At 44.6% G+C, this 144,179-nt stretch overlaps 2 protein-coding genes across 2 annotated transcripts; both read left to right on the plus strand.

The window, feature by feature from the left end:
* Positions 1-49,978: 49,978 nt before the first annotated feature.
* Positions 49,979-62,735, plus strand: LOC311229217 (uncharacterized protein). The gene is made up of 2 exons (XM_084315290.1): positions 49,979-50,287; positions 61,245-62,735. The coding sequence occupies exons 1-2, from the start codon at positions 50,015-50,017 to the stop codon at positions 61,377-61,379; spliced, it is 408 nt and encodes a 135-aa protein (XP_084171416.1). The 5' UTR covers positions 49,979-50,014; the 3' UTR covers positions 61,380-62,735.
* Positions 62,736-66,211: 3,476 nt separating this feature from the next.
* On the plus strand, positions 66,212-88,047 carry tmem18 (transmembrane protein 18). Its single transcript, XM_084314840.1, has 5 exons — positions 66,212-66,352; positions 66,696-66,813; positions 67,084-67,138; positions 79,883-79,976; positions 86,444-88,047. Exons 1-5 carry the CDS (start codon positions 66,260-66,262, stop codon positions 86,540-86,542), a joined length of 459 nt encoding a protein of 152 aa, XP_084170966.1. The 5' UTR covers positions 66,212-66,259; the 3' UTR covers positions 86,543-88,047.
* The last annotated feature ends 56,132 nt before the right edge of the window (positions 88,048-144,179 follow it).

The following is a 144,179-nucleotide window of genomic DNA, read 5'->3' on the forward strand; positions in this document are numbered from 1 at the left end:
TCTTTTCAGAGCGGTTTCATTAATGAACCCTTTTCCACAAACTGAACAACTAAATGGTGTCTCTCCAGTATGAGTTTTCATGTGTCTTTTCAGAGCGGTTTCATTAATTAACCCTTTTCCACAAACTGAACAACTAAATGGTCTCTCTCCTGTATGACTTCTCATGTGGGTCTTCAAATGCCATTTACCAATGAACCCTTTCCCACAAACTGAACAACTAAATGGTTTCTCTCCCGTGTGAGTCATCATGTGGGTCTTCAAATTTCCTCTGGTTTTGAACCCTGTTCCACAGAGCGAACAACTAAATGGTTTCTCTCCTGTGTGAGTCATCATGTGGCTCTTCAATTGTCCTTTCTCAGAGAATCCTTTTCCACAAACTGAACAACTAAATGGTGTCTCTCCAGTATGAGTTTTCACGTGTCTTTTCAGAGCGGTGTCATTAATTAACCCTTTTCCACAAACCGAACAACTAAATGGTTTCTCTCCTGTATGACTTCTCATATGTGTGCCCAAATATGAGGCAGTACTAAATGTCCTGCCACAAACAATACATGTTGTGTGAGTTTGTGAAGTTAAGTGAAGTTTCAAGCTCTCTGTGGGATCTAAATGTTTTCCACAAAAACCACAATCACTAGGATGGACTCTAATATGGGACCCTAAGGAACTCCTACTAGAAAAACATATCCCACACACTTTACAGGTACAAGTTTCAGATAGAAAATGGTTTGATAATTTCACCTCATGGGACGAAACCACCGAACTCTTGAACTTGTTGCCGTTAGACAAACTCTGTCCTTTGGTGCTCTGTGTCTTCCTCAATGTCAGTAAACCTGGATGAGGTTCACCAGTCTCCCACTCATCACTGTCCTCAGTCTCAGCTCCAGAATAGTCTGAAGAGTGAAGCTGGTCATCTCTAGTTGGTTCTAAATCACCAGCTGGATCTAGGTTACTGGCTGGTTCCGATAGTCCACAGTCCTCTCCATCGGGTTCTGTTTTCATCTGTTCAGTTGAGGTGCTGGGTAAAGAGTATGCCTCTCTGTTTCTCTCCCTCTGGGTTTGAAGAGGCTGGAAGGGCTGAGCGTTCTCTCGGTCATCTTCACACTTCACTGGGTGAACTGTGGTCTCGGAGAGATCAGCTTCTTCCAGCCCTTGATGTAGTTCAACTTTAATCCGTAGGAGCTCTGGGTCCTGGGTTGGGCTGAGCTGGGAGGACAGAGTATTCTCACCATCATGTTCATATTTCACAGGGTGTGAGGTCATCTTGGAGCCATCAGCGTCCTCTAGATCTTCAATTAGTTCCTCCTGTTCCTCTTTAATCTGTAGGGGCTCTGGGTCCTGGGTTTGGTTCAACCATGAGGACTGAGGTTTCTCTTCATCATGTTCACTCTTCACAGAGACAGGATTGAATGTGAACCTTATGATATCAGCCTCCTGCAGACCTTGGAGCTGCTCTCCCTCCTGACTGGTCCAGAGTTCCTCCTGTTCCTCTTTAATCTGTAGGAACACCGGCTCCGCCTGGCTCAGACTGGGGCTCCTCTCCCGCTGCTCAGAGGGAACCTCCTCTACAGAGAGCTGTGGGGGGTCTAGAGAGGAAAAGTGTATTTCAGAATCAGAAACACTTTTTTTTTTTTTTTTGATCCACTTTTTCTCCCATTTTTCTATATTTTCTCCCATCCCAATTTCGTATCATCCAATTCAACCCTCCCCTGTCACAAACGCTGTTTCTTGCCTCCCACAAGCCGGCTGCAATGTGGACTAAGTCATACATAGCACAAGTCCCCTCCGGTACTTGAGGTAACAGCAGTCGCATCTTTTCACCTGCGCAGCTCGATCTCTCAGTGTCGAGGAGTAACGCGTGGGAGGCTCACGCTGCCCCCGACACTTCCTGATTCTACTGCGCAGGCGCACCAACCGACTTGTAGGAGTCGCTTGTTCACAACGCCCGATCCCCACCCTTCAGTTTCCCTCCCCGTAATACGGCCAATGTGTATTACTGCGGACGACCAGCTAAACTGAAAACAATGTGGAGAGCTGGATTCGAACACGCGAATCCTAGCGTCTCCACACTGGTGGCGAGTGCCTTGCCCACTACACCACCTAGCCGCCCTGAATCAGAAACACTTAATGACGTGGTATACAGTACCTACAAGCAATTTGCCTGGATGCAGCAACAGACCAACACTAAACTCAGACACAGGACAAGACTACAGATGAACATCTGCCATTGACACTAATAGTTGCCCGATTGCCCAGGTGTCACGTACGTGGGTAGTTCATTATCATTATTGCCATATATTTTAACACCATGTAACATCAGGTGAGTATATGTAATGTGTAGTTTTCTATGTGTGATGTTGTGTCATCTCCTAATCTCATGTTTCTGTTTCGCAGATGCCACTCATCTCCCTGATTGGATTGGTTGCACCCCATTGGTGCACCTTCAGACAGGCAGTGGAGATGGGTGGATAATAGAATGGGAGATGACACACATCGGGGCGCCTCATTCTGTCAGTTGCCAGTGACCAGAGTGGAGTGGGGTTGCCATTGTTTGCCACTGTTGTGGAACGATACTGTGCTTATCTACTGCTTCGTGTGGACTAAGTACGAAGTATATGTATATATTGTTGGCCTCTGCGCCACTTCTTCATTGGAGTGAGCATTCTCTTGTTGGCTTTAGGCCTATTTCCACTGAGTGTGGACTTGTACCTTTGGTACCTTTTGCTGGGGGTTTCTCAGTACCAACCTCTGGCTGGTTGGTTAGTGTCTGTGGGCGCTTATTTAGTTTACTTTGTATTATACTTACCTTGTTTGTTCTCCCATTACCGTTCTCCCTGTTTGTTAATTGTTTGTGGGTTGTTTTTTCCCTTTGTTACATAGGTTTGAATTCCTGCCACAGGATAATAAATATAATTTACTATTTTGAAAAGCGCCTTGTGTTTATTTTCTTACCTGCCCGGGACCGTGCTTAGTGCACTACTGGAGCGGGCTGGTTTTCATATACAGCCCGCTTCAGCTTATATTTTATATAGTCAATAGACTTTAGTATGTGACACAGGGCAAGTCAAATAAATATTAGGGCAGGTGTAGTTTTTGCCTTCTGGTTGCACCTGAGTGTGCTTAGTGTGTGTGTGCGCTTACTGCTTAGTGTGCTTAGTGCTTAGTGCTTAGTGCTTAGTGCTTAGTGCTTAGTGTGTGTGTGTGTGTGTGTGTGTGCGTGCAGGGGAGCTGTCCATTTTCTATGTGGTGCTGAAATTTGCGCACCAATGCTCACCTTTTGCTTCCCCCACCTGCTGGTGCAGAAGCAGAGGTGGATCTCTGGTCATTGTGTTTGTAATACAATGTTCTAATTCCCCCAAATACTGTCTGTTAAATTAACCCTGGGCACTTACTGCTGCCAAATGCTGGAGAGCTAACGGCTGGTGAACTTGAGAACTGTTAGAACTGTCTGACTCTTAATAACAAACACTGTTAGGATGGACTGTCTGACTCTTAATAACAAACACTGTTAGGACTGTCTGACTCTTAACACTGTCCCGGCCGCGTGAATATTAAAGGCAACCAACTTGTGTTCGGCTTTTCTCTGATTGGCCGCGACCCCCCGCCCCCACGCGCAGGCAAGCGGCAGCCGTCCCACGTCCCAAATGAAATCCAAGGAGCAAGCGGCAGCGCGGGCAACCAACTTGTGTACCAACCAACTTGTGTTCAGCTGCTGTACCAACCAACTTGTGTTCAGCTGCGGTAGCAGTGGAGCGCTGCTGACTGATTATTATGTTTCGCGTTTTTAACAACCAACTACCAGATTCACTCGTCACTGTCAAATAAATTTTTTAGATGAATGATTGTGGATATAATATAGAAAACACATCATTATGATATTGTCAGATGGCGCAAAATACAATGGTGAGTGAGAAATATATCTCCAGTGATAAAACCCAGTGCTCTATGTCTCTATGATACACAGCGTGGATGGGCTTTCAGAGGGAGAGGCATGCATGTACATAATTTCACCATAATCAAATACAGACATAATTGTGTGACTTGACGCAGCAGCGGCGCACGGAAGCCGGGGATAAACCACCGCGTCGCCCTGCTGGCGCTTCAGCAGCCTCCATGGGGCGAAATAACATATAACGTTACAGCATACAGTTCCACACTGATGTACAGTGACACCCAGCAGAGTTTCTAGTTACAGTAGTGACGCGTGAATCGATAGTCCTAACAGTGTTTATTATTAAGAGTCAGATAGTCCTAACAGTGTTTATTATTAATTAACGTCATAAACCACATATCTGTTGTAGAAGCCCTTCAATGACAGCGCTCTCATATTTTGCGAATGCATAAACTATATCTTAAATTATGGCTATGTGTCTAATATGGCTGTCGCTTATCAATGACTTCGCGACAGCCATATTAGACACATCGCCATAATTTAAGATATAGTTTATGCATTCGCAAATATGAGAGCTCTGTCATTGAAGTGGGTGGTGGCAGTTACAAACAGTGGCGATTTTTATTGTCTTGTCATGACCAAACATAATCCCAACATAGATAGGAGGTGTACTGTATGTCAAATGTCGGTCATGTGGTGGAAGAGTTTAGTACAGTCACACAACAGAACACCAGTGTTTCTAGTAGATATGTTTATTAATATAAATAAACACCTCTGTCTGAACTGGTTCGACCAGCGCTTTTGCCGCGTCTCTCAGCGGAAAAGGGCGTGTGCTAGGGCGGTCACGTGGCCGTGTGGCCAATCAGAGAAACGCTGAACACAAGTTGGTTGCCTTTAATATTCACGCGTCCCGGCCAACCACGTATGTATACGTTATTGGGCTCCATGCTTAAAGGGCCAACCACATATATATACACACGTTATTGACTCATTTTTGCTTTTATTCCATTTTAATATCCTACTCAATGTCACAGAGCTGTATGTTGGCTGGAAAATGCCTTTGGGATTCGGAAAAGTGCAATACGGGCCAGATCCTGGTAGTGGCGCTGTCTCGAGAATGGAGTAATCCTTGTTTCAGACCTGGTGTCACTTTTTTTTCATTCCGGGTACATTTTTCTGTTAGCCTGAAGCTATGGCTTCAACCGATCGCCTGGAATACTTATTGCGACGCCGAATTCAGTATGCAGTAAAGGAATATAGCATCAGCCAATGGACATATATCGATCTACCAGATGACGATCAATAACTGGGAAATTATTTTTGGAATCCAACCGGCCACAGGTAAGAGCGATTTGACGTCAATTTCAGCCTGATCGGGCCTTGTTCTCATAGCCAACCCCCTGATCAGCGCATGTTGTAATAACAAATTCCGTTATTGGTAATCAATAATCAGAAATGACTTCCCCCGCCCCCCCCCTTCATGCATTCATGGTGGACCATGATACCGATCATATGCATTTTGATTTTTAACTGTAGCTTGTGTAGGGCCGAAACGCCAATCGATTTAACGTCATTAGCTTAGCACCCTATAACTAGCTTTGCAGGAATTACCCTAGACCAATCTGGTATATAGTTCATATTCACGACGCTATAAAATGGGAACGTATTGATGAAAAAAATATTTCTTTATGGCATATTGAAGGGAAGGTTTATACTGTCAATTAGGGCTGCAACTATTGACTATTTTGGTAGTCGACTAATCTGTCGATTATTTTTTCAACAAAAACTTTTTATAAAAAAAAATAATAATAATTAAAAGAATATATATAATTTTTTTTTTCACTACCTATCTTTGTGAAAGTGGCTTCTCAGCTCTGGTCCAGCTGAAGACAGAGCAGAGGAACAGATTGGACATTGAGCATGACCTCAGAGTTGCTTTGAGACTCTTGTCAGGACCAAACAACATCCCCAGTTATCCCATTAGTTCCCCCAAACTTACTGTCGGTCTGTTATGTTAAGCTAAGAAGTCTTCAGCTGGCTGGACCAGAGCTGAGAAGCCACTTTCACAAAGATAGGTAGTGCAAAAAATAAAAAAAAATAAAAAAAAATATATATATATAAAAAAATGTTTAATGACTAATCGACGCAACAATATCTCGTCGACGATTTTTTTATAATCGACATCGTCGATTATGTCGACTAATCGTTGCAGCCCTACTGTCAATTGACAATGACAATGGACACATAGCAATAATATAAAATATAGATTTAGCTCTACAAACAACCTCACGCACAGTGAAACGTTGTTATGAGAAGCTGGCCTCAGAGTGAGATTAGACGGATCCCAATGGCCGGGAATGTGAATAAACACAGTTAGGACTGTCTGACTCTTAATAACAAACACTGTTAGGACTGTCTGACTCTTAATAACCTGTTACAGGGCTCGAAATTGCGACCGAAATGGTCGCATATGCGACCGAAATTGTATCTGTGCGACCTCAAAATATAATTGGGAGCATTCGTGCAAGTGCAAATAATTGTTCTGGTGCGACCCCCCCCCCCCCCCCCAACGTCCCTTTCTCTGTACATTCGCTAGTTTGTCACTCAGTATGTGCCAGTGAGTTGACAGTGACCATTCTAACCAATCAAACGTGAGCTTGGCGTTCTTACATTTAATGCTGATTTTAGATTGGTTAAGTTGACACACACACATGCTCACACGCGCTGCTCGCAGTGCCCTCATTGCCCCTCCCCCTCACAGACCCGTCTTGTCACAGACCCGTCTCATTCGCACCGAAGATAGCAAGCGTGCAGGTCCTCTTTTAACATCACTGAAGCATTAAACAATAGCCCAATAAACTATTCACTTTAGTTTAATACACGAGGCCTTGTCTAACGTTATCTAGCTGGCTAGCTACTGATAGCTCATAACATCATTGAAATTCGTTTTTGCAGCTGTGGCTAACGTTAGCTAATAGCTAGCTACCGTTCTTCGGTTGGCTACCTAGCAACTGTAGCTAGCTAATAGGCTGTGCTGGCTGGCTTTAATTCGCAATGGAGTGGAGCTAACTAACTGTACAAATCGATGTGATTGGCTGAGACTGTATTTTGTGTACGGTTGGCTGCCTGGCTGTTGTGGATTCGGGTAGCCAGCTAGCAGCTAACATCAACTCAACGTCAACACTCTGTTGACACTCTGAGCTAGTTTTCCGACAGCAATGTAACAAACAATATGGTCCGTGCGGAACCCTTATCCCCAACACATAATTCCGTGTGTGAATAATGTTGAGCCACCACAAAAGATGAATCCAAAGTTTAATCCAGTAAGAATAGTACTAGGCTATATCACACATCTTTGCAAGTAGATTACATTAGCAAAATGCCCTTTTGACATGTAGCCTACATATTCATAATCATGAATGTTTATTTGGAAGTATTTTATATTCTGTACTTAGTTTTAAAGTGGTCAGACAGTTTCCTCTGTGTGTAATACAGACACTCTTCACACATTCATAAATAACACTTACAGAAAAGCTTATTGTGCACTGTAATACGTTTTGTTCAATGGGGGATTTTTTTATGTACCGAATACCGTGGTATTTTTGCCCAAGGTTATTGTACCCTCAATGTCATACCGGCACATGCCTAGTCTAAACTATAGGCTACACTATAGGTCTACAGTACACTATACTATAGTTTAAGGCTACTTTCACTGTTTTACTGCATTACAGTACTGTTATATTGTCGTTTTTTTTTATCAATAAAAAAATATGACATATATATTGTTGGTGCTCCTTACATTTTGAACTAACTTTTTGTTAATTTCGAGCCCTGCTGTACCAACTGTCTGACTCTTAATAACACACACTGTTAGGACTATCTGACTCTTAATAACACACACTGTTAGGACTATCTGACTCTTAATAACACACACTGTTAGGACTATCTGACTCTTAATAACACACACTGTTAGGACTATCTGACTCTTAATAACACACTGTTAGGACTATCGGACTCTTAATAACACACACTGTTAGGACTATCTGACTCTTAATAACACACACTGTTAGGACTATCTGACTCTTAATAACACACACTGTTAGGACTATCTGACTCTTAATAATAAACACTGCACAGACTCTGGATCATGTATACCACCATCACTATTACAACGGTCTGATTGAATCCTGCCACTCACTACTGCTATCACTATTTATTTACTAGTTGCACTTTGTTCTATGTTCTATTATTATTACTACCTGCAGGAGCCATTATGATGGTGGCATATTATTTATAATATTATTATTGGACACCTGGTGGCGGGCTTTAGATTTGACAGCTCTGGTTATGTATGGATCAGGTGCAGTGATTAGGGAGGACACAGGTAGTGAGGAGCCACACCGTTCTTACCAGCAGCCAGAAGCAGACAGAGATATCAAAGAAATACAGAATAACAGAGAATCACTACAGAACCCACACTGGCATTATAAATGGAATGTGCAACTGCAACTTCAACGCAATAAATACACCTAAACCTGGAATCACGACTGGACATCCATCTGTGTTTGTTGCTGTGTCTACTGCGTAGGATCACTCCCATACCCTACCTGTGAAGTAACGTGCAAGATAAAACTGGACATTGGGAAGGAGAAAATATGCCGTTACACTGCCTATCCTACCTGTGACAGAAATTGTCTGTCAATTGTGTTGTGGGTTTTCAATGCAAAAACAATGGAGGGCTCACCATCAGCTTGGTGATGTGAGCTACAGGCCAATACAAATTAAGTAGCCAGCTTGTTTTGTTCTAATCCCTCAAAGAAGACTTGGTTAACTAAGTCATTAAAATGTTACCAAATACCCAACGATTTTAATTCAAGCGCTTTTGAGACCATTATAGTGGCAACCCCTGAACATGGTCCAACGACATCCAGGGCCCTCATTTATCAACCTGATGTACGCACAGATATGTGCGTAACCCGTGCGTACGATCATTTCTAAGCAAAGTGTGGGATTTATCAATTTGAACTTGTGCTTTACTTTGTGCGTATATTTAAGCACAGGTCGGACCATGCGTAGTTGGCGCCCGGTGGTAGAATATTTTTACAACGCGGAAATAAGCACCGACTGCGCTCCGCGTAACTCAACTCGTTATTATTTTGCGCATATATTGCAGAAATACGGGAACGTTTTGATTATATTTAAAAGGCTTTGCCATTGTTAAAACGTAATAAGTGGAACCCCGAAGCTGTAAGCAGAATACAAGTCATATGAACACCCACGATATAAACGCATTGCAACGAGAACAGACAGAGGTTATTTGTTGAGTGTATGTGTATACAAAACCATTGCAATAAATGTGTCTTAAATGAATGAAAAGCATACATGCTCTGGACACAGAGCATATATCGTGTGGGTGATATCATGACTTGTATTCTGTGTCAAAGCCTAAATCAAAACGTCCCCGTATTTCTGCAATCTATGCGCAAAATAATAACGAGTTGAGTTCTAACAAAGAACGTATTACATGCTGGTAGGCTGATAGAGTAAACTATGATATGAATATGATATGATATAAAGGTATACTGGTCCGTCCGCGAGGATATCGAGGACTCGAGTTGGGGGACCCTGATGTAAACAAGACAAAAGTCTTTCTCTGGTCTGCATCCCCTTAACAATTGTGTGTATTGAGCCGTACTGTATTGTACCCATTCTGCAATCTGTTAAATAAAGTTTTCATTCATTCATTCATTCAGCCATTAAATGCAATTTGAGAATATTGGCTAAAGCGACGGCCTATAGCCTATACATATTATTTAATGTTTTCATAAGCGTAAAGATACAACAGCTAGATTAATGATCAAGTTAGTTTACTCAGGGTATCTGCAGGTTTAGCCCAGTCAGATTTAAGGCTTTTTAAGACTTTTTAATGCCACTCAGAATTAAATTTAATACCAATTTCACGATAACAAAATGGCAAAAATCATGGGTACTCTCAGTACACTCATTCAAGGGTACTACGACTATGCCTGCACCTCATGGTACCAAAGCACCTCAAAGGCACTAAAAACAAGATTACAAACATCACAAAACAAACTGGTCAGACTACTGCTTAACCTCACTCCTAAAACCCACTTTACCCCTGCCCACATTCAAAACCGCTCTTAAAGAGCACCTACGGGAGGCTGCAATTCGAAACTGGCCACTGTAAATGTCCAACCCCCCCCTCTTCCTAATGTACAGTCTCATCCCCATCATATATATATAATATTTTCTGTTATGATCTCTGGGTAACAGTACTGTATATTATTTGCATATCGTATATGTCACAAATGTAACAGTACTACAGTATATACCTGTATGTCATGTATGTCCCTATGCCATAAATGTCATGATGTCATGTATGTTTTTACTGTATTTATTTCTGTATATTTTATTTAATTTGTATTCTATTTTACTCTACCTTATCCTAGGCAACTTGATTGATTTGTGTTATTATTCTAATTCGTGACCTGTCCTGTCTAAATGTTTAAATGTTGAGCGATTTGCAGTGTCAAATTTCCCACGGGATAATAAAAGTATTTCTATTCTATCTATTCTATGTTGTGTATGTCAATATGAATTGAAAATGGGGGACCCTGATGTAAACAAGACAAACGTCTTTCTCTGGTCTGCATCCCCTTATTATTGTGTGTATTGAGCTGTACTGTATTGTACACATTCTGCAATCTGTTAAATAAAGTTTTCATTCATCCAGTTGTTTTGTTTTTGTAGTTTGGTTGAATGAATACTTTATTTAACAGATTTCAGAATGGGTACAATACAGTACAGCTCAATACACACAATAATAAGGGGATGCAGACCAGAGAAAGACGTTTGTCTTGTTTACATCAGGGTCCCCCATTTTCAATTCATAGTGACATTTATGACATGCACAACATACATGACATTTATGGCATAGGGATATACATGACATACAGGTATATATTACCATTACATTTGTGACATACATGATATGCAAATATACAGTACTGTTACCCATAGATCCTAACAGAGTCAGGGAACATCGCTTGAAACACCTCTCCTAGTCCCTCATTTCCATTGTAGGACTGATGCTTTGCGACCGTATTTAGAACCCACAGTACCTCAGCTTCAAGGGTTGGCGTGGAGCCGAACGTTACCCGGACAGGTGCAGATGTAATTGGTGGTAGACCTACCTGTCCCTGAGCAGTTGATGTGTACGGTGTCGGCGTCGAAAATAAATTTGATATTGAAGTTGTCTGCAGGCGGGTTTTTGTAGAGGTAACATGCTTAGCGCTGTGCATGTGTGACTCGACTGCTTTTATTCCCATCGTTCCCAGTTTAAAATCCTTTTTGAAGAGTTTGCAGCGGGCCTCGTACATGTCTTTCACTGGGAGTCCAACCACGGTGCAAACAGAGGGTTTTCGAGCCAGTTCTCATTACATTTGCACTTTCCCATGTTAAATTAACGAGTGCAAATAAATACAAATCAATTAAACTAAACTAAACGTCAGCGTTATCGCTACGGCTTGAATAACGTGTTACCTATGCTCCGGTGTTCTGAAATAGCTCCCGACGGCGACACACATTAAGGACCATAAATTGGTTCCGCCCCACTGCGTACCGTTTGCGTGAAAGAAAAAAAAAGCCTGACTTAATATCTCCCGTTAATAGTTTCCCCCCAGATTTCACAATGAAACATAAGATGACATGGCATGTTTTTAAGACCTCCGAAAGTCGGATTTAAGACATTTTAAGACAAATTAAGGCCTTAATAGTTGATAGTTGAATTTAAGACTTTTTAAGACTTTTTAAGGTCCCGCGGACACCCTGTTACTGTATGCAGGCTTCGCAGGGCTGTGTGTTATTATATGCGCAAGTTACTGTTGCATAATGTAGGCTATGGGCTGGCTGCTATTATATGTACTTCATATAGGCTGCCTAATACCAACAACAAAATAGATTGTATCATATGCCTCTACACACATTATATTATACACATCATATTATATCTTGGTTCGGCAGCGCCTCTGTGAACAATCTCTCAGAGTTTACTCCATCAGTAATCAGTAATGTGAACGGGATTCCACTTGGTCAATGTACAGATAATCTGCGATGCGCATTTTGGCTGATAATGTGCCGGTGGCCGGAGTCTCATTCATATTCACTTAAACGCAGATCATAGTTATCCACTGAAGCCATATGACTCTGACCAGAACGGGCTCATGACGAGCGCACATAATAGGCATTAGAGCGCAGAGTTGTCTGTGAACTTGGCAACTTCATTGGATTTATTTATTCTCTAAAAATATAGAATCATACGATTAAATATTGTTTAAAATAAAACGCTAAATACTATTATTCTGTGTGTCATGTTTCCAAATAAGATTGTTCACAACGGGAAATGCTGTATACGTTCAATTTGTTGGTTGGTCCTCGGTGATCAATCTCGCTCTCAGTGAAGTCTCTCAGAGTTCGCTCGGGTTAGTCCACTTTTCCACATTTCATGGGGGTGTTCCATTACCGTATATGGTTAATCGGGGCGGTTCTGGTATGCAAATACTTAAAACAGTGCACAAGCTCAAACGTAGGATCAAAGTCATATTTATCAAGACAGGTGTGCGTAGGACCTGTGTCCGCACGTGTGATAAGTCCCGTTTTTTTTGTGCGTGCACACATTCTAAATTCTGTGCTTACGTATGAAAATAGAATACTTTCTGAGAAAAATTGATAAATGAGGGCCCAGGACTCTGAGTCAGTGGCCAAAACGGCGTTTCCTCTTAACTTGGACATGCAAACGTAATCATTCGAAAATACAACGTTGCTGTTTCCCCCAGTGTAACCAAGGCCTGAGGCGTCGTTTCAGTAAAAGCCAAGGTATGGCAAGGAGGGAGGGTGGGGGTGAAGGGGGGGTTTCCCCCCCTTGCTGGCGGATTTTTTTGTTGTCAAATCAGTTGTGCAATAGTCACTTTTGGTGAGTTGTTTCTATAGTACAATTCACTTATATGACAGGCAGGTGGACCTGGTTCCAGACCCGGTGCCATGGGCAGGCATTAGGGGGCCAGGCCCGCCCACTGAGTCAGCTGTGCCCACCCTGGTAAAAAAAAATTTTTATTTTTTTGGTCAATCAAAGTCGACTATCCAAATCCTTAGTCGGGGACAGCCCTAGTGGGCATTGATGTCAACAACAACACTACTGAAGCTAGCACAGCACTCTGTGAGAATTCGTTTTCTACCCTCAAGAACGTCTTTACAGAACATCGCCTTAGTATGCTTCATCGACGCAAGGCCAATTTAATTCAGTTGGCATTTGAGATGGACTTAACAAAAAAGTTCAGGAATGAGTGGAGGGGCAGTGTTTTAAGAAGATTTCACTATGTCCCCAAACGCCGCTTGCCGCTCTACTAATGATGGTGAGTAGCCTGTGGAGGAATTTTGTTGGGTTTTTTATAGGGATGTCCCGATCGCCTTTTTTTGCTTCCGATCCGATCCCGAGCATGTGATTTTAAATATCTATCGATCCGATCGTTTCCGATCCGATCTTTCACATTAGTAATCAATTTTGACGCATTTTTGTCAGAAACTGGCAGAGCGAGACAAGCCCATCTGTTGCTTATAATAGTCCGGGGCGCGAGAGCGGAGGCTTTTGTTATTACATTCACCCTGAGAAATGTGCTTCTGCTTCGTATAAGAAATATTAAAAGTTTCAATATATGTTTGCACATTAGTATACATTCAGTGTTCGACTTACGTAATGGTCCATTCTGGTCTGAAACGCCGACGATAAACCTCAGTCACGTAACGTTATCCTCCAGGTGAAAATTTAGTCTGAAAACTTCGCCTCCAGCCTGCTGCTTCATGAGTTTTTCCTCCATGCGGAATCTCCTCCTTGCAAACATTGCAACTGGCTTGACTTTCTTTTAAAATGCTTAGTTCCAAACCTCTGACATTAAGTCTAGCTGCTCAAGTCAGTGGATATTAACCGTGTTTCGGGAGCGACGTGTTGTTGTTGTGGTCGCGTGTAGCGTGTAGCGTGTAGCGTCTAAATTAAAGGGAATGTTTGTTGCAACGGTGAAAATTAAAGGGGAATGTGTTTGTTGTGGATAATTATTCTGCTCTGTGTGACAATAAATACATTAATGATGATATATTATATGTACTTTAAAACCAAAACTAAGGCCTCCGTATGAGTTTAAGACGTGGACATGGTCATGTTTGTTGAATAAAATTTCTTTTTTTGACTGCCGATTTTTATTATTATTTTTTCCCGATCCCTGATACTCTGAAAAGCACGTGATCGACGCCGATTCCGATCACGTGATCGGATCGGGACATCCCTAGTTTTTTATGCACCTTATTTTTGATAGTTCAGTTCAGTTTGTCAGTGAATTCAGAAGTGTTGAATAAAATGGAGACTTTTCAAAGATATAGAATAGAATAGAATAGAAATGTATTATCCTGAGGGAAATTTGACACTGCAAATCACTCAACATTAAACATTTAGACAGAACAAGTCACGAATAAGAATAACAAAACAAATGGCCTAAGAATAGAATAAAATGAAATAGAATAAAAATTGAATAAAAGATACAGTAAATAAATACAGTAAAAATATACTGAAGTCTACAGTAGGTGTAATATTGCACAGTGCTGTTTAAAAAGTAAGAGTCCAGGAAGATGGTAACTGTCACTCTGTGCTCAGTGATGCAGTGAGGCACAGTGATGCATTGTATAGTCTGATGGCTGTCGGAATGAAGGACTTCCTGTGCCGTTCAGTGCTGCATTTAGGTAGTGTGAGCCTATCATGCTCCTCCTGTCAGCCAAGTCTGTGTATAGTGGATGGGAGGGGTTTTCCCTGATGGCCTGGAGCTTAGCAAGGTTCCTCCTCTCCGCCACCCTCGCTAGAGTCCAGCTCCACCGAAAAGTACCTTGCGGGAAAAAAATCTAATCTACGAATTCCAATCTGGCTTCAGAACATACATGCCTTCTCTATTTAAACGACCACATCAAACAAGAGGTGGACGTGGGCAAATACTGCGGCATGGTCATGCTGGACCTACAAAAGTCCTTCGACACTGTCAATCACACCATTCTGTTTGACAAGCTAAAAGCAATTGGTTTTGATAGCCTATCAGTGAGCTGGATGCAATCCTACCTGGAGGGGAGGTAAACGGTACCCTATCACCCCCCTCACAGTGAGCTGTGGTGTTCCACAAGGAAGCATACTAGGTCCGCTACTGTTCCTAATTTATGCAAATGACATGTCGTCAGCTTGTGACTGCAACTTGTTCCTGTTTGCGGATGACTCAGCCCTGCTGGTCTCTGACAAGAACAAGTTACAGCCCAGGTTGAAAAAACCCTCAGCTCGGAACTAGGCAAAATCTGCATATGGCTCGCTGATAACAAACTATCATTACACATGGGCAAAACAGAGTCCATTCTCTTCGGTTCAAATAACAAACTCAGCAAGACCGACGGCTTCTCGGTTACAGTGGGTGACAATATTGTCACAAGGAAAGAAGAAATTACCTACCTGGGCTCCATCCTAGAGGCAAATCTTTCCTGTGACAAAATGGCATCCAATGTAATAAAAAAAGTCAACCAACGAACTCGATTCTTGTACCGGATCTCCTCACTGGTAAACAAGAATACCCTGAAGACTCTGGCAGGAGCACTCATTCAAGGGTACTACGACTATGCTTGCACCTCATGGTAACAAAGCACCTCAAAGGCGCTAAAAACAAAATTACAAACATCTCAAAACAAACTGGTCAGACTACTGCTTGACCTTACTCCTAGAACCCACCTCACCCCTGCCCACTTTGACAAACTAGGATGGCTTAGAGTAGACGACAGAGTACAGCAACTTTCAATGGGCCTGGTCTACAAGATTCACTACACGACCAAGGTACCCATGTACATGTCAAAATACTTCCCAAAGGTCAGTGAATACCACGATCACAACACCAGAGGGAGCTCCACAAATCATGTTAAACCCAGAATCGGCTCAAACAAGGGACTAAACACGTTTCGCAATTATGGCCCCTGTAAATGTCCTAACCCAACCCAATGTACAGTAAATTACCAAGTATGGTTGTCAATATTCCAATGTACAGTTTTGCTTGTACAGGTGTACAGTGTCCCACCCCACCCGCCCAACCTCCTCCAATGTACAGTCCCCCCCCCCAACCCCCAATGTAGAGTTTCTATGTCAAATGTATACTCTCTTTTCTGGACTCTTTTGGTATCACAAACAGTACTGTATTTGCAAATCTGATATGTCATAAATGTATAGATGTAGCAGTACTGTCTATCTGTATGTCATGTATGTCATATATGTTATGATGAATTGAAAATGGGGGACCCTGATGTAAACAAGACGAAAGTCTTTCTCTGGTCTGCATCCCCTTAACAATTGTATGTATTGAGCTGTACTGTACAGTACCCATTCTGCAATCTGTTAATAAAGTTTTCAATCAATCAACCACACTACTGCCCTTCCTGACCATCTTATCCAGCCTGTTTGTGTCCCCTGCTCTCAGTCCGCTGCCCCAGCAGGTCTGTTATATATATCCGTTCAGTCTGTTTTTGTATAAGTGAATGTTCTTAAGATAGTGAGAAATTAGATTTTTCAATTGCCTCTCTGCTGTTTAGTTCAGCAAGCCACAGCGCCGTTGTGCCCCCCCCCCCCCACTAATTTGTTTCTGCAGCCTGGTCTGCCTGGTTCAACTTAAATTTCCTTAGAAACAAAACAAAACATTACAGATTTAGCTACTCTATAATATGCAATTTGGTGGATGCCTTTTTTTCCGTTCCATTGAGCTACACATGACTACAAAAGCATTTAGTATAGCAATGTGTCAACAGACTAAAGCAGGGAACCACAATATTTTGCATAGAAATTATGCTGAATGTAATATCACTGTCTATTATTTTCTTGCAATTGAGCCCATTTTCATTAGGTACGGTTTTGAGGTGTGTGTTCAACAGAATGTATGTAGTATCAAAAACACGTTCACAAAATGTATGGGTTACTGAATGCTGAACTGCACTGTTATAATCACTAAGCCATTGTAAGACCTTACCTGTGTCCCTGTATCACTTGTCTCTGCTGCCCTTTGACTAAAAAACGTCCCTATGTCCATTTTCCTTTTTCTTTCTGGCGGCATATTTCATTTGAGTAGTCACCGTCCTGGTGACTCGTCTCGTTGTTCTTGGGTCATATTATTAACTTGAGATCACAAACCTGTTGTGTGTGTCTTCATCTCAGGCTTCAGACAATCCAGCTGTTGATCAATCTCCTTCATGCTGTTATGTGGTTCTTTCTCAGCAGCTGCATCTCAGTCGATCGTTGGCTCAGTATTTGTACTTTCAAGACTTTTTCAAAGCATCAACGGAGCTACTAGCTAGTTAGCTTCGAAGCTAAAACCACACAGCGTGCTATGTTTTTACGCGCACTAGTTTGACGTCACGTGTGCGCCCGAGCTGGTCTTCTTCTTCATAGATATACACTAGATAGCTTACCCGCGCTGCCGGCCAATGGAGAGCGACGTCACTGAACCGCCGCCATCTTGCCCAGGTCAGCCTTGAGTGAGAGTGAGTGAGCTGCACAGACAAAATACTCATAACTCGCTGAAATATTGACGGATTTACAAACGGTTTGGTTTATTACAAGCATTATTAACGTGGCTATGATTCAAGCAAGCGGTTTGTAAAAAAAAACATCTTTACATTTTTTTTTACAAGTATGCAGTATCATAACTACATCTTTGATGTTTATAGCAAACCAACCCGTTTGTAAATCCGTCAATATTTCAGCGAGTTATGAGTATTTTTGTCTGTGCAGCTCACTCACTCTCACTCAAGGCTGACCTGATTGATTGATTGATTGATTGATTGATTGATTGAAAAGTTTATTAACAGATTGCAGAATGGGTACAGTACAGTAGTACAGCTCAATACATACAATTGTTAAGAGGATGCAGACCTGAGAAAGACTTTCGTTTTGTTTCCATCAGGGTCCCCCATTTTCAATTCATCATATGACACACACGACATACAGATAGACAGTACTGCTACATCTATACATTTTTGACATACCAGATTTTCAAATACAGTACTGTTTGTGATACTAAAAAAATCCAGAAAAAGAGTGTATATACATTTGACATAGAAACTGTGCATTGGGGGAGGTTGGGTAGGTGGGGTGGGGCTGTACATTGGAGGTGTGGGGGGGGGGGGGGTTGGGTAGGGGGGGGACACACTGTACATTGGAATACTGACATACATTTGACATAGAAACTGTACATTGGAGGAGGTTGGGTAGGTGGGGTGGGGTTGGGTGGGGCTGTACATTGGAATACTGACAAAGCCATGCTTGGTCTTTATTGTACAACTGGGTTAGGACATTTGTAGGGGCCAGTTTTGAATTGCAGTCTCCCGTAGGTGTTCTTTGAGAGTGTTTTTGAAGGTGGGTAGTGATTCACATTCCTTTACAGCTTTGGGTAGGGCGTTCCACATTGTTGTGGCATAATTGCGAAATGTGTTTAGTCCCTTGTTTGAGCCGAATCTGGGTTTTACATGATTTGTGGAGCTCCCTCTGGTGTTGTGATCGTGGTATTCACTGACCTTTGGGAAGTATTTTGACATGTACATGGGTACCTTGGTCGTGTAGTGTATCTTGTAGACCAGGCCCATTGCAAGTTGCTGTACTCTGTCGTCTACTCTAAGCCATCCTAGGTTGGCAAAGTGTGCAGGGGTGAGGTGGGTTCTAGGAGTCAGGTCAAGCAGTAGTCTGACTAGTTTGTTTTGAGATGTTTGTAATTTGTTTTTTTGGGCAAGATGGCGGCGGTTCAGTGACGCTGGTGACTCCGCCTTAAGCTATCTAGTGTTCTATATATATCTATGTTCTTCTTCTTCTTCTTCTTCAGTTTTGTATAACAGCGGTTGGCAATCAATTTTAAATGTGCATTACCGCCACCTGGTGGTACCTTCGCACACCAAGAAAAAAACAACAACTAAATCCACACTAATCTGTCTCTCTTAAAGCAGGCCTGAAAACCTACTTATTTTGTGCTGTTGTTCTTAATTGTCTGTTTATACTATATTTTTAACTGTTCTATTTTTATTCTGTATTTTATTTGATTATTATTAATAATTATTCTTTTATCTTTTTTAACACTTTGAGTGCCGGGACACGTCTTTGCTGGCCATGCTAAAGTTGCCGGGGGACGCTGTACAGCGTCCTTATATCAATATTTCAAAAATCTGCGATCGGATTCATAATGTCCCTCCGCTGGCCTGAGATCCACCAGCAGGACCCACTGCGCTCTCTGGCGGTTCAGGAGCGCCATCTGGTGGCCGATCGGCGCAATCGCCAAAACAGGATGTTGAATAGAGGTTGTCATGACGACCGTAGTACTTCCGGGCGCTCGCTATGGTTCATGTGACTCTGGCTCGTCACGCTACACGGTGATCGATTGCCAATAACTCGATAAACAACATGATTTGGACGTATATACCATTATACAAGCTGGAGATGGACCGGGTAAAAATATATCCCATAATGATAACATTTCTACTCGACGATGATCGCCCAACGGCGAGCGGAGACTGGGGTGAGTTTCAGCGTGTAACGTTACCGTCTTCGATAATAACTGATATTATCAACATTTGACCCACATTAGATGATTGGTATAACGCTGCCCACGGAATTATAAACGCCCCCTCGCCCATCCGGTCAACATCAGATGACGTGTAGTAACTTCTAGAAGTACGTCTAGTTGGAATTTTTTATATCGCGCTGATTGCCATCAAACTGTATTTCATCATCAATATAATGCATTTGGGGCTATATATCACGTTCTGGAGAAAGCTGCAGAAAGAGATGAAAACATACTTATACATTAGACCATACTTTACTATGAATATGTGAATGAAAAAGTTTAACGTTGCTACACAATGAACAATACATATAGGACTTTGAATGGGCCCTAATAATGGCAATGTAGCAATAGAATTTAAAAAGTTATAGCCCTGCAAAGAAGGGGACTTTCTCCATAGACAAATAGCGCTGGCAATCTATGGTATATCATTAATTTAACCTTAGGCAACCAAAGTGTTAACTATGTTTTAACCCTGTAGCACTTTGGGATCCTAGTGAACAAAAAGTGCACTACAAGTACAATGTATTATTATTATTATTAGTTAGATTCCCTCTCCTCCCGGCAGCGTGTCTCCTTGAGCAAGACACTTAACCCCTAATTGCTCCAGATGAGCAGGTTGGCACCTTGCATGGTTGCCTCCACCATCAGTGTGTGAATGTGTGAGTGAATGGGTGAAAAAATGTAAGGAACAAATTGTAAAGCGCTTTGGATAAAAGCACTATATAAATGCACCATTTACCATTTACTCTGGAGAAGACAATAATAAGCACATTTCCCCATAATGTTGGCATGTTCCTTTAAGAAACAACACGGTCTACTTTTAACAGCTGACAATCAACCTAGACATTCAACACAATGCAAAGTCCAGGCCCTCAGGCCTCAAGAAGGAAAGCGATGGCTGTTCAGCGATAAACCTCCCAGACAAGTGGCTGCTACATGGCCCACGTTGCACCTTTACGCTACTGTGTCTGTTGTCGGTTTCAACACTCGTGACTCGTCTACATCCTGCATTCGGATTATTTATTTCTTCTTAATCAAGCAGAGTGAATTTGAATTTAAGGTAACAAACTATCATTACACCTGGGTAAAACAGAGTCCATTCTCTTCGGATCAAATAACAAACTCAGCAAGACCGACGGCTTCTCAGTTACAGTGGGAGACAATATTGTCACAAGGAAAGATGAAATTACATACCTAGGTTCCATCCTAGAGGCAAATCTTTCTTGTGACAAAATGGCATCCAAGGTAATAAAAAAAAGTCAACCAACGAACTAGATTCTTGTACCGGATCTCCTCTCTGGTAAACAAGAATACCCTGAAGACTCTGGCAGGAGCACTCATTCAAGGGTACTACGACTATGCGTGCACCTCATGGTACCAAAGCACCTCAAAGGCGCTAAAAACAAAATTACAAACATCTCAAAACAAACTGGTCAGACTACTGCTTGACCTTACCCCTAGAACCCACCTCACCCCTGCCCACTTTGACTACCTAGGATGGCTTAGAGTAGACGACAGAGTACAGCAACTAGCAATGGGCCTGGTCTACAAGATACACTATACGACTAAGATACCCATGTACATGTCAAAATACTTCCCAAAGGTCAGTGAATACCACGACCACAACACCAGAGGAAGCTCAACAAATCATGTTAAACCCAGATTATGCTCAAACAAGGGACTAAACACGTTTCGCAATTATGCCACATCAATGTGGAACGCCCTACCAAAAGCTGTAAAGGAATGTGAATCCCTACACACATTCAAAACCGCTCTTAAAGAGCACCTACGGGAGGCTGCAATTTGAAACTGGCCACCGTAAATGTCCAAACCCCCCACCCCCTCCTAATAGCCAGTCTCTTCCCCACCGTATGTATATTTCTCTCCTACCCACCCACCCCCTCCTAATGTACAGTCTCCTCCCCACCGTATGTATACTTCTCTCCCACCCACCCCCTCCTAATGTACAGTCCCCTCCCCATCATATGTATATACTCTGTCAGGATCTATGGGTAACAGTACTGTATATTTACATATCGTATATGTCACAAATGTAACAGTACTATATACCTGTATATCATGTATGTCCCTATGCCATAAATGTCATGATGTCACATATGTTGTGTATGTCATAAATGTCACTATGAATTGAAAATGGGGGACCCTGATGTAAACAAGACAAACGTCTTTCTCTGGTCTGCATCCCCTTAACAATTGTGTGTATTGAGCCGTACGTATTGTACCCATTCTGCAATCTCTTAAATAAAGCTTTTATTCATTCATTCATTCATTCACAGGAACACATGTTACAGTTCGGATGTGAGACGGAGCGGGACACCTGTTTGAAGGATGAGCGACAGTCTCCGGGAAGTAAGTGCCGTCGTTACTGGTTCTCCCGAGACTTCTGTTCAGCAAGTTTGCTTTTTATTTTTCTCACATCGGTATATAAGGTACATGTACATTACAGTGAAATGCTTGGTTCTGGCTGTATGAGCCTCCTGAGAATGTGCTTAATTCAGTAAAAAAAACAGGGTAAGTCTCCATATTGGAATGAATTATGACAGACATATATTAATAAACACAAAGCACAAAGACGATAATAAATACAGATACTAATTTCACCCTAAAATTTTGCTCCTACAGTTGGTGATCAAGGATTTAAACTGACCAAAGTATTGAGCCTTAGAGCTTGTTGTATGATGTGTCAGGAGCACAGACGCTAATTAAGCAGATCTCCCAAGTTCAGTACAAACTCTAGGTGCTTTAAGTGTGAGAGCCAGTCAATGGAACGTGTCCTATAGGGTTCAGACGTCCACTCCAGCAGACAAGTGAGATAAATTGGGCAATCTCCAATTATGGCTTTATGTAGAAACAGATGCCAATGCAGCTCTCTGCTAGGGAGCACCATCCAACCCTATTATACAGGACACAATGGTGAGTCAAATGTACTTTGTAAATCCATACCGTATATAATCTTCCTGTAAATTATATATAAATCTTTTTTGTTGTGTTTTATTTTTTTATTATTTTTTAAACAAACATATAGACAAACATGACAACACACGATAAGATATACAAGCATTATTAACAGTGCACATCCAATGAAATCACCTTATAGTTAAATGTCTTATACAGTATTATACCCCCAATACCTGCTATCTAATACCCTACACACATATGCTCCAGCTCGTACCCCCCCCCCCCCTCCCGGACGAGTGTACCACTTCCGCAACGGATTTGAGTTCCGGGGTTGCCCTGATTGGCCGTGACGGCCACGTGACACGCTGCGGCCCCGCCCCGCGGCAGCCCCAGACGCGGCAAAGCCAGAGAGGCCGCTGTGTTGTACTTGAACGCGGACTTGACCTGACGTGACGCTGGAGTTCACTTCGCCTTTCACATCGCAGTCATCAGTTGCAGTCATCCAGTTACTTCTATTCTGCATCGAACATTGTACATATGTCTCTATACTATTTTATTTCATACAACAATGTATGCCTTTCAAATGTTAAATGATTAAATGATACACACTGAAATCCTACGCTCACGCATCCTGCTTTCCACAACGCGACAATATTATTAAACAGCGGCTCTGTCATTGAAGTGGGAAAAGTGAGCCGTATTGTATATTAGTACATTGCATAGTATATTGTATAGCGTATGGTAACTCAGTGGGGAAAGTGATTAAACAGCTCTGCACTCGGGAGATGTGGCGCGACAATGCTGCTCAGCACAGTCTCTAACAGTAAGAAGCATTTTGGATAAAAGTATTCTGTACTTCTGTATGACAACAATGTATGCGTGGCACGATGTGAAAGGCAGTGGGGCAAGTGATTAAACAGCTCTGCACTCAGAAGATGTTGGCGCGACAATTGCTGCTGCGGCGTTGAAGTGGGGAAGCGGCAGTGAAACACAGCAGCCTCGGCGTTGCCGCGTCTGGGGCTGCCGCGGGGCGGGGCCGCGGCGTGTCACATGGCCGTCACGGCCAATCAGGGCAACCCCGGAAATCAAATCCGTTGCGGAAGTGGTACACGCCTCCCGGACGCGTGAATATTAAAGGCAACCAACTTGTGTTCAGCTTTTCGTTCAGCGTTTCTCTGATTGGCCACACGGCCAATCAATCAATCCACTAGCACACGCCCTCGCGCAAAGAGAGACGCGGCAAAAGCGCTGGTCGAACCAGCGGTGTTCTGTTGTGTGACTGTACTCTACAGCGGTGTTCTGTTGTGTGACTGTACTAAACACTTCCACCACATGACCGACATTTGACATACAGTACACCTCCTATCTATGTTGGGATTATGTTTGGTCATGACAAAACAATAAAAATCGCTACTGTTAGTAATGCTGCCACCACCCACTTCAATGACAGCTGCTCTTTAAGATATAGTTTATGCATTCGCAAAATATGAGAGCGCGCCGCTGTCATTGAAGGGCTTCCTACAACAGAGGTGCACGGACGCCGGGGAAAAACCACCGCGTCGCCCCGCTGGCGCTTCAGGCTCAGCAGCCTCCACGGGCGAAATAACATATAACGTTACAGTTCCACACTGATGTACAGTGAGTGTCTAATATGGCTGTCGCGAAGTCATGCCTCTCCCTCTGAAAGCCGATCCACGCTGTCATGTGTATCATAGACTACCAGATTCACTCGTGTATAAAAGCCCACACAGTTATGAAATGCGCTGAACTAGAAAGCGTAACGTTATTATGTTTCGCGTTCCATTGATTAACGCCATTACCTGCTGTGCTGTAGGAAGCAGAGGTACAGTAAGTTACAGTAGGTGTAGGTTACATGTTTAATCAAAGCCCATACAATTTTTTAGATGAATGATTGTGGATAAATATAGAAAACACATCATTATGATATTGTCAGAGGGAGAGGCATGACTTCGCGACAGCCATATTAGACACTCACTGTACATCAGTGTGGAACTGTAACGTTATATGTTATTTCGCCCGTGGAGGCTGCTGAGCCTGAAGCGCCAGCGGGGCGACGCGGTGGTTTTTCCCCGGCGTCCGTGCACCGCCGCCGGCTTGAGATACAGCTTCAGCAGCAGCGCAGCGGCGGTGCTCTGTTGTAGGAAGCCATTCAATGACAGCGGCGCGCTCTCATATTTTGCGAATGCATAAACTATATCTTAAAGAGCAGCTGTCATTGAAGTGGGTGGTGGCAGCATTACTAACAGTAGCGATTTTTATTGTTTTGTCATGACCAAACATAATCCCAACATAGATAGGAGGTGTACTGTATGTCCACTGCTACCGCAGCTGAACACAAGTTGGTTGGACTTGGAACCAATAGTACCCAGCTGCAGCTCCGGAGACCAGCGCTTACAAGCCCCGCACATACAAGCCCGCACATAGCAACCCCTCGCTTCCATTGGCTGATTTTGGTCACGTGATTTTGGGTCACGTTGCACGTTGCACTGCGGGATTGATTGATTGATTGATTGAAAACTTTATTAACAGATTGCCGTATGATTTGGGTCACGTTGCACTGCGGGATTGATTGATTGATTGATTCATTGATTCATTGATTCATTGATTCATTGATTCATTGATTGAAAACTTTATTAACAGATTGATTGATTGATTGAAAACTTTATTAACAGATTGCCGAATGGGTACACGTGACCACAGGCCCTGATTGATTGATTGAAAACTTTATTAACAGATTGTAGAATGGGTACACGTGACCTGACCGATTGATTGATTGATTGATTGATTGATTGATTGAAAACTTTATTAACAGATTGCAGAATGGGTACAGTGACCGATTGATTGATTGATTGATTGATTGATTGATTGATTGATTGATTGAAAACTTTATTAACAGATTGCAGAATGCAGTACAGCTCAATACACACAATTGTTAAGGGGATGCAGACCATGCAGTACTGTTACATTTGTGACATACAGTAAATATATACAAGGGGGAGGGAACTGTACATTTATGATGAATTGAAAATGGGGGACCCTGATGTAAACAAGACGGAAGTCTTTCTCTGGTCTGCATCCCCTTAACAATTGTGTGTATTGAGCTGTACTGCAGATATATTTCAATTGCCTTACTTATTTACATAAGTATTATAGGCCTACAGCAGTATTGTACAGACAGTCTGTGTGAAGTCTGTGTGGTTCTCCAGCTGCACAAAGGCAGAGCAAGAGGCTCTACAGAGGGTGGTGATGATAAAGCCATGATAAAGACCTTCAATCAGCTGAAGGGGAATCCCTCCAAGCTGCTGTCAGCGCTACACACCTTCGGCCGCTCTGGTATCAGCCATGCATCAAAACGTGCACACGCACTCAGGCGAGTCGCTAACCGTGCTGGGCCAAGTATAGCGGCTCAACCCACCTCTGTTGCCCGTCGTAAAATGAAGCTCGGGGGTCGACGACGGCTCGCTGCGGGGAGGCCGAAGAAAAGTGTGGTGAGCACAGACCATCGCTATAGTTTCCCAACAGGAGTAAAGTCTGGAACGCACCACAGCCTGTCACAAGCAGTAGAGATGTGTCGTAGCAATCCGAAGTGACATTGACCACCAATATAGCATGTACATAAAGACCCAGTGCCTCATCCGTAGCTAATATTGCACTACCACAGGACCTAGCATGTCCTACCATGCTCTGTAAATAACTTATGTACATATACCGATATGCCCTACTCTGTTTACTTGTTTTATTGCACAATGTCGTTCTATTGGATTCTATTATATGTTATTACTATTGTATTATGCACATCTTTGCGGGCACGACCACCCGCATTAATTTTTTTTTTTTTTTTTGATATTTTTTGCACAAATCTCTCCAATATTCAAAACATCTCTTTCCACATCACCATATGCAACTTCCAAGATTTGCCTTTTTCTTTTTTGTAAGAACATACAAAACATGTAAAGGACTCATACAAATACATTAACAACTCAAGTTCAAGTTCAAGTTCTTTAATAGTTGTCATACAGAAGTACAGAATACTTTCATACAAAATGCTTCTTACTGTTACGCTCCAGAGACTGTGCTAGACAAGATAGTATCAAATAACATAATAACATAATATAGCATGAATTTAGAAGAAGAAAATGAGGTCACAGTGTTCGGTAAGCGTCCCAGACACATGTAGGTGTGCATGATAGCATGCATGCATGTGTGTCTCCAACATATGTATGTGGGTACGTGTATTGATTGATTGATTGATTGAATTGATTGATTGATTGATTGAAAAGTTTATTAACAGATTGCAGAATGGGTACAACTGACATGGAAAATAAAAAAGACTTACGAAAAAAAGAAAAATACTATACTATACATTGTGCGTATACATCCCTGATATATATACTTTGCATGTAGACCGATCTACCTGCGAGCAGGTATGTGCTGCATCCTCTATCGGGATGCCACCCTTCTCCATATTGCATGTGAGAGAAAGCGTCCCAGACACATGTAGGTGTGCATGATAGCATGCATGCATGTGTGTCTCCAACATATGTATGTGGGTACGTGTATTGATTGATTGATTGAATTGATTGATTGATTGATTGAAAAGTTTATTAACAGATTGCAGAATGGGTACAGTACAGTACATCTCAATACATACAATTGTTAAGGGGATGCAGACCAGAGAAAGACTTTCATCTTGTTTACATCAGGGTCCCCCATTTTCAATTCATCATAACATATATGACATACATGACATACAGATAGACAGTACTGCTACATCTATACATTTATGACATATCAGATTTGCAAATACAGTACTGTTTGTGATACAAAAGTGTCCAGAAAAGGAGTGTATATACATTTGGCGTAGAAACTGTACATTGGAGGAGGTTGGTGGGGTGGGGTTGGGTGGGTTGGGTGAGGGCTGTGTACGTAAGCATGTGTACATGCCTCACATGTGTGTGTGTGTGCATCTTCCAGGTATGCGACTGTACTCCTATCTCTTGTGTGTGTCTCGTATCCATGTGTGCCTCCGCCCCCTATGTGAGTGTATATCTCAGGTGTGCATATATATGTGCGTCTCAGCTACGTATGTGTGTGTCTCCTATGTACATGTATATCCCCCATATGTGTCAGTGAGAGCCTATACCTCAACTATGTGTATATGTAGGTGTGTGTATGCCTATTTCCTATAAGTGAGTATGTGCATGTATGTGTGCCCCTGACATGTATAACTTAGCCTTGTGCATATGAGTGTGTGTAAACCTATTATGTACACATACGAATATGTGTATCCTAGATACTTGTATGCGGCTAAACATGCACATATGAGAGTGTGATAGAGACAGTGACCATTCCATAGATATACCATCCGGACATAAAATCCATGTACATACATATATAACACATTATAAAGTACAAGTACCATCAGATCAGATCCCCTTTTTCATATTCATCCTTGATATCATTGTAACCCCACCTTAATCATTTGTCCCCAGACCGTTCAGTCAGGTGTAGAAAACTGTCCCATAAACGTGTATGCAAATAAACAACTTGTGACAAATAAAACTCTTGACTTGACCACCAGCCTCTCTATCTAAATGTTATATTGTTAACTGTCTAGTTAGGCATTAACTGTGTTAATCTAAATGTTATATTGTTAACTGTCTAGTTAAGGCATTAACTGGGTTAATTAATCTAAATGTTATATTGTTAACTGTCTAGTTAAGGCATTAACTGGGTTAAGTGGGGAGTGCGTCATGGTACAGTTTCAGTAAGTGGGGAGTGTAAACAAGTTGAACGCGTCACGTGAAATAACGTTACGTGAATAAACATATAACGTTACAATGTACAGTTTCTGACAGCTGGCTGTGTTGTGAAATGTGCATAACGTTATGAATAAACCGCGAAGTCACGCGAAATAACGTTATAAACGCGAATCTGGTAGTATATTTATTTGTATCTTCTTGAGATGATAACATTAACATCCGCATTTTACCGCATGGCGAGCTAAACCAATCAGAGAGGGGCTTCGCTCAACCAATCAAAGAGGGGGCTGCAGAAATGGAGCCCAACCAATCAGAGAGGCGTCTGCAGAACTTCAGCCATTGGGTGGGACCTTCAAGGTGAGGTGTCAAGCTCTCTGTGGATCTAAATGTTTTCCACTGCTCATGCGTCTTTTCAGATCCCCTTCATCTCTGAACAGTTTTCCACAGACTGAACAACTAACGTTAGGTTATGACTATAACCAAGTTCTGTTAGTATGGTGACGCTCGGCGTCACTCTCTGCACTGTCCTCGCACACGTGCACGCGCACTGAATAAAGACCACAATGTACCTTTAATCCCAATATTTGTCTGACCACACCCCTATCAGCTTACCCATATAAGCAGGGGTGGGGCCACCCACTCGCCTCCTTCCCAAGCTTTCACCACAAGGCGAGATCAAGGGCTGCAGCGGCGTCGGACGCCGAGCGTCACCATACTAACAGAACTTGGTTATAGTCATAACCTAACGTTCTGTATCGTATGGCTCTCGCTCGGCGTCACTCTCTGCACAAGGGAGGCAGAGCGAGAGCCATCGGCCGACAAATACACCCCGCTGAAAGCTCCCCACAACCATCAGAACAGGGAGGGCCGAGCCCCCCCGACCCCCCCTAATGGAGGGCACCCCCCCTATTGGGAGCTTCACGGCAGGGCGACGGACCCGACCGTGCGAAGAGGCACTCAAGCAACTCAACGCACAGGGTGAGCAGACCGTGGCTTGACCCCACGACTACACACACGCACAACCCGCATGCCACCCGGGAACGAACGGAGGGAACAACCTCGTTACTGCCCCCAGAATCACGGGGTCAAGGGCAAACCCAACCCCGTGGCAAGGCCGTAGCAGCGGAGCGCGAAGGAAGACCCAGACCCACCAAAGGGACTGGACCCCCTGGAACGGGGGCCCGGAGAAGTCCATGATGCCAGCATCAAGACCCCACCAGGTGGGCACTTAGTGACCCCGCCCCCCACATCGCCAGCGTATTCGGACAAAGGCCCCTCAGCCGAGCGGGCCCTGTCCCCCCAATAGTACACCGCCTGGCACACTGACCCTGCAGAACAGGCAGTCAGCATGGCCGTAAGCACACAAAAAAGGTTAACCAACGGAAGCAGGCAGCGCACCGGGGAAAAACCAGGCAACAGGCTGTTAACCCTAGCCTGGAGACTGCGGACGAGACAGGCGCCAGAGGGGACAGCTGAACACAGCTGCCCCGGCGGAAGAGGCGTAAGCTGGCGTTGTTGCATGACCAAGCCTCCATTTAAAAAGCCCCCACCCAGAGGGGTTGAGGCAGAGAAGGCTGACACGATTGGCAGACGTCATGAACGTGCAGGGGCACCCTCAACCGGTGAACCCGGGAGTTGACACTGCTCCAACACACCAGGGAATCAACCACCTTGGTGTTACCCAATGCGGTGGTTGTTCCTATAACCCCTCAAGAAAAAAACTTCAAAACACACCTGCGGGTATACACCAGCTATACCGCAGTACAAGTGTTTCAGTTTTCAAAAAAGGGTTAACCCAGGCCTACGGGTCGACGAAACATGACTTCGGACCGGGCCCGGCGATACGGGAAGCACAGGGTCACCAGAGGAGGTCAAAGACCACCCCAACAGGCCCCTCTTCGCCATGCGTGAGAGAGGAGCGAAAAATAATGGAGAACCAGCCCCAAGCACACCGTACTTGGTATTCCCAGGCGGTCTCCCAACCAAGTACTAACCAGGACCAACCTGTGTAGCGGCCGAGATCTGACGAGATCGAGCGTGTACAGGTCGGCATGGCCGTAAGCCATTACGACAGTGCTGAGTAAAAAATGTACCCAACCAGGGTCTCCATAGCGCTTAACCCTGTGACACCCGGACCGACCTGGCATTTTTCCCCCTGAAAAAAGCCCAAGTCCCTCAGGGTACCAGAACAGCAGATCTGCATCCCCGGCGGACAATGGGTTCAACTGATCCGGACCAGCGTGACCAGAACCAGTCCCGTGCCCTAACCACGCCGACATGCCTACTCCAGGAGAAGGGGCAGATATGCGTGTTGACCTTAAACATGAAAAGAAGGCGCCACCCAGACGTTCGGGCGAACCGCGCCCGGTGGCCCACCCCCAGGGCGTGAGACCCCTCTACATATGTTCAGATCCATTCCGTCATCATCCCCCAGATATGAACGAGAATCCGTCGATAACCAAACCAGGTAGTCGGATTTGGTCGTCGGAAGAGGAAAAACCTCCATCCCAGTTGCTTCATAAAAACGCCGTTTTAACCTCAAGCAACCAAGGCGTGCCAGTCAGTCGCCTGTTTACAGAACACCCCGAGCTAGCACTATACGTGCGTCGGGACACACCCACATCAATGAACAGGCTATTTAGACCTGTCATTGAATCCCCAAGGCGCCCAGGGGAACGACAAGAGGGGTGTGATACTTCCTAACTTTTTAGTAGAAAAGAAGGAAGCACCAACAGTATGTATCCCAGTCTACACAGCCGGGGGTACAAATTGTTCACATTTTTACATCCCACCACCCTCCCATAGGAAGGAGACGGGAATCCCCAGAGAGACTTCCCACACGAGCTGTACAGATTGAAAAGAATATATTGCACCTTGAGCCATGTAAAAAATTGGTTTTAGGGCTCTCCGGGGAGGAGGCACTGAACCCATACACACTCAATAATCGAATTGAATCGAATACATACACAATAGAGTAGGACTCCTTCTAGAGGGTCCACACACCTTGACAATCTGAGGAGGAGGCTCTGTACTCTGAAGGAGGCTCCCTCCTCACGGAAGGAGTCCCAACTCACAGAAGGCCCGAATTGGAGCTTGGTGAGGAGGAGCCCTGACCACCCCCCGAAACAGATCCATCACATGGACCTGAACAGCACACGGAAGTCCTACCAACAGAGACGCGCACGGTGACGTACTCTATGGCGGGGGAATTTCTGCGGTGCACACGCCCAATATTCCAGGCCGTGGGACCAGGAAACTCCCCCCCCCCCCACCCTGTAACGTGCCGAACCGCAACGTGACAGGAACCTTGAAGGACAGGTGGGTTTACCCCTGACCAACAGAAAAAAGGGGGAGGAAAGGTTACCAGTTCACCCCTTTACGACCCCACACCCATGATACGATGTAATGACAAAAAGAGAGTATGACACAGTCATAGTCAGCTCTATGAAGCGTCTGACAGCTTCACACAGCGCATGAGCTAACCTGCTATCTGATTTTTACTAAGGAAAAAACACAGAATAGAGAGCCGGGCTCTCCAAGAGCCCCGGTACCAAACTTACACATGTGCTTCTGTGGCCAGTCCAACCCAGTTGTAGGTCACATGACACACACAACCCATCATCACCTACAAAAAATGGCAAAAACACTCAACAGAGGAACGCCGTTTTTCATAATGAGAGAATACATAATTCTCGATTAGTATCGGCCACAGGCCTTGCTAAGCACACACGAAAGCGACCAAACAATCTTTTCTTTTAGGAAAATAAAGTTTCTCCAGCAGTTTTAGCACAACCTCAGCAATCAAGCTAAGGGTTACATCGTATCCCTACCACACAGTGACACAATGTAGTGCAACAACATGTCTGAAAGGAGGATGAAGAAGTCCCCAGGGAACCGGGGGGAAACACAATCCTCCTACTTTACCCTTAATACGGCCAGTTAAAACAGGAAAACCTGTTAATATGTGAACACACTGTTCATTGTCATTACAGGCTGAGAAAATAATCATTCTTTACTCATTTGTCACTAAGCATAGCTTTATAGGTTAGTTAACCCCCTTAGTTGTGAGTACACGGTACATATAAACACACATGATGTTTCTCAACACAACAAACCAGATCATTTTCACATCTGTAACAACAACCCGATTTGCATGGAGAAGCTAAATACCAGTGACAAGACAATTCACACATAACTCGCGTCGCATCCTAAATGTAGTGCAGCAACACTCGTTTTGGAAAACATCGTTATTTACAAAACATTTAGAAGGGAAAGCCAGAAGAAGTGTACAAGGTCTGGCCAAACCTTGCCTACCCGGAGCGTAGATCAAGCGAAGTGCAGTCTCAAGGCACCGTAGTAAACACAGCCGTTCTGTGTTGTCGATCTGGGCAGCGTCGCCGCTCCATCCCGTCGCTACGGTCCCCCTTGTTGACGCAGTCCTTGCCGTCCTGGCCCAGGGCAGGTTCGACGAACATCCTCTGTCAAAGATGACGTCGTAGTCAAGAGTGTTTAAAACATGTTATAATCAAGCACGTTCAACAGAGTAGCATTAAGCTAACGGCCGCTCTAACCGTCGGTCGCTACCGGCCCTGCCCGCGAGACGCCGAGCGAACGGCGCACGCGACCAGAGGGGAGACTTCGAATCCCCCCCGCCTCTCCCCGTGAGGGAGAGGGGAGTTGAGAACCGCGGCGGCGCGCGAGGGGCCGGAGCCACCCCGCGCTGGGCCTCGGCCGATAGCAGCAAGCTAATGTTTCCCAGCCTAGCCAGGTAGGCCACCTAGTGATCACAGCAGACTAGCGCCGCAGCTAACAGCTGACTGGCTAACAGTAGGCCACCACTAGTACGTAAGCTAAACAGCTATCACCTGAACTTGTACACAATGATATAACACTCACTCAGACAGGCCGCCGTTCTGAAACCCTCCTCACTTTTTAAGAGAAAAGAGAAACAAGATGTTAACACAGTTTTACAACGGTGATTTTACCAACACCCGACGGAGCCAGCACAATACCCAAATGGCCTGTAGCTGACTTGAACACAGATCTTCCGCTACCGAACATCTATGCCCATATTTCCTTGTGAGGAATACTCTCATTTGGATATGAAAGATGGGGCTCACGGTGACAGAGAAAACATCCACTCGTCCAGAAAACACAGGGATCACCAGTGTTAATGGTCGTGGCCCACTAGTTAAACTATAATGGGCTTCAGACCAAGGTCTTCTGTCGCCTAAGAGGCTGAACAAAGGACCCTAGTCTGGGGCCGGTTTTCATGAACATTGTCAACTAGCCCCCATAGCACTAACAGACAAGTGGAGCTTGCCAGCAAAACATAACTCACCAAACCTGGAACCCACCGCTTCTCACAACAGCGGCGCGTCCTACAGCCCAGCTGTGTCTTTACCGCAACCAGCACACAGCAAGGACTGCAGTTGGAAAAGCAAGTAGCGGCGCGAACTCCCAATACGAAAACCGGTGGAGGATTTTTAGAATGATCATCATCTTCCAGACACTCCAGTACGAAGACAATATCGCCGTATTTTCTCGAAAATAGTGAGAGAGAAAATAAAGATATGATGTCAACGTATCCTTGTTTTCCAACTCTTCTCCTACCATCACATCACTTCAAGTGGGGATCTACCGAGGCACTTCCTTGTGGTGAAAGCGAGAAAGGAGGCGAGTGGGTGGCCCCACCCCTGCTTATATGGGTAAGCTGATAGGGGTGTGGTCAGACAAATATTGGGATTAAAGGTACATTGTGGTCTTTATTCAGTGCGCGAGGACAGTGCAGAGAGTGACGCCGAGCGAGAGCCATACGATACAGAACTGGTTTCTCTGCAGTATGACTTCTCGTGTCTCTTCAGATGAGACTTTTGTTTAAATCCTTTCCCACAATCTCTACAAATAAATGGCCTTTCTCCTGTATGACCTCATAGATCTTACAATATCAGTATTTTCAGTCCATAACTAAATGATATCCACTGTGTATTTTCAGATCCACTTTATGTCTGAACCCTTTTCCACAAACTGAACAACTAAATGGTTTCTCTCCTGTGTGAGTCATCATGTGGGTCTTCAAATGCCATTTATTAAGGAACCCTTTTCCACAAACCGAACAACTAGATGGTTTCTCTCCTGTGTGAGTCATCATGTGGGTCTTCAAATGCCATTTATCAATGAACCCTTTTCCACAAACCGAACAACTAAATGGTTTCTCTCCTGTGTGAGTAATCATGTGGGTCTTCAAATTTCCTCTGGTGCTGAACCCTGTTCCACAGAGCGAACAACTAAATGGTTTCTCTCCTGTGTGAGTCATCACGTGGCTATTCAAATGTCCTTTCTCAGAGAATCCTTTTCCACAAACTGAACAGCTAAATGGTGTCTCTCCAGTATGAGTTTTCGTGTGTCTTTTCAGAGCGTGGTCATTAATTAACCCTTTTCCACAAACCGAACAACTAAATGGTTTCTCTCCTGTATGACTTCTCATATGTGTGCCCAAATATGAGGCAGTACTAAATGTCTTGCCACAAACAATACATGTTGTGTGAGTTTGTGAAGTTAAGTGAAGTTTCAAGCTCTCTGTGGGATCTAAATGTTTTCCACAAAAACCACAATCACTAGGATGGACTCTAATATGGGACCCTAAAGAACTCCTACTAGAAAAACATATCCCACACACTTTACAGGTACAAGTTTCAGATAGAAAATGGTTTGATAATTTCACCTCATGGGACGAAACCACCGAACTCTTGAACTTGTTGCTGTTAGACAAACTCTGTCCTTTGTTGCTCTGCGTCTTCCTCAATGTCAGTAAACCTGGATGAGGTTCACCAGTCTCCCACTCATCACTGTCCTCAGTCTCAGCTCCAGAATAGTCTGAAGAGTGAAGCTGGTCATCTCTAGTTGGTTCTAAATCACCAGCTGGATCTAGGTTACTGGCTGGTTCCGATAGTCCACAGTCCTCTCCATCGGGTTCTGTTTTCATCTGTTCAGTTGACGTGCTGGGTAAAGAGTAAGCCTCTCTGTTTCTCTCCCTCTGGGTTTGAAGAGGCTGGAAGGGCTGAGCGTTCTCTCTGTCATCTTCACACTTCACTGGGTGAACTGTGGTCTTGGAGAGATCAGCTTCTTCCAGCCCTTGATGTAGTTCCTCTTTAATCCGTAGGAGCTCTGGGTCCTGGGTTGGGCTGAGCTGTGAGGACAGAGTATTCTCACCATCATGTTCATATTTCACAGGGTGTGAGGTCATCTTGGAGCCATCAGCATCCTCTAGATCTTCAATTAGTTCCTCCTGTTCCTCTTTAATCTGTAGGAGCTCTGGGTCCTGGGTTTGGCTGAGCTGTGAGGACAGAGTATTCTCACCATCATGTTCATATTTCACAGGGTGTGAGGTCATCTTGGAGTCATCAGCGTCCTCTAGATCTTCAATTAGTTCCTCCTGTTCCTCTTTAATCTGCAGGGCCTCTGGGTCCTGGGTTTGGTTCAACCATGAGGACTGAGGTTTCTCTTCATCATGTTCACTCTTCACAGAGACAGGGTTGAAAGTGAACTTGATGATATCAGCCTCCTGCAGACCTTGGAGCTGCTCTCCCTCCTGACTGGTCCAGAGTTCCTCCTGTTCCTCTTTAATCTGTAGGAACACCGGCTCCGCCTGGCTCAGACTGGGGCTCCTCTCCCGCTGCTCAGAGGGAACCTCCTCTACAGAGAGCTGTGGGGGGTCTAGAGAGGAAAAGTGTATTTCAGAATCAGAAACACTTAATGACGTGGTATACAGTACCTACAAGCAATTTGCCTGGATGCAGCAACAGACCAACACTAAACTCAGACACAGGACAAGACTACAGATGAACATCTGCCATTGACACTAATAGTTGCCCCGATTGCCCGGGGCAAGTCAAATAAATATTAGGGCAGGTGTAGTTTGCCTTCTGGTTGCACCTGAGTGTGCTTAGTGTGTGTGTGCGCTTAGTGTGTGCTTAGTGTGTGTGTGCTTAGTGCTTATGCTTAGTGTGCTTAGTGCTTAGTGTGTGTGTGCTTAGTGCTTATGCTTAGTGTGCTTAGTGTGCTTAGTGCTTAGTGTGTGCTTAGTGCTTATGGTGTGCTTAGTGTACGTACAGGGGAGCTGTCCATTTTCTATGTGGTGCAGGGTTTCCGTTAGCCGGTAATTACCGGTATTTGACCGGCAAAATCTGTTGAAGTCCGACATATTTAATCTCTCCGGTCTTAATGTCTGGTGAAAATAATTCCCTCTAAGCACAATTTGATTATTTGAATTGTATTAAAATAGGCTAAAATTAAATAGCCTATGCGATGAACGAAACAATCATTACATTTGTTTCATCGTTGCTTCACCAAGCAGGTCTAATAATGACAACGCTGTTGTCAGCGGGAGCTTGCTGCTAGATTTGCGACTGCATGCAGCTGCAGAGCCGCAGCTGCACACCATCTGTGCCGGCACAGTGCAATACTCCAATTCAGCCATTGGCAATTCAGCTGTTGGGTGGGGGGCGCTGCTGAGCGGTCCCCAGATAGAGCCTGAAAACAGCTGAATCTGCTGCTCTGCAGCGGCATACTCTCGCAAATAAGTCGTTGGGAGGTGGAGAGAGTCATCACGCAAACCCACGATAATGTTGCCGTCTCTCTCTGCCAAATTTCTCAGTTCTTCGCTTGATATAATTAATACAAATGTCCAATATAACGGAATTCGTTAGCTCATAAAAATGTGATTATAACAGACTGCTGTTTATTAATGTCGGGCGACTGCCCACAGACACCTATTTGATTTAAAGTCGGCAGCAGCACGGAGTCTCTGGACTTATTTTATTTGGAATATAATGACTGTATACGCAAAAGTAGCCTAGTTTTAAGTTAAAATATTATAAATCTACATGCCTTGAGGATGTCATTCTTTATATAGCCTGCCTATCAATTGTTTTTAAGCTCAATAAACTCTGACCGGAATTTCTCTCATACCGGACCCTGAGACCGGCAACAATTTTTTCTAACGGAAACCCTGATGTGGTGCTGAAATTTGCGCACCAATGCTCAGATTTTGCTTCCCCCACCTGCTGGTGCAGAAGCAGAGGTGGATCTGGTCATTGTGTTTGTAATACAATGTTCTAATTCCCCCAAATACTGTCTGTTAAATTAACCCTGGGCGCTTACTGCTGGCAAATGCTGGAGAGCTAACGGCTGGTGAACTTGAGAACTTGTTAGGACTGTCTGACTCTTAATAACAAACACTGTTAGGACGGACTGTCTGACTCTTAATAACAAACACTGTTAGGATGGACTGTCTGACTATTTTATTTTTTTTGTCTTTTTGCCCCTCCTTTTTCCTCCTGATTTTCTCCCATCCCAATGTTAGTCGTTATGCCAATTCCCAATCCCCTTCCTGGTCGCTGCGCACTTACCCCCCACAGTCGGTCTGGGAGAGTGGAGGCTACCACGTGCTTCCTCCGACACACGTCCAGCCAATCAACCGCTTCTTTTCACCTGGCAGCGCGGATTCTCACTGAGAGGGCGTAGCGTGTGGAAGGATCACACTATCCCACTTAGATCCTATCCGCGCTTAGCAGGCGCCCCGACCGAACCGTAGGAGTCGCTGTTTACAACGACCCGGACCCACCCCGCCAGCTTCTCCCACCCTCTAATACTGCCAATTGTATTAGTGTGAACAGCCAGCCAAGCTGGTGACAACCCCGGAGCTGTGAGCTGGATTCGAACAGGCGAATCCAGCCGCTCCGGGGTTGGTGACGAACGCAATCTCCATTACGCCACCTGACCGCCGACTGTCTGACTCTTAATAACAAACACTGTTAGGACGGACTGTCTGACTCTTAATAACAAACATTGTTAGGACGGACTGTCTGACTCTTAGGTCGCTTTCACATATAGTTTTGGTGGACTCGGTGCGGTTCTGGGGGTGAAGTTGCAACATTATTGCATTCTTCATTTGGTTCGCCTGCGTTCACATAGGCGGACCGAGACCTTCTGAACAATGTCACACGGTCGAAAAGGGCGCTTGTCTATTGGACAGTGGAAATGTGTGTGTGGCTGCAAGCCGTGTGTGCGTGCGCGCGTGTGTGAGTCTGTGTGTGGACTGTCTGCGAGCCCTCCAGATCAGCGGAGCGAGTTTTGACATGGCATTGATCCATTGTTCTATTGAAGCACATTACCACCATCCTCTCGCTAAACAACTTGTAGACCAATAATAATAATATAATAATAATAGTATTGACGTGGCATTGATCCATTATTAATGCAGTGCGCCTCTGTAATAATAATAAGCCGCGTTTTTTCTTCCTTCTTCCCAAGATGCACAGTTAGATAGATAGATAGATAGATAGATAGATAGATAGATAGATAGATAGATAGATAGATAGATAGATAGATAGATAGATAGATAGATAGATAGATAGATAGATAGATAGATAGATAGATAGATAGATAGATAGATAGATAGATAGATAGATAGATAGATAGATAGATAGATAGATAGATAGATAGATAGATAGATAGATAGATAGATAGATAGATAGATAGATAGATAGATAGATAGATAGATAGATAGATAGATAGATAGATAGATAGATAGATAGATAGATAGATAGATAGATAGAGAGATTAGATGCAGTGTGCTTGTTTTGCAGTGAGTGCTGCGAGCAGTGGTAATAATAATCACTTCCTATATTTGGTTCGCGTTTGGTCCGCTGAAGCCGAACCGAGACCGACGTTTTCAGGCGGACCAAAGTTCGACTGTTTGGTCCGCGAACCGAGTTCGACGCGCATTCACACAGACCCGAAAAACCGGACTATCGAATTCTGGTCCGAAAGTCCGGACCAAACAGCCCCTGTGTGAAAGCGACCTTAATAACAAACACTGTTAGGACTGTCTGACTCTTAATAACAAACACTGTTAGGACGGACTGTCTGACTCTTAATAACAAACACTGTTAGGACGGACTGTCTGACTCTTAATAACAAACACTGTTAGGACGGACTGTCTGACTCTTAATAACAAACACTGTTAGGACGGACTGTCTGACTCTTAATAACAAACACTGTTAGGACTGTCCGACTCTTAATAACAAACACTGTTAGGACTGTCTGACTCTTAATAACAAACACTGTTAGGACGGACTGTCTGACTCTTAATAATAAACACCGTTAGGACTGTCTGACTCTTAACACTGTCCCGGCCATTTATGACATACCAGATTTGCAAATACAGTACTGTTTGTGATACAAAAAGAGTCCAGGGCCCTATTCCCCGTACCTGGTTCAACTAAGTCGATCAAGAGTCCCATTATCCAGATTCAATTAACCCGATGTTTGAAGCCGGGATTTTCCTGTTCCTCGAAGGTGGATTCAGTCTCGTTAACTCGAACCAGACTTGAGACCCAGGATAAGTGCGCGCGGCCGCTTCAGTTGAAAAGCCAGCAAGTATCGATAGCAGAAATCCTGATTTTCTAACGGCATTGATTGATTAATTGATTTAAAACTTTATTAACAGATTGCAGTACGGCTCAATAGCCTCGCCGACAAGTTAAATGCATAATCTATAGGCTAATTTTAAGTCCCTCATTACCCCAATCAATCAGATTATATTTATTTAAACTTGCCTGCTGGCAGTAGGTTTATGGAATGGATAATCAAATGAGATCTTGCTAGCGAAAATAATTAGTTCAACTATTATACAGAATAAGGATACGGCTCTCTTACCCATTGATTGATGTATGGTGGATGTTTTACTTATCTGCACTGTGGTGTGACGGTTTGTCGTTTTGACTTTCACGCAGACGACCGGGGTTCGAATCCCACTTCTTCTAGTCTTTTTCTTCTTTTTGCAATGTAGGAATAATTCAATTTGGTGCACGTTGAGAGCTATATAAAGAATGACATCCTCAATGCATGTAGATTTATAATATTTTAACTTAAAACTAGGCTACTTTTGCGTATAATCATTAATATTATATTCCAAAAAAATTATATTGGAACCGCGGGGTCTCGAACTCGGGTCGCCCGCTTGCCAGGAGCGAACACTGGCCGTTGCACCACTGTGCCAGACGGGATATATCCATTGTGTATCCATCAATGCACAAGAGACCCGTGTTTCGAATATTTTTCTTTTGAATGAAGTTTTATCTCTTTATTCTCAAATGCATTAATGTGACGTCAACGGCTCATTCAATTTCTCAAATCCGTCAAACAGCGCATCTCATCAGACATTTTAATCCCAGTTACAATATCACAATAACGTGTGAGTGATGATACAATTCAACAATCCTCAGAGTCCTCGTAATTCATAATCCACAAAAACCACAATCCACGCATAGACACTTCAATTTTATGCTTGAATGAAACACAATCCGGGCGCTCCGTTAAGCAAATCTACAGCGGAGAATATATGAAACTAATCAGAGCCAAACAGCCGATAGGTTTCATTCATTAAAAATATCCCAGCGGGATTCACATTTGCAATGCGCCGTTATTAAAATAACCACATGCAGCGTGTATCGCACTCCGAGCGCCGTATATGACGTGCATTATTTTATTTAGGACAAAGTAAATCTATAGGCTGAATATGATTTATTATCAGCATTTAGTTCTATTATTATACATTTCAAAAGCCCCCTCTAGGAAAACGAAGCACAGAAACATAATTCAGAATGGTATAATGCAGATCTAGACTGTGAGAATCATTTCAGGAAGCGAGCTGGCATTCCTTTGCGGGGGCGTGGCCATGGTTCATCCAGCTAACTGAACTTAAGCCTGCTCTCGACCAAGCTCAAACTTTTTGATCTGTTGTCATGGTGATTTAGACAATCGAGCGTCGGGGAACAGAAAGGTCCGGCTTAAGTCAGGCTATGCTGGAAATTATCCGGCTAACTCAGTTAGCCAGGTACGGGGAACGGGGCCCAGAAAAGAGAGTATAGTTGACGTAAAAACTGTACATTGGAGGAGGTTGGGTGGGTGGGGTGGGGGGGGGGGGGGGTTGGGTAGGAGGGGTGGGTGGGGAACACTGTACAATTAAGCAAAACTGTACATTGGTTGATTGATTGATTGAAAACTTTATTAACAGATTGCAGAATGGGTACAGTACAGTACAGCTCAATACATACAATTGTTAAAGGGATGCAGACCAGAGAAAGACTTTCGTCTTGTTTACATCAGGGTCCCCCATTTTCAATACATCGTAACATATATGACATACAGATACAGTACTGCTACATCTATACATTTATGACATACCAGATTTGCAAATACAGTACTGTTTGTGATACGAAAAGAGTCCAGAAAAAAGAGTATATACACTTGACGTAGAAACTGTACATTGGAAGAGGTTGGGTAGGTGGGGGGTGGGGGGGACTGTACATTGGAGGTGGTTGGGTGGAGGGAGGTTGGGTAGGAGTGTGGGGGGGGGGGGGGGGGGGGGGGGGGGTTGGGTAGGAGGGGTGGGTGGGGGACACTGTACAACTGTACAAGCAAAACTGTACATTGGAATATTGACAAGACCATACTTGGTAATTTACTGTACATTGGAGGGGGTTGTGTTAGGACATTTACAGGGGCCAGTTTCGAATTGCAGTCTCCCGTAGGTGTTTTTTGAGAGTGTTTTTGAAAGTGGGTAGTGATTCACATTCCTTTACAGCTTTGGGTAGGGCGTTCCACATTGATGTGGCATAATTGCGAAACGTGTTTAGGGGGCGTGTTTGGAATATTGACAAAACCATACTTGGTCATTTACTGTACATTGGAATCAACAGTATTATGGCGTTTATACAGTTTGTTTAATTTAACCCCAGCTGAAATTCGGACAAGGTTTTAGCGTTAACGTTAGTCCGTGGCTTGGTTGTTTATTCTGAAATAAAGAGCAGCCACCTCTATCTGGCATTCAACTACAGCGCGGCAGCGCCACCTATAGGCTGGGTGGTGGGGTGTACTGAACATAATAACGACGCCCCTGCTCTGAGTACAGAACACATACATTCCAAAGGTCCTTGCCCCACAACGGCGGAACAAACTTCCCACGACAGTTAGGACAGCCGACCAATCTTTCGCCGTACATTGTTTTTAACTAACAACTACGATGAAGCCAACGGCAAATCTATTCTAATTTTAAAGGGGAACTATCTTATAAATGGCCTTTTTGAGTGTTTAGCATTGTTTCCTAGCTATGTGAACTTATATTAATATGATCTATGTCTCAACATTCTCATATTGGCGCATTCTTCCAATTCTCCTCTCACAATATTCACCCTCACTGAACTGAGTCGTTTGAAAATGTGCCTATATGTGATGTCATATAGTCACTGCTGCATGTTAATGTTGAGATAGACGACGACGCTCCGCAGTGGTTTAGGTGGCACCTGCAGCCCTAGCTCAAAACAGCTCGAGATCTTGAGGTAGAAAAATGCTGTTTTTGAGGACTTGATTAGAAATACAAAACAATGAATAAAAAAAATATATATATTACAGAGGTGTTCCATAGACTCACAGGAATTGTGTAAAAGTGCCCAAATAGTGAAAGAAATAGTAAAATAGTTCCCCTTTAATGAATGGAAGTAACAGAGGCCAACGTGACTCATATTATTAACTTGAGATCACAAACCTGTTGTGTGTGTCTTCATCTCAGGCTTCAGACCATCCAGCTGTTGATCAATCTCCTTCATGCTCTTCTGTGGTTCTTTCTCAGCAGCTGCATCTCAGTCGATCGTTGGCTCAGTATTTGTACTTTCAAGACTTTTTCAAAGCATCAACGGAGCTACTAGTTAGTTCTTCTTCTTCAGTTTTGTATAACAGCGGTTGGCAATCAACTTTTAAATGTGCATTACCGCCACCTGGTACCTTCGCACACCAAGAAAAAAATCCACACTAAATCTGTTTTCAGGTTTTCACGTCTCTCTCCCTGTCTCTCCCTGTCTCTCTCTCTCTCTCTCTCTCTCTCTCTCTCTCTCTCTCTCTCTCTCTCTCTCTCTCTCTCTCTGCTCAGGCCAGGCTCACATGGAGGAATGTAATCTTTCTAGTTGGGAGGAATGTAATCTTTCTAGTTGGGAGGAAGTCGCTGCAGAGTAAGTTATGATGTCACAAGTGTAATTATAGATTTTATATATGCAAGACATCAAGTCATGTAAGAAAGGATAATTTAGTCTCTTTTAGGCACTAATTCTTGTTCGTTTTATTTCCCCTCAGCTTGTGATGTCATAGGGGGGAAACTGGCTGGCCTGCTTGGGTTGGATGCTGCAAAATACCAGTACGCCATAGATCATTATCGCCGTGACAACAAGGTAGCGTACATGTACATGATCAACAAAATGACTGAAGCCAGCGTCCTGTTTCCGCTGGAACCTCACAGACTGAGACTATTACACAGATTATCAGGGCCGGCCCTACAATAGCAGATGTCCCTAACTGACTGACTCCCTGTTGTTGAAACCCGCATGCATGGGTGTCGTGCCCAGTGTTGTAGTCGAGTCACTAAATCTCGAGGTCAAGTCTCGAGTCCCCAAAGAAGAGCCTGAGTCCGAGTCGTCAAGGTTGAGTCCACTCCACTCTGGCAGTCAAAGAGCTGACGTGCAAATAAAAAAAGGGTCTACTTTAAACATAAATGACACAGCAGTCACCATTTCAAAGGGAGTTTATTTACTTTGTGACACAATAGCCAAACAAATGCATTAGCCATCAATATATTATGACAAATGATTAGGGCCTATTACAAAAATCAATTGACAAGTACGAATCCGAGACAGCGCCTTCCGAGTCCGAATGCAGTCAATGCTCCGGTCCAAGTCTGAGTCATCGGTGCTCAAGTCCAAGTCGAGTCACAAGTCCTGAAAGTCAGTCCAGGACTCGGACTTGAGTACTACAACACTGGTCGTGCCTCACATTTACATTTAGTAACTAATTTAGCTGACGCTTTTATCCAGAGCGACTCACAGGATCTGTACAACAAGTCAGCAGGAAGGGAAGGGCACGACGTGACTTGTGACTTGCTTTGCTTTGTTAGAATTTTACTCCCAAGATATCTGACTCACAGTCTACCATGAGCTCAAATGGAATTTCTTTGGAATAAGCGCAACAAGTATTGCTTGTTTAGTGGTTAGTCTACATGGTTCTAATTGCTGAACTGTGTTGAAGGAGGGCCTTGTGGATTCAACCGCTTGAAGTGCTCATTCCAACGGCATTCCCTTTGAGCTCCTCTGGTTGGTTAGAAGGGCGAGGCTCTCTGTGAAACATTTGATGGAACATCTCTGTACTGCTGCTACACTGCTCTGATTGATTGAATTGATTGATTAAAAATTGTATTAACAGATTGCAGAATGGGTACAATACAGTACAGCTCAATACACACAATTGTTAAGGGGATGGAGACTTTCGGCTTGTTTACATCAGGGTCCCCCATTTTCAATTCATCATAACATATATGACATACAGGTAGACAGTACTGTTGCATCTAGACATTTATGACATACCAGATCTACAAATATACAGTACTGTTTATGTGTACAAAAGGAGTCTAAAAAGAAAGTATAAATATTTGAGGGGGAAGAAACTGTACATTTGGGGGAAGAAACTGTACATTAAATGAACTGGTCTCTCACAGTAGACAAGAAATGTCGCTAATTAATGTACCATTCATTAATGTACCATTCACAGTCCCCAAAAGGCAGCAGATGTTTAACTCGGGAGAACCGTTGTACTGTCTTTTACTATTATGCACTTTTCTACTAAGGAATCTACCTTGCCTATATTACTACCTACTATGCTAATATATATTTACTACTATGCACTCAGGACTGTAGCACCCAAGTTCAACACTGTTTGACAAACAATCATACTGACCCTTAGCTGCCAGAGTTGTGCCCTTCCGGCTGACTTGTTGTACAGAACTTGTAAGTCGCTTTGGATAAAAGCTTCAGCTAAATGTGAATGAATGAATGAATGAATGAATAAATGAAAACTTTATTTAACAGATTGCAGAATGGGTACAATACAGTACGGCTCAATACACACAATTGTTAAGGGGATGCAGACCAGAGAAAGACGTTTGTCTTGTTTACATCAGGGTCCCCCATTTTCGAATCATAGTGACATTTATGACATACACAACATACATGACATCATGACATTTATGGCATAGGGACATACATGACATACAGGTGTAGTACTGTTACATTTGTGACATATATGATATGCAAATATACAGTACTGTTACCCATAGATCCTGACAGAGTATATACATACGGTGGGGAGAAGACTGTACATTAGGAGGGGGTGGGTGGGTGGGAGAGAAATATACATACTGTGGGGAGAGAATATATACATACGGTGGGGAGGAGACTGTCTATTAGGAGGGGGGGGGGGGGTGGGGGGGTTTGGACATTTACGGTGGCCAGTTTCGAATTGCAGCCTCCCGTAGGTGCTCTTTAAGAGCGGTTTTGAATGTGGGTAGGGATTCACATTCCTTTACAGCTTTGGGTAGGGCGTTCCACATTGATGTGGCATAATTGCGAAACGTGTTTAGTCCCTTGTTTGAGCCGAATCTGGGTTTAACATGATTTGTTGAGCTTCCTCTGGTGTTGTGGTCGTGGTATTCACTGACCTTTGGGAAGTATTTTGACATGTACATGGGTACCTTAGTCGTATAGTGTATCTTGTAGACCAGGCCCATTGCAAGTTGCTGTACTACTCTGTCGTCTACTCTAAGCCATCCTAGGTTGTCAAAGTGGGCAGGGGTGAGGTGGGTTCTAGGGGTAAGGTCAAGTAGTAGTCTGACCAGTTTGTTTTGAGATGTTTGTAGGTGCGGGGGTTGTTTGACCAAGATTCAGTGCTGATCAGAGTTTAGTTTGTGGTGCCAGTGTCTTCCTGTGAGGCGCAGAGGAGTTTCAGTGTCTCTTCCTGTGAGGCGGAGAGGAGCTTCAGTGTCTCTTCCTGTGAGGCGGAGAGGAGTTTCAGTGTCTCTGTCTGTGAGGCGCAGAGGAGTTTCAGTGTCTCTTCCTGTGAGGCGGAGAGGAGCTTCAGTGTCTCTTCCTGTGAGGCGGAGAGGAGTTTCAGTGTCTCTTCCTGTGAGGCTGAGAGGAGTTTCAGTGTCTCTTCCTGTGAGGCTGAGAGGAGTTTCAGTGTCTCTTCCTGTGAGGCGGAGAGGAGTTTCAGTGTCTCTTCCTGTGAGGCGGAGAGGAGCTTCAGTGTCTCTTCCTGTGAGGCGGAGAGGAGCTTCAGTGTCTCTTCCTGTGAGGCTGAGAGGAGTTTCAGTGTCTCTTCCTGTGAGGCGGAGAGGAGCTTCAGTGTCTCTTCCTGTGAGGCGCAGAGGAGCTTCAGTGTCTCTTCCTGTGAGGCGCAGAGGAGCTTCAGTGTCTCTTCCTGTGAGACGCAGAGGAGTTTCAGTGTCTCTTCCTGTGAGGCGGAGAGGAGTTTCAGTGTCTCTTCCTGTGAGGCTGAGAGGAGTTTCAGTGTCTCTTCCTGTGAGGCGGAGAGGAGTTTCAGTGTCTCTTCCTGTGAGGCGGAGAGGAGCTTCAGTGTCTCTTCCTGTGAGGCGGAGAGGAGCTTCAGTGTCTCTTCCTGTGAGGCGGAGAGGAGTTTCAGTGTCTCTTCCTGTGAGGCTGAGAGGAGTTTCAGTGTCTCTTCCTGTGAGGCGGAGAGGAGTTTCAGTGTCTCTTCCTGTGAGGCGCAGAGGAGTTTCAGTGTCTCTTCCTGTGAGGCTGAGAGGAGTTTCAGTGTCTCTTCCTGTGAGGCGCAGAGGAGTTTCAGTGTCTCTTCCTGTGAGGCGGAGAGGAGTTTCAGTGTATCTTCCTGTGAGGCGCAGAGGAGTTTCAGTGTCTCTTCCTGTGAGGCGCAGAGGAGTTTCAGTGTCTCTTCCTGTGAGGCTGAGAGGAGTTTCAGTGTCTCTTCCTGTGAGGCGGAGAGGAGTTTCAGTGTCTCTTCCTGTGAGGCGGAGAGGAGTTTCAGTGTCTCTTCCTGTGAGGCGGATTTATTTATTTATTTCAAATTCTTTTTTTGCGCAGTAATACACAATCTTTCATGCACTGTTAAAAACATGAAATAAACACAAAAAAGTGCAACAAAAGTGAAACTAGGGCTAAAAACCCAATGAAATAAAATAATAATAAATAATTATGCTTCTTAGCAGATTTCTTAGCTTAACATAACAGACCGACAGTAAGTTTGGGGGAACTAATGGGCTAACTGGGGTTGCAACAAAAGTGCAACTAGGGCTAAAACACAATGAAATAAAATAATTATAATAATAATAAATAATATATCCTTCTTAGCAGACTTCTTAGCTTAACATCACAGGGAACTAATGGGATAACTGGGAATGTTGTTTGCTCCTGACAAGAGTCTCAAAGTCTGGGGTGATGGTAGACAAAGCAACTCTGAGGTCATGCTCAATGTCCAATCTGTTCCTCTGCTTTGTCTTCAGCTGGACCAGAGCTGAGAAGCCACTTTCACAAAGATAGGTAGTGCAAAAAAAAATTATATAAAAAAAAAAATGTATACACATCCGCGACCCACTCAAAATGGCCCTGCAACCCACCAGTTGAGAAACACTGGTCTATAATGTACACAAAGATGGAAAATATCTGCCAGCAATTTGTTGGATCCATTGAAACCCGCAAACATATGTTCGGGTCTTTTGTTCATTAGTTCAGTAGTGTGTATACTCGCAGTGGTTCTCAACCTTTTTTTGGGTACTGGAACTCCTGCATATTTTGAGGCAAGGCAGGCAAGGTTTTTTGCAGTCCTCAGGGACCCCCACCCCCTCTATATTATATGTAAAGTTACTGGATACCTTGTGGTGCTGAATACGTTCATTACACTTTATTTTATTTTATGGACCCCCTTGCAATTACACCACAGAACCCTGTTTGAGAACCCCTGGTGTATGATATTTGTTATTTTGTTAAGTAGTTTTCAGTTTTTAGTACATGACAATACACTTACTAATTATTTATTTTATGTTATTTTATTTAAAATGCCATACTTTGTGTGACATACTTGTCCATAGCTGTTGTTTAAAGAGTTTAGACACTGACTGAACAATAAATAAGTATTTTTGAAGGATATTTTGGTTGATCTATTTGGGTTATTCATTGAAGTAGTTCTGCTTTTAGAACTGTACTTATTTTGAGCTTTTTGTTCTTGTAAAGCTATTGTAGTAGACTCAGGCCAGTGGCACATATCCAATGACTATAAATGTATCAGAAAAAGGTAAATTCAATGGTTCTCAATGGAGATTATTTTAGACGAGATAGCACCATGCTCATTGTATTTAAGAAAACATATACACAGTGTACCATTGCCACCTACTGGCCTTTCTTTGTATTGCTGGTTGTGAATGAATGAATGAATGAAAACTTTATTTAACAGATTGCAGAATGGGTACAATACAGTACGGCTCAATACATACAATTGTTAAGGGGATGCAGACCTGAGAAAGACGTTTGTCTTGTTTCCATCAGGGTCCCCCATTTTCAATTCATATAGACATTTATGACATACATAACATACATGACATTTATGGCATAGGGACATGTAAATACAAATACCTCCATACATACGGAACACTGCTAACTAGTAGTACAACATCTACAAAAGTCATTTTCCGTGGGATTTTTATAAACTTTGGACTGTGACTATAGGGGAATCGGAGCAAGTGTTTTAAATTTGCAACTGATCTCCATTTTGACGCAAATGCAAATACATCAGAAAAGTTGGGACAACCCTTCAGTTATCAATTATCCAGTAGTAGTAATTATGGTTCCTCAATATATACATTTAACATATTACAATGTAGGCTATGTGTTACAGCACTACATTTGGTGTGTCCCCCCCAGGAATTGCTCTTGAGAAAATGTAATGTAATTGTCCCCCCCAAAGTTGATATCAGATTTTCGCCCCTTATAGCATTCTATTATGATATCATTATGACATCATGACATTCTGTCCTGACAAATTTGTATTAAAGGATAAAAACTAAGGATTTGTATAGTCGACTTTGATTGGCCAAACTAAACAAATATTTAATAAAAAAGCATTCCATTGCAAAAAAATTACACACAATTTTTTAAACGTTTTTATTAAATGAATATATTTTTTATTTTTTTATTATTCCAGTTGGGGTCTGGGGGGTGCTGTCTGATTTAACCTAAATGGAATGACACACACACACATTTTTTTATAAAAAACGTTTTTTTTTTTAAATTGTTTAATAAAAAAAAAGGTTTGCAGATAAAGATTAGGCTACACTAATATTATAGTATTAAAAACTGATGAGTTATATTCAAAAGTTGATTGAAAAGTTGAAAGTTGATTTAAAGTTGATTTAATAAAAAAAAATACAAATTTAATGAGATTAATCACTATTCTCTGTGTGTGTGTGTGTGTGTGTGTGTGTGTGTGTGTGTGTGTGTGTGTGTGTGTGTGTGTGTGTGTGTGTGAGAGAGAGGTTATTTTCTTTTGTACAGTATGTCCGGGTCATTGTTTAGGACGCACGCTAGCGTTCAACTAAAAATGTAATGCCATTATGCCATTTTTGTAATGTTTTGTTATGTTGCTGTCAGTGAGTCTGTGAGCAGGAAAGGTTACGCCTTTAAGGGCTCTGCTCCAAGTTATCCACACGAGTCGGTCCAATGGAATGCGCGCACAATCAAGTGGTCAACATCCCCTGATCCCTGGATAACACAGTAAGTAAGTGGCACATTGCATTCCGCTCCTTGGACCCGCAAAACCTTCCGAACAACATGAAGCCCAAGGATCTGGCGACGAGGCTGTTTGACTTCCACAGACACTCGGGGGGAGCCGGTGAGAGCGCCCAGTATCGCCGGCAGCTGGACTGCGCCGCGCCGCCGGTGGAGAAGGAGATCCACAGGCGCGAATGGTGCTGCAGAGAAGTGAACCTGTCCTTCCTACCCGAGAGGTACGAGCCGCTGGAGGAGGAAGAGGAGTCAGCAGAAGCCAGAGGCAAGGAAGAGAGGAAGAGCAGGAGGAAGGACAAATACAAGAAAGTGAAGAAGGTTGGTTCTCCTCCTCGTGAGTTTCAGTTGTTCAGGCCCACCAGTGGCTTATGGAAACCACGAGTTTATACATTTTGATGTGAATATAAGGCTGAGTAAATAATTAAGGTTGAAATGTGTACATTCGTGTTGTACAAACATCCTATTGATGCCAAAATCATTACGTGTATTGTGATCAAGATAAGATAAGATATTCCTTTATTGATCCCCCTTGGGGGAATTCGGGTGTCATATGGAAATGGGGGACCCTGATGTAAACAAGACAAACGTCTTTCTCTGGTCTGCATCCCCTTAACAATTGTGTGTATTGAGCCATACTGTATTGTACCCATTCTGCAATCTGTTAAATAAAGTGTTCATTCATTCATTCATTCATTCATTCATTCATTCATTCATTCATTCATTCATTCATTCATTCATTCATTCATTCATTCATGGCAGCATGGGGAGGGGGGAGAGGAGATATACAGGTATGGGCAGGGTAATAGTAGAAAGACATACATATAGGCAATCAAATTAGATGTGAATATAAAAATATGAGATAAATAAACGGGTGAATGTCAGTGTCTCCTTATGTGTATAGTAGGTTCAGTGTGGGTAAGTTGAAACACTTAAACTTCAGTCTCTCTCAACATGGCATCAATCAGAAACTGAACAATCGTGTGTATGAACTGAAATGTAGTATGGAAACCTATTGGATCAACATAATTGCAGGTATTAAAATGCATTGAAATCTAAACCAGTACAAATTTTCGTATTATTATTATTATTATTATGAATTTAGCTTGACAGTTAACTCATTCAACGCCAGACCCGATGATAGTCGGGTTAACTCGCCGACCGTTCAGCGCCAATCACAAGTATAGTCTGGTTTTAATCGTTATTTCTTTTATTAGCGATATCCATTCATTTTCATCCATCCAGCCTGATGTTCTGTTTCATTAGGGGCTCTGCTTGGCATCACTACTGCACTATCTCGCGTACGTGCACGCGTACTGAATAAACCACAAATGTACCTCTAATACCAGTATTAGTCTGACCACACCCCTCATCAGCTTACCTTCATAAGCAGGTGTGTGGTCACCTGCTCTCCTCCTTCTCGCTTTCACCACAAGGAAGAAGTGCCTCGGTAGATTCCCACACTTGACACCATGATGGAAGAAAGGTTTAGGAGCAGCTTTGGGAAACAAGGATACGTTGACATCATATCTTTATTTTCTCTCTCACTATTTTCGAGAAAATACGGTGATATTGTCTTCGTACTGGAGTGTCTGGAAGATGATGATCATTCTAAAAACCCTCCACCGGTTTTCGTATTGGGAGCACGCCGCTGCATGCTTCTCAACTGCAGTTCCTTGCTGTGTTTGTTGGGGTGAAACCTGTCAGGCCACAGCTGAACTGTCGGACATGCCGCTGTTGTGAGAAGCGGTGCGTTCCAGGTTGGGTGAGTAGTGTTTGCTGGCGGGCTCCACTTGTCTGTTAGTGCTATGGGGGCTACTTGACAAAGTTTATGGAAACCGGCCCCAGGCTAGGGTCCTTTGTTCAGCCACCTAGGCGACAGAAGACCTTGGTCTGAAGACCATTATAGTTTTAACTAGTGGGCCGCGACCATTGACACTGGTGATCCCTGTGTGTTCTGGACGAGTGGATTCTCTCTGTCACCGTGTTAAGGCCCCATCTTTCATATCCAAATGAGAGTATTCCTTCACGAGGGGATATGTGCATGTAATGTGCGATAGCGGCAGATTCATGTTCAAAGTCAGCTACACAGGCCAGTTGGTACTGTGCTGATTCCGTCGGATGTGGTAAAGTCACCGTTGTGAAGCGGTGTTGACATCTTGTTTTCTCTTTTCTCTTAAAAAGTGAGGAGAGGTTCAGAACGGCGGCCTGTCTGGGTGAGTGTTATGTCATTGTTTACATGTTCATAGCTTACGGTTAGCCAGTCAGCTGTTAACTGCTGCGTTAGCCTGCTGGATCGCTGCATGGCCTGCTTAGGGCCTACTATTAGCCAGTCAGCTGTTAGCTGCGGGGCTAGCATGTCGTGGTCGCTAGGTAACGTTAGCTTGCTGCTATGGCCATGGCCTGGCGCGGGGTAGCTTAGCTTCTCGCGCGCCGCCGTGAGCTCGCTTCTGATCGCGTGCGTCGTTAGATCGGCGTCTCGCGAGCGGAAGCAGTAGCACCCGAACGGTTGGAGCGGCCGTTAGCTTGATAGCTTTTCTGTTGAACGTGCTTTGATTTTAACATGTTTTACACTCTTGACTACGACGTCATCCTTGACAGGGGATGTTTCGTCGACCCTGCCCTGAGCCAGGACGGCAAGGTTGCATCAACAGAGGACTGTAGTGCGGGTTGGAGCGGTGACGCTGCCCAGTTCGGACAACACAGGAGCGGCTGTGTTTCCTACGGTGTCTGTGACTGCACTTCGCTGATCTGCGTTCCGGGTAGGAACGGGGTTGACCAGACCTCATAACACGTCTTCTGGTTTTACTTTGCTAAATGTATTGTGAATAACGGTGTTTTTCCCAAAACGTGTGTTGCTACAATGCATTTAGGATACGTTGCGGGTTATGTGTGAGCTGTTTTTGTCACTGGCAGTTAGCTTCTCCGTGCAAACGGGATGTAATGATCTGGTTGTTGTGTGAGAAACACGGCCGTGTACTCACAACTAAGGTAACTAACCTATGAAGCTATGCTTGGTGACAAGTGAGTAAAAGAATGTTCTTTCTCAGACTGTAATGACAATGAACAGTGTGTTCACACATTAACAGGTTTTCCTGTTTTAACTGGCCATATTGAGGGTAAAATAGGAGGATTGTGTTTTCCCCCCCGGTTCCCTGGGGACTTTTTCATCCTCCTGTCAGACATGTTGTGCATTAATTGTGTCTTTTGTGTGGTAGGGATACGATGTAACTCTTAGCTTGATTGCTGAGGTTGTGCTAAATCTGCTGGAGAAACTTATTTCCTAAAGGGAAATTGGTTTGGTTGCTGTCATGTGTGCTTAGCAAGGCCTGTGGTCGATACTAATCAAGAATGATGTATTCTCTCATTGTGAAAAAAACGGCGTTCCTCTGTTGAGTGTTTTTGCCATTTTTTGTAGGTGATGATGGGTTGTGTGTGTCATGTGACCTACAACTGGGTTGTACTGGCCACAGAAGCACATGTGTATGTTGGACCGGGGTTCTTAGAGCCCTCTCTATTCTGTGTTTTTCCTTAGTAAAAATCAGATAGCAGGTTAGCTCATGCGCTGTGTGGAGCTGTGAAACGCTTCATAGAGCTGACTATGACTGTGTCATATTCTCTTTTTGTCGTTACATCGTATCATGGGTGTGGGGTCGTAAAGGGGTGAACTGGTAACCTTTCCTCTCCCCATTGTTCTGTCGGTCAGGGGTACACCCCCTGTCCTTCAAGGTTCCCGTCACGTGGCGGTTCGGCACGTTACGGGGGGGGGGGGGGGGGGGGGGAGTTCCTGGTCCCACGGCCTGGTATATTGGGCGTGTGCACCGCAGGAATTCCCCCGCCATAGAGTACGTCACCGTGCGCGTCTCTGTTGGTAGGACTTCCGTGTGCTGTTCAGGTCCATGTGATGGATCTGTTTTCAGGGGGGGTGGTCAGGGCTCCTCCTCACCATGCGCCTATTCAGGCCTTCTGTGAGTTCGGACTCCTTCTTCCATGTGAGGAAGCCTCCATCAGAGTACAGAGCCTTCCTCCTCAGATTGTCAAAGTGAGTGGACCCTCTAGAAGGGTCCTTTTCTATTGTATGTATATTCGATTCAATTCGTTTATTGAGTGTGTATGGGTTGAGTGCCTCTTCCCCGGAGGCCCTAAAACCAGTTTTTTACATGGCTCAAGGTGCAATATATTCTTTTCAATCTGTACAGCTCGCGTGGGAAGTCTCTCTGGGGATCCCCGTCTCTTTCCTATGGGAGGGTGGTGGGATGTAAAAATGTGAACATTTTTTACCCCGGCTGTGTAGACTGGGATACATACTGTTGATGCTTCCTTCTTTCTATTCCAGAAGTGTTGGAGTTAGGGAGTGTCACACCCCTCTTGTCGTTCCCCTGGGCGCCTTGGGGATTCAATGACAGGTCTAAATAGCCTGTTCATTGATGGGGGTGTGTCCCGACGCACGTATAGTGCTAGCTCGCTGTAAACAGGCGATTGACTGGCACGCCTTGGTTGCTTGTGGTTGAAACAGCGTTTTTATAAAGCAACTGAGATGGGGGTTTTTCCTCTTCCGACGACCACATCCCATGACCTGGGTGGGTTGTCGACGGATTCTCGTTCATGTCTGGGGGATGATGACGGGATGGATCTGAACATATGTGGTGGGGTCTCACGCCCTTGGGGTGGGCCACCAGGCGCGGTTCGTCCGAACGTCTGGGTGGCGTCTTCTTTTCATGTTAAGATCAACACGCATATCTGCCCTTCTCCTGGAGTAGGCATGTCGGCGTGGTTAGGGCACGGGACTGGTTCTGGTCACGCTGGTCCAGATCAGTTGAACCCGTTGTCCGCCGGGGATGCAGATCTGCTGTTCTGGTACCCTGAGGGACTTGGGCTTTTTTCAGGGGGAAAAATGCCAGGTCGGTCTGGGTGTCACAGGGTTAAGCGCTATGGAGACCCTGGTTGGGTATGTTTTTACTCAGCACTGTCGTCATGGCTTACAGCCATGCCATTCTGTACGCGCTCGATCTCGTCGGATCTCGGCCGCTACACAGGTTGGTCCTGGTTAGTACTTGGTTGGGAGACCGCCTGGGAATACCAAGTACGGTGTGCTTAGGGGCTGGTTCTCCATTATTTTTCGCTCCTCTCTCACGCATGGCGAAGAGGGGCCTGTGGGGGTGGTTTTTTGACCTCCTCTGGTGACCCTGTGCTTCCCGTACCGCCAGGCCCGGTCCGAAGTGATGTTTGCGACCCGTAGGCCTGGGTTAACCCTTTTTTGAAAACTGAAACACTTGTACTGCGGTATAGCCGGTGTATACCCGCAGGTGTGTTTTGGAGTTTTTTCTTGAGGGGTTATAGGAACAACCACCGCATTGGGTAACACCGAGGTGGTTGATTCCCTGGTGTGTTGGAGCAGTGTCAACTCCCGGGTTCACCGTTTGAGGGTGCCCCTGCACGTTCATGACGTCTGCCAATCGTGTCAGCCTTCTCTGCCTCGACCCCTCTGGGTGGGGGTTTTTAAATGGAGGCTTGGTCATGCAACACCGCCAGCTTACGCTCCTTCCGCCGGGGCGGCTGTGTTCAGCTGTCCCCTCTGGCGCCTGTCTCGTCCGCAGTCTCCAGGCTAGGGTTAACAGCCTGTTGCCTGGTTTTTCCCCGGTGCGCTGCCTGCTTCCGTTGGTTAACCTTTTTTGTGTGCTTACGGCCATGCTGACTGCCTGTTCTGCAGGGTCAGTGTGCCGGGCGGTGTACTATTGGGGGGACAGGGCCCGCTCGGCTTACGGCCATACCAACCTGAACACGCCCGATCTCGTCCGATCTCGGAAGCTAAGCAGGTTCTGGCCTGGTTAGTACTTGGTTGGGATACCGCCTGGGATTACCAGGTGCAGTAACTGGGGGGCCTTTGTCCGAATACGCTGGCGATGTGGGGGGCGGGGCACTACGTGCCCACCTGGTGGGGTCTTGATGCTGGCATCATGGACTTCTCCGGGCCCCCATTCCAGGGAGTCCAGTCCTTTTGGTGGGTCTGGGTCTTCCTTCGCGCTCCGCTGCTACGGCCTTGCCACGGGGTTGGGTTTGCCCTTGACCCCGTGATTCTGGGGGCAGTGACGAGGTTGTTCCTCCGTTCGTTCCCGGGTGGCATGCGGGTTGTGCGTGTGTGTAGTCGTGGGGTCAAGCCACGGTCTGCTCACCCTGTGCGTTAAGTTGCTTGAGTGCCTCTTCGCACGGTCGGGTCCGTCGCCTTCCCGTGAAGCCTCTAATAGGGGGGATACCCTCCATTAGGGGGGGTCGGGGGGGCTCGGCCCTCCCTGTTCTGATGGTTTTGGGGGGCTGTCAGCGGGGTGTATTTGTCAGCCAGCGGCTCCGCTTGGCCTCCCTTTGTGCAGTAGTGATGCCAAGCAGAGCCCCTAATGAAACAGAACGTTAGGTTATGACTATAACCAAGTTCTGTTAATTAGGGGTGACGCTTGGCATCAGACGGCCGCTGCAGCCCTTGACCTCACCTTGTGGTGAAAGCTTGGGAAGGAGGAGAGCAGGTGACCACACACCTGCTTATGAAGGTAAGCTGATGAGGGGTGTGGTCAGACTAATACTGGTATTAGAGGTACATTTGTGGTTTATTCAGTACGCGTGCACGTACGCGAGATAGTGCAGTAGTGATGCCAAGCGTCACCCCTAATTAACAGAACTTGGTTATAGTCATAACCTAACGTTATTATTGGGAATGGGTCTGAGCTCGCAAAAGGGCAAATACCGCCGCCTATGCCATCCAGCTTCTTTTCTGGGACGATCCGAGCTGTGCTGGCGGGGTTTTAATACTCAGGCGAGGTAGGCCTATACAACGATGGCATGGAACAGTAACCCCGCCCGCCCGTTCATGTGTAACGCTCGGAAATGTGCGACGGACCTCCACGAGCAGTATTTGGAATGGCGATCGGATATTGGATTATTTCTTTTGCATTACATCAGATACCAGGTAAGGACTCTACATATGAAACCTTGCGTTGATCTGATATTTCTTTCTACCGGGATAGCGGCTGTCTGTGTGTGTCTGTGTGTGTGTGTGTGTGGCTGTGTGCCGTTGGGTGCAGGAAGGGACTGGGGGAGCCTCGCGCTACGAGGCCCTTTTCATTCTTGCATGAGGAAGGATAATAACGATGATCTAGCGTTGATTTCAGGATGATTAGATAATCAGGCGAAAAATGACAACGTGTTTAGTGTATTCCACTAAAGGGCTATTATCCCGTATTTTTCTGGGATTACTAAGAATCAGCAAAACTATATTCATATTCAAAACGGTATAAAACGGAAATGTACGGATGAAAAAACAATCCGTTTTGTACATGTTGACTGGAAGCAACTCACTGATAATCGACGGGTGTATTAGACCCATAGCTATAATATAAGATACATTTTAAGCACTCGCAAATCTCGCAGTCCCCCCATTGATTAAAGCGGTGGCGTTCTAGCGCCCTCTCGCGCATTAAGCGATGGCGCAGAATGAGTTAATGAGCGTTAATGAGTTTGAATATCTCCTCCTGTGATGTCATCAGAGGAGACTGACTCCTTGTGTGAATTACAGGTCAATTAAATGATGCAGATGAAAAAGTAAAGATGAGGATTGCAATAGGGATTGCTATTTTTTCATCTACATCATGGAGCTGTAATTGACACAACACAAGGATTTAGTGTCCTCCGATGATATCATAGGAGGAAATATTCAAACGAATTAATAACGTTACTCCTCGCCAAATGAGAGTCCGCGCTGGCAGGTGAAAATATGCGACTGGCTGCCTACACATGTATCGGAGGAGGGGACATGCGATGGGCTTCTATCCTCCCTACAACCGGCCAGTGGGGGGCACATGCGAGCAACGTTCAAGACAGGGGAGGGGAGAATTGGCACGGCTAAATTGGGATGGGAGAAAAATAGAAAAAGAACAGAAGAAGTGGATCAAAAAAACGAATTAATAAACTCTCAATAACCGTTCCTTCGTTTAGTATTGTTGAGAATTTGGTTTTGAAACCAAGCCATGTTTCTTCAACCAGCTCATCTGACCAGTGCAGGCTCTCCAGTTCAAGGTTAAAGGCCTCGCTAGAGTAAGTTTTGAGGTCTCTAGATGTGACTGTTTTGTGACAGCCAGCCTTTTGTTTTAGCTTTTTGCGGTTAGCCTAGGCATTGTCCAACTAACACCTCTCCCGAAGGCTAACCGGCACTGTCCGCTTCCATTCATTGTGCTAAGCTAGGCTAACGTCCAGCCAGATAGCTTTCTACTGAACGCACAGAGAGGAAACTGGTATCTATCTTCTTGTCTCTATCTGGAGAAGACGGTAAGCTAATTTACCCAAAATGTTGGCGTGTTCCTTTAACATATGGTTCCTAACTATAATACCGTTACAGAGATGACTTCTGAACTTCAGAGTGACCGCGACCTCGTGTTCACTGCAGTCGACCAGCCCCTTCCTGCGGAGGGAACATGGAGTGCTGTTGTCTGAACCGGTTTGCTTAGTTAAGTCAGAGAAGTCCAAACAGAGCTGAGCTGGTTCCCTCCTGCGGTGCAGCTATTGTCTGAGAACCACACGCAGGCTTACAGTTCCGCCAAATTGCTTCTGCTCGTGACCCGTTTCAATCTATAATCCCTGTCAAAACCATTTGTGGGGAAACTTGCAATCGCCTCCTTTTGGGGGAAAGTATAGGTATACATAAATAACATGATGATGATAATAATAATAAACTTAATTTTTATAGCCCCTTTCATTCAAGAATTGCAGCCCAAAGTGCTTCACAGCAGTAACATAGACATAATATAGACATAGGCATAACATTTGCAGAATAAGAGCAAGTGCAGACATAAAAATATAGGCTTAAAATTAGCATAATGAAGATAAATATAGACAGGCATAAAATGTGCAGAGAATTGACATAAAATCAGCAGAGAATTGACTAAATAAAAGTAATGTATAAAGTGCACACATAAAATAAGTATAAAATAAACAATCGGAATAAAAACAATGCATACGGTGCATACATATACAAATAGACAGTACAATAATCTTAAAATGTGGCAGATGATGATGTTATTTATTTAAATGAGCCATGAGCCAGTTGTGTTCATTCATAGTTAAAGACGGTAGAGGTTGAGTACTTTAATATCTAAAGATGGTAAGTTAGAGTGTTGTGTTCATTCATAGTTAAAGACGGTAGAGGTTGAGTGCTTTATTATCTAAAGATGGTAAGTTAGAGTGTTGTGTTCATTCATAGTTAAAGACGGTAGAGGTTGAGTGCTTTATTATCTAAAAATGGTAAGTTAGAGTGTTGTGTTCATTCATAGTTGAAGACGGTAGAGGTTGAGTACTTTCTGGTCATTATATCACATTCACACTCCAAGTGATTTAGATTGACTTTACAACTGCAAATACATGGGCTTTCCAAACAAATATCAAAACTGAGTCATACGGTTCTTCAAAGGTTTCAAGTATTCCTATTATTCCTATTATTATAGCTCCCATCAGTTGACTAACGCCAAAATAGACAGACATAAATGGACACACAATAAAAAAGTAAAATGAGTAAAATTCTGTGGTGGACAAACAATATAATCAGTACTTAAGTAAAAAGTTAAAAAAGGTAGCAGCAGTAAATGAAGGTAAATTAGTGCTATTAATGGGAAGGGGGGAGGGACTCGTGAGCCATTGTACCGCTCAGTCCGTGAGCGCAGCGAGATGAGCCGTCTCATAATAAATAAATAAACATGGGCTCATTTATACTGTTCATATTGTCAAGTTTGAAAAGGTCTGTATAACGGCAGTTAACCGCTTCCTTTGCGAGGCAAAGTCCATACATCAATAAAAACAAACTCTCTTAAAGGAACACGCCAACATTTTGTGAAATTAGCTTAGCGTCTTCTCCAGAGAGAGACAAGAAGATAGATAGATAGCTATCTGGCTGCACGTTAGCCTAGCTTAGCACAATGAATGGAAGCGGACAGTGCCGGTTAGCCTAGGCAAATGTTCCAACTAACACCTCTCCCGAAGGCTAACCGGCACTGTCCGCTTCCATTCATTGTGCTAAGCTAGGCTAACGTGCAGCCAGATAGCTTTCTACTGAACGCACAGAGAGGAAACTGGTATCTGTCTTCTTGTCTCTCTCTGGAGAAGACGGTAAGCTAATTTCCTCAAATGTTGGCGTATTCCTTTAATATACCTCAGTAACTATGACCATCAGACATGTGTTGTGGAGAACCGGTATAGAAAATGCTAGAGAATCTGAGGGACATTTCTGACACTCTGCAGATGGAGGTTCAAGTCCCAATGTCTGCGTCTTCATCTGCGTGGTCCCACTTTGAAACCCCTCCCCCTTCTCCGTCTTCTTCCTCACTGTCTCCACGAAGTAAGAACATCCACCAAGAAGCTGGACTAACAAATTCAATGTGAATTGATTGTCGTTTTGTTTTGCATATAAGTCGATTCATCTCAACGTATGTGTGTCTGTGTCTGTCTGTCTGTGCATCTGCGTGTGTGTACATGCATGTGTCTGTATGTATGTATGGATGTATGTGTCTGTGTGTGTATATGTCTGTCTGTCTGTGCATCTGTGTGCGTGTGTGTGTACATGCATGTGTCTATGCATGTATGTGTCTGTCTGTCTGTCTGGCTGTCTGTCTGTCTGTCTGTCTGTCTGTGTCTGTGCATCTGCGTGTGTGTGTGTGTGTGTGTGTGTGTGTGTGTGTGTGTGTGTGTGGACATGCATGTGTCTGTATGCATGTATGTGTCTGTGTGTATATACTGTAGGGCTGTCCCCGATTAAGGATTTGTATAGTCCATTTGTAGTCGCCAAAATTAGCCGATAGTCGACTATTAGTCGACTATGAAAAAATAAAAATAAAATAATAATAAGTATAATATATATATTTATTTTCATCATTCCATTTGGGCTGTGGGGGTACTTAATGTCTGAAGGAGTCGACTGAAGGCTTCTTGTCCTCTGCAAAAGTATGCAATTGGTCCACTGATGGATACATCTTGATATTTGTCTAGTCTGTGTTCATTAGATGGGTGAAATCCTCTTTCAGTGCCTCTGTGCCTGTTTTCTTAGGCAGTTAGCTTCTGGTATGTGTTTTCTTTTAAATAAAATAATATAGCCTATATATATATATATTTTTTTTTTTGCATTCGACTAAGAGGTTGGCAGTCGACTACGGCTCCTTTCGATCGATTAGTCGACTATTCGACTAATAGGCGTCAGCCCTAATATACTGTATGTCTGTCTGTCTGTGTCTGTGCGTGTGTCTTTCAGAATGTTGGGACGGCGTTGCGCGCCACCTGGAAGTGCCTGCTGCTTGGGCTTCACCACTTCGCCCTGGGCTCCCAGATCACCGCAGCAACCAACCTAGCCCCGGAACACCATCCCTGGAGGGGCATGTGTGATTAACCCTTTCACTGCCACACGACAGCCGGTTAAGGGGAGACCCCCACCATTTTCCTGATTTTGGGGCAATTTTGAGATTTTTGTATAATGTTGCCCCTTTACATGTCTTCTTTCAAACTAGTGACAAGAAAACGTAAAAAAAAACACATTTAGTTTCTTTTTTTGCTTCATTTTGCATGATTGCGTCCATAAATGTGCACATATTGAATGGGGAACTGCCTCATTTACATATATAAACATACAATTCAGAAAACTTGCAATATATTTTTTCTTAGTTTATATGTACATAACAAACTGGGAAAGTGTCATAGTGATATCTATTCAAATATTCTTTTAGCCTATTAGGGGGTACAGTAATCAGTTGTGTTGTTTGTTAGTACACTGTTACTACTACTACATCATTATTATTATGTTATTATGTTATTCAGTTATGAGATGCGGATGCGGAGCTAATGATGGAGCATCGCCGTCGGTTGTGTGATAGTAAAGGGGTTAACCTTCTGTCGTGTGGCAGTGAAAGGGTTAAAGACCATTTTCAAACTTGACGACGTGGACATTCTGAATGGACCCGAATAGATTTCATGTTTTGCGGTCAAGGAAACTATGAAAGAAGAAGCTCCCGAACACACATACGGCGCCGAGCAGCGTGGAAACGTTCAGTTCGGCCGACGTTGAGTTGAGCGGGATCGGCCGTCTCCTTTAAAACCTTGGGTGTCAGAACCCCGGGCCCCACCCAACCACCTCCAATGTACAGCCCCCACCCCACCTGCCCAACCTCCTCCAATGTACAGTTTCTACATCAAATGTATATACTCTCTTTTTTAGACTCTTTTTGTATCACAAACAGTACTGTATTTGTAAATCTGGTATGTCATAAATGTATAGATGTAGCAGTACTGTCTATCTGTATGTCGTGTATGTCATATATGTTATGATGAATTGAAAATGGGGGACCCTGATGTAAACAAGACGAAAGTCTTTCTCTGGTCTGCATCCCCTTAACAATTGTGTGTATTGAGCTGTACTGTATTGTACCCATTCTGCAATCTGTTAATAAAGTTTTCAACACACGTACACATCCACACAAAAATCAAGAAAACAGACATCCAAACCAAAACAAAACACATATACAATACAGACCCCCCCTCCCCCCAGACAACGAAAACATACAAACAATAACAAAAAAACAAGAAAATATATACAGTATATATATATATATATATATTTATCAATGAACACGTCCGAGTCCTCGTCTGCACCTTCCGAGTCCGAATGCAGTCAATGCTCGAGTCCAAGTCCGAGTCATCAGTGCTCGAGTCCAAGTCGAGTCACGAGTCCCAGTGGCGTCGCGTGGGTAAAATAACAGGGGAAGCCAAAAAAAAATTATTAAAAAAAAAATTATTCAATATTTTTATTAATAATTTTTTTTTTTTTTTTTTTTTTTAAAGTCAAGCAGTCACCATGTACACTACAGTATGGCTCGGCGGCCAGTCAAACGTTATTTTTATTTATTTAACAGATTGCAGAATGGGTACAATACAGTACGGCTCAATACACATTTACGATGAATTGAAAATGGGGGACCCTGATGTAAACAAGACGAAAGTCTTTCTCTGGTCTGCATCCCCTTAACAATTGTATGTATTGAGCTGTACTGTACTGTACCCATTCTGCAATCTGTTAATAAAGTTTTCATTCATTCACACACAATTGTATAAGGGGATGCAGACCAGAGAAAGACGTTTGTCTTGTTTACATCAGGGTCATTAATACTGCTGGAGCATTGGTTAATTTTTGGTCCGATTTTTCCTTGCGCGATTTTGCGCGCCGCGTGGGAGCAAATTCGAGACACATATTCGGTTGCAAAAAGGTGTCCCACGGTCTCCTCTATGGCCGTGAATATTTTCACGCGGATCGGAATCACGGCGCGCCCGTGGGACACTTTTCCGTTTCGGCGAGTTTATTCCACGCTTTCTGTTTTCCTTTTCTAAGCATTTTAGGGGCTACATGTGAATCAGTAAAAGTTGCTTGACGCCCAGATGTTTCCACGATAGAAAGCTCGCGTGGATCCCATAATAGGCTCACTTAATACAGCGTTTTTAAAATCACGCGACATTTTCAGGGTCGCGAGCCGACCTTTTCCCCTCGTTTTCGATGATGGAAGTGATTTAGGAAAAGCTTCGGCACGCCGAGAGGTCCCCGTGGATTTAATCTCGCGAGGATCGGGGCAATATTCGGCCCGTGGGAACAGTTACGGGTTAATACAATGTTCAGAGTGCAGAGGGGAAAATATGGCACCTGCCCCGCCTCCAGGTGGAATATTATGCTGAACGTCTTCCTCCCAGCTCCGTTTTAAACTTTTAGGGTGTGGCCAGTGGCAGTCAGCTCGAATCTGATTGGCTAGGATCGGATTTGGAGTTTGGACTCACTCTATAATGCTGGAAGCCTGGAGAAAGAGACCTACCCACTGCTTCTCTCCTATACTAGCTGCAGTAGTGAGCACAGTCTGACAGTGTGTTAGAGGGAGTGAGAAGGAGAAGAGGGAGACATTAAAAAAAAAAAAAAAAAAAAAAACACAGATGCACAGATGAATGTAAACTATATTAAAAAAAAATTATATTTTAATCTTTTTTTTTTTTTTTCATATTTCATATTTCATAATTTGATATGAAATTTATAGGGAGGCATGGCTTCCGTTGGCTTCCACAAGGATTCGCCACTGACGAGTCCTGAAAATCAGTCCGGGACTTGTAGGGGCTTATTAAAAATAAACGGATTCAGAGGCAGGAAATACTTAGCGGGGTGGTGAGCATGGAACCAAAACAGGAAAAGAGACTAAAAGAGAGTGGAAAACAAAACACCTTCTGCAGGATGCGGCTGGTCCTGCAGAGGAAGTCAGAGCATGTACCCCCCCAGCCCACCCCGCCCCCTCACCTCTGCTGCTATAGGCTGAGTTGACAGCTCTCACAAAAACGAATATGTCAGGCTAGCGTGTATGTGTGTACCACTAGAATTCATGGGATGTGTGTGTGTATTTCAGGCACTCTTGGATATCAGTAGGCAAGAAGAAAAACAGACAGTAACTGTATCATACAAGGTGTGTGTGTGTGTGTGTATGTATGTATGTATGTATGTGTGTGTGTATGTATGTATGTATGTATGTATGTATGTATGTATGTATGTATGTATGTATGTATGTATGTATGTATGTATGTATGTATGTATGTATGTATGTATGTATGTATGTATGTGTGTGTGTGTGTGTGTGTGTGTGTGTGTGTGTGTGTGTGTGTGTGTGTGTGTGTGTGTGTGTGTGTGTGTGTGTGTGTGTGTGTGTGTGTGTGTGTGTGTGTGTGTGTGTGTGTGTGTGTGTGTGTGTGTGTGTGTGTGTGTACGTACCTGTATACAGTATTTTAATTTCATTTCAAACCTTTATTTAAACTGGTAAGACACTGAGGTTACCCTAATTCACAGTGATGACAAGCTTACAAAACAAGACACAGCTTGTCAGCAATTTGATACATATATAGACACAATATATAAGAATACACAATATAAATTATGCTAAGACAGTTACAAGTCGACACACAGTGGTCGGAGATCATACTTCTAAATGCAGCAAAATAAGGAAGAACCTTCAGAGTCAGTCGGAGCCGCATTCCAGGTGTTGGAAAAGGAAAAAGCAGTGTTTCCTATAGTTCAGAGCAAACTGGAGGAACCCTAAGAAGAACCAACTATAGCCTGCTGTTTTGGAGGCTAAATGCTGAAAGATTGATGAGATATGGCTCAATTGAGAGGACATCATTTTACATGTTTATTTTGAAGGTTGTTGTGAAGTAGGATCTTGGACTGTATGTGATTGGTTCTTTGTGAGAGGGGAAAACAGGTCTCTGATGAGTTGATCTATTGGGACAGTATAGAGATAATTGTTTTCCTAATCTGATTGCTGGTTATTGCAAGTGGAATTTTGCTTTGGAAATATTTGTATCTTAATTAAAGAATGAGTAAATGGTGAACCAAATCATTATGTCTCACAGTTTTTCCTTTATAAAATACATGATTTATATTAGGCTAGGTAGGCCTGTTCATTACAATTTGTGGATGTTTATCATCTCTTCAAAAGCAGCACCACTTAAAGAGGACCTATGGGAGGCTGCAATTCTAAACTGGCCACAGTAAAATGTCCAAACCCCCCACCCCCTCCTAATAGACAGTCTGTTAGGATCTCTGGGTAACAGTACTGTATATTTTCATATCGTATGTCACAAATGTAACAGTACTATACCTGTATGGTATGTGTCATGTATGTCCCTATGCCATAAATGTCATGATGTCATGTATGTCATATGTCACTATGAATTGAAAATGGGGGACCCTGATGTAAACAAGACGGAAGTCTTTCTCTGGTCTGCATCCCCTTAACAATTGTGTGTATTGAGCCGTACTGTATTGTACTACCCATTCTGCAATCTGTTAAATAAAGTTTTCATTCATTCATTCATTCATTCATTCATTCATTCATTCATTCATTCATTCATTCATTCATTCATTCATTCATTCATTCATTCATTCATTCATTCATCCATTCATTATTATTATCATCATCATAAGGATATTATGTTATTTAGTAGAAGAATTGGGAGTTCAAGATGTCCCCCCCCCCCCCCCCCCCATCTCAGTTGGTAAGATCAGGCTCTGGGTATGATAAGATGATTGATAGAGAAACTTTGTTAAAAAAAGAAGAAAAAAAGACGAAGGACCGACTGACGTCATTCCGCTGCGACGCGACGCTATTACTAGTGTCTTCCGCATTTTTTTGTTTACAAGGAAGTAGCAGCAAGCAGCAGCAGCTAACGCTCGTTGTCAACGTGGATCTTCTGGAGATGGAGGGTCAGAAAGCACCGAATATTAGCTCCATTCCTATAGATGGGACCAGTAATTTGAGAATCACGTCGATATGGACGTTTCTGATGTCTGTAAGTTTGAGTTTAAAATCGATCCTTCATTCAAATCGCGAAGCTAAGTTAGTGGCAAGCTAGCTAGTATGATGATGATGAATTGAAAATGGGGGACCCTGATGTAAACAAGACGAAAGTCTTTCTCTGGTCTGCATCCCCTTAACAATTGTATGTATTGAGCTGTACTGTACCCATTCTGCAATCTGTTAATAAAGTTTTCAATCAATCAATCAATCAGTAAATAACAATACGTCAACTTTGCTGACGTTAACATGTTTGCTTACCTGACTGTCTAAACTCACTTGCTGGGCTGGCTCTGTTTTTGACAACACTGGCTTCGTGTCTGGTTTCTTGTTTGCAGGTCCAGTGGTCGGAGCCGTGGCTTATTGGACTGTTGGTGTTCCATGTTCTCTGTTTTTGCACGACTCTCCTGACGTGTCGGTTCTACAGAGTACAGGTCGGCCAGTTCCTGCTGATGGGTACGTGTGGGCCGGGATCATCACCTCTACAGTCCCCTCAGTCAGCCTGGTGTTCTTTCAACACAATTCAAGTCCCACTGGTTCCCTTATATACCAGTATTTCCTCAAACCCACGTTCCACCAACATCAATTGACACTTCTAAAGGGAAATTGGGCTGAGCAAACATTGGTTGAAGAACATAGTTCAGACCCTAACATATGATGGGATACATTATTGTTGCACTTTTTCCTCTTTAAGTGTTCACAGACTCTTATTTCCTCTGTCCACAGTTCTCTTGGTGTACAGCGCAGAGTATCTAAACGAGCTGGCCGCTATGAACTGGAGGTAAGTTGTTCTGGTGTAGTAGTCAAGTCCAATCTTTTAGAAAAAATTACCAGTGTGTCTGGAAGTGATGCTGTGCCAACAGATAATGTCTCTGAAAAACAGGGTAAATGAGAGAGACAGTGGCTCAGGAGGTATATTCTTGAAATAGTGTCGGCTGACAGCGGTAGTGTATGGAGCTGCTCTGCAACACTTTGTCCACAAAGGACAGAAACCACATATTTGGTACAGGGCAACCAAAAGCTCTCTGAAAGTGTGTGGGGTTTCCCAGTCTTTGCGATCCAATTGGCAACAATAAACAAAGCATGTAGTCCTTTTTCGTTGTTTTCAGCACAGTTTTCTCTGCTCTAAAACCGTAGTTGCGAGTGTCCAGGTTAAATGGTTCAAATCAGCTTTATATGCTTGGTCTGGAAAGGGCACCATTGATGTAGAATGAATAGATGCTACTTATCCTACCACATGACCCCGGCCCCAATGACCACCACAACCCAACATAGATAGATATATGCTATATACCCTACCACATACCCCCAATGACCACCACAACTCAACATGGATAGATAGATGCTACATACCCTACCACATGACCCCTAATGACCACCACAAGCCAACATAAATAGATATATGCTATATATATCCTACCACATGACCCCTAATGACCACCACAACTCAACATAGATGGGTAGTTGCTACATACCCTACCACATGGCCCCCATAACCCAACATGTAGATAGATGGATGCTACATATCCTACCACATGACCCTTAATGGCACCACAGACCAACGTGTAGATATATGGGCAGTGAGAGCCAGCATATCACCAGGGTTATCAATAATAGATATTCATAGTATTCGATTGCAGACATCTTGGTTGCAAATAGCAGGTGATTGTAATCAAATAGCAGGTAATTATCATTAAATGACAGCTGTGGCCAATGAGCTGTGGCCATGCACCATATTGTAAACACATGAGAATACTAGTATGAATAAAGACGCATCATGAGAATATAAAGACACATCATGAGAATACTAGTATGAATAAAGACACATCATGAGAATACTAGTATGAATAAAGACACATCATTAGAATACTAGTATGAATAAAGACACATCATGAGAATTGTAACTGAGGGGTACAATTCCCTGACTGTATTGTTAAGTATGGTATTATTAAACCACTACCTCTTGTACTTTAACTTCTGGCCATCCAGTACATGATATAGATATGATGAACACTTTCCCACCTGATGAAACGAAGTCCACACAAATGTACAAATCGAATATTTAATATAGCAAAAGGTATATACAACGTTCACTTGTTTACATTTATGATTTGAAATGCACTTGTATGGCAAATGAGTATTCGTAGGTAAATCAACATTGAATGTCCAATCTCTGGTTACGCAGGGAGTAAGTATACAACCCGGTTCTTTAGGGAACTATAGCGATGGTACTTAAATGATTATAGCTGGATACACTAAGGGGGGGGGGGGGTCCCGCTGGTTGTAAGACAGTAGGAGGGGGGGGGTTAGAAGAGCCGCTGGCGGTATCCCATCTGGCCGACGATTTCTTGGGAGAATTCAAAGTCTTGAACACGGTGCCCACAGAACCTCGGCCCGCAGATGAATACAGCTGGACCCTCTGGTGGACGGTAGCTGCCGGTCCACAACGGAGAGACGTGAGGCGACCTTACTGGTGTAGAGCGCCGTCTCACCTGGACTCCTCTCCGGGGGGTAGTTCCAACACTCAGCAGTGTTGGCCGTTATCCATGGAATAATCAAAGCACCCAAAGCATAATCCAAGCCGTGGAAGGCTCGCCGTCGTCCGGGTAGAGTAATCCAATGTACAGGTCTCCTCGTCCTGGCCCGGAGCTCCTCGGATGCAAGCACCACTAGTGGTCTGCCCAGCCTGGTTAAGACTCCAGATAACGTCAGGAACGATGGGGGTGCTGCTCACTTTATAACTCTAACCGACGATGCACCATACATAATAGACTATTATTAGCTTAATAGAAATACGTCCAACTCGACGGTATAGTGCCAAACTATGACAATTCAACTATTAATCCACACGATATCTCAATGCCTATTCTGAGGCCAAGTAGGCCTTACTGCACCACACGTGCGTCGTGGGTGAGGCTTCGCGTCTGTTACTCGGTTGGAGGGTAAAGAACTAATGGACTAAAAGAAAGTTCTACTTTACTTGCGCCATATATATATGCGCTGTGAACAAATAGTACCATTCGTATTTCGCCAGACTTATTCCTACGCGGAACCGGGCTTGCCACGACATGTTGGGCGGCACGATTGAACTTGAACCTAGGGGTATGGCTGCTGGCGCCAGGTTCTCGTCCAATGGTAGAATGAAACTATTATGGGCTGTTTAGTAGACTAAAGGGATATTCAGTGCATATTGTACAAGGAATATATAGGGGATATCAAACGATATACAAATACTATTAAATATATATATAAATAAATATATATATTCGGTTTAATCTGATCCTTCACAACAGCCGCCCCCTAATTAGTCCCACCTAATTAGCTAAGCAGAGACAGATTAACCGTACTGTCTACCACTCAAGGTCCGCTGTAAGGGTCAGTCAACTCACAAAGTCATGGGGTCATGGTCATCATCGATAGTATCTGGGAGTCGGGGCAGTTCTATTAGCCTCGCCACGGGTCGTGTGTAAGTTCGCCCTTGGACGAGTACTTCAGCTGCTCGGACCTTGCCATCGGCACCGGTGATCACTTTGCTTACGCGGCCAGCCGGCCACATAGCTCTGGGTAGTGACTGGTCGATAATCATGACGACTGTTCCTTCTGTCAAATTGTCTCTCTCTTTTACCCACCTCTGGCGGGTCTGTAGAGACGGTAGGTAGTGGAGTAGGAAGCTGCTCCAAAACTTGTCAGCTAGTACTTGACTGTACCTCCACATTCTTCGGCCGTTCGCTTCTTCAGGCCTGTACATTGTCTGGGGTAGCGCGGGGTCCAGCCGCCCCATTAAGAGTGTGTTGGGGGTGACTGGGTCGACATCTGCTACATCACTGGAGACGTAACCGAGGGGCTTTGAGTTCAATACTCCCTCGATCTCCGTGAGGACGGTCATTAGGACTTCCTCCGCCACAGTCTGGGCCCCAAGCACGGCGTACAGGGCTTATAGAACGTACTTCTCGTTCCCAGGTTCCACCGAAGTGGGGTGCGTTCGGGGGATTAAACTGGAAGTCAATCTGGGATGGAGCGAGGTGGGTCTTAAGTTCTGGGGCCCATAGCTTGGAAGCTCTCTCTCAGCTCTCTTTCTCCGCCTTTGAAGTTTGTCCCGTGATCAGACAACAATGTAGACGGTTTTCCTTTCCGTGATGTGAATCTTCGGAAGGCCATAAGGAATGAGTCTGTGCTCATGGTCGGAAGGAGCTCGATATGTATCGCTCTGGTGGTCATGCATTTGAATACAATACCCCACCGCTTCTCGGTTCCTCTTCCTCTCTTTATATACAACGGGCCAAAACAGTCCATGCCTGTGGAGTGGAATGGCTTGTCGCCGAGTCGGAGGCGACAGGGGGGTAAGTCAGCCATCCGTGGTATGCTGGGCTGCGCGCGCCACTTTCGGCAGTCTAGACAGGTTCGCTGGAAGCGGCGCACCGCTTCTCTTCCTTGAAGTATCCAATAGCGACGTCTGATCTCCGCGAAGACTCTCTCTGCTCCTGCGTGGTGTACATCCTCGTCGTATTTCTTTATGATCAGCTCTGTGACCTTGTGTCGGCTGTTCAAGACGATCGGGTACTTAATGTCATCCGGTAGATCGGGGGCTCTCCGCAGGCGACCACCCACTCTGATGAGATTATGGGCGTCACTCTCGGGTGCCAGGTGGAGCAGTCTGCTGTCTGATGGGACGGGCTTTCCTCCCTGTAGACAGTCTAGCTCATCGGGGAACGAGTCTCTCTGGGCTCGTTGTAGTAGAAGAAGTTCTGCTTCTTCGTAGTCAGCTGCTGAAATGTCAGTGGTGGACTGAATCTCTGGGTGGTGCCACAGGAATGTCTTTTGCTGCGCACTCTCTAGGGTAATGCAGTCATCTATGTTGGGGTCTGTGGAGGCGACTGTGCTCAGTCCACAGAACATAGGTTTCTTGTTCTCAGCCTCCTCGTTACTTGCTTCCCGTGGGGTGGGCGTAGGCCACTCTTCTTCCGGGAGCTTGAGGAATTCTGGTCCGTCACTGTAGATGTTGCGACGGGTGAGGTCATCCAGAGACATTCCCCGGGTGATGACGTCAGCTGGGTTGTGTTTGGTGTCCACATACCGCCAGCTCGCTGCTTCTGTTAACTCTTGAATCTCTGTGACTCTGACTCCCACGAAGACTTTGTATCTGCATGAATCAGACTTGATCCATGTGAGTACTGTCGTGGAATCTGACCACAAGATTGTTCTGTGCACCGGAATGGTGAGTTCACGTTGGATTAACGTGGCTAGATGCGCTCCTGCTAGGGCTGCGCAGAGCTCTAGACGCGGGATAGATTGTTGCTTTCGTGGGGCTATTCTTGAGCGAGCCAGGATGAAAGCAGTGTGTATCTTTCCTCCCTTCTCTTGGGCACGCAAGTAGGCCACCGATCCATAGGCTACTTCGGAGGCGTCGCTGAAGACGTGTAGATCAATCTTGCATGTCTCTGGCCTCACTGTGGATGGGAAGTAGCTGCGGCGTATATTGACGCCTGGGAGTGAGCGGAGTTCCGTCTCCCACTCTCTCCATGTTGAGGCAAGGTGTGCGGGTATTGGGTCGTCCCAGCCCTGGTCCTTGTCCCATAGTGCTCGTACAATCATCTTTGCCCTGGTGGTGTAAGGTAGAATACATCCCAACGGGTCATATTGTCTGGCGAGTGTTCTGTACACACTCCGTCTGGTGGTCGGTGTCGCCGTCGACCTTCCCTGCTCTGGAGTCAAGGGTTTGTGTCTATAGTGGAGCGAGTCTGTTTTGAAGCGCCAGACTAGTCCTAGTGTCATTTCTTGGGCTTCTCCTGGGATGGTCGCCATCCAGGTCTCGCTGCTGGCAGCCTTGTCCGCGGGGGAGAGGCTGCGCAATACGTGCGGGTCACTGCTGGCCCACTGCCTGAGATCAAAGCCGCCTTTGATCAGGGAGGCGCGTAGCTTGATTAGGAGAGCCTCGGCTTCTTCTTGAGTCGAAACGCTTTGTAAACAGTTGTCCACGTAGAAACTGTTCTTCACACTGTGTCGGACCTCTTCATCTGCTGCTGGGTCCTCTGCGACGTGTTTCTGTAGTGCAAATGTAGCACAGCACGGGCTGCATGTGGTTCCGAAGGGGAGTACTTCCCACTGGTAGATGGCTGGGTTCTCATCTCCGATCCTCTCTCTCCATAGGAACCGCAGCAGGGGCTTGTCCTCCTCCACTAGTCTCACCTGCAGGAACATTCCTTTGATATCCCCGCTGATAGCCACCTTGTCCTGGCGGAAGCGCAGTAGCACGCCTAGTAGGGAGGGGCCGAGTGTGGGGCCGGGCAAGAGCTCTTTATTCAGATTTTGGGATCCGATCTGGTAGCTGCAGTTAAACACAATGCGATCCTTGCCATTGTGGTGGACCTTGTGATGCGGCACGTACCATGATTCGGTCGTCTGATCGGCCTCTTTAATGTCAATCTTTGTTACGTGTCCCGCTGTGATTAGCTTCTCAATCTCAGCGCGGTACACACCCTCTTGAGCGGGGTCTTTGGCTAGGCGCCGCTCTGTGTTCAATAGATAGCGCTCCGTGGCGTCTTTCTTTGCGTGAAAGGTGGGCATTCCCTCTCGCCTCAGGAGTGGAGTTGCGTATCTCATCACTCCGCCGACTGTGACTCTCTTTGTCCCTTGTTCGAGCAGGTTGATGGCGTAAATGTCGTCTTTTAGAACGAATATCTTTCCTTTCGTTCTTAAAGGGCATTGTCTCTAGTGTCCATAGCCTCTCGACATGCTGCAGGAGAGTGGTGTCTTCTTCTGTCGTTCTGGAGTGGAGGCAGCTAGTGGCTGCTGTTCGGTTGAGAGATTTAGCGAGGGGGCCTTGTAGTGTCCACCCTAGGCGGGTCTCGACTGCTGCAGGACAGCCTCGGGGTCCTGTATGGACCCGGTCAATCGGGACTATGAGTTCTGCATGGTCGGAGCCTATCAGCAGGGTCGGGGTAGCGCCGTCTATGAGCGGGATAGGTAGTTGTCGCAGGTGCACATATTTATCCATCAACTTGGCGATAGGGTAGGTGTACTGCGATAGTCCTATTTCTTGGCTGGTGAAAGCATTTGTAATCCTATACCGTCGCTCTGGCTGCCCGTTTGCTGCGATAGTGAAGGAGACATTCTCGCCCTTTATCGTCTTTAAATCTCTTCTTATTGTCCGAATCGTCATTTCGTTCTTGCTCCCCCGCAGTCCCAGCTGGGCCGCAGCGGACGCGAGCAGAAGGGTCTTCTCTGACCCGTCATCAAGGATGGCGTAAGTGTCCATGACTTTATCTTGGTAGCTCAATGTCACACGGACTACCTTTAAGAGCACTTGGGCGCCGCTGCTGCTGGCGGGGTCAATGTACATGACACTTGCCTTGGTGCCGCTCGATGGTGCAGGTGAAGGCCGTCTTCTGTTACTTTCGTGTAGTATATCTAGATGGGCTCCGTCGCACCGACTGCACCTTTTCTTTAGGCGGCATTCGGCTGCCATGTGGCTGCGCGCACATCGGTAACAGCGCCTGTTGGACTTTATCCATTGACTCACTTCTTCTGCATTCATCTTTGTGAACAGGTCACATTGTGACAGCCAGTGTTCTTTCTCACAGTAGGGGCACGCCATCTTCCACTTCTCTTTTCTCGAGGGGGTGCTGTGGCTCTTACTGCTCGGTACTGACTCTGATTGGTGCATGACAGTCACCGATCTTCTTCCATCATTTATTCTCCTGGGTCCCTCTCTGGAGCTTGGCGTGCTCCGCCCGAACGTATCCAGTCGTAAGCTGCTGACTTCTCTAGCCAGGAAGTCGGCTAGATCAAGGAGGGATGGTTCGGGGCCGTTAGGATCCCGGTAGTCTCTCTGCCGCCTAAAACGCTCTTGTCTTGCGGGTGGCAGCTTCTCCAAAATCCTCTCGACGTTAGAGTTGGCGTATAGCTCATGCATGCCCTTTTCCCGTTGCGCTCCCAGCATTCCTACCAGGGACTGCACTTTGATTGACAGGTCGTCTAATGAGCGATTGTCTGTTGCTGGGGGTAGGCGATCAATATGCCTTATCTCTTGGATTACGTAATCCCATATACGTCCATATCTCTGGTCCAGCGCTGCCAGGGCCGCTGTGTATGGGGTCGTAGAGGTGGCATAGGCCAGCGCTATATTGTGCGCTCGCGGTACTTTCAGGTGCTTCAGTAATATTGCATACTTGTGGCGTTCATCAGCGACATCCACCATCATTGTCTCTAAGCACATCCGGAGCTCCGTGTACTGTGCTCGATTCTCATAGGTGAAGTCTGGAAATGACGGCGTGGCAATGTATGACGCCGTGGATGGCTGATACATCGGCGAGCGTTGGGGGAGAGACCTCCTAGGCGAGTCCCCTCTTGCGCCTCTCTGTGGGCTGGTACCGACAGGGTACCATGGCCCGCTGGTCCAGGTGCTATTCCTCGGGGCTGGTCGTGCGTCGTGCTCACCCGTGAATAGAGTCGGGGGTCTGTAGCGCAGCGCCGCGGGGGTATAGCCTGGGCTGTACTGGACCTCCTGGTCCGGTGGAGTACTGTGCTGTCGTCGGGCTTGGTTCTCCTCCTCTCCCTCTTCTTCCTCTATCAGGTCTTCCAGATCCTGTAGTCGTTGATTTAGCTTCTCCGCAGTGTATGCCGCTCCTTCCTTGTAGCTGGGTCTCGCTTGGACCGGTCTGGGAAGGGGGTCTGCGGGGGGTATAGGCTTGGTCTGTTGGTCAAGTTCAGGGTCGCTTGCTCGGTTAGGAGACGCTGCCCTTGACTGTTGTCTCGACGAGTTCCTTGAACCCCTGGCGGAGGGAGAGGGGGTTGCCTTGCGGATCAGCTGCTCCATTAGCTGCGCTTGTAACTTGTCGCGCTCGACTTCGCGCTTGGTGAGATCTGCTTCTCTTTGGGCACCGGCAGCGGCGCGCTGGGCGTCGGCCCGGTCTCTTGCCATATTCTCTTCCGTCTGAAGGCGTCTCATCTCCAGGCGTGTGCGCTCTTCTTCGCTCCGTTGCTGTGCTTGGAGTCGATCGCGTTCGCCCTGAAGTCGGTCGCGTTCGGTAGAGGCTGTCAGGCTGACGAGGAACGCCTGTTGTAGCATCCTCTCCGCTTCGCTGGGGGAAGGCGGTTGTTAGGGATGCACCGATATGAAAATTGGCCGCCGATACCGATACCGATTGTTCAACTAACACTATCGGCCGATACCGATACCGATATTTGTATATTTGTATATAAGTATTTGTAAAAAAAAATATTTTTTTTTATTTTTTTTTTATTTTTAATTTTTTTTTTATGAAACTACTGTATATTTGTATGTGTATGTTTGTATTTGTAGGCCTCTTTACTTACTTAAAAAAAGGAAACATCAAGAAATATGTTTATGGTATCACTATCTCTCTCCCAGTATCGTCTTGCAGCCTGCAGAGGGATACTATTTTCTCAACCAGAGCTTTCAACCAATGCAATGGAACCATTCTTGCGGCCTGCAGCAGGATACTATTCTCTCAACCAGAGCTTTCAACCAATGCAATGGAACCATTTTGATTGACAGTCGATTCGGCCAATTACGCCACACCGGTGACCGCTAGCACCCACCTCCTGCTGTCCTTACCACCAATCGGCAAGCGTTTATAAATTTTTCTACTTCCGGGCATGTTCTGTTTGCGAGAGCAGAACACACTTAACGTAGCTACCGGCGCTCCACGCATGACCAAATGAGACATAATGATTTTACTGCAACAAATGTTATAATAAAACAAAGCCTTTCTATACATTTGTCTGGTTGAAAACTTTATTAACAGATTGCAGAATGTGTAGTTGGGTACGGAATGAGCAACGGAATGGAACCGAGCTATGAACGTACTAACGGAGTAATGCCTTGTTTACTGCTATCTTCGGGTAAATAATATGCTTGTTATTGAACGTGTAACACTTCATTTTAACAGCAGATACTTTCTTAAATGCCATCTTCCCGAGAGAGGGTGTTGACGGGGAGTTGTTATTAATAGCATTGAACAGCTAACCGAAAGCTAGCGTTAACTATTGTTAAAGGTTTAGCCATAACGTTACCTTGGCTAAAGTTGCGGCTATTCATAATGCAGCAATAATGACTGCAGACCTGCAAGCAAAGTACAGCAAGTTGACAAAGGAGTATTCCAACGCAAATCACATTTTCACCAGTAACGTTAGTCTTGCATCTAATAGCTAATAACGTAGCTACGTTAGCTGCCCGGCCCGCCGACCGGCGCTCCACGCATGACCAAATGAGACATAATGATTTTACTGCAACAAATGTTATAATAAAACAAAGCCTTTCTATACATTTGTCTGGTTGAAAACTTTATTAACAGATTGCAGAATGTGTAGTTGGGTACGGAATGAGCAACGGAATGGAACCGAGCTAATGAACGGACTCGGAGTAATGCCTTGCTGCTATGGGTAATAATAATATGCTGATGTTATTGTCCGTGTAACACTAACTATATAACGCTAATGCCACAAAACGAATGCCTTGTTAATCATAAATAGTTACTTTGATGCAGTAGATTGTGTGTGTGTGGGGGGGACGGCGGGCGTTGTGCAGGTAGATCGCGCGAGTGAACTTTTTTTTTTTGCCTTTTGACGCTACACAAATTGATGGGTATTTATCGGCGACTGCTATCGGCACATTTGAGCTTATCGGCCGATAGGCCGATAGCAGTCAACAAGGCACTTATCGGCCGATACCGATACCCGACCGATATATCGGTGCACCCCTAGCGGTTGTGGAGGTGAGCCGCTCCTGTGTGAGCCGCTCCTGGGTGTACTCGTTGGGGAGTCCTGGAGCTCTATTTCCTCGGCGCTCTCCTCCTCTTCTTCCGTGCAGAGTTCTCTCTCTGTAGGGTTGTCTTCCTCCCGGGGCTGGTCGGGGACTACTTCTTCGGTATTGGCGGGGGGTAAAGGCATGTCAGCTCCCTCCTGGTCCCCACCGTGAGCTTGGTCAGTTACATTAGAACCTACTAGGGCCTCTGTGGTCGGGGAAACCTGGTCGTTAAGGTCAGACATAATTTTACTTTCTACTTTTACCGCGTTTACCGTTTGTCGAAGGCTAGGTAGTTGACTGACAGCGTAATCCTCTAAGTACTGAGGTGTCTGTCGTCTGCGCCGCGGGCGTTCTACGTTAGGAGGACCGTTTCGTGGAGTGTTCATCATAGGCCATTTTAATATTAATAACACTATATTAATATTACACTAGTTACCCATCCGGCTCGAAGGACCAATTGTAACTGAGGGGTACAATTCCCTGACTGTATTGTTAAGTATGGTATTATTAAACCACTACCTCTTGTACTTTAACTTCTGGCCATCCAGTACATGATATAGATATGATGAACACTTTCCCACCTGATGAAACGAAGTCCACACAAATGTACAAATCGAATATTTAATATAGCAAAAGGTATATACAACGTTCACTTGTTTACATTTATGATTTGAAATGCACTTGTATGGCAAATGAGTATTCGTAGGTAAATCAACATTGAATGTCCAATCTCTGGTTACGCAGGGAGTAAGTATACAACCCGGTTCTTTAGGGAACTATAGCGATGGTACTTAAATGATTATAGCTGGATACACTAAGGGGGGGGGGGTCCCGCTGGTTGTAAGACAGTAGGAGGGGGGGGTTAGAAGAGCCGCTGGCGGTATCCCATCTGGCCGACGATTTCTTGGGAGAATTCAAAGTCTTGAACACGGTGCCCACAGAACCTCGGCCCGCAGATGAATACAGCTGGACCCTCTGGTGGACGGTAGCTGCCGGTCCACAACGGAGAGACGTGAGGCGACCTCACTGGTGTAGAGCGCCGTCTCACCTGGACTCCTCTCCGGGGGGTAGTTCCAACACTCAGCAGTGTTGGCCGTTATCCATGGAATAATCAAAGCACCCAAAGCATAATCCAAGCCGTGGAAGGCTCGCCGTCGTCCGGGTAGAGTAATCCAATGTACAGGTCTCCTCGTCCTGGCCCGGAGCTCCTCGGATGCAAGCACCACTAGTGGTCTGCCCAGCCTGGTTAAGACTCCAGATAACGTCAGGAACGATGGGGGTGCTGCTCACTTTATAACTCTAACCGACGATGCACCATACATAATAGACTATTATTAGCTTAATAGAAATACGTCCAACTCGACGGTATAGTGCCAAACTATGACAATTCAACTATTAATCCACACGATATCTCAATGCCTATTCTGAGGCCAAGTAGGCCTTACTGCACCACACGTGCGTCGTGGGTGAGGCTTCGCGTCTGTTACTCGGTTGGAGGGTAAAGAACTAATGGACTAAAAGAAAGTTCTACTTTACTTGCGCCATATATATATGCGTTGTGAACAAATAGTACCATTCGTATTTCGCCAGACGTATTCCTACGCGGAACCGGGCTTGCCACGACATGTTGGGCGGCACGATTGAACTTGAACCTAGGGGTATGGCTGCTGGCGCCAGGTTCTCGTCCAATGGTAGAATGAAACTATTATGGGCTGTTTAGTAGACTAAAGGGATATTCAGTGCATATTGTACAAGGAATATACAGGGGATATCAAACGATATACAAATACTATTAAATATATATATATATAAATAAATATATATATTCGGTTTAATCTGATCCTTCACAACAAGAATACTAGTATGAATAAAGACACATCATTAGAATACTAGTATGAATAAAGACACATCATGAGAATACTAGTATGAATAAAGACACATGAGAATACTAGTATGAATAAAGACACATGAGAATACTTAGTATGAATAAAGACACATCATGAGAATACTAGTATGAATAAAGACGCATCATGAGAATACTAGTATGAATAAAGACACATGAGAATACTAGTATGAATAAAGACACAAGAATACTAGTATGAATAAAGACACATGAGAATACTAGTATGAATAAAGACACAAGAATACTAGTATGAATAAAGACACATGAGAATACTAGTATGAATAAAGACACATCATGAGAATACTAGTATGAATAAAGACACATTGTGATAATACTAGTATGAATAAAGACGCATCATGAGAATACTAGTATGAATAAAGACACATGAGAATACTAGTATGAATAAAGACACAAGAATACTAGTATGAATAAAGACACATGAGAATACTAGTATGAATAAAGACACAAGAATACTAGTATGAATAAAGACACATGAGAATACTAGTATGAATAAAGACACATCATGAGAATACTAGTATGAATAAAGACACATTGTGATAATACTAGTATGAATAAAGACACATGAGAATACTAGTATGAATAAAGACACATCGTGAGAATACTAGTATGAATAAAGACACATGAGAATACTAGTATGAATAAAGACTCATCATGATAATACTAGTATGAATAAAGACATGAGAATACTAGTATGAATAAAGACACATTAGAATACTAGTATGAATAAAGGCAAATGTTGGACAGCCTGTATCCGGTGTTAAAAACAGTTGGAGCAATAAATAATCAGATGATAATTAATTAAGCCTCATATATATATATTTTCCTTTCCACAGGTTGTTTTCTAAGTTCCAGTACTTTGACTCCAAGGGGATGTTCATATCCTTGGTCTACTCTATCCCTCTCCTCTTCAACACAATTATCATCGTGGTAAGTTTTATAATTATTACTGTAAATTGTACAACTGGATCTCCAGAAACCGGTATCCCAGGGAGAAGTGTGTGTGTGTGTTTTGAACCTTTAAAATATTTGTATGATCTAATTGCTGGATTCAAATAAAAGATGTGCGTGTGCATCAACGGTTATTCTAGTTAACTAAAACTAAACTAAAAACCAAAACTAATTGTGAAAAAACAAATATCAACAAATACAAATATATTAACACTATGATCGCCGCGGATGAGTTAAGACGTCATTCCTAGCCATGCTCATTCTGCCGAAGACGCCGTAACTCGTCTTTGATGTCAATATTTCAAAAATCTGTCATCGAAATCATATTTCCTTTCCGTAGCCCTGAGACACACTGCTGATCTCCTCTCAACTCTCTAGCGGTTCAAGAGCGCCATCTGGTGGCCGATCGGCAGATCGCCAGCCGGAAATTAACCTTTGAACCGGTAGTACTCATCCATATGTGGTCCGACCACTCGCTATAGCTCCCGCGACTCCATCTTGAAACACTGGATAATAGATCGCTCGCCCTAACTCAATAAACAACGTTATTTGGACGTATATACTATTATACAACCTGGAAATGGATCGGGCATTTCTACATCCCATAATAGAAAAAAATCTGTTCCACGCTCATCTGCCAGCGGCGCGAGGAAGCCACGGTAAGATTCAGCGTTATTTTCTAACGTCTTCAATACTAACTGATCTGATGAACATATGACCCACTCTGGATGAATCATATAACGTTGCCCACGGAATTATAAACGATCCCCCGCCCATCCGGTCATCATCAGATGATGCGTAGAAACGTCTAGAACCACGTCCAGTTGAAACTTTTTATCTCGCACAGATTCCTACCAAACTGTATTTGATCATCAATATAATGCATTTGGGGCTATAAATCACGTTCTGAAGAAAGCTGCAGAAAACGATAAAAACATACTTATACTTTAGACCATATTTTAGTATGAATATGTGAATGAAAAAGTTTAACGTTGCTACACCCTGAACAATACATATAGGACATTGAATGGGCCATAATAATGGCAATTTAGCAATAGGATTTAAAAAGTTATAGCCCTGCAAAGAAGGGGAACTTCTCCATAGACAAATAGAGCTGGCGAGGGATGGTAAATTATGAATTTAACCCATGGCGATTAAAGTGTTAAAAAAAAAAAAAAAAATATATGCAATATATTGTATATTTTTTTACACAATACCTACTTCTTAAATCTTGCCCCTGATTATAAAAAAAATAATAACATAGTGCTTTTTAGCAGCTTTGTGTTTTTATTAATAGTTGGAGGATGATTTAGGGAGATGCAGCTCAAGGCGTCTAGTTGGATCGCTCTCTACACTGTTAGCGCTGTGTCTCTTAGTCTGATCGCTCTCCACACTATGTTAGCGCTGTGTCTCTAGTCTGATCGCTCTCCACACTGTGTTAGCGCTGTGTCTCTAGTCTGATCGCTCTCCACACTGTGTTAGCGCTGTGTTTCTAGTCTGATCGCTCTCCACACTGTGTTAGCGCTGTGTCTCTAGTCTGATCGCTCTCCACACTATGTTAGCGCTGTGTCTCTAGTCTGATCGCTCTCTACACTGTGTTAGCGCTGTGTCTCTAGTCTGATCGCTCTCTACACTGTGTTAGCGCTGTGTCTCTAGTCTGATCGCTCTCCACACTATGTTAGCGCTGTGTCTCTAGTCTCATCGCTCTCCACACTGTGTTAGCGCTGTGTCTCTAGTCTGATCGCTCTCCACACTGTGTTAGCGCTGTGTCTCTAGTCTGATCGCTCTCTACACTATGTTAGCGCTGTGTCTCTAGTCTGATCGCTCTCTACACTGTGTTAGCGCTGTGTCTCTTAGTCTGATCGCTCTCCACACTGTGTTAGCGCTGTGTCTCTTAGTCTGATCGCTCTCTACACTATGTTAGTGCTGTGTCTCTTAGTCTGATCGCTCTCTACACTGTGTTAGCGCTGTGTCTCTAGTCTGATCGCTCTCCACACTGTGTTAGCGCTGTGTCTCTAGTCTGATCGCTCTCCACACTATGTTAGCGCTGTGTCTCTAGTCTGATCGCTCTCCACACTATGTTAGCGCTGTGTCTCTAGTCTGATCGCTCTCCACACTGTGTTAGCGCTGTGTCTCTAGTCTGATCGCTCTCCACACTGTGTTAGCGCTGTGTCTCTTAGTCTGATCGCTCTCCACACTGTGTTAGCGCTGTGTCTCTAGTCTGATCGCTCTCCACACTGTGTTAGCGCTGTGTCTCTAGTCTGATCGCTCTCCACACTGTGTTAGCGCTGTGTCTCTAGTCTGATCGCTCTCCACACTGTTAGCGCTGTGTCTCTAGTCTGATCGCTCTCCACACTGTGTTAGCGCTGTGTCTCTAGTCTGATCGCTCTCTACACTGTGTTAGCGCTGTGTCTCTAGTCTGATCGCTCTCTACACTGTGTTAGCGCTGTGTCTCTTAGTCTGATCGCTCTCCACACTGTGTTAGCGCTGTGTCTCTAGTCTGATCGCTCTCCACACTATGTTAGCGCTGTGTCTCTAGTCTGATCGCTCTCCACACTGTGTTAGCGCTGTGTCTCTAGTCTGATCGCTCTCCACACTGTGTTAGCGCTGTGTCTCTAGTCTGATCGCTCTCCACACTGTGTTAGCGCTGTGTCTCTAGTCTGATCGCTCTCCACACTGTGTTAGCGCTGTGTCTCTAGTCTGATCGCTCTCCACACTATGTTAGCGCTGTGTCTCTAGTCTGATCGCTCTCCACACTGTGTTAGCGCTGTGTCTCTAGTCTGATCGCTCTCTACACTGTGTTAGCGCTGTGTCTCTTAGTCTGATCGCTCTCCACACTGTGTTAGCGCTGTGTCTCTTAGTCTGATCGCTCTCCACACTGTGTTAGCGCTGTGTCTCTAGTCTGATCGCTCTCTACACTGTGTTAGCGCTGTGTCTCTAGTCTGATCGCTCTCCACACTGTGTTAGCGCTGTGTCTCTAGACTGATCGCTCTCCACACTGTGTTAGCGCTGTGTCTCTAGTCTGATCGCTCTCTACACTGTGTTAGCGCTGTGTCTCTAGTCTGATCGCTCTCCACACTGTTAGCGCTGTGTCTCTAGTCTGATCGCTCTCCACACTGTGTTAGCGCTGTGTCTCTTAGTCTGATCGCTCTCCACACTATGTTAGCGCTGTGTCTCTAGTCTGATCGCTCTCCACACTGTGTTAGCACTGTGTCTCTTAGTCTGATCGCTCTCCACACTGTGTTAGCGCTGTGTCTCTAGTCTGATCGCTCTCTACACTGTGTTAGCGCTGTGTCTCTAGTCTGATCGCTCTCCACACTGTTAGCGCTGTGTCTCTAGTCTGATCGCTCTCCACACTGTGTTAGCGCTGTGTCTCTAGTCTGATCGCTCTCTACACTGTGTTAGCGCTGTGTCTCTAGTCTGATCGCTCTCTACACTGTGTTAGCGCTGTGTCTCTTAGTCTGATCGCTCTCCACACTATGTTAGCGCTGTGTCTCTAGTCTGATCGCTCTCTACACTGTGTTAGCGCTGTGTCTCTAGTCTGATCGCTCTCTACACTGTGTTAGCGCTGTGTCTCTAGTCTGATCGCTCTCCACACTGTGTTAGCGCTGTGTCTCTTAGTCTGATCGCTCTCCACACTATGTTAGCGCTGTGTCTCTAGTCTGATCGCTCTCTACACTGTGTTAGCGCTGTGTCTCTTAGTCTGATCGCTCTCCACACTATGTTAGCGCTGTGTCTCTAGTCTGATCGCTCTCCACACTGTTAGCGCTGTGTCTCTAGTCTGATCGCTCTCTACACTGTGTTAGCGCTGTGTCTCTTAGTCTGATCGCTCTCCACACTGTGTTAGCGCTGTGTCTCTAGTCTGATCGCTCTCCACACTGTGTTAGCGCTGTGTCTCTTAGTCTGATCGCTCTCCACACTATGTTAGCGCTGTGTCTCTTAGTCTGATCGCTCTCCACACTGTGTTAGCGCTGTGTCTCTTAGTCTGATCGCTCTCCACACTGTGTTAGCGCTGTGTCTCTTAGTCTGATCGCTCTCCACACTGTGTTAGCGCTGTGTCTCTTAGTCTGATCGCTCTCCACACTATGTTAGCGCTGTGTCTCTTATCACTTTGGCGTCCGCAGTCTTGCGGCGATTTATGCCTCAGAGGACAGCGGTTTGTTTACAAACCTATGTACTTTCTAAGAGATATATATATCATTTATAGTATTGCTATCTGTCCATTCTCATTGTCACTTGAGTTGAGTGCATAAACCGTGCCTTCATAATGGCTTAAAGAAAATAAAAATCCATCGGTTGGTTGTCATTTTATAGCGTCGTGAATATAAGGTTTATTGCGCTTTTCGTCTAGGCTTTTCTGCAGGAAGCTATATAATAGGCTAAACGTTGGCGCCGTTATATCAAACGCCATTTCTGCTGTATATATACGAATGAAATAAAACAAACTGCGTAGCATCCGGACTATTACAGAGCATCTATGGATGAAATGGGGGCGGCGGGGGAACGCCGATTAGTATTATTGATTAGCAATATAGTGTGCGTTCAATCAGCCATGTTCACTGATCATCACGTTGGGTTTTAAAACGATGTCCAATCCAGCTGTAATTTGGGGGAATAGTGTCCTACCGTCAGGCCATGTGATCGCCGGCAGCATTTCTTCATTAGTCATCGGATTCTGGTAGATCGATATGTACATTGGCTAATCATAAATCTCATTATTCCAGGCTGAAAAATACGTTCGGTAACTGGATCAAAGACGGAGGGTCTTCGTTTGGAATCGAGGCTCATATGATCCGCCCACAGGACTGTAAAATATTATTTTTTTTTAAATCCCCGCAATGATACTGCAGTGGAGCGATGGCGCCCCTAAGCGGATCTGGCCGGTAGTGCATGTTTCGAAAATCAAATATGTGGGTAGGTAATGGATCTCTATAGCGAACGTTAATAGCGTTATAAATATGGAATAAAACAATAACAACTTGCCACGAGTATATACATGGCTCTGGTCCACAACGCATGGAATCGAAACACGTATATACTCGTGGACGGACGGCATATTGTTATAGGGCTGGGCGATATGGCCTAAAAATAAAATCCCAGATTATAATTTTTTTAATCCGATTTACGATTTTAATCGATTTTTTTCTCTTAAACTAGAAACGCCAAGGAAATCATTCAAATAAACCTTTGTTTTTATTTGACACACAAAAAAAGTATCAAACCAAGATGAATGTTGGGATTGAAGTGCAAACCTAACTTTCACCAATCTTCACTTAAAAAAAAAAGAAAAAAAAAGAAATATATATAATATAAAAGGTTACTCTTGATCAAACAAAGATGAATGTCCCTATTGGGATTAATATTGCAATAACTTGCTTTTTCACCAAATTTCACTTAAAACAAATAAAAGGTGCCTCTTGATCATCAAACAAGAATGAATTTCCCTATTGGGATTAATAAAGTGCAAATCTAACTTTCACCAAACATAACTTTTTGTAAAAATAAAAGGCGACTTAAAAAAATGTGTTTTTTTTAATTTTTTTAAATCGTCCTAAATCATTCATTCGAATTAATCGATAATATCGATTAATCGCCCAGCCCTAGTCTCTTAGTCTGACTGCTCTCCATACTATGTTAGCGCTGTGTCTCTTAGTCTGACCGCTCTCCACACTGTTAGCTCTGTGCCAGAGCAGGAGGAAATCTCTACAGTCCATACGTCCCACTAAACGTCCCTGTCGGATCATGAGTGAGTGGATGAGTGACCACAATTTTCCACACATAGCCCCTGCAAATTTATGTAATCTGTATTTAGATAATGAAATGTAATGTAATAATGGAACACTGCAACAGTATATTTGGTGTCTTTATAAACCCATGAGAGTTGGGCACTAGGGAGCATTCTGTCCTCTGGACTTGTCAGTAACAATGCCCTTGTTACAGTGATGGGGACACCATACAGCTGCGAGTGCCGTCGGAGGTCCCGACTGAATTTGGTTGTTAAAGAACCCAGGCTTGCAAAGAGTAAGGGGTTCCCCGACGTTCCTGGTCAAATTCCCAATCAGGTTTCTGACATCAATGCCACCTAATCAATCATCCCTTCCCCTTATTTGGCTGATATAAATTCCCGTCTCCTGAGCCGTTCAGCCATTGTGTAGTGTGATGTGTGCCAGTGTATGGCAGCCATTGAGCCTGCCTAGCCCAAGGTGCTACCAGTGGTGGTGAAGGAGGCAATGTGGGGAGCTATATAAATGCAATGATCATTCATTCATTCATTCATTCACTTTGTGTGCATGACACAAAAATATAATCATAAAAACATAGCCAACTGAAACCGGCAAACCCAGTCTGGAAACAAACTGAAACTGAATTGAAAACGTAAAAATAAAAATCAATGGAAAAGTTCTAAACTATAATAACCCTGGTGTGAATGTGTGTGTGTCTGACAGGTAGTGTGGGTGTCCAAGACCTTCACCACCATGACAGAGCTGAAGACCCTCCAGTTGAAGAGGAAGGCTCGCAGAGAGAATCAAAAGAAGACAGACTGACATCTTATCTCTGAGTCTCTCTGCTTCTCTGTCTCTCGCGGTCTCTCTCCGTCTCGGTCTCATCTCTCTCTCTCTCTAATAAGTCAACGGTCGCCTAGCAACAAAGGCAGCCACGACCAGTGCTTCTGAGTGCTTCCCTGTTAAAGGTGCTGTAAGTGATATTTTTGTTCTACATATTAAAATAAGTGTTAAGTAGCTCTACATTCTGATAGCCATCACTGATACAGATTGTTTGGTCAGTGACATGGGTCGCAGTCGCAGAGTCCCTCCACTCTGCAGTAAACAGAAAATAAATGTCCTGGTATCCCATTCCCGCTATCCAATCAGGAGAGAGAACTCTCACTGGAAAAAAATAATTATAATAATAATAATTAGTTTTATGCAAATGTATCCTTGAAACAACAAAAACAATCTACCAGTGCAGTAAGCTAATTTGGCTTGGTAAGATTTCTTGACATAACTAAAAAAAAATATATCTAGGGTTCACTCTCCTAATTGGATGAAGTGGAAGGGACTGCAGAGTGGAGGGACTGGGAGACCCATGTTACTGACCAGACACTATATCAGTGATGGCTGTTGGAGTGTAGAGCTACAAACAAAGATATTCACCTTACAGTACCTTTTTTAAGTGCTGCAAGCTATACAAAAAAATATGAAAACCTGGTGGACACTGCTCCTAGACCAGTCGGATCAGGACTCTCTGGATGTCTAAACCCCTCTTGTATCAGAGGCACACCTGCTCTTCTTCTCATGTTTAAGTTTAAGTTTATTTGGATCCCCATTAGCCACAGCAGTGCTGGGGCTATTCTTCCTGGGGTCCATAACACATAAAATACAGTTACAGACGTATACACTCACAACATTTACATGTCATACAGACAATTAAAACAACAATAAAAACCTTTATACACTCATAACATTTACATGACATACAGACCATTAAAACAACAATAAAAACCCTTATACACTCACAACATTTACATGTCATACAGACAATTAAAACAACAGTAAAAACCCTAATCAAATTCATAATACAATATAAAAATACAAAATTATACAATATTTTAATAATATATATGTGACCATGCTGTGAGGAGTTGAAGGCAGGGGAGAGGGAGGGTTATCTTCTCCCGTACATTTTAATGTGGTATCCCCCCCTCTTATCAGGGTTGTATTCTGAATGCTAATCTCATAATCCGTTCTACGTGTCACATACAGATATGAGGGGACAGTACAGTCGGACACAACGAGTCGTATTGAGGAGAGTTGTATATATTATTGATTTTTTTTGTTTGTTTTGTTTTCATTGTTACAGTTGCTTATTGGGTGCTGCTGAATATGCATAGAATCTAACTAGGACTAAAGGAGATGGGATTATCTTTTATTTTATGCTCTGGGATAAATTATTTTCCAGAGATGCAACATAATGACTGTGTCATAACTTATGTGGATGGGTTGTTTTTAATGCAAATGCCTAATGCGGAATAAAGTGTTTGGTAAAGCCACGTTGTCGCCTTTCTGTCACCTTTTACAGTGTAACGACATACATCCTCTGTAATGTCTTTTTTAGTCCCTCTTTATTCCACTAGAGGGCGGCACGCACCAAATTATTTGCTACGGGCGCACTGTTGTGGGACTACATGGGGAGTCTTTGGGACGGGCTGAAACTGTGATTGTTGGGTGTGTTCTCTCTCCATGGTTCTAGTGTTACCAAGGCGATGGTCGTGTGATTGGACAGCACCGGAGAGGGTGGGCCACACTGGGTGTACAGTCAAGTGAGAAAATAGAAGAAAAATTCGTTTTTTTTAAATATATTTTACTGCAGTAAAATATATTTTACACTGTCCCAAGTGACACGCATTCATAATTAAAGAGCCATTTCGCTGATTCTTAACCTGAATTCCTGTTCTGTTGTGAGGAGGACATAGATATTTGCAACGAAATGTCTCCGTAGCGACCTCACCAGCAGGTAGTCGAATGTCCTGTCCACATGGTATTCCACGGGAAACGGTTATTTATTGTACAGGCTATTGTTTGGCCATAGCCCACGCCATTCAACTACACACATTGGTTAGCTAGGCCAAGCTACCCATCAGTACGTCAGGCACATGCTACTCAGTTCCCTGTCCGACACCCAAGAGGCCCCCAGGTGTGCCGCTCTCTCAACCCCTTAGCCCCCGCCCCTCCCTCATGAACCCACCAACCCCAGGACACCTTCATCAGACACAAGGAGCCCCGAGCTTAGTGGGCCATGAATGATTGACGCCGGCAATGACGGTTAAACCCCCCCACTCAGTATCCACATATAATCCGTTGGTCCTAACTAGGGTTGCTACTAGCTACATCTCTTTTTCATTTATAAAATAAATCGATATATATATTCTATATCTACTTGGCAGATATAGTGGTTACAGGAATCTTTAGCTCTCGAACATCAAATTCTGTATCGGGTGCAAAAGTTCAGAGCGGTCTAACCCCAATTTGTATACAATGCACGGCTTAAACCACGACTCTTGGATCGTCCAGCCTTTTTCAATTACAAGTGGCCCTGAATCCACGCCCCCACCCCCCCCGTTTGGTTTCTGTGATGGTTTTAGTCTTTATGCTAAATGTTCAGTGTCGACGTAAGGAGGCACCACGAAAGGGAAGGACTCTTTACCCACGACGAGTGGGTAAACAAGTAGAAACAGATGTCGCACATGTATGCCTGGTATGTGTCACACAGAACCATAGACCTTAAATAAATCACACGGAGCGCAACGCGGCGATGCCATCATGCGTTAAACATGAGGACCCTTAAAGGAACGCAGCGACAAGATGGGGAACCGCTGCTTCACCGTCGTCTCCAGAATCACACGGGAAGATGGATAGCGATTTCCTCTCTGTACGAATGAGCTGAAGCGGATAAGGACCGGCTAGCCCAGCTGTTTGCCGAAGACACCTCTCCCGGAGTTTTAAGCTAGGCTAGCGGGGGTCGTATTCGCTTCCATTAATTTGCGCTGTGCTAGGCTAGGCTAGTTTGCAGTCGGATAGCTTTCTACTGAACGCACAGCGAGGAAATTGGTCTCCATCTTCTCGTCTTGACTCTGGAGAAGACAGTAAGCGCATTTCCCATAATGTTGCCGTGTTCCTTTAAAGGTCTCGTGTTTTGCTATTCCTTTCACTATTTGGGCAATGTTACACAATTCCTGTGAGTCTATGGAACACATCTGTAAGTTTATTTTTTCAAAATGCATTGTTTTGTATTTCTAATCAAGTACTCTAAAGTAGCATTTTTCCACTTCAAGATTTCAAGCTGTTTTGGGCTGAGCTCTGCCCATAAGTGCTTTAAGTGACAGTCACCCACACAGCGTGATACATGTATACGAGAGAGAGCGAGAGAGAACGAGCGAGAGAGGGAGAGGGAGAGGATACATCGCTCCCAGTGCGCGCGTGTGCGCTGTGTGAGTGGCTCGACTGCGATTGTGTGTAAAATGCAGGTGGACCGTGGAGAGAGAGAGCGAGAGAGAGAGAGTCGGGGACGGGGAGACCGCTTCCGCATTATTCCCACTGCTCCGTTGTTGAGCGAATTGTTGATTCTCTCTGTCGGCACCCGCGTACGTCAGCCCGTTTGAGGGAGTGTCGGTATTTCCACTCGCTCTGTTGTTGAGCGAATTGTTGATTGTTGTGTGCGGTGACTACAACCAGTGCGTTATTCACGTCAGCGAGCGAGTCAAATCAGAACGGCTTAGTTCAGTGAGGGAGGATCTCGTGAACTCGAGACTGGACTGATGAGCCTAAATGAGAATTAGAGACACAGACCCCATTGATACAAACCCCACATTGCTAGAAAACAATGCTAAACACTGGAAAAGGCCATTTATAAGACATGGGACCTTTAATTAACATGAAGGTTTTATTTGTATTACATTTTTTAACTCTTTAATGGAAATGGCAATGGCAGTCTTTACTTGAGGTACAGTAAGGGTTCAGTGGTATTGCTGATGAAAAGATCCAAAGAAAAACAACTGCTGCTGCTCCTTGGATAATATTATGATGGAGACACCCATAAGATGTTCTTTTATTTATTATTATTATTTTGTTTTTACTTGAAAGGGAATGCCATCCATTTTAAGAATGCACATGTTATCCCCGTGCTCAAGACAGTTCAGTCAGCATTTGTGAACATGTGTATGTGTAACCCACCTTGATTGCATGGGAAACCAAACATCCCATGCAGGAGAGAAGGGGGAATCCTCCTTGGCCAAGGGAGATATTGGGCTTACTAGGCTTCAGGTCAATGGAGATATTAGACTTACTAGGCTTCAGGTCGAGAGAGATAGTGGGCTTACTAGGCTTCAGGTCAAGGGAGATATTAGACTTACTAGGCTTCAGGTCAAGGGAGATATTAGACTTACTAGGCTTCAGGTCAAGGGAGACATTAGACTTACTAGGCTTCAGGTCAAGGGAGATATTAGACTTACTAGGCTTCAGGTCAAGGGAGATATTAGACTTACTAGGCTTCAGGTCAAGGGAGATATTAGACTTACTAGGTTTCAGGTCGAGAGAGATAGTGGGCTTACTAGGTTTCAGGCCAAGGGAGACATTAGACTTACTAGGCTTCAGATCAATGGAGATATTAGACTTACTAGGTTCCGCCCCAACAGGTCCACGGAGGACGCCATATCCCATGTGCTGCACACAGCAGCATCACACCTGGACAAGAGGCAGGGGAACTATGTGAGAATGCTATTCATCGACTACAGCTCGGCATTCAATACCATAGTCCCCTCCATACTCATAGCCAAGCTCAGGGACCTGGGCTTGGGCTATGACCTCTGCCAGTGGGTCTTGGACTTCCTGACTGGCAGACCCCAGGTGGTGAGAGCAGGCAACTGCACCTCCTCATCCATCACCCTCAACATAGGGGCCCCCCAGGGCTGTGTTCTGAGTCCCCTCCTCTACTCCCTGTACACACACGACTGTGTGGCTCAGCGGAGTAGCAATACAATCGTCAAATTTGCTGACGACACAGTGGTGGTGGGCCTGATCTCTGCCAACGACGAGAGGGCCTACCTGGAAGAGGTCAAGGTCCTGGCGGGATGGTGCCAGGAAAACAGCCTCTCCCTGAACGTCAGCAAAACAAAGGAGATGATTGTGGACTTCAGGAGGTCGGGGGTCAAGGACTACAGCCCCCTCAGCATCGACGGGGCACCGGTTGAGAGAGTCAACAGCTTTAAGTACCTCGGAGCCTACATATCCGAGGACTTGACATGGACCACACACATTAACAGTGTTGTGAAGAAGGCACGACAACGCCTCTACTTCCTCAGGCGCCTAAGGAAGTTCCAAGTCAGCCAGAAGATCCTTAAGAACTTCTACTCATGTACAATAGAGAGCATCTTGACCGGCAACATCACCTCCTGGTTTGGGAATAGCACTGCACAAGACCAAAGCAGACTACAAAGAGTGACACGTTCAGCCGAACGCACAATTGGAGGGGGGCTCCCCACCCTCCAGAACATTTACTACAAGCGTTGCAAGGGCAAGGCTAAGAGAATCATTAAAGACTCCAGTCACCCGAACAACTGCCTCTTTGAACTGCTGCGGTCAGGCAAGCGATACAGGAGTCTCAAGGCGAGCACAGAAAGACTCAGAAGAAGCTTCTATCCCCAGGCCATCAGGCTGCTAAACGAACAATGAATGAACACTACACAACAACAACCACCAAACGCACATAGCACACACATCCACACGCACACACTCACTTTAAACAAACACACTGTAGCACCCACTCCACACACTTATAGCACACACCCACTTTAAACAAACACACTGTAGCACCCACTCCCCACACTTTATATTTATGGATGAAGGATTGCACTACAACTCGTACACCTTACTGTAAATTGTACCTAAAATTGTACCTCATCCCATTTCTGCTTTGCACTAGATAGTACTGTACATTAGTACACTGCATAGTATTGTGTATTGTATATTATATGGTAACTCAGAACATTGTACATATGTCTATACCGAACACTGTGACCTCATTTTCTTCTTCTAAATTCATGCTATATTATGTTATTATGTTATTTGATACTATCTTGTCTAGCACAGTCTCTGGAGCGTAACAGTAAGAAGCATTTTGTATGAAAGTATTCTGTACTTCTGTATGACAACTATTAAAGAACTTGAACTTGAACTTGAACTTTCAGACCAAGGGAGATATTAGACTTACTAGGCTTCAGGTCAAGGGAGATATTAGACTTACTAGGCTTCAGGTCAAGGGAGATATTAGACTTACTAGGCTTCAGGCCAAGAGAGATATTGGGCTCACTATAGGCTTCAGGTCAATGGAGATATTAGACTTACTAGGCCTTCGGGCTTATTGGTAAATAAATAAATGGCTGCATTTATATAGCAGCTTTTATCCAAAGCGCTTTACAATTTGTTCCTCACATTTGACCCATTCACTCACACATTCACACACCGACGGCAGAGGCAACCATGCAAGGTGCCAACCTGCACTTTAAGGGTTAAGTGTCTTGCTCAAGGACACTTCGACACGCTGCACGGGAGGAGCAGGAATCAAACCGGGAACCTCCAGATTACCAGACGACAGCTCTACCTCCTGAGCCACTGTCTGTCCCCCCTTTATTGGTTACATTTGGCTAATTGCTCAGTGATGCCAGGCTCGCATCAAAGTGTCCTCGGCGTCTCTCTCTCTGGACCTCACAGGAGACATACCATCACTTCACAACACAGGAGACACATACCATCACTTCACAACACAGGAGACACATACCATCACTTCACAACACAGGAGACACATACCATCACTTCACAACACAGGAGACACATACCATCACTTCACAACACAGGACACACATACCATCACTTCACAACACAGGAGACATACCATCACTTCACAACACAGGAGACACATACCATCACTTCACAACACAGGAGACATACCATCACTTCACAACACAGGAGACATACCATCACTTCACAACACAGGAGACATACCATCACTTCACAACACAGGAGACATACCATCACTTCACAACACAGGAGACATACCATCACTTCACAACACAGGAGACATACCATCACTTCACAACACAGGAGACATACCATCACTTCACAACACAGGAGACATACCATCACTTCACAACACAGGAGACAACATACCATCACTTCACAACACAGGAGACATACCATCGCTTCACAACACAGGAGACATACCATCACTTCACAACACAGGAGACATACCATCACTTCACAACACAGGAGACAACATACCATCACTTCACAACACAGGACACATACCATCACTTCACTACCATCACATCACAAGTGCGTTTTAGGACGGAGTGTGAGGGTGAGGAGACAATGCAACATGGGTGTTGCACGCTGCAAACTGACAAAACAAAAACAAGCCGAGGACGAGATGGATCTCTGGTGACCGGCACATTGCAGTTCACCACAGCAATGCAGTCACCAAGATTTAAAGCAAGGCCTCAGAAGGAGCCTTTCTATTCATTTCTGCAGCAGCGCCTGACATCTGAGCCACATTTAAAAAGCATTGCGAAATAAATATAATACTTTGCAGCAGAAGTCTAGTCCTTCGACCCAACCGGCGGTATGGTTTGAGATGAAAACGATTAGAGCGGTGCCAGGACAACACCCCCCCCCCTCTCTCTCTCTCTCTCTCTCTCTCTCTCTCTCAGCACAAATAAAGAGATGATGACAGGAGCCAGCAGGGGGGACGGACAGGGGGGGGCTGAGGTTGAGAGGGTTGACGGCTTCAGAGTTCCTCTGTGTGAACCTCTCCTGGACGCTACACACCAGACACAAAATTGTCTAGAAAGCCCGCCGTCCTGAGGAGACTGAGGAGGTCTCCACCAACGTGGTCACAGAAACATCACTACAGGTGCACCGTGGAGAGCTTGCTGGCGGTGCTGCAGCGCGGCCTGGTTCGGGAACTGTTCTGCCCACAGCCGCAAATCACTACAGAGAGTAGTGCATCACTGGAAACAGACCCCAGGCCATCCAGGATATCTTTCATCAGCGGTGCCTGAGGAAGACACACAGCATCACTATTAAGGACCACAGCCACCCAGTTACCATGGCGTTTACGGTGTGTGTTTGCTAATACACCGGCGATTACTTTTTGAGATATTTTCTTCTCTGTTTGGCCTGATGGTGGCGCTAGAGGAAAGTGCACAGGGTTGACCGGTTCCTTGCCCTAGGGGTCATGAATATACACAGCAGGTTTTGTGACTGTATGACTAACGGGTCATGAGACACGTTCATTTGAAAGTGGAACGTTTGGCCTGATGGTGGTACCAGAGGTCATGGGGTCACCAAAATCAAGTGTCCTCCTCTAGGGATCGTGAATGTTCACAGCAAATGTATGACAAATGGAAAATACTGGCATCATTTTACTCTGTCTATTCTATTTTACTCTATTAATATGTTAGATCCTAATATGAAAAACGATGTGATTTGATGCTCTATGCCTATGGAGTCTATGCCTTACCTTGACCCTGTCTATGCATATCTATTTTATGCTCGTTTTATACTTATTTTATGTTTGCACATTATGCATTGATCTGCCAATTGTGCACATTTTATGCCTGTCTTTTAAAAATGTGTACTGCTGTGAAGCACTTTGAGCTGCAATTCTTGTATGAAAGGTGCTATACAAATAAAGTTTATTATTATTATTATTATGATGGTGGTGGTGTTGGACAAAAGGTCACGGGGTCATCAAAATCTATACATTTTGTCCTATTGGCGTCGTGAATGCGCAACATTTCATTTCATGTGATACATTTCATGGCAATCCTGCTGTTCCTTTTTCGAGATATCTTGCTCACCTACAGACTCACAGACTCGCTTGCAGACGGGACCGGTTACATAACCTGTCCGGTGCGCGTGAATACTTTCCCTAAGGGGGTTGTACTTTTGCGCGATCTGATTGGCCACTGACGTTTCTGGTCATGTGACATGTGCGCCAATCGTGTGACGGCAAGTTCTGCCACCGGTTAAGCTTAGGCGCTCTTTCGAAGTTGGTTAAGGTTAGAGTTTGTCTTAGAGCAGGGCGATAGAACACCAGCCCTGATTCCAAACTCTAACCTTAACCAACTTCCAAAGAGTCGCCTAAGCTTAACCAGTGATAAACTAGGCGTTAGGTAGTAGATAGGCGCAGAACTTGCCGTCACACGATTGGCGCACATGTCACATGACCAGAAACGTCAGTGGCCAATCAGATTGCGCAAAAGTATAACCCCCTTAGGGAAAATATTCACGCGTCCGGTGTAGGTAAAACATCAGAGCCCTTCGCTTCCGCCCACAGCTCCCACAGAGCATCACATCCAGGCCGAGCTCCAGCATCTGGATGATGGATCTGGGGGGCCGTATATATATCCACAGCGTTTTCTCATTGAAGGAGTCGTCTCTGGTCAGAAGCAACAGATTCCAGTGTGATGTGATAACGGCTCCCTGATGTGAGACCTCATGATGACCCCCTGACAATCTGATGTGACTGGCTTCATTTAATCTTTAAAACATTTATTTTTTCACTAACATCAAGTCTTGTGTGCATGTGTTCTATGCGCCACCTCGTACGCAAGTGTGCGGAAAACGTTGGATCGACAATGCACATGTTGGATTATTTAGGATTTTTTTTGGCGACCCCACACTTAATGTATCGCGTAATTTCAACGTGGAATTAAGGAATATCAAAATAAAAGCACACATTGTTGAACTTAATCATGCATATTTATTAGACATTTTTATTACAGCACTATGTTATCAATACACATTTATAAAACGAAGCATATTTAACCAAAATATGTTTCCAGGTCACCTACCCATAGTTTGAGAACCACTGATCTAGGTTGTGTGGTAGCTGTGACTGTAGCCTATAGTGTTGTATGGATAGAGGAGGTCCTGCTTACAATATTTCTTAGGCAAAATTATCCATATAATATATTCATTCATCATTTTACTGTATATTATACAGTATATATATATATATATATATATATATATATATATATATATATATATATATATATATATATATATATATATATATAGGCTAAGCTCCACCTCACCCTGTGTGCTCGGATGAGAAGCTGTGAGGGATGTGGAACAATGTACCATATCCTTATCCTTCTATGCACTCAACAACGCCTACTGATTAAATTAAAGGGTGGTAGGACAGTCCACAGTAGAATGCCAATTGTACAATTATACTTCAAGTAGACACATAGTTTACATTAATAATATCTCCTCAGTCCTCACATGCTCTTGTCTAGTTTTTATTATATATATACAGTAAACACTGTTATGAATCATTCTAACTTAGATCAGCGGGGAGAGGCAAAAAGTCAAAATCGATGTGGCTACATAGGCTTAACCTGAGCGCACCCAGTGAGTATTGTTATTGTGGGCGTAAACCGGTAACAGATCTGCCCGCCGTCTTTCCCACGACGGCCAACGCCACGCTCTACTATGCTGCATCTGTACAACCACTCAGTAGTGTAGTCCAGGGGAGTGTACCGCCTGCAAAACTGTGAAAATGATAGTGTCTCCTCTGCCGCCTACACCACCAGCTGCTCTACAAGTGGAGTCTCTGCCTCCTCTGCCATCATCTGATGACATCACTACATAAAATCAGGAAAACCAGCCTGTCGATTCCAGCATTGGCACTGAATGCTCTCAGTTATGTGTGGATGCATATTATTATTATTATTATTATTAGACACAAGGGATAAATAAGTCTCCCTGGCTTTCTGTGTTCCATGATTAGACCACGCCCCCAACACTGTTTCAGCCACGCCCCCAATAATCACAGTTTACCCCCAGCAAAAAGTTAGACTACACCACTGTATACAACCACCATGCCTCATACATCTGACAGCTGCAACAATCTTCTCTTGTATCATAGTCATAGCTGAGTTCACTTCCTCAGTTTCCTCAGAGATACCTGCAACTCATTTACATGCAACTCATTTACATGCAACTCATTTACAACTCCTTTACAACTCATTTACATGCACAATGGTGAACCAATAATGTATGTGACACTCATTCTATTGCTACCATTCTTGTCTTCACCGATGTTTCTTAATTGTGCACTGTTGAGTCTGAGCTCGAAACACAAATCAAATCAAATCAAATGTATTTGTAAAGCCTGAAATCACAAGGTAATGTCCCCATGGGCTGGGCAAGTCTTCTTTAACCCATTTAGACCTAAAACGCCTGCTAATAATGCATTATATACTGTACCCTGCATACACACAAATGTGTTTCCCAGTTTCACAAGTCAAGAAGAAACATCACAATAAATCAAGAACAAAATCCATGAAATCCAAATATGCAACACTCCCAGACATTCCCCAGCGAAGGTAAGGAAAAACTCACTAAAAACCTAGCAATAGGAAAAAAGCACCACAGGCGATGTGGAGGGGAGAAACCTTAGAGTTCCCATGTTTGTAGTGGGCGGTCATAGGAGCAATAGATACATGTAGTAAGCATATATGTGAATAGAATAGAAGTACTTAGCCCAGCAATGAAGTAGAACAGGCATGGTTTAAACTAGGGATGTCCGATATTACCGGCCTACCGGTATTATCGGCCGATATCGGCATTAAAATGTGATATCGGTTGATATCGGTATTGGAAATTAAGAGTTGGACAATATCGGTATATCGGTATCGGTAAAAAAAGCCAATATCGAGCATCCCTAGTTTAAACCTTAGACGTTGTAGGTTGGACAGAAGACAGTATGAAGCTGATCCATGACCTCAATGGTGCTCATAACCAATATGGGGTAGAACAGTTACTGCAACCTTGGCCATCACCACGAGACATCCACTCACAGAGAGACAGGGAAGTAGAGCAGGCATGAAGTTCACAAGAATTGCATTACCTACAACGCCCCTGTATTGTTGTGTATTTGACAAATAGAGAACTTGAACTTGAACTTGAACATGAACATTCTGGGCATTCTTCTGCTTAGCTCAGAGAATACAGTGATTGTGTATTTGCTACTTCTATAAACAGCCGCCCCTGGGGTGAAACACCGTGGAAATAGGGAGTGCTGATGTGCTTTCACCCAGCAGGTCCCTGGAGTCTCTCCACAACTTGGAAAGTGCATCAGTAAAGGCAATTGATTGATTGATTGAACATTTTATTAACAGATCGTCGGGATCCCTAGTAAAAGCATTCAAAAACTGCAGACCATCCAGAATAGCGCTGCTAGGATCCTGATGAGGGTGCGCAAATATGACCACATCACCCCCACCCTCAGATCACTTCACTGGCTCCCCGTGGAACACAGGATCGAGTACAAGGTCTCCCTCCTCACTCACCAGTGCGTACACGGTGGTGCCCCTGCCTACCTCAAGGAATCCTCACCCCCCAGTCCTCCTCACGCTCCGGCACAGCCTACCTCCTCAAAGCCCCCAGGACTAAGCTGCACACCATGGGCGATCGAGCCTTCTGCTCTGCCGCACCCAGACTGTGGAATGCTCTCCCCATCCACCTGAGAGCACCACAGTCCGTTGAGGCTTTTAAAAGGGGCCTAAAAACAATTATTTTGCCTGAATTATTGTTTTACTTCATTTTTTATTTTTTTTTAATTTTTTTTTTACTTCTATTCATTTTATTGTTATTATTATAAATATTTTTTATGTTCTTCCATTTCATTGGTTGTTTTATTAATTTTAATTGTTTTATTCTTTTTATCTTTATCTCCTGTAGCACTTTGAGATTTTCACAAATATAAAGTGCGGTACAAATTTAATCTATTATTATTATTATTATTATTATTATTATTATTATTATTATTATTATTATTATTATTATTATTATTATTATTATTATTATTATTATTATTATTATTATTATTATTATTATTATTATTATTATTATTATTATTATTATTATTATTATTATAATGGTTACAAACAATACAGTACGGCTCAATACACACAATTGTTAAGGGGATGCAGACCAGAGAAAGACTTTCGTCTTGTTTACATCAGGGTCCCCCATTTTCAATTCAACATAACATATTACGGTTGGATATACCGTATTGTGCAAATGTGGATTGAGTTGGACAGTGGCTCAGGAGGTAGAGCAGTCGTCTGGTAATCAGGAGGTTCCCGGTTTGATTCCCGCTCCTCCCATGCAGCGTGTCGAAGTGTTCTTGAGCAAGACACTTAATAACCCCTGATTGCTCCCAGAGACGGGGACAACCTGCGGGACAACCTCAACCTTTAGTAGTATCTAATCTGGGAACAGAGAAAACCCCTCAAAGCCAATAATAAATTCAAAACTTTTTGTTTTTTCAACCCACACCTTATTCCTCACCCTTTATCTCCTGAGGAGGAGAGAGAGAGAGAGATGGGACGGGCTGATCCTCACCCTTTATCTCCTGAGGAGGAGAGAGAGAGAGGGAGAGAGAGAGAGAGATGAGGAGAGAGAGAGAGAGAGAGAGGAGGAGAGAGAGAGAGAGAGGAGGAGAGAGAGAGAGAGAGAGAGAGAGAGAGAGAGAGAGAGAGAGAGAGAGAGAGAGGAGAAAGAGAGGGAGAGAGAGAGAGAGACAGAGAGAGAGAGAGAGAGAGAGACAGAGAGAGATGGGACAGGCTGATCCCAGCTGCGTAGTTTAAATGTTCTTCTTTTTTCTTTTTTTCCTCTCATTCATATCACTGCTTCATTCGTTGTCCCAGATGCTTCCGCCTGTGTTGTTGGTATGCTGTGTTCCATTCCGGATCTGTCCGGGTCCATTACTATGAGTGACATGAGTGATCGGGTCAGTCAGTTGCAATGATGATAATACGAGAGTCATCTAAGGAGTGGAGGAGGAAGGAGGAGGAGGAGGAGGAGGAGGAGGAGGAGGAGGAGGAGGAGGAGGAGGAGCAACTGCTGCTGCTGCTGGTGATGGTGGTTGTGGTGGTGGATGAAGGGGGACTTGGCAAGGCCTCGTCTCTGGTGTGCAGGGCGGTTGCAGCATGCCAGCTCTTTATGTCTTCCTCCCTCTATATGATAACTATGAAGAGGAGCGCCGCTGCCAAAAGAACAAGCCTCACACAAGTCCCCGCCGTGTCCCTCTCTCTACTGCGGCCAACGGCGGCAGGTGCTCAGCGGCGGCGCGGCACGTCAACCTGCGTGCCTGTGTGTGAAAAGGGCCTAATAATCGCATCAATACGCCACTGGAATCACATGCGGCGCGGCGCTGACGGCTCTCGCTCCCGGGCCCTGCGGGCTGAAATGTAAACACGTACCGCAGGAGACAGAAGGAGGTAGGGTTGGTTTTATGGTAGGATATAGCATATAGGACACATATGGAGACACTTACCTGCATGGAGACTTACATGCATGTGGACAAGCCTATTATGTCAGTACGTTACAGGACGCCCGGGCCAAGGCTGGTTCTTCTGAGAAATGTAAATTCAAGGGAGCTACAGCGGGGGGGGGGGGACAGGGGAGGCATGGGGGGGGGGGGGGGGATGATGAAGTGCACATGAGAGCTGGATATAAGAGCCAGATGGATGGATTCGCCTTCAGTCCCCTCCCCCCACCCCCCACCCCACCCTTTATCCATTTGTCAAACAAAATGCAAACAAACTACCTGAACGGAAATCTTTTTTCAAAGGTGGAAAGTGGATGGATGAGTAATGAAGGGCGTTCTTCTAGGGAAGAACAGAGTCTTTAAAACCATTTGAAGCATTCGATTTGATCTATTTTTTTCTTCTTTTGTATTGTTGATACATGAATAAGGTTTGGCACAAGATTTCAGCATTTTTCAAAACATCAATACAAAAGAATAGAGCAAGGGAATCCAGTCTTCATTGTTGTTGTTGTTGTTGTTGTTGTTGTTGTTGTTGTTAGGGTTAATTTAGAGATGTTGATTTATACAATAATAACTACATTGAGATGCCGACCACATTTTCTCATCATATATATATATATATATGTAACAGATGGTACCGTGAGGCGCAGTCACGATGGACTCCAAGTGTTGTGAAGTGACTGTGGCGAGTAGCGGTGCTGCGAGTTAAACTCACTCTCACCCTTAAAAGACACATAGACACGTTGCCAAGAAGTGAATTCACCTCTTGGTATAGCGGTCTGTGCTGTCGACCGTGGTGTATGAGGGGGGAGACCACGGGTTCGAGACTCCCTCAGGGCATCGAAGTCAAAAAGGTGATGATATCACAACCGTTACTTACTTACTTATCCTCTTCGTCCCGGTTGGGGCATAAGGCCGCAATCATACACTGCCACTGAATCCTGTCTCGTGCTTTGGCCTGCGCTTCATCCCAGGAAAGACCCATCTCCTTCAGCTCCATCATCACTGTCCTTCGCCAGGTGTTCTTTGGTCTACCCCTCTTTCTCTTCCCAACTGGGGTCCATCTCAAGGCAACTTTGGGTAACCTTTCATTGGGCATCCTCAATACATGGCCGAGCCATCTTAACCTCCGTCTCCTTATCTCAAGGGACATATGCAAGCTGCCTGTCTTCTTATAAAGTTCCTCATTCGAGATTCTATTTGGCCAAAAGATGTTGCAGATCCTACGTAAGCAGCTATCATATCCTGTTTTGTTACTCTCCAGCACTCAGAGCCATATAGCAGGACAGACTTAACATTGCTGTTGTAGAGCATGTGTTTGGTTTTAAGGCTATATTGTTTAGACTTCCAGATGTTGCGAAGTTGGCTGAAAGCACCTCTTGCTTTGTTGAGACGCGTCTTGATGTCTTTTTGCGTTCCACTTTCACTGCTTCTACACATTCCAACGCCTCTCCATTGATGGTGATTGGAGGTGCTGTTGGGGCATTGATGCCCCAACAACCGTTACATATATATATATATTAAGGCTGTCAATCGATTAAAATATTTAATCTGATTAATCGCATGATTGTCCATAGTTAACTCACAATTAATCCAGAATTAATATTTAATATGAATTAACATAGCAAACTCACTCTCCCTTAACCCTTTGGGTGCCGTTAACGTATAGAACTACGTTTCTGTCGCCCGATGGTTGAGTGCCGGAAACGTAGATCTAAGTTTTTTTCTCACTGTATTTATTTTATTCGCTATTGCCATTCATAATTCAGCGGGGCACCTTGTGCATGCTGTACTGAATGTGTCTGAGCTGGCAGACGGTCTTATACCGCCCTCTAACGCCTTCGGCCGCTATTACTACATTCTGTTGTGGAAGGACAGCTCATTCACTGAGAGACTTACACTGCATCAGGGTAAGACATTTTAAGTAATTTAGTAATATCTTTAAACTGAGACTTGATTGCTGACTTGACCAGCTGACTTGATTAAGGGGCGTGTTTAAAGCGGCCATTTTGTTTCCTTAAGTGACCCATTAAAAGCTGCTTCCTGCTTAAAGACAGCACTTGTGTACTGAGTGTGATCTCAGAGCCCTGTCACTGCTTAAAAGCAGAACCTCAGCCTCTCCTGGAATCACTCTGTACTACATTCTGTTGTGGAAGGACAGCTCATTCACTGAGAGACTTACACTGCATCAGGGTAAGACATTTTAAGTAATTTAGTAATATCTTTAAACTGAGACTTGATTGCTGACTTGACCAGCTGACTTGATTAAGACATTTTAAGTAATTTAGTAATATCTTTAAACTGAGACTTGATTGCTGACTTGACCAGCTGACTTGATTAAGGGGCGTGTTTAAAGCGGCCATTTTGTTTCCTTAAGTGACCCATTAAAATCTGCTTCCTGCTTAAAGACAGCACTTGTGTACTGAGTGTGATCTCAGAGCCCTGTCACTGCTTAAAAACAGAACCTCAGCCTCTCCTGGAATCACTCTGTACTACATTCTGTTGTGGAAGGACAGCTCATTCACTGAGAGACTTACACTGCATCAGGGTAAGACATTTTAAGTAATTTAGTAATATCTTTAAACTGAGACTTGATTGCTGACTTGACCAGCTGACTTGATTAAGGGGCGTGTTTAAAGCGGCCATTTTGTTTCCTTAAGTGACCCATTAAAAGCTGCTTCCTGCTTAAAGACAGCACTTGTGTACTGAGTGTGATCTCAGAGCCCTGTCACTGCTTAAAAACAGAACCTCAGCCTCTCCTGGAATCACTCTGTACTACATTCTGTTGTGGAAGGACAGCTCATTCACTGAGAGACTTACACTGCATCAGGGTAAGACATTTTAAGTAATTTAGTAATATCTTTAAACTGAGACTTGATTGCTGACTTGACCAGCTGACTTTATTAAGGGGCGTGTTTAAAGCGGCCATTTTGTTTCCTTAAGTGACCCATTAAAAGCTGCTTCCTGCTTAAAGACAGCACTTGTGTACTGAGTGTGATCTCAGAGCCCTGTCACTGCTTAAAAACAGAACCTCAGCCTCTCCTGGAATCACTCTGTACTACATTCTGTTGTGGAAGGACAGCTCATTCACTGAGAGACTTACACTGCATCAGGGTAAGACATTTTAAGTAATTTAGTAATATCTTTAAACTGAGACTTGATTGCTGACTTGACCAGCTGACTTGATTAAGGGGCGTGTTTAAAGCGGCCATTTTGTTTCCTTAAGTGACCCATTAAGGGCCAGGTGTTAGAAAGCACTAATTAGTGATAGGGATTTAAAGGCCTGCTGGCTTAGCGTCAGCGAAGCGTCGAGAAACGAAGAGGGACAAAGAGGAGTTTTCCTGGAGTTCTCTGCAGAGGGATCCAGGGATCCACCCAGTGCTAAGTACATCATAATCCTATCTTACACTCCACTCTGAAAAATCTCCCTTTCCCTCCCACTCTGCTATTTCTCTACTTCCTCCCTGCCACTCTTGACACCACAATGTGTCTCATATCCACAATCTGCTCCCCCAGAACAGACTCAACCCACCCACGGCAGTTTGCTAGCAACCCGGCTAATCTATCCTACCCTCCTACAGCCACTAATACACCTGTCACAGTACAGGGAGGCCTATGGAATTGTCAATCAGCAGTCAAGAAAGCTGACTTCATTACTGCCTACGCCCATAGTCAAAATCTGCAGCTCCTGGCTCTAACTGAGACCTGGATAACCCCCAATAACTCATCAACACCTGCAGCATTATCTACAAACTATAACTTCACTCACACACCTCGACCTTCCAGGCGGGGTGGAGGCACTGGCCTCATGACATCTCCTTCATGGACTACAAACGTAACACCCCTCCCAGCACTGTCACTCTCCTCTTTTGAATATCATGCAGTATCTGTCTCTAATCCTTTCAATCTCACCATTGTTACACTCTACCGCCCTCCAGGTCCGCTCGATCACTTCACAGATGAGCTGGACATGCTTCTAAGCTCCTTACCGGAAGATGGTACCCCTCTCCTTCTATTGGGCGACTTCAACCTGCCTGACTCATCTCAGTCAGTCATAGTAGTCTCCCTCCTACAATCATTTGACCTGACTCCCACTGCCATGCCTCCCACCCACAAAGCAGGCAACTCCTTGGATCTCATATTTTCCCGTAACTCCAGCATCATTAACACCACGGTAACTCCCCTACATGTATCTGACCATTCCTTCATATCCTTCTCACTAACTCTCATGCTTAACCGAAAGGTCTTCACCCCAACTCAAACCGTCTCACTCAGACGCAACCTGCCCTCCCTATCCCCCTCCACCCTCTCCTCTGACATACTATCCACTCTACCTTTGAGTGACACCTTCTCTGCTCTCTCCACAGAGATGGCAACCTCCACCCTCCTCTCAGCCCTTGCAACCTCCTTCGACAAGCTCTGTCCCCTCGTTGAGAAACCTGCCCGCCGTTCCCCACCCAGTCCATGGCTGACAGATCCAGTGAGAGAACAAAGACAGGTCCTGAGAGCAGCTGAAAGGAAGTATAGAAAGTCACGCCTCACTGCTGACATCGACACATATCACAACCTCTTGTTAACATTCTCCAAAACCATTACTAATGCCAAAGCTTCTTTCTTTCACCATAGGATCGAGGCCTCTGCCAAGAATCTTCGCAAACTGCATGCTACCATGTCCTCCCTCCTCACTCCCCCCCCACCCCCCCCTCCCTCATCTTTCTCTGCCGAAGACTTTGCGATCTTCTTTGAGGAAAAAGTGGAGAACATCCGCAGCTCCTTCTCCCAACCCCCACCCATTCCAAATGCTGAATCGAGAACCTCATCCTTCACTCTGTCATCTTTCTCTCCCATTACAGAAGCCGAGACCCTGACACTGGTAACGTCGAACCGTCCGACTACATGCCAGCTGGACCGGCTACCTTCCCCACTCCTCCAGTCCATAGCACCAGACATCCTCCCATTCCTAACTGCAACCATCAACTCCTCACTCAACTCGGGGGTGGTCCCCACCTCCCTAAAACAAGCCAGAGTCACGCCCCTCATAAAAAAACCATCCCTGAACCCTACCGTCATAGGCAACTACCGTCCTGTCTCTCTTCTCTCCTTCCTTTCTAAAACACTTGAACGTGCTGTATCCAACCAACTTACTGCTTATCTCTTACAGAATGACCTCCTAGACCCTAATCAGTCAGGCTTCAGGACTGGTCACTCCACAGAGACAGCCCTCATTGCGGTCACAGAGGCACTTCACTTAGCAAAAGCGAAAGGCCTCTCCTCTGTCCTGATTCTCCTAGATCTATCTGCAGCCTTCGACACAGTCAACCACCAGATCCTCCTCGCGGCCCTCGCAGGAATGGGAGTGGCTGGCTCTGCGCTGACATGGTTGTCATCATACCTCAATGACCGCTCCTACCAAGTGTCATGGAGAGGGACCCTGTCGGCCACCCGCCCCCTGCGGACGGGTGTCCCCCAGGGCTCGGTTTTAGGACCCCTTCTCTTCTCCCTCTACACTAAATCACTGGGTAACATTATCACGTCTCATGGCTTCTCCTACCACTGTTATGCCGACGATACTCAACTCTTCCTCTCCTTCCCTCCCTCAGATATCCACGTCTCTGAGCGGATCTCGGCCTGTCTGTCCGACATCTCCGCCTGGATGACGACCAACCACCTCAAACTGAACCTAAGCAAAACAGAATTGCTCCACCTGCCGGCCAAATCCTCCCCCCTGACCGACCTTTCCATCACAGTCGAGAATGCAGCTGTGACCGCGTCCCCGACCGCCAAGAACCTTGGTGTTGTCCTCGACGACCAGTTGAACTTCTCTGCTCACATCGCAGCGACAACCAGAACCTGCCGATTCCTCCTGAGCAACGTCAGAAGGATACGCCCCTTCCTGACAAAAGAAGCCACCCAACTCCTGGTCCAATCAACAGTCATCTCCCGCCTCGACTACTGCAACGCACTGCTCGCTGGCCTCCCGGCCACTGCCACTAAGCCTCTTCAACTCATTCAGAACGCAGCGGCCCGCCTGATCTCAAACCTACCGAAGTCGGCCCATGTCACCCCACTTCTTAGGGACCTGCACTGGCTCCCCATTGCTGCACGAATCCGCTTCAAGGCCCTTGACCTAGCATACCGTGCGGCAAAGGGAACTGCTCCCGCCTACCTCCGGTCAATGGTCTCTAACTACACACCCTCAAGACCCCTACGCTCTGCATCTTCTGGCCGCCTCAGACCTACTCCTATCCAAGCTCCGGGAGGGTCATCAAAGAGAAGTCGCCTATTCTCAGTCCTTGCCCCACAATGGTGGAATGAACTACCCACCCCAGTTAGGACAGCCGAAACACGTCCAATCTTTCGCCGTCGACTAAAGACTCACTTCTTCAACCATTATCTGAATAAAAAAATAAAAAAAAAAAAAATCTAACCCTAACTAACCATACTGTCATGCACTTGTCCTAATAAACTAACCTACACTGTAGCACTCAACACTTTGATGAACATTGTTACTCAGCTGATAGAGTTGTGCTCTTCCTGATGGCTTGTCGTACAGAACTTGTAAGTCGCTTTGGATAAAAGCGTCAGCTAAATGACTAAATGTAAATGTAAATGTATTGCACTCCATTAGAAACGATGTAGTTTATTTTCTCTACCGAGCTGCGGTGTGGGGGCGGGTCCTAAACACTCCGGCAAAACACGTGCTTGTAGGGATGGCTTGGACAACTGACCCCGCCCGCCCGTTCATGTGCAATGCCCAATAACGTCGAAGACAGGATCGCTGTGGATAACTGGAATGGCGGTCAGATAATTGGATTATGTTTTTTGCATTACATCAGAGACCAGGTAAGGACTCTATATATCCAATCTTGCGTTGATCTAATATTTTTTTCTTCCGCGATTGAAGCTGTCTGTGTGCGCTGTGTGTGGCTGTTTACCGTTGGGTGCAGGAGGGGGGGGCGCTGCACTCCAGGACCCATTTCATGTATGCACAAGGAGACATAATAATGACAATTTTAGTGTTGATTTCAGGAAGATTCGATAATCAGGCAAAAAATTACAACATGATAAGTGGATTCCACTAAAACGCTATTTTCGCGTTTTTTACAAGGAGACGTTACCTACTATCAGGGGTGTAAAGTACTTGAGTAATTGTACTTCGTTACAATACTTAAGTACTGTTTTGGGGGATTTGTACTTTACTCGAGTATTATTAGGTGTGTATACTTGTACTTTTACTCAATTACATTTCAGAGGAAAAAAACATACTTTTTACTTCTTACATTTAAAATGCAGACCTACAAAGTACAAAGTACAAATCTCGCAGGTCCAACTATTTTAATTAGTATATTTGTTTCTCTGGCCGAACTAACGTTAACGTTATTAATCCTACGGCCACACTTTATTTAAAAACAGCCAATGAAATCCCCATCAATGGAAAATTAACCCGCCCACACCCATGCTGATTGGTCCTTGTGCAAGACTAGAAAGCGGGGATCTTTGATTAAACACCTGCTACACCTGCTATCAGAAGAATAGACATCCAAAAAAAGTTTTCACTTTTACCCTTTAGTACATTTAAAAGTAGAAACTTTTAGACTTTTACTCAAGTGTGTTTTTAGCCAGATACTCTGACTTTTACTTGAGTAAGATTTTGAGACGGTACCCATACTTTCACTTAAGTATAATTTCTGAGTACTTTTTACACCGCTGCCTACTATGCTAATATGCACTCAAGACTGTACAGCACTCAAGTTCAACACTGTTTGACGAACAATGTTACTGACCTTTATCTGCCAGAGTTGTACCCTTCCTGCTGACTTGCTGTACAGAACTTGTAAGTTGCTTTGGATAAAAGCGTTCAGCTAAATGACTAAATGTTAATGTAGTCGTTGTGAAGTTGTTATTAGGGCTGTCAGTTTATCACATTAATTAGATTAATTAATTACACAGCAAATTATCGTGTTATGAAAATTAACTCAAAATTAATAATACAAAAAATTACATTTTTTTTTTATTTTTTTTTAATCTTTTTTAATCTCATTCATTCCATAAGAACGTAGAATACACATTTACAGACTTTTTTTTAATATGGTCCATTTGCATGTTCTTGGTATCTGATTCTAGGGACATCTATGGATCTCAGGGAATGTATTCCCAGTGTCAGAAATAATCAAATTAATAAATGGAAGATGATTAAACAGAAGGTTTTGTAGATACAATACTGAATTCTGCCATCCAGACACATGCAATTTGAAATATGATTATAGAATATAGAATATCAGGCATAAAATGGTTATGCGATTAAAATGGGATTAATTAGATTAATTAATTACAAATCCTGTAATTAATTAGATTACTTTTTTTAATCACCTGACAGCACTAATACCAAGGTTTTCTCACCTTTTTTAAAGGTCAATGTTTTCTGGACAAAGTGTAAAACCAGACACGGACAGCAGGGTTTCTGTTCTGGGTGGTTTTTGTTCCAAGTGTTGACTGTATAAACATGTGAAGCCGCGTAAATGCGTGAAGCCAATAATGAGGCTCACACACTAACCACGGCCAAAACCTCACCGTTTGTGAGCGATCCAAACCGGGCTCTCGTGCCTCAGGCTTCCCTCTCAATATCACCGGATTCCAACTTTTTACTAAAAATAAATAAATACATTCCTGGCTGGAATCAGCTATGGGAAGTTGTAGAAAATTGTTCCGAGATGTTATACAAGCCCTCGTATCTTATGTCAAGTGAGGGTCTGTCGAGTCGTCCGCCAAAACCTCACCATGGCTCCAGGGACTGAAGCTTCTCCGCCAAGTTCTGTTTAAACCCCCTCCCCCCCAGTATATATATATCTACACATTATACATGCCATCATGGAAACCCCAAGTTTAAATGTCCTGACAAGTGCAGTAAGCAAATATCTCAGACGATGATATCATTGTTGAATTCTCTCAGTCGTGTTTATGCATTGTTAGCCCTTGCTCACAAGTGATCAATTTTCACATTCTAATTAGGCTACAGTATTAAAGTCACAATCAATTTTTTTGCTCATTTATCTTTTTTTTAATAAATATATACTTTAGACTTGAAGGACAGGACTTTGATAGACACCTACATATGCTGGTGATAAAAAAAGGTTGTTTGCAACTTACTCATACATGACACATACTCATAAGTCAAAACACAGGTCTGTTACTGTTAACACAACCTCAACCCCAATCACAAGTTCAAGATAGCCCACATTTAAAACTCATCAGTTACAGTACAGTACATGCTGCAAGTGACTGTCAATCAACCTCAGAGCATACAAAGGTCTCCAATCAAATGTTAGGCTATGCATAGTGGAGCAAGATGGTCTGCTGATATATTGTTTAAAGAAAAGTTACAAACTTACTGTCTCATAAACGATAGTTACAGTGCAGAAACGTATGTGAAGTATAATTTAAATAAAAGACAAAGATCCCTATGTGCACAGATCCGGTCAGGGATGTTTGGTGTGTGAGTTAGAGGTGAAATTGAGAATGAGGTTAACTTTTAGTTTTACTGTCCTGTTTGTGAGGACAAGGGAAGGTACTTTTTATTACTTTACTTTTACTTTTATTTGCAGGATGAATATGAACAACTTGAATTGTGCTTCAGGAATGGAACCTTTTTTGTAGCAGATTTTATTAGTCAAGCTTGGGAGAGAAGACAGAATACTTTGTGTAAGACTGAGCTGTAATCTTAGATAATGTAATAATGGAACACTGCAACGGTATCTTTGGTGTCTTATAAACCCACGAGGGTTGGGCACTTTGTGTGCATGACACAAACATAAAATAATCAAACAATCACTCAATCAATCATAGTTTCAGTAGACTACTATGACGACTGATAGACTTTGAATTATTACACGAGCATACACACAAAAGCACCTTACAGTAAGTGATTTACAGACTGACAGACTTACGCACCACACAAGTGCACTTACTAGTACACACACACACTGCTACCAACATATACCTTGTATTGTATAGTTTGTATAGATAGAATATGCGTTGTGTATTATGTTTAGTTTATAGTTGATTTATATAGTTAGTATAGATAGAATATACATTGTGTATTGTGTTTAGTTTATAGTTTATTTATAGCTTATTTAGTTTATAGTTTATATATATATTTTTTTGGTCCACTTTTTCTCCTTATTTTTCTATTTTTCTCCCATCCCAATTTGGCCTCGCCAATTCTCCCTTCAATTCTCCCCTCCCCTGTCTCGAACGTTGCTAGACTATGCCTCCCACTGGTCGGCTGCAGTGAGGACCAAGCCTTGCATCACGTGTGGCGCACCAACCGACCTGTAGGAGTCGCTGTCCACAACGTCCAATCCCCACCCACCGGCTTTCCCACCCCTAACACTGCCAATTGTGTTAGTATGAACGACCAGCCAAGCTGGTAGCAACGCAGAGAGCTGGGCTCGAACCCAGCATATCCTGCTTTAGTGGCGAGCGCCTTGCCCACTGTGCCACTTACCCGCCCCTATAGTTTATATTTATTAGTTATATTTTATAGTTCTAGTTTATATATATAGAATATACGTTGTGTATTATGTTTACAAATCTACTACGGTTGAGGAGCCGGGAAAAACAAGCATCTCACATTCTTCTGAATGTATGTACATTTAAAAAAAAAAAAACGGTGACAATAAAATAATCTGAATCTGAATCTGAATAAGATAAGATATGATACGATATTCCTTCATGATCCCCTAGGGGAGGTATGTTTTAACCCTTTCACATCACTACCACACTACCGGGAAACACATGTGTGTGTTTAAACAGGCTATATAATGCATTATTAGCAGGTGTTTTAGGTCTAAATGGGTTAAAGGGTTAACCTGCGGCAGTGTGGTAGTGAAAGGGTTAATGGACATTCCCCTGCCTGTACGTCACGTGAGCTTCCCAGTGCTGCTCCAGGCTTGCTGACATGCAGTAGGTGATTCTACACTCTGAGTCGTCTTGTTGGACCGGAGATGCTGAAAATCGTGCGAACAGAGAGAAGACAGGGAAACAAGTCTCTCTAGTCTACTCAATTGTCTGTCCAGCCGAGACTGAAACCTGAGAATAAATATCCCATTCGGAACCTTGTTGGTTCCAAACATCTGCCGAACATCCAAGGGTTCGAGGTACTTTTACTCAAGTACCGTATCTATGTACAATCTTGAGGGATTTGTGCTTTATTGGAATATTTCCTTTATTATTTTACCTCAAATGGCCGCTACATTTATCTATAACGCCTGCATGTAACAGTTAACAAGTTACAGCAAGTACTGTTAATATTATTAATAGGGATGTCCGATATTATCGGCCTACCGATCGGCATTAAAATGTGATATCGGAAAATATCGGTATCGGTTTTCAAAAAAGATTTTTTTTTTCTTTTTTTTTTTTACATTTCTATAACCTTTATTTACCCAGGCTAGCAAGTAAGAACAAATTCAGATTTTATTTATTGTCAAAAGTATGCATAATGTTGTTTTAATTCCACAACAAGAGATATGTAATGTTAAAACCCTGCATATATCGGTATCGGTATCGGTTGATATCGGTTGATATCGGTATCGGAAATTAAGAGTTGGACAATATTGGTATATCGGTATCGGTAAAAAAGCCAATATCGAGCATCCCTAATTATTAATAAAAGTGGAAAAAATATACATTTGAATACATATAAATATCTCGGTAAATCTTCAATGGAGTACCTCAGACAAAACCAAGTCTGTTTTAGGTTTTCCGAGGAACAATGATCCTCATTCTCGAACGTGTTCGTAAGTAAATCCTCCTCCGGATTCCTGAGTGTGTGAAACGGTCTATGACTGTATGTGGCCAAAATCTTCGTAGCTGGGTTCCCACGAATGAAATACGTCACTCGTTCTTAAACTGAAATGCGCATTCTCGTTGATTGAATTTGCATACAGACACGCCCCACCAGCTCCTTATAAGGTGAATGAGGCGTGTGTAAAACAGCAGAGGTTCGGCATTGCACTGCACCATGCTGATCCATTCAACACGTAGCGCGGAAAAGATTTGCGACTGATCTCAAAATGAGATTAGATTAATGTGCTGCTACAGTTATTAAGTTATTACAGGAAGTTGCTATAAAATGATTATTATTTCTTTATTTCGCCACTCAAAACTAACATTTCGATTGTTTTATGTTGTAGAGACCATGTCACAGAGGTGGCATATGCAATTTAAATAAATATTGGATCTACCACCAATTTAGAAAATATATATTTTCGGTGATGGCAGAAAAACCTTTGACCTCCCTAATCAGAGAGGGCCCACTGGGCAAACAAGTGTGTTTTGACTGCAGAGCTCTGTGGGGGTTATATAGCACACTTTAAACTCAATGAGATCTCAAGGTGCTTCACAGCAAAAGGAAAAATAAAAAGGTTTACAATTAAATCTAATTAATTTGTAAAGCCCCGAAAAGTTAATGTCCCCATGGGCCGGACAAGTCTTCTTTAAAGAAGTCAAGAAGAAACATCACAGTAAATCAAGAACAAAAAACCCACCATGAAATTATGAAATCCAAAATAAATGTGAAATAAATCAATTTAAAACATAAAAACATAAAGAATTAATAAAATTAAAAACATAAAACATAAAAACATAGGAGCATTAAAAACATGCCCTAGTGGAAAGCAGAGTAAAATAAATGGGTTTAAAGGCTGGCTTTGAAGGCAGCAAGGGAGTCTGAGGCCTTGACGGATCCAGGCAGCTGATTCCACAGGCCACGGTGCCCCATGGTTTACAGCCTGGTGTGTGGGACGGCGAGGAGGTTTTGGCTGCCAGACCTGAGTGACCTGGATGCAGGTTGAGGGGAGAGGAGGTCCTGGAGGTATAGGTCGGGTCGGAGTGATTTATGGCCTTGTAGACCAGCAGGAGAACCTTATTAAAGTTAATCCGCTGGTTTATTGGCAGCCAGTGAAGGGAGTGGAGGACTGGGGTGATGTGTTGGGTTTTCCGGGCCTGCATTTACGTATGCAACAGACTTTCGAGGGGCGGGAGGCCGATTTGATTGACATCTTATCTAAAGTAACCGCACATTGATATGATATTGATCAAGGAACGCATCAACTTCAAAACACTACTCCTCACCTTCAAAGCCCTCCATAGCCTGGTCCCCCCCTACCTGACTGATCTCCTTCTTCCTTACCGCCCCACCCGTTCCCTCCGGTCCTCCTCCACTGCCTCCCTTACTGTCCCGTCATCCAAACTCAAAAACTTTGGTGATCGGGCCTTCTCACGCACTGCACCTCGACTCTGGAACTCCCTCCCTCAGACCATCAGAGACTCCCCCACACTCTCCACCTTCAAATCCCGCCTGTTCGCCTTAGCCTTCAACCTTCCCCAACCTTAACCCCCCCCCAACCTGTTGTGATCTTTGTTACTGTGGCCTTGCGTTTTCTGTGTATCTCATGCTGTTTTCCCTGTTTCCCCCGTGGTCTTATGTTCCTTTTGTTTCTTTGTTTTCTCTGTTTTCCCGCCTAATGTCAGCAACTTCGGGTTCCTGAGAAGCGCTTTACAAATACAATGAATTATTATTATTATTATTGAAAAAATGTTGGGGTGTTTGCGTAACTCACAGAGTATTTCTTTATATGAAAATAAGAATGAAGTGATGTTTGTGAATTTGTCAGCACACAGTGATAAACAGAACTAGTTGCAGACAAAGATTCCGTGTTACGTTTAAACGCTGCCATCAGAACTCCTATTGGTCGAGAGGAGCACGACGTCTCACACGCCCACATTGTCTGGCCTTGGCCTTATGATGTCATAACAGCCACCGCGTTATGCTGGAGCTGACCAGGAGCTTCAAGTGACATCAGACAACAACAAGCCTGGCTGAGTCACACTATCACACACACACACACACACACACACACACACACACACACACACACACACACACACACACACACACACACACACACACACACACACACACACACACACACACACACACACACACACACACACACACACACACACACACACACACACACACACACACACACACACACACACACACACACACACACACACGCACACACACACAGGTACACACACACACACACACACACACACACACACACACACACACACACACACACACACACACACACACACACAGGTACACGTACAGACACACATTCACACACACACATACACATACAGGTAGAGACGCAAGCGCACACACACATACACTGGTACACACACTTGCAGACACACTCATGTATGCACACACATACAGGTACACACGCAAGCACACACACACACACTCATGCACACACAAATAGGTACACATAAACACACACACACACACACACACACAAATGCATGCATGTGTGCCAGGAAAGTGCCTGTGGACTGCTGATACGCTCCTGTGAAGAGGAGAGAGACACCAGGAAAGTGCCTGTGGACTGCTGATACGCTCCTGTGAACAGGAGAGAGACACCAGGAAAGTGCCTGTGGACTGCTGATACGCTCCTGTGAAGAGGAGAGAGACACCAGGAAAGTGCCTGTGGACTTCTGATACGCTCCTGTGAAGAGGAGAGAGACACCAGGAAAGTGCCTGTGGACTTCTGATACGCTCCTGTGAACAGGAGAGAGACACCAGGAAAGTGCCTGTGGACTGCTGATACGCTCCTGTGAAGAGGAGAGAGACACCAGATGAGAAGGAGTTATTTGAGAATAAAAATATTTACGTGGACATGATAATGGAGAACCTGCCAGCGAGCACTGCCCACCTGGACGAGCTGAGAGAGCAGCTGGAGGGGGACAGTGTGTGCGGCGCACAGGTGATGCAGCTGTGTGCAGAGGGATTGCCAGCACACAACAGTGAACCGGCTCTCTGGGCAGAACAGGCGTCACTCACAGTAGAGGACGGACTGTTGCTGAGGGGAAGCAGGCTTGTCATCCCTTCAACAATGAGAAATGATACATGCTTGCCAGGCTGCATGAAGGCCACCAGGGGGTGGTAAAGTGCAGGGAGCACGCACGACAGTCTGTATGGTGGCCCGGGCTGAGCCAGCAGCTGAATGAGTTACTCCTCAACTGCCGAACATGCAGCAAAGAGAGACAGAACAAAAAAAGGAGCCACTGATGCCATCTCAATACCCGGGGAGACCTTGGCAGAAGCTGGGAGCAGACCTGTTCATGTTGGAGAGCAAGACTTACCTGCTGGTTGTGGATTATGGATCGAGGTACGTGGAGATCGCTCTGCTGATTCCCACAAAATCAACAGATGTCATCCACCACCTGAAGTCAATCTTTGCACGGCACGGTATCCCGGAGGAACTGGTGACAGACAATGGGCCGCAGTTCTCCGGAATGCCCTTTGCAGCATCCTACGGGTTTCAAGACAGTAAAAGGTCTCCTGAAGAAAGGAGCCGACCCGATGTACGGCGCTCTGCTGGCATACAGAGCCACCCCGTTGCATAACGGATACAGTCCAGCTCAACTTCTGATGGGGAGGAGACTCCGCACAACAGTGCCAACGCTTCCTGCTCTACTGGTCCTATACTCTTCCCGACAGTGAGGTGGTTGTCCTGAAAGAAGAGGAGAGGAGAATGAGAGATTCACAAAGCTACAACCGGCATCATCGTGCACAAAGTCTCGACAGGCTCACTCCCGGAAAGGAAGTGTGGGTCACAGATCAAAGTGCAACTAGAGTTGTGGTCAGCAGCCACGCCACTCCTCATTCATACATCGTAGACGTAGATGGACCCCATGGGACAGTAAGGCGAAACTGTCGCCATCTCATCCCCATGGAGTCCTCACCGGCGCAGAGTGGTGGCGGTGTTACTGAGCAACCCCTGAGTAAGAGTTCGGCAGAACCTACGGAGCAGCATGTCCCGGAACCGCCAGCTACTCCCAGAACCAGGTCTGGGAGATGTGTGGTGAAACCAACTAGGTTGGACTTGTAAGAGACAGTGAGAGAGAAAGTAAAGAAAAGTGACATTCCTGCAATAGAATGAAAGATGTTGGAAAAAGATGTTTATGGTTAAGCTAAGACATGTGCTTCATGTTTATATATTTTTATATATATATATCCATATATATTATTTTCTTTTAGATATAGAGTGTTCCAAGGTTCGATGTAGGGCGTTAAGTGAAAGTGTTTATTTGATCAGTTCAGATAGGAACATACCTTTTAGATATAGAGGCAGAAAGGTCTGGTGAATCAATGGCAGTCTACCCATTGATTCTAGAAAGGAAGATGTGGTGTTATGTTAATGTGTGTGCGTTAATAGGACACACAGAGTACAGGCCACCGTACTGGGGGTCACGGACAGGTACGTGAGGCAGAGTGGACTAGGAGCGGAGAATAACAGACCTGTATGGTGTATCAGAATAAAGACACTCACAAACAAATAGAGGACTCACGTGAAAACTTGAGGAATAACATGACACCTGCTAGCCAGGTCGTTACATTGGTGTCAGAAGTAATGGACGATGTAAGGTGCTACACTCTGTGTTAGCATTAGCATTAGCATTGCTAGCTGCCGCAACCGGAATGCTACCGGGGAATATCAAAGCCTTATATACCAAGGGTATAAGAGAGTGGTACACATGAGAGTGCGGTTTCCTTTGGTTGGAATGGAATGGCGTCTCTTGGTGTCGGACTGTGAACGGAGCGACACGTCTTTTGGTGTTGGACAGAGGAAAGAAGCAACACGTCTCTTGGTGGGAATGGCGTCTCTTGGTGTCGGACTGTGAACGGACTAACCTTTAACCAACGGAGCAACATGTAACCGGTAGCTTCGCGTAGCTAATCGTAGCTAACCGGTATGGTGTTACTATGGAGAACGGAGTACATGTAACTTAGCGTAGCTAACTGTAGCGTAGCATAGCTAACCGGTAGCTTAGTGTAGCTAACTGGTATTGTTACTGTATGGTGCGGGATATGGCCAAACAATAGCCTGTGAAATAAAGTGACTGTTTCTCATGAATACCGTGTGGACAATTGACTCCCTGCTAGCAAGGTCGCTACAATATGTATATTCTGTCTATATTCCCTCTTCTAAATGATTTCCCAGGACAAGGAGCAAGAAGCCACATAAGCCTTTCAGGATAGTGAGTCATTCTCAGTCTCATTCTTTGTGACTCATCTAACCCATCAATCGACAGTATCAGTTACTCCCAAAGAAGGCTAAACTAATATCGGTTACACACCACATGGTAATGTAATATATGATGGTAATGTTTTTCTTTATTTTCATTTCATCATTGGTTGATTTGGGAAGCTGACTTTGGAAAAGCAATGTTTAATTATACTGTTGGTATCATGCTATCATTTTAAAGCCAGTGGCAGTGGGCAAATTTACATGCAGTTTGCATTACAAAAGTGCCAAACATCCAAAGAATACAACAACAATAACTGATTTAATGTAATAGAGCTCTGTAACTACTAATGTAATGTAATAGAGCTTTGTAACTTTTACATTTACATTTTGTCATTTAGCTGATGATAGTAGAAGACAGTACGAAGGTTAGTTTATTTGATTTATACATTTTTTCTTCTTCATTTCAGATATTGCTGATGTAATATAACTGTGCAACTGCTAATATAATGTAATCAAGCTTTGTTGGTCTTGTCTACAACTATGTGGAATCTGATTATTCTTTCCGCTTGGGACTATTGAGTTTTTAACCAAAAGGCGATAGGTGCGCCATCACCTATTAGGAATTCAATGTAATGTAATAGAGCTTTGTAACTGCTGATGTAATGTAATAGAGCTTTGTAACTGCTGATGTAATGTAATAGAGCTTTGTAACTGCTGATGTAATGTAATAGAGCTTTGTAACTGCTGATGTAATGTAATAGAGCTTTGTAACTGCTGATGTAATGTAATAGAGCTTTGTAACTACCGATGTAATGTAATAGAGCTTTGTAACTGCTGATGTAATGTAATAGAGCCTTGTAACTGCGGATGCAATGTAATAGAGCTTTGTAACTCAGTTCTGTAAAACACAGGCTGATCCCTATCAAGCTCTACTGGCTTTCGCAATCATAAGGATGGTACCTTACACGCATTTTAATAGACAGCTCAGCCAATCAAAATGAAGTGCCCTAGGGCCTAGGAAAGCTCAGCCAATCAGAATGAGGCGCACTAGGCAAGCTCAGCCAATCAGAATGAGGCCCCCCTAGGGCCTAGGCAAGCTCAGCTAATCAGAATGAGGCCCCCATATGGCCCAGGCAAGCTCAGCCAACCAGAATGAGGCTCTCTAGGGCCTAGACAGGCTCATCCAATCAGAACAGTTCTTCAGGGTGCAGTAGGTGAGAAGGCTATAGGCCTACGTATAGAACTGTGGCTAACCTCTGTTCTATTCTACACAGACATCCGCCCTCTAACCGGCTCTGGTGGAGTGACACCACGCGACTGCTCCCTGCGGCTGGACGCCCACCTAAACAAATGTTATTATTTGACATTAGTACACATCAGCCACGTCTGTTGTCAGTTTTCCCGGGAGCTCACACTGTCCAAATCAAATCAAATCAAAACAAATGTATTTGTAAGGACCGACAACACACGTTAATGTCCCCATGGGCCGGACACGTCTTCTTTAAACAAGTCAAGAAGAAACATCACAATAAGTCAAGAACAAAACAAAAACACCATAAAGTCCAAGTTTTTTTTAAAATAAATGCAACACTCCCAGACATACCCCACGCGAAGGTAAGGAAAAACTCACTAAAACCTAGCAATAGAAAAAAATGCACCACAGGCAATGTGGAGGAGAGAAACGTTAGAAGGGCCATTCAAGGGGGGATCTCCCTTCTTAGATGTCGGTGATAGTAGTGTCCAGACCTGTATAGGTTTCACTTTCAAAATCCTACTCAAACCAGGCAGAGATGTAGCGGTTGGTGATGGACACATTGCACATGATGAGATAAACGCTAACAGAGGCTAGCTGAGGTGAGTGGACCGTCGTGGGGAGCAGCTGACGGTGACCCACCAGCTCATCTGTGTGTCGGAGTAATGGAAGACAGACGCTGCCGCCTGTGGCTGTGGAGCGTCCATAACGGTCGGTGGGGAAACAACCTGTACGGAAAGGGATGTATACAAATCTTACACAATCTTTATAGGGGTTTACCAGAAGCGTGTAGGCAAAACACATGGCAGCTAATCCCACATGATCCGTACATGTACTGTAATCGAGACGGTCAGCTCCAAGAGTCAGACAAGAAGATAGATTAGCACAAACGAATGGAGGTGGATATGGAGTCGGACCACTAGTTGTTGGCCAAAAACACCTCTCCCAGAGTTTAAAGCTATAGGCTAGTGGTCCGTATCCACTTCCATTAATTTGGGCTAAGCTAGGCTAGTTTGCAGTCGGATACTGTAGCTTTCGACTGAACACACAGAGGTATGGCTGGGTGATATCATATGTAATCGAACACAGAACAGTATAAGAGGCATGGAGTGAGGTAATGATATATCTTGACACCACATTGACACTTTATGTTTCTTATAAAACCTGTCTGAAGACAGAAACTGTATGCCTCTTATAATCCTTATGAGAATGCATGCTTGCAAACATGTTTTTTAATCCTTGACGCCATCTTGGGGGGGATGTGTTCCGGACCGCGAGGTGGCGACCGCATGGGCGTGGATCACCATGGATACGAGCGAGCATGCTAGGCGCCCCCAGAAACTGGAGAACGTGGGTCACGGTCTGGTGGACTGAACTTTATGGTGTGTGAGATAGAGATAGAGAGAGAGAGAGAGAGAGAGAGAGAGAGAGAGAGAGAGAGAGAGAGAGAGAGAGAGAGAGAGAGAGAGAGAGAGAGAGAGAGAGAGAGAGAGAGAGAGAGAGAGAGAGAGAGAGAGAGAGAGAGAGAGAGAGAGAGAGAGAGAGAGAGAGAGAGAGAGAGAGAGAGAGAGAGAGAGAGAGATACACTGGGGGGCTGTACATTCAAAGTGGGGCAAAGTTGTCAAGTAAACTTAAGCAAGGTCAAATAAAGCAAGGAAAAGTAAGACTAAAAACAACGATGGGCACGTGTGTGTGTGTGTGTGTATGTATGTATGTGTGTGTGTGTGTGTGTGTGTGTGTGTGTGTGTGTGTGTGTGTGTGTGTGTGTGTGTGTGTGTGTGTTGGGGGGAGAGCCTCATTATGCAGATACACTTAGCAAAGAAAATCACACAGCATATAAAATCACAACAATGAGACAACAAGTCGAGGCAAATAGCAAGGAAAAATCAATTAAAACATACAACTTGATTGACACAGGTTGGAGATCAAGGTTTTAAACTCTACAACAGAGGGGATCATCTCAAGGCTTCGACATTGATTATCAGACGTGAGTATTGATTATCAGGCGCGCGTGAGTATTGTTTATCGATGGATCATTGATCCCCCGTCATCAGCTATAGTCTTGCTGGGACCCACATGAAACTATACAGATGAAAATGAGATCACGTGATTTACGTACCGGGACAAAACAAAAGAAAGAAAAAAAGCCAAAATGGAAGGAAATGTTAATCAGGGGAGAGAGCATCACCACTCTGACTGTCCCTCACATCCATCTCCTCGGCCTGCATGGCCTTCAGTCAGTGGTGACAGAAACAGGGGGTCCAGGGGCGGCTACGTGGCGTAGTGGGCAAGGCGCTCGCCATGAATGCGGAGACGCTGGGCTCGCCTGTTCGAGCCCAGTGCTCCACATTGCTTTCAGTTTAGCTGGTCGTTCATACTAATACACATTGGCCGTATTAGGGGGTGGGAAACTGATGGGTGGGGATCGGGCGTTGTGGACAGCGACTCCTACAGGTCGGTTGGTGCGCCTGCGCAGTAGAATCAGGAAGTGTTGGGGGCAGCGTGAGCCTCCCACGCGTTACTCCTCGCCATTGAGAGATCGAGCTGCGCAGGTAAAAAAATGCGACTGCTGTTACCTCAAGTACCGGAGGGGACTTGTGCTATGTATGACTTAGTCCACATTGCAGCCGGCTTGTGGGAGGCAAGAAACAACGTTCGTGACAGGGGAGGGTTGAATTGGATGATACGAAATTGGGATGGAAGAAAAATATAGAAAATGGGAGAAAAAGTGGACAAAAAAAAAGAAACAGGGGGTCCAGGAGTCAAAGGGGCCATTGCCCCCCCCCCCATACACTTTTTGAGAAGAGTTTGGTCGCAGCACTTCCCCAAATGCCCCTATATTGCAACACTTACGGTAAAGAGATGTTAAAGGGGAACTATCTTATAAATGGCCTTTTTCAGTGTTTAGCATTGTTTCCTAGCTATGTGGACTTATATTAATAGGATCTATGTCTCTAATTCTCATATTGGCGCATTCTTCCAATTCTCCTCTCACAATATTCACCCTCACTGAACTGAGTCATCTGAAAATGTGCATATCTGTGATGTCAGAGATTTCTCAGCTGCATAATAATGTGGCAGTTGATGTGGCAGTTGGCACCAGGCCACACAGTGGTTGGAGCCCAGCATCAAAACGGCTTAAGATCTTGAGGTAGAAAAATGCTGTTTTTGCGTACTTGATTAGAAATAGAAAACAATGCATTTTTTGGAAAAAAAACATACAGAGGTGTTCCATAGACTCACAGGAATTGTGTAAAAGTGCCCAAATAGTGAAAGAAATTGTCAAATACTTCCCCTTTAACTGCTTACAATCACTCTCTAGACATTATGCCCTCATATCGCAACACTTACGATAAAGAGACGTTTACCGTTTACAATCACTCTCTAGACATTATGCCCCTATATCGCAACACTTACGATAAAGAGACGTTTACCGTTTACAATCACTCTCTAGACAAATGCCCCTGTATTGCAACGCTACGGTAACATTCCACCGGCACATCTGGGTACTTGGACAAGGACTACATTGTTCGTTTCCTTTTGTTTTGTTACGGCATGAAGTTTGTTTTATATAGTTCAATGATCAAGTTATGTCATGCAATTACTTTGACGTTTTTGTCATTCGGTTTGATCCGCTTTCAAGCATGCCTATAGGCAAGGCCGGCTCTACCATATGGGAAACCTGGGCATGTGCCCAGCCCAGGGGCCCTCAATGAATAGGGGCCCTCTACGACGGCAGGTTTTTAAAACGAATACATATACATATACATTACACATATACAATACATTTTTTGCTTTGTTTCCTTGTCTTGTTGTCTTGTGATTTGTGAGTGAAATGGCAGTACTTGGTCTATTGAACCATACACACACGTGCCTGCTCAGCTGGACTGGGTCTTCAGCCTTCGACCAATAGGTGAATAATGTCTGCCAGCTTGACTGGAAGCACTAACATAATGAAGGATTAAGATGGAGTTTAAGGACTGTGGAGGGTTGCTGGGGGGGGTGGGCGTGGTGTGTGAGGCGTGGCTGTGGCACGCGTGCGCGGGCGTGGGGCGGGGCGGGGGGCCCACTGAGCCTCAGTACCCCGGGACCCCAGGGGGGTAATAATCCAGCCTTGTGCCTAGGCTATGGTATATATACCCCTAGTCAGCTGCACTGCATGGCATTCCCTCATTTCACTTTGTGGACATTTATTACGCTCATGAATCTCCACGTAACTGGATGCACGTTTCGGAGAGCATTGTCCGCTCGACCCGGGATAAAAAGATCGACATGTATCATGATTTTCACCTTCAAGCAACTGCTGTGAAAACTCTACGGGAACCTTTCGTCAGGGTGAGTTGAAGTGTGTTGCCCTCAGCGCCTGCCGTGCGTTTAGCGTGTGAGTTTACCTTGTTTACTGGTAGGCTTTGATATTAAAGCGCTTTGGATAAAGGCGCTATGTAAACGCAGCCATTTACCATTTATATTGATCGTGTAATGTGTGAAGCCTGTTGCTATTTGGCTGCATGTGCAACATATTGTAACCTGAGTTGATATTTGTGGGCTGGTCATCAAAGGCTGGTCGTTGTCTGCTGGTTGTTGTAGGCTGGTCATCCTGGTTCATTGTAACGTCAGTTGTGAATGTGAATTAGGAGGACACATTTACATTTTGTCATTTAGCTGAACGCTTTTATCCAAAGCGACTTACCAGTTCTGTACGACAAGTCAGCAGGAAGGGTACAACTCTTTCAGCTGAGTAACAATGATCCTCAAACAGTGCTGAAACCTGGGTGCTGCAGTATTGAGTGCATAGACATATAAGACATATTAGTATAGTAGGAGGAGTTTCCTATATTTCAGATATTGATTGAAGAAGTGTGTTTTTAGTCGACGGCGAAACATTGGTTGGGATTCGGCTGTCCTATAACTGTGGTGGGAACGTTCATTCCACCATTGTGGAGCGAGGACCGAGAATAGGCGGCTTTTCTCTTTGATGACAACTGCTGTGATGAAGCCTGCTGGCTTGTAGGTGCACTAACGATGTCAGGTGGCGCCAATATGTCTCTTGTGCCACTGTGAAAGCCTGTGCGGCGACCATATGATTGTGCCAGGATGCGACTCATGAAGGCTACAGCATACAAGAGTAACACTGTTTGATGATATTATGTAGCCTGTAAAACTATATAAATTATATCTGTATGTAAACCTACAGGTCTCTCTAGTCGTTATATTATAATCTGTATGTAAACCTACACGTCTCTCTAGTCATTATATTGTGCATGACATTAAGGGATTATCAGTTAATCAGTAGGAAAGTAATGTTTAGTTTCTTTCCTGATTCATCATCAAATATGGAGTGAGAGAGAGTCTGTCATCGCCTCCAACTTCCTCTCTCCCTCTATAACCTTCTGAGTGTCCAGGAGATGACTGTTACTACTGAGACTAACAGCATCCATGACTGATTTTTCTCAGTTTGAGAAATTAGATTACATTAGATTCAAATGTATTGTCATCATACAGCACAAGTACAGTACAACGACAAGAGGTTTGGCATCCAACCAGAGTGCAAATATAACAGTAAAGTGCAATAGTAATATACAATGTACAGAAAAGTGGCAATTTTCTTTTTACTTGAACTTGAGGACTGCATACTTCTTTTGCAAAGCTTAGCTTCATACTTTATACTTATAGCACATGCACAAGCTTTGTCTCTTTTGAAAGATAACATTCTGAAGTTACTAATGCAAAAAAGGAAAATCACTTTTACTGCTAATGAAATAGAGTAACAGAGGTCTGAACTTGAGTTGAACTTGTGTACGCACATTTGTAGTGGTTGCAAGATTCCATATTCCAATATTCCAGCATAGAGGTAGGCCTATATACGCTGAAAAACACAGCGGTTCCATAGCCTGAAGTCTTATGTAGTACAGGTAAAAATCTGAGACGTCAGAGTAAAAAAAAAAAAAAAAAAAAAACTCTCCAAAATCCATTTCCTCATCCACCGCCGTTCACCGTTCACTTCTCATTTTCCTGTATTTGCACCCCCCCCCCCCCCCCCCCCCGTCGGGTATCGTTGGAAACCTACACTCGTTGGCTACAAAGCCGACCAATCATTTTCGCCATCAGCAGACTTCTGGAGCGTCTGTAGTCCGGGGTGGTCATCTGACGCGGGGCGTCATTTCTGTTATAGAGATGTTATAGTGCTCCTGAGATCTCTTGGGCTACGTTCACACTGCAGGCAGAAGTGGCCCGAATCAGATTTTTCTTTTTGCTCATAACGTGACTCAGATCTGTATTTTCTTTACAACAGTGTGAACAGCACAAACCACATGGAATCTGATCTTTTCCATTCAGTTTTGGGCCACTAAATCAGATATAGGTCTGATATTTTGCAACGCGACCTCAGTCTGAACAAACATGCGACTTTCATGCGACTTTTACGTCACTCTCTAGAAGAGTCTCTAGATTGACATTGACATATCTGAGCAATACATTAGAATTGAGCACTAAGCCCTAACACCAGAGATAGTTATGACTACGCTTGTTCATAGATCTCTCACGGTTGACCCCTGAGTCTCCAGTCTTTGCTGAGACTATGAATAGACTATTAGCATATCGCTCCTGGCTTCGTCTGTGGTTCCTGCAACTGTGGTCCCCGTGAACAAAGCCTTCTTATATACATTTCTCTAAGGCGGTGGATTTTGAATTTGAAGTGGCAGTTTAAAAAATAAAATAAAAAGAAGGAACATTCACTAGCCATAACTAGCTTAGTGTCGCAGATCCAGTCACCCGATGTCACCAACGTCAGTGCATCCTTTGCAACATGCGGTCATTTAGGGTCCATAAAAATTATGTTAAAATAATAACGCTAACACATGTTAATAATGTTAACGAAACATAAAACCCACGTACAGTATGAAAAATTAGTAGATAGATAGATAGATAGATAGATAGATAGAGATAGATAGATAGATAGATAGATAGATAGATAGATAGATAGATAGATAGATAGATAGATAGATAGATAGATAGATAGATAGCTAGATAGATAGATAGATAGATAGATAGATAGATAGATAGATAGATAGATAGATAGATAGATAGATAGATAGATAGATAGATAGATAGATAGATAGATAGATAGATAGATAGATAGATAGATAGATAGATAGATAGATAGATAGATAGATAGATAGATAGATAGATAGATAGATAGATAGATAGATAGATAGATAGATAGATAGATAGATAGATAGATAGATAGATAGATAGATAGATAGATAGATAGATAGATAGATAGATAGATAGATACTTTATTAATCCCCTTGGAAAATTCAGGGTGTCTCACAGCTCACACAGTATACAGACATTGACAGTTCTCATTCAGTTGTTTCACGTTATGTCTGTATCATGAGTTAAAAATAAGCACATGATAAAAATCAATTAAATCATATCTATCAATATCAATAAGAGCGTGATGAGATAAAAGCAGGTGTATAAAACAAGTGTGTAAAAACAGGTGTATAAAAACCGGTGTATAAAAACAGGTGTAAAAAAAACAGGTGTAAAAACAGGTGTGTGGGGAACAGGGGACAGGTCAGAGGTCAAGGTCCCCTGCACTATATTGCGCTGTTGTACAGTCTGATGGCAGTGGGGACAAAGGACCTCCTATGCCGCTCAGTCCGCAAGTGCAGGAAGATGACATGTACACTACAACTATAGAACTATATCTGAAATCATTGTTTACCCTTACCTTAACCCTAACCTTATGACTTATGACGTATGTGCTTGGTGCTCTTGAGCATGGCATGAACACTGCCAAGGTTAGGGTTAGGTCTTTCATCTCTTGCACACATATAGCAGTTCATTGGAACCCTCAAAGCGTGTGGCCTTCATAACAGAGATTCATTGTAATCTGGTTATAATTGTTTTCTTGTTTCTTGTCTCTTTTTCCCCCCTCACTAATTTGAACCAAAGATGTTTTTGACTCAAGGTCTCGGCTGAAGAGGGATCGTCTTTGAGAATGTTAAAACTGACTTTTTTTCTAGGTCTTCTTTCTATGTTGACAGAAAGGTAAAGAATTGATATATGTTGTATTTTATGGCAATGGATGCACCGAATATTCGGCCACCGAAAATTATCGTCCGAAAATGGTTAAAAAGGCATTTTCGGCTTTCGGCCGAAAGGGTTTTAGCACCGAAAATATATCACAGAATGTCAAAGAACAGGGTTACGTAACGTTCGTAACCTAAAGTGTTGTTGTGATGACGTAATCAAAACGCGGCTACAGACTTTGCGCAACGTATAACGTGAGCAGCTTGGCAGCTCTTCCTGCGTTCTACAGCCTGTGATAACTAACTCCTCTTGGGAGTTGCGCTGTTTCTATGTAAACTCTGCGAGCAACGCATCCAATAAATGCGTCTTTAACATGCTTTATATCCTTGCCATTACTATATGCCCGTCGCGGTTAAAACCTTTTAAACTAACGTTAGGGTTAAGCTAGCTAACAACGCTTCCGGTCCTCTTTCACTCGTCTCTCGTAAGCTACGGCATCCCCCGCTAAGAGTCACGGGAAATGTAGTAGCCTAAATACAACAGTCCTTCCATAATTCCATGAATTATGACAGTAGCCACTACAGTAACATCATTAAGTCTGCTATAAGCTATTATCCCTCTCTTGTGTGTGTCTTTATGCAGATCTTTATGCAGTTTTAAAGCACCTTGGCTTTGTTCTGAATGCACTTTGTTGTAGTTATCCTACAGAGAAAAGAAAATGCACTTGACTTTAATGCACATTTTGTTGTATGCAAAGAGAACATTTTTAAATTGTACAATCTTTCAGCAGTCAGTCTGGAATTAATGTATGCATTCAAAAGTGCTGAATAAATGTTTTATGGGCCCATAAAAGTTTTGCCATAATCATGTCTTTTGCCATAATCAAGTAGCTGAAAAAAAAAGAAATACATTATGACACGATTAACAAAGTCCAATACCTCGTTCATTAAATCCGATGGAAAGTTTATCAACAGAGGCCATGTGTGTTGGCCATCGCTCTCCCAACTTCAACTCGCCAACAAAAGCACTCGTCTTAAATCCCCATGCAAATTTAATTACGCCCCCATGCAATGGCCAAAGTCACACGGAAACAGCCTTTTTTAAACAAAGAATTGTTACTATTAGAGATACTATAATTGTTCGCTTTTATAGTAATTATGTCTTAAACATTCAAACTGTGATCATATGAAAAAAAAATATATATATATATATATATAGAAATGTATTGTGTTTTTCCATCATTTCACTTCCGCGACTTGCAGGCGATACCGTTGGGCACAGTCCATTATATATACGTATATATTTTTTTGGGGTTTTTGTATTTTCCACCCATCCCAATTTAGCCGTTATGCCAATTCCCTTCCTGGTCGTTGCGCGCATTGCCCCACTGTCGGCCTGGGGAGGGTGTAGAACTACCACATGCCTCCTCCGATACAGTGGAGTCGTCAGCCGCTTCTTTTCACCTGAAAGCGAGGAGTTTCACTGGGGGAACGTAACACGTGGAGAGGTTCACGCTATCCCCACCCTGCTGAACAGGCGCCCTGACCGACCAGTAGGAGTCGCAGTTTACAACGACCAGGACACATCCCCCACTGGCTTCCCACCCGCTAACACTGCCAATTGTGTTAGTAGGGACGACCGACCAAGCCGGAGGTACCGCTGACAGCTGGATTCGATCCCAGAGTCTCTGCGGTGGTAGGCGAGTGCTTAGTCCACTGCGCTACCCAGCCGCCCAGTGATATATTCTTACTGAAAAGGGGCGACAGTGGCTCAGGAAGTAGAGCGGTCGTCTGGTAATCGGAAGGTTCCCGGTTCCATTCCTGCTCCTCCCGGGCAGCATGTCGAAGTGTCCTTGAGCAAGACTGTGAAAAAAGTCCAGTTATTATTGTGTTTACAATACCAGTGTGGAGGAAATACAGAGCTCATCTCTATATCATATCTCAGCCCCTCAAAGAACATGTCAAACTCTTAGCATGCGGCGACCGTATTTGAGGCAAAGTACGCGGTATTGCGCAAAATACCACTCCCGACTCAGGCTGCAGTAGTTCCGTCAATCTAGATCCGATCTCGAAAATGATTGTGAATCGTTGTAGCCAATGAGTGTGGCTTCCAATGATACCCCATGTGGGGATGTGTGAATCAGGGATCTAGGTGAACAACTAAATTCTTTAACAGGAAGCCAAATGAATTGAAGTCTATGAGAAAACTGAGTTTTTCTTTCTACACAGTTTACCAAAATCACTCCTAATCACTCATTTCTGAATGGATCTTTATGAAATTTGGATATGTACTACAAGGCTTCATGATATGGCTCTGTCTGGATATTTTTACAACTCAAGTTCAGACCTATGTTACTCTATTTCTTTAGCACTAAAAGTGAATTTAAGATTGTCATCTTTCAAAAGAGACCAGGCTCATGCATGTGCTATAAGTATAAAGTATGTTGTTTTGGTTTGCAAAAAAAGTATGCAGTCCTCAAAAACTAAAACGAAAATGGCCAGGAGACTCATTGCAGGTTAACAGGTTTTAAACCCCTCCCCTCCCCCCATTTGTCCCCTATCCTGCCCCCCCCCCCCCCCCCCCCCCCCCCCCCCCACATTCAGCGTGCGTGGGGCCTGAGAGTGCTGGGGCTGACGTTCTGCAGATGGATACTGAGTCAGAGGCTAGAGCGATAGTTCAACAGGGTCTGAAACGTGAAACGTGTTATGACTTATGAGGGGGTGCTGAGATAAGTGATATAATAATAACGTCATAGGTTTACCACTCTGGTAAACCAACACTCTCGTTCACTAGAGACCGCGCTCTCACGCTCAGCGACAAACATGTAATCGTTTTGATGCACACATCACAGCCCAGCTTACCCCACCTGTTGCGCGGCGCCCTCCCTCTGCAATTCGTTCCCCGCATACATGATCGCCGACATGCAAAAGGTCTTCGACCACCCTCCCGGGGGGCTCGGATAGTTCTGCTGGCTTGTTCACGCCAGGGAAACCGCAGATATATATTCCTTTACTGCGAATTCAGCGTCCCAAAACTTCCAGGCTGAGTATATTTTTTTTACCAACGGATTTCCAGTTCCGCGTTGACGCTTCCAGGCCGCGTCTATTCGAATCCCAACCGGTTCATGCGTCGGCTACACGCTGTTAACAACACTGCATTATCGAGACAGCGCCCCTATGACGATCTGGCAATGCATTCCAAGAGTAGGGTAAATCTGCAGTGCCGCTCCGCTCTGTGACATTGAGTAGCCTCGGTTACAATGGAATAAATAAAGCCAAAACAACCTTGCAGTTGCAGTTACACTCCCCGCCAGCAGGGGGTGCTGCAGCCCCTGCCGCACCCCTAGTTCCCGCGTCCTTGTGCGCACGCACATGCACGGATGTGCATGCGCATGCACACAAGAATGTCCACTCGACTCTGCACCAAGTACCCACCTGGCTACTTTGCATAACAATAGCTCAGGTCATCAGGTGTGTTCAAATACTACTGTTGGACCATTCACACAAATCCGCGAATGAAACGTGTTACATTCCATTCCTAGAGGCAATTAGGCATCATCTTTATTCGCGAGGGAACATTTATGCGCCCACACGCGTGCACGTGACGTCATTAAAACACAGTGCAACCCCTTATGAAATCACCACTGCACCACTGCATGTAGCTGATCACCTGGGCGAAAGCTTCAGCCATATCTCTAACTATCTTGTACCTATTTGATCTTCTCTGATTAATAAAGCCATTTATTAACTGGATCCACCGACTGAGTAACCTATTCCTATCTATAATATCCACAACACCAGTCACCAACCCCTTTTCTTCATGTATCATGTGAAACATTCGGCCAATCAGAGGACTGCCTCTAGACATTTTGTTCAGTAGCACATGGTGAACAGCTCAAGGACATAGCTCATTAGCTACTTGCTAGTAGTAGCTACTAAAGTAAGCCGGTAGAGTTTGGCTGTGCAAGAACCTGTTCCACCCCAGGTGAAAATCCGCATAAAATGTATACCTAGGTAAATGGAATATTGCTCCACTTTTACAAGGGCTATTTGCATATTCTTGGTATCTAGGTACATATATGGACCTCAGTGAATGTATTCACAATGTCAGAAATATTGTGTCTATTACTAGGCTTGCTTAAATTGTGATGAAACAAAGGAAAATATGAATTATGATTTTTCTTTGCATCTTTGACAGTGAATAACACCATGATAATAATGACCAAACTTAAAAAACTACAACTGACCTCGTTCAGTACCCTCTTGAGATCATGTGTACAAAAAATCGAAGGAAATTAATAAAGGGAAGATGATAAAACCAAAGGTTCTGTATATACAGTACTGAATTCTCCCATCCGGACCAATGCAATTTGAAATATTATTATAGAATATAGAATATATGCTTATACATTACCTTATTATAGCCAATTCGCACATTTATATATATATACATATACTATCTTTCAAATGCCCGAGTTCAATTTGGATTTAGTATCACCAGGCGTGCATAATAACTGTTCTGAAGGATCAGATTAAACCGAATATATATATTTATTTATATATATATATTTAATTGTATTTGTATATCCCCTGATATCCCTTGTATATTCCTTGTACAATATGCATTGAATATCCCTTCTAGTCTACTGAACATCCCATAATAGTCTCCATTCTACCATTGGACGAGACCTTGGTGCCAGGTCGCCATACCCCTCAGACCAGGTTCAATTGTACCGCTCAACATGTATGGACAAGTCCTAGTTCCGCGTAGGAATATGTCTACCGCACCACTAATGGTACTATTTGTTCATAGTGCGTATATATACTGCGCTATTAAAGTAGAGCTTTCTTTTAGTCCAGTTCCTTACCCTCCAACAGAGTGACAGACGCAAAAGCCTCCCCGCGAACCACGTGTGGGCAGTAAGGCCAATTCGGCCCAGTATCGGCATTGAGACATCGTGTATATTAATATTTGAATAGTCATATTTGGCACTATATCGTCGAGTTGGACGTATTCTATTAAGCTAATAATAGTCTATTCATATGTAGTGCCTCGTGCGGTAAGAGTTCTATAGTAATCAGCACCCCCATCGTTTCGGGCATCAGCTGGACGCTTATCCAGGGTGGTTGACCCCACGTGAAGCTGCACCCGAGGAGCTCCAGGCCAAAGAGCGAGTGGACCTGTATATTGGATTATTCTACCGACGACGGCTAGCCTTCCCCGGCTTGGATTATGCTTTGAGTACTTTGATTATTCTATGGATAAAGGCCAACACTGCGGTGTGTTGGAAATACCCCCCCCGGAGAGGACGACAGGTGAGAAGACGCTCTACACGACGAGGTCGCCTCACGTCTCTCCATCGTGGACCGGAGGACGCCGGCCACAGAGAGTCCAACTGCTTTCATCTGTGGATCGAGGATCGCTGGGCACCGGGTCGCACGACTGTGGGCTCTCCCAGGATACCCTCGGCCAGACGGGATACAGCCAGACTCTACCCCCCCCCTCCAGCTGTCCTACAAGCAGTCGGAACCTTCCCCTAGTGTATCCAGCTATATAATCATTCAAGTATCATTGCTATTGTTCCCTAAATATTCCAGGTTGTATATTTGCTTCCTGCGCAATCAGAGATTGGACATTCGATATTGATCTACCTACGAATACTCATTTGCCATAAAAGTGCATACTATTTCAAATCATAAATGTAATTAAGTGATCGTTGTACATACCTTTTGCTATGTATTATTATTAAACGCAGACTTTCGACTTGGTACATTTGTGTTGGATCCGTTTCATCAGGTGGGAGTGTTTATCATAATTATTTATACCTAGTACTGGGTGGCCAGAGTCTAAAGTACAAGAGGTAGTGGTAGTAAGTATCATATCTAACCATACAGTCAGGGAATTGTACCCCTCAGTTACAATTGGTCCTTCGAGCCGGAGGGTAATCAGTGTAATATTAATATAGTGTTATTAATATTAAAATGGCCTATGATGAACACTCCACGAAACGATCCTCCTAACCAACAACGCCCGCGGCGCAAACGACAGCTCCCTCAGTACCTAGAGGCTTACGCTGTCAGTCAACAACCTAGTCTTCTACCAACAGTAAACGCGGTAAAACTAGAAAGTAAAATTATGTCTAACCCTAACGACCAGGCTACCCCGACCATAGAAGCCCCTATGGGTTCTAACGTAACTGACCCAGCTCACGGTGGGGACCAGGGGGAACCAGACATGACTTTACACCCCGCCAATACCGAAGAAGTAGTCCCCGACGAGTCCCGGGAGGAAGACAACACTACCGAGAGAGAACTCGGCACGGAAGAAGATGAGGAGAGCACCGTGGAGATAGAGCTCCAAGACTCCGCACGGAGTACCCCAAGGGACGGCTCCCCTATACAACCGTCTTCTCCCAGCGAGGCAGAGAGGACACTACAGCAGGCATTCCTCGTCAGCCTGAAAGCCTCTACTGAACGCGATAGACTCCAGGGTGAACGCGATCGATTGCAGATACAGCAACGGAGCGAAGAAGAGCACATACGCCTGGAAATAAGACGCATTCAGATGGAAGAGAATATGGCAAGAGACCGGGCCGACGCCCAGCGCGCCGCCACCGGTGCCCAGAGAGAATCGGATCTCACCAAGCGCGAAGCCGAGCGCGACAGAGCACAAGCGCAACTAATAGAACAGCTGATCAGAAGGACAACACCCCCTCCCTCCACCAGAGGCTCCAGGAACTCGTCTAGACATCACTCCAGGGCGGCATCCCCTAGCCGAGTAAGCGACCCTGAACTTGACCAACAGACGAGGTTTATACCCCCCGCAGACCCCCTTCCCCAACCGGTCCAAGCGAGACCCAGCCACCGGGAAGGAGCAGCATACACTGCGGAGAGGCTAAATCAGAGACTACAAGCCCTGGATGACCTAACGGAAGACGAAGAGGAAGAGGAGGAGAACCACGCCCGACGACAGCACAGTACTCTACCGGACCAGGAGGTCCAGTACAGCCCAGGCTATACCCCCGCGGAGCTGCGCTACAGACCCCCGACGCTATTCACGGGTGAGCACGACGCACGACCCGCACCGAGGAACAGCACCTGGACCAGCGGGCCATGGTACACAGCCGGTACCAGCCCACGCCAAGGAGCAGGAGGAGACTCGCCTAGGAGGCCTCTCCCCCAACGCTCGCCGATGTATCAACAATCCGCGTCATACATTGGCACACCTATGGTACCAGACTTCACCCAGGAGAACCGGGCCCAGTATACGGAGCTCCGCATGTGTCTGGAGACAATGTTGGTGGATGTCATTGATGAACGCCATAAATACGCGATACTACTGAAGCATTTAAAGGTACCCCGTGCGCACAACATAGCGCTCGCCTACGCCACTTCCACGACCCCATACACCGCAGCGCTGGTAGCGTTGGACCAGAGATATGGACGTATATGGGATTACGTGATCCAGGAGATCAGGCACATCGACCGCCTACCCCCAGCAACAGACAATCGAGCACTGGACGACCTGTCCATCAGAGTGCAGTCCCTGGTAGGGATGCTGGGAGCGCAGAGGGAAAAGGGTAGGCATGAACTATACGCCAACTCAAATGTAGAGAGAATCTTGGAGAAGCTACCGCCCGCCCGACAGGAGCGCTTTAGGCGGCAGAGAGACCACGAGACCCTAATGGCCCCGAACCGAACCTCCTCGATCTAGCCGACTTCCTGGCGAGAGAAGTCAGCAGCTTACGGCTAGATACATTCGGACGGAGCACCCCTGGCTCCAGAGAAGGAACCAGGAGACTAAATGATGGAAGAAGATCGGTGACTGTCATGCACCAATCGGAGTCAGTGCCAAGCAGTAGGAGCCACAGTACCCCCTCAAGAAAGGAGAAGTGGAAGATAGTGTGCCCCTACTGTGAGAAAGAACACTGGCTGTCACAATGTGACTCATTCCCCAAGATGAATGCGGAGGAAGCGAGTCAATGGATAAAGTCCAACAGACGCTGTTTTCGCTGTGCGCGATCACACATGGCAGCCGAATGCCGCTTAAAGAAAAGGTGCAGTCGGTGCGATGGAGCCCATCTGGACATACTCCACGACAGTAACAGACGGCGGCCCCCACCCGCACCATCAAGCAGCAAAGCAAGCGTCATGTACATCGACCCCGCCAGCAGCAGCGGAGCCAGAGTGCTCTTAAAGGTAGTCCGTGTGACATTGAGCTACCAGAATAAAGTCATGGACACTTACGCCGTCCTTGATGACGGGTCAGAGAAGACCCTTCTGCTCGCGTCCGCTGCGGCCCAGCTAGGGCTGCGGGGGAGCGAAAACCAAATGACAATTCGGACAATAAGAAGAGATTTGAAAATGATAAAGGGCGAGAATGTCTCATTCTCTATCGCAGCAAGCGGCCAGCCCGAGCGACGGTACAGGATTACAGACGCTTTCACCAGCCAAGAAATAGGACTCTCGCGGTACACATACCCCGTAGCCAAGCTGATGGAGAAATATGTACATCTACGCAAGCTACCGATCCCACTCATAGACGGTGCTACCCCGACACTGTTGATAGGCTCCGACCATGCAGACCTCATTGTCCCGATAGACCGGGTTCATACCGGACCCAGAGGCTGTCCTGCAGCAGTCGAGACCCGCCTAGGATGGACTCTCCAAGGCCCACTCGCCAAATCTCTCAACCGAACCACAGCCACTAGCTGTCTCCACTCCCGAGTCACAGAGGGAGACACTGCAGCATGTAGAGAGGCTATGGACCTTAGAACAAATGCCCTTTAAGAACGAAAAGAAAGACATTCGCTCTAAAGACGACATCTACGCCATTAACCTCCTCGAGACGGGAACAAAGAGAGTCCCAGTCAGCGGCGTGTTGAGATACGCCACGCCACTCCTGCGGCGGGAAGGGATGCCTACCTTTCACGCAAAGAAAGATGCAACAAAGCGGTACCTACTAAACACAGAGCGGCGCTTAGCCAAGGACCCCGTCCAAGAAAGTGTATACCGCGCTGAGATTGAGAAGCTCATCACAGCGGGACACGTCACAAAGATTGACATTAAAGAGGCCGACCAGACGACTGAATCGTGGTACGTGCCCCACCACAAGGTTCATCACAACGGCAAAGACCGCATCGTGTTTAACTGCAGCTACCAGATCGGATCCCAAAATCTGAATAAAGAGCTATTGCCCGGTCCTACACTCGGCCCCTCCCTACTAGGCGTACTACTCCGCTTCCGCCAGGACAAGGTGGCTATCAGCGGGGATATCAAAGGGATGTTCCTGCAGGTGAGATTAGTAGAGGAGGACAAGCCCCTGTTGCGGTTCCTATGGAGAGAGAGGCCAGGAGATGAGCACCCAGCCATCTACCAATGGGAAGTCCTCCCTTTCGGAACTACATGCAGCCCATGCTGTGCTACATTTGCACTACAGAGACATGTCGCAGAGGACCCAGCAGCGGACGAAGAGGTCCGACACAGTGTGAAGAACAGCTTCTACGTAGATAACTGTCTACAAAGCGTTTCGACCCAGGAAGAAGCCGAGGCTCTCCTACATAAACTCCGCGCCTCTCTGATCAAAGGCGGCTTTGATCTCAGGCAGTGGGCCAGCAGCGATCCGCACGTACTGCGCAGCCTCTCCTCCGAGGACAAGGCAGCGAGCAGCGAGACCTGGATGGCCACAATCCCAGGAGAAGCCCAAGAGATGACACTAGGACTAGTGTGGCGCTTCAAAACAGATTCGCTCCACTATAGACACAAACCCCTGACCACGGAGCAGGGAAGGTCGACGGCAATACCGACCACCAGACGGAGTGTGTACAGAACACTCGCCCGACAATATGACCCGTTAGGATGTATACTACCGTACACCACCAGGGCAAAGATGATTGTACGAGCATTGTGGGACAAGGACCAGGGCTGGGACGACCCCATTCCCGCACACCTTGCATCCACCTGGAGAGAGTGGGAGATGGAACTCCGAAGCTACTTCCCACCCACGGTGAGGCCAGAGACATGTAAAATGGATTTACACGTCTTCAGTGACGCCTCCGAGGTCGCCTACGGATCAGTAGCCTACTTGCGGGCCCAAGAAGAGGGGGGAGAGATCTACACAGCATTCATACTCGCCCGCTCGAGAATAGCCCCACGCAAGCAACAGTCTATCCCACGTCTAGAGCTCTGCGCAGCCCTCGCAGGAGCGCATCTAGCCACGCTCATCCAACGTGAGCTCACCATTCCGGTGCATAGAACAATCCTGTGGTCAGATTCCACGACAGTACTCGCCTGGATCAAATCAGATTCATGCAAATACAAAGTCTTCGTGGGAGTCAGAGTCACTGAGATTCAAGAGTTAACCGGAGAGTTAACCGGAGAAGCAAACTGGCGCTATGTTGATACAAAACACAACCCAGCTGACGTCATCACCCGGGGAATGTCCCTAGATGACTTAACCCATCGTAACATCTACAGTGACGGACCAGCATTCCTCAAGCTCCCGGAAGGAGATTGGCCCACGCCCACCCCGAGGGAAGCAAGTGACGAGGAGGCTGAGAATAAGAAACCCATGTTCTGTGGATTGAGCACTGTTGTCTCCGCAGACCCCAACATAGACGATTGCATTACCATAGAGAGTGCGCAGCAACGGACATTCCTGCGGCACCACCCAGAGATTAAGTCCCCCGCTGATATGTCAGCAGCTGACTACGAGGAAGCAGAACTGCTTCTACTGCAACGAGCCCAGAGAGACTCGTTCCCCGATGAACTAGACTGTCTACAGGGAGGAAAGCCCGTCCCATCAGACAGCAGATTGATTCATCTGGCCCCCGAGAGTGACACACATACCCTCATCAGAGTGGGTGGTCGCCTGCGGAGAGCCCCCAATTTACCGGATGACATTAAGTACCCGATCGTATTGAACAGCCGACACAAGGTCACAGAGCTGATTATAAAGAAATACGACGAGGATGTACACCACGCAGGAGCAGAGAGAGTCTCCGTGGAAATCAGACGTCGTTACTGGATACTTCAAGGAAGAGAGGCGGTGCGACGCTTCCAGCGAACCTGTCTAGACTGCCGAAAGTGGCGCGTGCAGCCCAGCATACCACGGATGGCTGACCTACCTCCATGTCGCCTCCGACTCGGCGACAAGCCATTCCACTCAACAGGCATGGACTGTTTTGGCCCGCTGCACATAAAGAAAGGAAGAGGCACCGAGAAGCGGTGGGGTATTGTATTCAAATGCATGACCACCAGAGCGATACATATCGAGCTCCTTCCGACCATGAGCGCAGACTCATTCCTTATGGCCTTCCGAAGATTCACATCACGGAAAGGAAAACCGTCTACATTATTGTCCGATCACGGGACAAACTTCAAAGGCGGAGAAAGAGAGCTGAGGGAGAGCTTCCAAGCTATGGGCCCAGAACTTAAGACCCACCTCGCTCCAGCCCAGATTGACTTCCAATTCAACCCCCCAAACGCACCCCACTTCGGTGGAACGAGAAGTACGTTCTATAAAGACAGCCCTGTACGCAGTACTTGGGGCCCAGACTGTGGCGGAAGAAGTCCTAATGACAGTCCTCACGGAGATTGAGGGAGTATTGAAATCAAAGCCCCTCGGTTACGTCTCCAGTGATGTAGCAGATGTCGACCCAGTCACCCCCAACACCCTCCTGATGGGGCGGCTAGATCCCGCGTTACCCCAGACAATGTACCGGCCTGAAGAAGCGAACGGCCGACGAATGTGGAGGTACAGCCAAGTATTAGCCGACAAGTTTTGGAGCAGTTTCCTACTGCACTACCTACCGTCTCTACAGACCCGCCAGAAGTGGGTAAAAGAGAGAGACGGTTTGACGGAGGGAACAGCCGTCATGATTGTTGACCAGTCACTACCCAGAGCTATGTGGCCGGCTGGCCGCGTAAGCAAAGTGATCGCCGGTGCCGATGGCAAGGTCAGAGCGGCTGAAGTGCTCGTCCAGGGGCGCATTTACACCCGTCCTGTGGCGAGGCTCATAGAGCTGCCCCGACTCCCAGACACAGTCGATGATGACCATGACCCTATGGCTTTGTGAGTTGGCTGACCCTTACAGCGAACCCTTGAGTGGTAGACAGTGCGGTTAATCTGTCTCTGCTTAACTAATTGGGTTGGGACCAATTAGGGGGCGGCTGTTCTGAAGGATCAGATTAAACCGAATATATATATTTATTTATATATCTATATTTAATTGTATTTGTATATCCCCTGATATCCCTTGTATATTCCTTGTACAATATGCATTGAATATCCCTTCTAGTCTACTGAACATCCCATAATAGTCTCCATTCTACCATTGGACGAGACCTTGGTGCCAGGTCGCCATACCCCTCAGACCAGGTTCAATCGTACCGCTCAACATGTATGGACAAGTCCTAGTTCCGCGTAGGAATATGTCTACCGCACCACTAATGGTACTATTTGTTCATAGTGCGTATATATACTGCGCTATTAAAGTAGAGCTTTCTTTTAGTCCAGTTCCTTACCCTCCAACAGAGTGACAGACGCAAAAGCCTCCCCGCGAACCACGTGTGGGCAGTAAGGCCAATTCGGCCCAGTATCGGCATTGAGACATTGTGTATATTAATATTTGAATAGTCATATTTGGCACTATATCGTCGAGTTGGACGTATTCTATTAAGCTAATAATAGTCTATTCATATGTAGTGCCTCGTGCGGTAAGAGTTCTATAGTAATCAGCACCCCCATCGTTTCGGGCATCAGCTGGACGCTTATCCAGGGTGGTTGACCCCACGTGAAGCTGCACCCGAGGAGCTCCAGGCCAAAGAGCGAGTGGACCTGTATATTGGATTATTCTACCGACGACGGCTAGCCTTCCCCGGCTTGGATTATGCTTTGAGTACTTTGATTATTCTATGGATAAAGGCCAACACTGCGGTGTGTTGGAAATACCCCCCCCGGACGACAGGTGAGAAGACACTCTACACGACGAGGTCGCCTCACGTCTCTCCATCGTGGACCGGAGGACGCCGGCCACAGAGAGTCCAACTGCTTTCATCTGTGGATCGAGGATCGCTGGGCACCGGGTCGCACGACTGTGGGCTCTCCCAGGATACCCTCGGCCAGACGGGATACAGCCAGACCCTACCCCCCCCCCTCCAGCTGTCCTACAAGCAGTCGGAACCTTCCCCTAGTGTATCCAGCTATATAATCATTCAAGTATCATTGCTATTGTTCCCTAAATATTCCAGGTTGTATATTTGCTTCCTGCGCAATCAGAGATTGGACATTCGATATTGATCTACCTACGAATACTCATTTGCCATAAAAGTGCATACTATTTCAAATCATAAATGTAATTAAGTGATCGTTGTACATACCTTTTGCTATGTATTATTATTAAACGCAGACTTTCGACTTGGTACATTTGTGTTGGATCCGTTTCATCAGGTGGGAGTGTTTATCATAATTATTTATACCTAGTACTGGGTGGCCAGAGTCTAAAGTACAAGAGGTAGTGGTAGTAAGTATCATATCTAACCATACAGTCAGGGAATTGTACCCCTCAGTTACAATAACAGATACTGATATTTACTGTAATCGACTGTACTTTTTTATTTCCCCCACAGTGTAACCGTTTTGAAACTAATTTCAGATCTAATTGTTCCTACATGCTAACAATAGTGAGGAGAAACTGACTGCGTTTCAATATTTGTCAAAAACGTTACCTTTTGTGGCTTATTATCGCGAATCATAACAATTATTGATATGATTCATTCAGAACGCTGAACTTTGAACCACCATAGTATGTGACAGGAAGTGTAGATCGGAGACATTTCAACGCTGGCCGACAGCTATGAATGTCCTCTACAAAATGGCAAAATAAACTACAATTCCCATGGTTCAAAATGTCCATTTCCGGTTCCGGCTTGGATAGACGATTGCATATCGAAAACTTAAAACGATATAAGGACACTTGTGGTAAATATTGACGTTGAATTTCATAAATAATATGTGTGAATAATTAGAGAGTCATAATGTAGGAGAGACAGACATTCCACACCAACCCCCTCTCATGAGAAGGCTGCTTACCCAAATGGAATAGTTACAGGTCACAAAGCCCTCACTCAAACTGACTGTATGTAAATGCTGATTACATGCTGAAGAGTCATGGATCTATTAATCAACTGTTTAGTATCAAAAGAGTAAACCATAATATTAGAAATAAGGTTTGAAGGGTGATTACACTCTTGTTAAAGAAGTCATCACAGCTACTCTGTCAACTAGCAGAGTGGGTTTTCAGTGCTAAATATGGATGGAACAGGGGTGACAGAGAGCCATTCTCCACCCCCACTATGTAATCATGGTTAGTACTGTATGGTAATATGGCCCAAAGGGTCAAAGAGTATTCACACCACCCCACCAGATGACATCATGCCAGCCCCCACCCGTGAGACAAGACCCAACAGGAACACACAGGAGATCAAGGAGGTGGGGGCAGCCGGCCCCCCCCACAGAGAAACCCAGAGGTGGGGGCTGCCAGCCCCCACAGGAGATCGCCCACAGAAGACGCCTGATTGGATCAACTGTATTAGTAAAATGTACCATTATTGGCTAGAAATTATAGTATATAAGGGGATACAAAATGGCCTCTATATTTATTGATAAAGGATTTGCACTACAACTCGTACACCTACTGTGAATTGTACCTAAATTGCACCTCGTCCCATTTCTCCATTTCTGCCTTGCACTATATAGTATTGTATATTATACAACGGCATGAAAATTTCTCGATTCTGATTGGCTGAAACAGTCATTTTACACGTCTTTATTGGCAACAATCCACGCTGCTGGCCCAGGACCCGCCCACAACCGACCCACATCACATCACTCCGCCGGATCACAAGAAGGTGGCCAATAATCTTTACAAATGGATATGTTAATGGCGACTAAACGACTAAATATCAAGCGATTCTGTCACAGCGAATGTCTTAGTCGTTTAAACAATGTTGGATGATGTAATTGATGGGTCTTGAATCATTCTGTAACAAAAGAAAAATCGCGGATTGATTGATGGATTAATTTGCGATTTTTTTTTCAATTTCTTTTTCCTTTCGACTGTCAGCGCTCGCTCTAGTCTCCACCCACCGCCACACCCCCCCCCCACACACATACACACACACACACACACACACACGCACACACACACACGCACGCACACGCACACACACACACACACTCTGCCTGCAACGCGGGGGATAGTCAGAGAGCTGGGTGCTGCGCTGTTCTAAGTGAGCATGGCCTATTGAGTTGATTGATTGATTGATTGCTAATTTTATTACTGTACGCTTGGTTTCCAACTGGTTAAGTTTAGGCCCTCTACAGTAGGTTTAAAAAAATAATTAAAAGAATAGGGCGAAGAAAACGTTTTTTTCCTATAGGGCAAAGAAGACTTTTTAATTTGTTTTACCTACTTTATATAGAAGCATCTAAGAATGAAGTTCTATGGAAAGTAGGTCTGCATTCCCTTAACAATTGTGTGTATTGAGCCGTACTGTATTGTACCCATTCTGCATCTGGTAATAAAATTTTCAATCAATCATTCCAATAATACACAGTTGGATGTGTTAGTTGGTTGGATGCACTTCAAGCTGCTTCCACATGAGGCAACTTCTCTCAATCATTCCAATAATACACAGTTGGATGTGTTAGTTTGGTTGGATGCACTTCAAGCTGCTTCCACATGGAGGCAACTTGTCTTTTTTGTAGTTGTGGGAACTACTTTTTCTGGCGGATGGTTTTTTCAATAAATCTTCGATTAATGTGTGTTTATTGTATAGAAATAAGGTTGGATGAATCTAGCAGTTGTATAAAAGCTTTACATCACTTGCAGTCGTGATTTGTGACCAATAAACCATGCCTAGGGGGGTCTAACGACCCTCGGCTGCGCCTCGGGCCTAACGACCACCCCTAGGCATGGTTTATTGGTCACAAACCACTCCTGCGCGTGATGTAATGCTTAATTAGTACACTGCACAGTATTGTATATTGTATGGTAACTACGTCTATTCTGCATCGAACATTGTACATATGTCTAAACTGAACACTGTGACCTCTTTTTTTACTTCTAATTTTACTATGTTTTTATTTCATACTTATCTTGTCTTGCACAGTCTCTGGAGCGCAACAGTAAGAAGCATTTTGTACAAAAGTATTCTGTACTTCTGTATGACAACTATTAAAGAAACTTGAAACTTGAAACTTGGTAGTTCTGGAGCCCAGACCAAACCAACCCCAGGGGTCTGCGGCTCCACCGCTCCACCACCAAGAGACTGACTGATGCTGTGCTGTTTGCATTTTATGTGAGTAAATACATGGGAAACACCATTTCGCTGCTGTCGGGACAAAACCTCATAACTCCATTTTTTTATTTATTTTTTTATTATATAAATCAACTCCGTAGATCATCCTCCATATGTGTGTGTGGGTTTTACAAAGTTTAAACAATGGGAAAGCATTAAACCGATCATCTGTCTAAACCTCCTAACTCTATTCACCCTCAAATCTGTGTTAGTTTTTTTCATCTGCTGAAAAGTTGGGTTTTTGGAGTTTTGTCCCGACAGCAGCGATTTGTTGTTTAAGTTTAGTATAATCCTTAATATCTGAAACCAGATTTACTCATGTATAATGTGTGCAGTATGGTCAATGTATGTTCAAATTATGTTACCAAGTGACTGTTTATGTACATATTGAGGTTTGAGAATGCAAACCTGATTGTGATTTCTGTACACAGACAGCCCTGTTAATGTTTTCTGATAATCTTTTGTCTTATTCACCTTGGCCTCTGGCTCTGATCAAATAAATGTTGAATTGGACTATAGTTCATGG

This window comes from Notolepis coatsorum, assembly GCF_963971535.1.
Source record: "Notolepis coatsorum genome assembly, chromosome: 5".
Lineage (NCBI taxonomy): Eukaryota > Metazoa > Chordata > Actinopteri > Aulopiformes > Paralepididae > Notolepis > Notolepis coatsorum.

What these genes read in the sequence shown, in the direction of transcription:
- LOC311229217 (XM_084315290.1), top strand. Translation starts at nt 50,015, where the DNA reads ATGAAGCCCAAGGATCTGGCGACGAGGCTGTTTGACTTCCACAGACAC. An exon ending in AATACAAGAAAGTGAAGAAG is followed by an intron (nt 50,288 to 61,244) that starts GTTGGTTCTCCT and finishes TGTGTCTTTCAG; the next exon opens with AATGTTGGGACGGCGTTGCG.
- tmem18 (XM_084314840.1), top strand. Translation starts at nt 66,260, where the DNA reads ATGGAGGGTCAGAAAGCACCGAATATTAGCTCCATTCCTATAGATGGG. An exon ending in TATGGACGTTTCTGATGTCT is followed by an intron (nt 66,353 to 66,695) that starts GTAAGTTTGAGT and finishes TCTTGTTTGCAG; the next exon opens with GTCCAGTGGTCGGAGCCGTG. An exon ending in CTGGCCGCTATGAACTGGAG is followed by an intron (nt 67,139 to 79,882) that starts GTAAGTTGTTCT and finishes TCCTTTCCACAG; the next exon opens with GTTGTTTTCTAAGTTCCAGT.